Source organism: Lepidochelys olivacea, assembly GCF_965140295.1.
Source record: "Lepidochelys olivacea isolate rLepOli2 genome assembly, chromosome: 16".
Classification (NCBI taxonomy): Eukaryota; Metazoa; Chordata; order Testudines; family Cheloniidae; genus Lepidochelys; species Lepidochelys olivacea.
In genome coordinates this window covers 16,114,964-16,236,364 of record NC_140426.1, presented here as the reverse complement: position 1 = coordinate 16,236,364, position 121,401 = coordinate 16,114,964, and the positions used below count along the sequence as shown (strand labels likewise).

Here is a 121,401-nt window from a genome sequence, read left to right as displayed (position 1 = left end):
GTTGTTTACAACTTCAGGAGAAATAAAAGAGCGGGAAAATTAATCTATAGCTCACGTGGGCATAAAACTCCCTTTTGGAACCAACATGGATTCCTGTAGTCACAAAACATATGAAAGTGAACCCAACCTAACACCTGTCAAAGCGCTGACCTGAAAGGGAGCTGGCACCCAATCCGTGGCACTGTAGTCCCTACACTTTCGCAGCCTGGAAGCCCCAGGGCCAGAGTGACTCAGCAGGTCAGAAACAAGCTGGACTGGCAGGCTCAGGTCCCCAGATTATCCAGCCATAAAAAGAGGATCCCAGAACAGCCACAGTTTTGGAGGCAGGATATCCTGGATGCTTTGCAAACCCAGCTCTCTCTCTCTCTCTCTAATGAGGCAAACCTTTTCTGCACGTTGTTGTGATCTTTGGCACAAGCCAACAATCCCCAATTTTTCCAGTGAACCCAATGGAGATCTTCTCCTGGCTTTACTTTTAAAGTGAATTTTTATGCTGGTGAGCTGGCAGTCCTGCAAACTGAATCCTCTAATTATAGCCCCAGACAGGCAGCTCAGTGCAAACTTCAAGTGCACGCTGTTCAGCTAATTAGCTTCCCTCACCAATGAGCCTCAACTCTGACTTCTCAGGGAGGGGAGCTAATTCTCCATGGCTTGTTCCATCTTTGGCCTCCCTGCTGAGGCTGCTGACAAGTCATCCAGCTGCAACAGTGTTTTCTGTGACGTGGGCACCTCCATAATAGAAAATGGACTGATCTCTAGTTACCCACTGATCACCAGTCACCATACTGTCTAGGCCTAGCTCATTCCAGGTCACTGGACAACCACCAGCCACCACCATCTGGGCTGGATCTTAGCCAGTGATCTAGAAGTGATAGGTCCCCACAGGCAGCTAGCAATCCCCTGAGCAACCCAGTCCCTTCCACCAAGTTTTTATTAACAGCTGCATGGGGTTTGTCTGGGGGAAAGTACGTGTCTTCTGCTGGACAAATGGAGCTCTCTTGAATGTACGAGCCGCAGGTGAGCGAGTGCTTAGCAGAATGCGTAATGGGTTATTGCGGATCAATCTGAATGAATACGATTATTTGTATTGTGGTAGCATCCAGGAGCCACAGTCATAGACCAGCGCTAGATGCTGTGCAAACGCAGGACAAAGAGACAGGCCCTGCCCTCAGGAGCGAACAAGCTACAGAGGGGGAGGTGGGTGGGGCCAGATCCTCAACTGGTGTAAATGACCCAGCTCCAAACCCCTGAGCTGATTTACACCAGTGGAGGCTCTGGCTGTGGGTGTTAACCACTAGCAATGCAGCCCTTCCCCAGCTGTCTTGAGATGGAAACACATGCTGCTGCACCCAAGCATCACTGAGCCTGTTGCTCCAGCTGGGGTAGGATTTCTCAGCTGCGAGCAGAAGTGAAAGATGAGAAAGAGAAGGCTCCGTGTGTTTGAAGCCATTTCCCTCCAACAGCACCTGGACAGGTGATGGGATCGGCTGTCCGGCACCTCTCACTTCTTCCCAGAGCAGCCCAGAAAGGTAAGCCTTTTGCAGTGGAGTGCTAGGTGAGCAAGGTGAGGGATGGGGTGGGTGCGCTTGGGGTCACAGCCCTTCTCTTTGTTTCTCCGCTCCCTGTGTTGGGTGGAATCCTGTTAGTTGGAGCAGTCCGACCAGCAGCACCTGTTTTGACCTTTAATCTCCATACCCAGCACCATCAAACAGTGAGCTTCCCACCCAGGAAATGAGTGCAGAAGGCAGCATTACGATTTTGCAAGTGCTGAACAAACACCGCTAGGCATTTTAGGTCACGCGGAGTCTGTCATTTCCACCAGCCGCTATGTTCTTTACCTGCAGCTCCAGGAGGGGTGAATGGCTTTTTTAGTTGGGGGGGTGGTGGAGGTGGGGGGAAATCCAAGAAATCTCTTCAAATCCAGGAGCCATGACTCTGACTGGCTTTAGGGACAGCAGTGTTTGATCCGGAGCCGGATGCTCACTGCTTGCTCAGACCTAATTCCACTATATAAACAATCTCCAGGCTCTCATAATCTTTGACGTCAGAATCCCAGAGGTTCAGGGGGAGTTTGTTTTTCCCCAGGTGTGATTTGGAAGGGGAAAGCAGCTGCTAAGCAGTAGAAGTTCAGTGTAGGGGTATGTACGTTGGTGTGGGAAAATATGCATGCATGTATCTGTACTTGTTATGTCTATGCCTAAGAGAAAAGAGGCATATCTGTATTTTCCATTGAATGCATCCGATGAAGTGAGCTGTAGCTCACGAAAGCTTATGCTCAAATAAATTGGTTAGTCTCTAAGGTGCCACAAGTCCTCCTTTTCTTATATCTGTGTAGTTCTGCACGCATGCGGGTGTTTGTGCAGTTGTGTGTGTGTGCGCAGAGAGGGTTGCATGTGAGTTTGCATGTGGGTTTATGTGACTCGGTGTATCTGAGCCTGGGGGATGTGTGGGTGCAGGACAATGACTGGATGTTGGGGTATACGTGTGACTGCCTGTGTCAGTGGGTGACCTATATGCGGATATCTGTGGGTTTGTGGGGCTACGTGTTTATGTGTGTGTTCATGTGGCTTTGCGTATGCAGATGTTTGGTTGTTTTGTTCACTTGTAGATACTAGGTTATGTGTGTGTTTGTGTGGCTAGATGTGTATGGGTGCATATATGTATTTGTGGTTGTGTGTGTGGGGTGCTTGTGTAGCTGTGAGGTGGGGGGTGTTTATGTGGCTGGGTGTGGTTATTTCTCTAGGCTGGGCTGTTGAACAGCTCCATGTACACCAGGTCTATGTGACTTGGAAAATATTGTCTGTTTTTCTTTTGTTCCTGGGGGAAACCATTTCTCCAAAATCTCAGCCACTCCAGCTCTCTGTTGCCTCTTAAAAAAAAACATCCCCAGTTCTCATGGGTGCAGCAGCCCCATTTGCATGACACTGGGAGAAGTGAAAGGAAAAAATGGCCCAAGCTGAGTAACGATTTGTGGGCGGGTTTCTGGAGGTACTGAGCTCCTGCAGCCCCTCTGGATTTCAGTGGGCTTTGGGGGTGCTCACACCTCCACCTCTCAGGCCATTGGTAGGTCAGCCTTCCTCCATCTCTGGAGCCACAAAGGTGTCTGCCTCTCTCCATTACCGGGGACACCGCCGGTTGCTCTTGCCCAGTCCAGTGCACACCGTGAATGCAGTCAAGGGAGTTGGACGGGTTTAAATCTGGCGGGGATCAGAATTAGGCTCTGTGTTACCTTCACAGCTGGGCTCTCGGATGTTATTGTGTCTGCTCAGATGCTCCTGGAAATTTCTTTTTAGGCTGTCATCCCCGCCCCACTGGCCCCATGCGATAAAAGCAAAGCGGTGCGTCAGCAACCATCTGTGAGCCGGGCACCTTCCCCGATGCTCCTCTTTGCTTTCCCACGGCGGGGTTGCATGGACGCCTCACCCACAGAAAGCGCCCCGGATCCTGCAGAAATTTGTGGGCGCACAGATGGCTCAGTACGTCCCACGGTGGTGCCACGCGCAGTGAGCTGCTGCTGATCACCTGCTGCTGAAAGTTTGTGAAGCTTTTGGAAGCCAGGGTGCAGCTCCTGGGTGAATGAAAATCAGTAGCGCTTTGCCCTTCTAGATCACCTTTCTTCTGAGGATCTCAAAGCACTTTACAGACAGGAATGAGTTCACCCTCCCAATGCCCTTCGAGGGAGGTAAGTAATTATGACCTTCCACGGGGCAGGTGGGGAAACTAAGGCGCGGGGCGGGAACTAGCACAAGCATATGCAGTGAGTCAGTGGTAGGGCAGAGCTAAAGAAACCAGGAGCACTGACTCCAAGTGCTGCTGCTCTATCCACTAGATCACATTGCCACAATAGCCTACAGCACGTTGTTCAGCAGACTGTGTTTACACCATGGCAGAGCAGGGCTTTGCCGTCACAGGCATTCGTTGTAGATACCATCTGAGATTTTCTAAGCCACTTGGAGGAATTGGGCTATCCGGCTCCCATTCATAATAATGACTGGGTTGGGTTTGTGGGTCAGTGTGAGAGAGATGTTGGCGTAAGGAGGCTGCATGAATCCATCCACACGTGCGAAGCTGTCACATTCCTTTTCCTTTCCTTTGGAATTGATGCCTTCTAGCCTGGCCTGGATACCCATCCCACAGCCCTTGCATTTCAGGGCCTTTGCAGAGCCCGTTAATGAGTTGAGGTAGAAATTGTGCGATGCTGAGGAGGGTGGTTCATATTGCAGGGAAAGGCGATACGGCGCATCTCAGGTATCTAGTGGTGTCATCCGCGTCCAGATGCAAATAAATAATGAAGCTACCGGCGGGCCATGCACATTTGTATTGGCTGGTGTTTGAATGAAACATACCCCCTGCTGCAGTAACTGAAACAAAACCCCACCTCACCAACAGGGTCAGGTGGAAGCAAGTGTGGTGGATTAACAAACTGACCTTTCACCCCTAGTTGCAGCAGAACACGGCTAGGTTTGCTCCTTCCTCATGCATAATCCTCAGCAAAATTTCCAGCTGGGCTGTGATTTCAGGGTCTGCATTGGGTGTTCAAAGCTGAATCAACACAGCTTGAGGATGAAATATCAGGTTGCATCTGCCGTGCTAGCAGTGAGATTCCGTTTGAACGGGGAAACTAAGCATCCATGATACAGAAGTCATTTGTGGTCTAGTGGTTAGACAAAGGGGCTGGGAGTCTGGAAACCTGGGCTCTGTTTCCTGTGCTGTTCCTGCCACTCCCTGAGGCTGTGTCTACACTGCATTGTAGTCTGGGGTCTCTGGGACCCGGGATTGTGACTCAGTGTATCCCAGCCCATGCTTGAGCGCATATGCGCCGGCTTTCTCATTTCCCCGAGGGTGCTTGACCTCCACTCTGCCCCAGACCCCACCCCCACTCCACTCTGTCCCCCATGGCCCCATCCCTGCCCCACCTCTTCCCACCCTGTTCCGTCCCCTCTCCCAAGTGTGCCCCGCCTTTGCTCTGCCCCCTTACCTCCAGTGCCTCTTGCACACCTCTGAACAGCTGATCTGTGGCAGGCAGGAGGCGCTGGGAGGTAGGGGGAGAAGCTGATTGGCGGGGCCCACCGGTGGGTGCTGAGCACCCACTTTTTTTTCCCCGTGTGTGCTCCAGCCCCGGACCCCTCCACAGAGTCGGTGCCGATGCTTGAGCATCCAAGCTGTATTGTGAACTTGGTTTTACAGTTTCTGGGCCTGGGTCTCACAGCTGTGCTAATGCATCCACACTGCACTATGCCAACCTTCTGACTTGCGTCTGTGGCTTGAGTTAAGTCTACACTGCAAAATGACAGGGCTTGGACCCACCGCCCTAGCAGGGTCCTAGGACCTGGATCCTGAGTGGTTGCTTGACCCAAGACAGACTGATTTGTTTGTGGACATAAGAGGGGCTTGGGTGCAAACCTGAGTCAGAGCCCAGGCTTTGTGTGCGCTACCCTGAGCGACTTTGGGTAAGTCACTTAAGCTGTCCATGCCTTGGTTTCCCATCTGTAAAATGGAGATAACTACCAGATTTAGATCCTACTAAATTTATATCCTGCTTGGAAATTGTGGCTTCTAAATCTAGATCAGGATCGTAAACTTGAGAATCCATTTCCATTTGGCTTTGGTAGACCTCAAGCCTGGCACGTTCTATTCTCTTGGCCATCCTAGAAGCAGCAAGAGAAGAATAACTTTCAATAAAGATTCTTTATTGTTTGCATAGCTCAGGGTCCTGTTAGAGAGAGAGAGAGAAATGGGGTGATATCTAGAAGTCAATGCGAGTTTTGCCATTAACCTCAATTGGGCCATGATTTCACCCTCAGTATTTAATGTATGGATGCTTTTAAAGCACCTTGGAACCAGAACCTTTGACCTGAAAAGGGGGACCCCAGACCAGAACTGCTCCTGGCTTGGGGTGTGCAAGGCTAAATGCCATGGGTTTTGGTGTGTCTCTTGTTGCCGAGGGAGAGTCCATGTGGCTCACTAAGAACTCAGTTTTGCAGAACTGCCGTTGATGCCTCTGTATGTTTTAATTAGCTGTGCAAGATGGGTTTCCAGAAGAGGCAAGAGGAAGTGACTATCTGCTGCTATGTGCTTCCGCCTGAAACTGTTTCCCTGATTTGTTCTGACAGGCTGAGTCTGTTTCCCTGCCTAATGTAACGAAGGCTGCTCAGAGGCAGACTGTGTGCTGGGAACTGAGCAAGGGGCCCTGAGAGGAGCAAGGATCAACGAAGAACGTTGCTGCACTGCGCCATCAGAACGAAGGCTTGAGGACAAGAACCCATCTTCATGGTCTCCTAAAAGCTGCTTTTGTTATAGAGCCCCTTGGAAGGGTTGATAACCAGAGAACACAATGGCTCTGAATGGCCAGCAACCCTGGGCATGAGCGGTAGAGAGCATTTTGCCTGGAGAATGCCATACCTTCCAGGCTGGGAAAGGCACAGGGCTTTGATTTCATTCCCTTTGGGAAATCCCAGCATGGAGACTTCTCTGAACTGAAGTGGAACAACGCCACCAGCCTGTCTATTTCTGTGCAGCCCAGAGCGTCGGACTTTGGCCTTGAAACCATCCAAGCTCCTCTCCCCGTGAGTGGCTGACCATGGGGTGTGCTGTGTGCTCCCCCTTGGTGGATATCTGGGATGTGACAACCAAACAGCCCGGCACCAGCTGCCTGGAGCTCTCTGTCTTCCCCAAGGCCCAATCCCAGGATTACCAGCCCATCTCTGCCCTGCACTCTGTTTCTTCCTTCTCCAATGCCGAGGACAGTTGTGAAGAAGTCACTGTAGCTAGCCTGACTCTGGACAATGGTTGTGAGACAGAGTGAAGCCCTGAGAAATAGCTGTCTCTGAAGAGTCTCTTGCAGGGGACAAATAGACGCAAGGGGCTTGCCAGCAAGCTGCAGTGGGACTGGCTTGCATGGACTGGGGCAGCGTGCTCCATTCACAGGTCCCCCGCAGAGCCAGTTGGCACAGACTTCTTTCTGAGCAGGCCTAATTCTCCACTGCCTTGCACCGTGTGCTGTTATTTACATCAGGGCAAAATGAGGGTAAAATGCTACCAGGGCAATGAAAAGTCAGGCCCAAATGGGGGCCTGATTCTAATCTCACACTGGTTTTACATAGGTGTAATTCCATTGACTTCACTGGACTGATCCTGATTTGCACTGGGGTAAGTGAGAGCAGAATCAGGCCCTAGATGTCCACCAGGTCCTTGCTGTGTTTGGAGTAAAATATTTGAAGAGTCTGGAGACAAGCTAAAAAATAGCAGCTGCTGTTATTGAGAGTGAAATTCAAGTACAGGAACAAGGCTGGTGCCTCCTCACAGTTGGAGAGGATGCAGCCATTGGCTAGCGGAGCACTGAATGGAAACAAACCCGAGCAATCTGGTGCTAAAGAAAAGCATTACATCATCAGGACAAACTCTCATTGGCTGATTCATGATTCTGATTTACCCTCCAACTTCTGAGAGCAGATTCACTTTTTCAGCAATCTCCCATACTCCAGTCTTCCCGTTCCATTTAAACTGAGCCCCGAGGCATCCCTGTGGCACCCCAGGAAGCTTTCCAAGTTCCTCTGAGTTGGATCAGTCCAGTTTCCAGACCCAACTGATCACTTTCTTTTCATTGTGACAGCATCTGTGTAGGAGGAGGGCCACTGGCATCAGCACTGCTTCCCTGGAAACAAGTGATACGTATTCATTAGTTAGGGGACAGAGGGAGAGATGCAGATTTCTTCATTCGTGATGTTTTGAATACGACCTCCTCCATTAGTCCAGCTGTTTCACTGTGTATGTAGATGAGCAGAGGGAATTAATCATAATTAATACTTTCCACTTCAACATTGCCTTCCTTTCGTACAAGTATCTCAAAGTGCTTTACAAGCATCTGTTAATTACGCCTCACATCCCCCTCTGCCAGCGAGGGGAGTATCATTATCCCCATGGTGCAGATGGATAAGGAGAGATACAGAGGGATGAAAGGGACTCACCAAGATCATGCAATGAAGAAACAGAGTCAAAGAGAACCCAGGAGTTCTGACTTTCAGTCCCTTGATCTCACCATTATGCAACACCTGCCTCTCTGGGCAGATGCAATTGTTCTGTCCCTCTTTAAGAGTAGAATGGGGTGGCACCGATCTCTCTTTGAGTGTCCCTTCCGGTCGGCTGTGTCTGTAGTCTTTAAATAGTCCCGGCCGTGGTATCGGGCCGTACCCCCAGGACTTCTTCCCTGGAGGCAATGGTTTCACCCTCTCTGGTCTGTTCTGGCCCCAGCTGGGCCTCTTAGCAGTTTAGTTCCCCTTCCAGGGGTTTATCTCAGTTCAACTGCAGGCCCACTTCCTCAGTAGTGTATGAGGGGGACATGGGCCCACCCACTACTCTGGGTCCCAGCCAAGGGACCCTAAGAATAGCAGCCATATGCCACTGTGTCCCTTTAATGAAACCACCTTCAGTTCCCGGGGCCCCAGTCTTCAGCAAACCTTCACTATTAGCTCAGGGCTCTTCCAAGTTCAGGCCCAGCAGCCAGTCAGGAGTTCTTCCTCGCTCCCCCAGTCCCTGCCAGCCCTGAGCTGTCCATGGTTCTGCAGTTCCCTTTAGCCAACCAGGAGCACCATCTACACTCCACTGGCTCTAGCAAGGAACTGACTTGTCTTTGGCTCTGCAGCTCCTTTTATGTGGCCCTCTTGGGCCCTGGTTGGCTCTCTGATTGGCTGCTTCCTCTGCAGCCACCCTAGGCTGTTTGGATGACTCCTCTACTACTCCTTTCTTAGGACAGGTGTGGCAGGACACTGAGGCCTCTAGCAAGGGGCCGGTGTGGCAGGACACTGAGGCCTCTAGCAAGGGGCCTCTGGGGCTAGTCTACCCCATCTCAAAGAGATTGATGTGTGCAGAGTTCTGATCACCATTTATTTTTAAATGAACATTAGCGAGATGGGAATTTTGCAGCTGACAATTCTGAATGATTTAGGGGTGTAGGTGCTTACAGCTGCTCTAAAGAGAGGTTATGAGGCTTGTGCTCATAGCCAAGGAGAAGACCTCATTCATTGATAAGGAAAAGTTCCAAAGGAATAAAGAGGCGAGATGTTATGAGCCAGTGTGAACTATATTCAAATCTGTGGCTAAATGGCTGTGGAATTAGGCTTGGGATGGGCTTCCCTTAATGGAAATGTAGTTTGAATTTTTTTATCTAGTGAGCTGTCTTCTGTGGAGTATTTAGACAGCTCAATGAAACATCACTGGAGACAGCTCAGTGGAGACCTCTGCTCAATGTGCTGCAGTCAAAAAACAAAGGTATTAGGATGCATAAGGAATGGGATGGAGAACAATATGGAAAATATTATAATACCTTTTATAGAACTCAGTGATCTGGAATAGCATGCACAGTACTGATCACCCCATCTCAAAAAGGATAGTGCAGAAATAGAGGGATTTCAGAGAAGGGTAATGAGAATGATCAACAGCCTGGAAAAACTCTTCTAGGGAGATAGATTGAAAAGAAAAGAGCTGAATAAGAGGGGACATGATACAAGTGTATCAAAGAATGTGGGGTCTGGAGAGGGTAGATGAGGAGCTTCTCTTCTCCTTGTAACACTTGAACAAGGGGACAAGCCAGTGAAATTGAAAGGTGTGAAAATCAAACTGATAAAAGAAAGTACTTTTTCACACCACATGTAATTAGACTGTGGAACTCACTGTGACAGGAAGTCGTAGAGGGCAAGATCTTAACAAGATTAAAAAATAGTTTGGACACTTACATGGCTATCAAGAATATCTAGTGTTTTAATTCATAACAGATTTTGTGGGAGGTTCATCAAACCTCCTGCTTCAGGCTGTAGGCCAATCTCCAACTATTAGAGATCAAGATGAGACCTCATGTCCCACATCTGCTATTGTGGGGTTCTTACACCTTCCTCTGAAGCAGCTGGTCTTGGCCGCTGTCTGAGACAGGATACATGGCTAGATGGACACTGGGGGCTGAGCCAAATCTGGCAATTACTAGTTTACTATTTAACTGATTACTCTGTAAAGCACTCTGAGATCCCTTGAGCATGAAAGGTGCTAGATAACAATGTTTGGCACTTCTCTCGTGCTTGCCACCTGAGCAGCTTAAAGTGTTTTACACACACTGAGCCTCACAACAGCGCATATTACAGATTCGCATTATTATCCACATTTCATAAATGGGGAAATGGAAGCACTGAGAAGCCAAGTTAATTCCCTAAAGTCACCCAGTGGGTTGGTTGAAAAGCGGGTAATTGAACCCAAGAATCCCAGCTCTGACCACTAGCCAACACTTCCTTTCCATTTATCTCTCCATTCACATCTTCTGACCAATAGGGCAGTATTTTCTTTTTAACTTCGGCTAACATGGCTGCACTAACAACAGATGTGTGTCAGACTGGACCAGAGGTATTCTCTTGTTGTGTTAATGCTTGTGATGTGAATACATTTCATCTTGGAGAAGTCGCGTACCCCCAGTGCCTGGTACAAGCTCTGAAATTCTATAATCACTCAGGAGTGAGAGATGTTTGGGCACAAGCCATGGACACGAGCAACTCCCGAGGAGCAGAAGAGTAATCCTTGCCCAAGTACCACATAGATTTCTAAGACAAATGGCAAGGATTCTTTCTCCAGGCTCATTCTCATTGAGAAGAGACCTGGGGATGTCTAGTCCAAGGATTTACTACTTGCTATAAGCATTAATGTGGGGTCTCTCCACTCAACATGGGAGCCCCCAAATCATTTTGGGCCAAATCTGGGTCCCATTCAAACCCTGGAGTTACACCAGGGGATACATTTGGCCAAGGGTTTTTGAAAATGTAGTAGTTCAACATTATTTATGCTCAGGCACCTTGCACGGCGCTGCACAAGACACTGAGGCCAGGTCTGCACTACAAACGTACGTCGGTACAATGACGTCGCTCAGGAGAAATCCATCAGCGCAGACAGTGCTCTGTCAACGGGGGAGCTTCTCCTGGCAACGTAGCTACCGCCTCTCGCGGAGGTGGATTCATTATGCTGGTGGGAGACGCTCTTCCACTGGCCTGGTAGCGTCTTCACTAATGTGCTACAGCAGTGCAGCTGAGGCTTTCCCAGTGTAGACCTGCCCACAGACAGACCCTGCCCTGAATAGCTGAACTGTCCGGAAGGGAAGGGAAGGGAAAGCCGAGGAGGGGACAGAAACCTTTTCATGCTCATTCTTTTCACTTAGGACATGTCTGCACTACAGCAGCTGTCGCAGTACCGCTACGGCGCTGCAGGTGTGCTACCGAAACCCTGCGGCGACCAAGGGGGTTTCCATCCGCGTAGCTCCAAGAGGCAGTGGCTGGGTTGATGGAAGAATCCTTCTGTTGACCTCGCCGCGTTGACACCAGGGGCTCGTTCGACCTAACTACGGTGCCCCGGGGGCGAAATGTTTCACAGCCCTCAGCGCCGTAGCTATGTCAATCTCATTTTTAAGTGTAGACCAGGCCTAGCTCCTATTCTGCTGCCTTTGGGCCTGACTCTGATCTGGCTCAGGCTATCTTGAGGGCTGTGTAACCATGCTGGCTTCTGATTTACACCAGTGTAACTGAGATCAGAATTGGGCCCTTTGTAACTACGTCCATAGTTCTACCCTGGCACTGCAATTTACAGTGGGGTTGAAGGGCACCTGTCTCTCTGCGCAGGAGGCAGGATTTCAGCAGCATCACCTCTTGGGTTTTGAAGAGGTGGCACCTGTAAAACCCAACTTTGAAAAGAAGGAGGGTATAAATTTTCTTCTTTCCAGAATAAATGGCTTGAAGAGCAAGAGTTGTGGTAATTATAACAGGAGCGTCCAGCAGGTGGCGCCACAAACAATGCAGTTAAAACAACCCCCATTTGCAGTGGAAGAAGAGAACAGAATCTGAAGGTGGCTCAGACAAAGGTGACGAGTAACTGTTGATAGTGGGGATGGGGGGGCACATATTTTGAACCCCCTCCCCGCAAATAAATATAGACCCTTGCATAAATCGGGGGGGCACGTGACGCCTCTGGCCTGAGAGTCAGAGCCTGTCTGCACTTCATAGATTCATAGATACTAAGGTCAGAAGGGACCATTATGATCATCTAGTCTGACCTCCTGCACAATGCAGGCCACAGAATCTCACCCACCTTCTCCTGCGAAAAACCTCTCACCTATGTCTGAGCTACTGAAGTCCTCAAATCGTGGTTTAAAGACTTCAAGGAGCAGAGAATCCTCCAGCAAGTGACCCGTGCCCCATGCTACAGAGGAAGGCGAAAAACCTCCAGGGCCTCTGCCAATCTGCCATGGAGGATAATTCCTTCCCGACACCAAATATGGCAATCAGCTAAACCCTGAGCATATGGGCAAGACTCATCAGCCAGATATTACAGAAAATTCTTTCCTGAGTAACTCAGATCCCATCCCATCTAATATCCCATCACAGGCCATTGGGCCTATTTACCATGAATATTTCATTACCAAAACCATGTTATCCCATCATACCATCTCCTTCATAAACTTATCGAGTTTAATCTTAAAGCCAGATAGATCTTTTGCCCCCACTGCTTCCCTTGGAAGGCTGTTCCAAAACTTCACTCCTCCGATGGTTAGAAACCTTCGTCTAATTTCAAGTCTAAACTTCCTGGTGGCCAGTTTATATCCATTTGTTCTTGTGCCACATTGGTACTGAGCTTAAATAATTCCTCTCCCTCTCCAGTATTTATCCCTCTGATATATTTATAGAGAGCAATCATATCTCCCCTCAACCTTCTTTTAGTTAGGCTAAACAAGCCAAGCTCCTTGAGTGTCCTGTCGTAAGACAAGTTTTCCATTCCTCGGATCATCCTAGTAGCTCTTCTCTGTACCTGTTCCAGTTTGACTTCATCCTTCTTAAACATGGGAGACCAGAACTGCACACAGTATTCCAGGTGAGGTCTCACCAGTGCCTTGTATAACGGTACTAAAACCTCCTTATCCCTACTGGAAATACCTCTCCTGATGCATCCCAAGACCCCATTAGCTTTTTTCACAGCCATATCACATTGGCGGCTCATAGTCATCCTATGATCAACCAATACTCCAAGGTCCTTCTCCTCCTCCGTTACTTCTAATTGATGCGTCCCCAGCTTATAACTGAAATTCTTGTTATTAATCCCTAAATGCATGACCTTACACTTCTCACTATTAAATTTCATCCTATTACTATTACTCCAGTTTACAAGGTCATCCAGATCCTCCTGTATGATATCCCTGTCCTTCTCTAAATTGGCAATACCTCCCAGCTTTGTATCATCTGCAAACTTTATTAGCACACTCCCACTTTCTGTGCCGAGGTCAGTAATAAAAAGATTAAATAAGATTGGTCCCAAAACCGATCCTTGAGGAACTCCACTGGTAACCTCCCTCCAGCCTGACAGTTCACCTTTCAGTAGGACCCATTGTAATCTCCCCTTTAACCAATTCCTTATCCACCTTTCAATTTTCATATTGATCCCCATCTTTTCCAATTTAACTAATAATTCCCCATGTGGCACGGTATCAAACGCCTTACTGAAATCTAGGTAAGTTAGATCCACTGCGTTTCCTTTGTCTAAAAAATCTGTTACTTTCTCAAAGAAGGAGATCAGGCTGGTTTGGCACGATCTACCTTTTGTAAAACCATGTTGTATTTTGTCCCATTTACCATTGACTTCAATGTCCTTAACTACCTTCTCCTTCAAAATTTTTTCCAAGACCTTGCATACTACAGATGTCAAACTAACAGGCCTATAGTTACCCAGATCACTTTTTTTCCCTTTCTTAAAAATAGGAACTATGTTAGCAATTCTCCAATCATATGGTACAACCCCTGAGTTTACAGATTCATTAAAAATTCTTGCTAATGGGCTTGCAATTTCATGTGCCAATTCCTTTAATATTCTTGGATGAAGATTATCTGGGCCCCCCGATTTAGTCCCATTAAGCTGTTTGAGTTTCGCTTCTACCTCAGATATGGTAATATCTACCTCCATATCCTCATTCCCATTTGTCATGCTACCATTATCCCTAAGATCCTCTTTAGCCTTATTAAAGACTGAGGCAAAGTATTTGTTTAGATATTGGGCCGTGCCTAGACTATCCTTGACCTCCACTCCATCCTCAGTGTTTAGCGGTCCCACTTCTTCTTTCTTTGTTTTCTTCTTCATTGCTAGTTATATATATATACAGCAGTGCGTCTGCAGTGCTATAGTTCTGTCACTGTATCGCGTCCGTGTAGACACTACCGATGCTGACTGGAGGGGTTCTCCCTTTGGCGTAGGTAATCACCGCTCCACGGGACGGTAGGTTTTGCCCATTGTCCTAGCGCTGTCTACACCGGGGGCTGGATGTTTCACACCCCTCAGAGAGGTAGCTGTGTCACTACAGACCTGCCCTTAGGGAACAAGTGAGAGGACTGAGGGCACTGAATGGGAGAGGGGAATGATGCTTCTAATTAGAGCCAGGGACCAGATTTCCTCTTCCTCCTGCATGGGGCGAGTGACTGTGGTAATCACAAAACCTTGCTATCAGCCACTGAAAACCTGAAATACCAACATGGCATGTTCCACTGCTGACCCGTCCGAAAAGAAGCCACGTGACCTATTTCTTCCCCGGTGTGGGCCAAGAAGGCAAGGAAAGGGATGCTGGACCGGATCCAAAGCTGCTTGAAATTAGTGGGAAGACTCCAGTTGATTTCCCTTTGTATCAGGCTCCTTGGGTGTCTCAGGTCCCTAGCTGCTGATTTGACAGGCAAAGACAAGTGTTTCTGCCTGCAAGCACTACACAGCCAGTTACACAATGGGAGAACACACTGGATCTGCCTGGGGAAGGACAGCCCAATCGTTAGGTCAATAGCCTAGGACTTGGGACACCTGAGTCTAATTCCCTGCTCTGCTACAAGTTTTCAGTGTAACCTTGGGCAAGTCACTTAGCCTCTCAGTGCCTCAGGTCCCCCATCTGTAACACGAGGGTAATAGCACAGCCCTACCTCACAAGGGTGTTGTGAGGATAAATACATTATAGATCATGACACACTTTGAGATCTACTGATAAGTGCTATATAAGAGCTAGGTATTATTATCATGTACAACGTTGTCCACTAAGTTCTGACTGCAGAATCTTCAGTATCAGCCATGAAGTGAGAGGCAGGAGATTTGTAGATTGTTATAGTGGGGGAGGCATTGTCTCATAGTCACCAGTCTATAAGGTACTTTCCCCCTGGGGACAGTTTCAGGTTGCATAAGCAGAGATGAAGAGGTTTGTTCTACCTGGTCAACGATTAGAGATGCTTGTAAATTTCAGCAGTTTAGAAACATTGCTAGTTATATTTTTGGCTGAAAAGTCCAGTTTTCAAGGCAGCAATGTGAGATGCATTCTACATTTGTTATAGAAATGATTTCCTGAGGTGATCTAGTTCTCTGGAACAGAACCAGATGGCAGTTGCCATATTCATGTCCGAGTAAAAGTAGAGGAGGGAGCTGGCTTCCAGCAGTCCCCTGATTTCCCTCCCCAGGCCAGTGCGTATCTCTTTCAGAATTACAGGTGTTGCTTTGCTCTCAGATCCAGGTTTTAAAACCCAGCTGTGTCTACAGGAAATGCTAAAGCAAGGGGAGAGATAAGACTTGACTAAACCTCATGCTTCAGTCCCATTTTTTGCAGCTGTTCTGTGTCCTGGCACACATTCATGTGATTTAGCCAAGAAATTCTTTCACCCTGAGAGAGAGTTTGTGGAGTGAGTCCATGTGAAGCTCATAACAAGAGAGACTGAAGCTCCTTCCATAGTCCCCATCTCTGCAAACTAGCAGTCTATCTGCCAGCCACACTGGAGGAGCAGAGACTTGAAAATGACATGGTTGTTTATTTTGGCTTGTTAAAGCAGGTTTCTTCAAGTGAGGGGCATGCCGCCCAGGGGGCACAAAGGACTAACTGGGGGACATGGACAGACTCTCAGATGTTATGAGGAGTCTAAGTTTTCATTTAAAAAAGCCTCTAGGTGTTATGGTTGCAAAGAAAAGCATCAAAACGTGACCCATGCATAACTGATGTCTGCCTGAGTTTGCAGAAAGCCCCTGACATGACCTGACACCATGACATGACCTCTGACATGTGTGACCTGCTCCGTTCATTTCAGTAGGTGCTAACTCCGGCGCCAATGATGATACTTAGCCCTGGTCTACACTAGGACTTTAGGTCGAATTTAGCAGCATTAGATCGATTTAATGCTGCACCCGTCCACACAACGAAGCCATTTTTGTTGACTTAAAGGGCTCTTAAAATCGATTTCTGTACTCCTCCCCGACGAGGGAATTAACACTGAAATCAACATCGCCGGGTCGAATTTGGGGTAGTGTGGACGCAATTCGACGGTATTGGCCTCTGGGAGCTATCCCAGAGTGCTCCACTGTGACCACTCTGGACAGCACTTTCAACTCAGATGCACTAGCCAGGCACACAGGAAAAGCACCGGGAAATTTTGAATTTCATTTCCTGTTTGGCTAGCGTGACGAGCTCATCAGCACAGGTGACCATGCAGTCCCAGAATCGCAAAAGAGCTCCAGCATGGACCGAATGGGAGACACTGGATCTGATTGCTGTATGGGGAGTCGAATCCGTGCTATCAAAACTCTGTTCCAAAAGACAAAATGCCAAAATATTTGAAAAAATCTCCCAGGGCATGATGGACAGAAGCTATAACAGGGACCTGCAGCAGTGCCACCTGAAAATTAAGGAGCTCAGGCAAGCCTACCAAAGAGGCAAACGGCCGCTCCGGGTCAGACCCCCAGACATGCCGCTTCTATGATGAGCTGCATGCAATTCTAGGGGGTGCCCCTACCACTGCTCCACCCCTGAATGTGGACTCCTGCCAGGGGGGAGTCTCACACAACAGGGATGAGGATTTTGGGGATGAGGAAGATGATGAGGAGGCAGAGGATGAAACCATTCTCCCTGATAGCCAGGAACTGTTTATCACCCTGGAGCCAATACCCTCCCAACCCGGGCTCCTGGACCATGAAGGCAGAGAAGGCACCTCTGGTGAGTGTACCTTTGTAAAGATAATACATGGCTTCAAAGCAAGCGTGTTTAATGATTAATTTGCCCTGAAGACTTGGGATGCATTCAAGGCCAGTACAGCTACTGGAAAAGTCTGTTAATGTGTCTGGGGATGGAGCAGAAATCCTCCAGGGACATCTCCATGCAGCTCTCCTGGAGGTACTCCCAAAGCCTTTGCAAAAGGTTTCTGGGGAGGGCTGCCTTATTCCGTCCTCCATGATAGGACACTTTACCACGCCAGGCCAGTAGCACGTAGTCTGGAATCATTGCAGCACAAAGCATGGCAGCGTATGGTCCCAGTGTTTGCTGGCATTCAAGCAACATCCATTCTTTATCTCTCTGTGTTATCCTTAGGAGAGTGATATCATTCATGGTCACCTGGCTGAAATAGGGGAATTTTATTAAGGGGACATTCAGAAGTGGCCGTTCCTGCTGGGCTGTTTGCTTGTGGCTGAAAAGAAATCATCCCCACTGTTAGCCATGCAGAGGGGGGGAGGGGTGAAGCGATCATCCCAGAGAATTGGGTGTGTGGGGGGCAGGGGGGTGTTAGTTGGGTTTGTGCTGCACGTTAACCCGAAAACTGCAGCCCCTCCTTTTAAATGGCCAACGCATTTTAAATGGCCAACCCAATGGGTGCTTGGTATGGGAAATGGGGGCGCTGCTGTTTGAAACCATTCCCACATGTTATGAAGGTGCTATGTAACGTTAACAGCTTGGTTCACTGTGAAAGGGTCTACCCATTGTTCTCTAAAATGTGTCTTTTAAAATACTACTCTCCCTTTTTTTCCTCCCGCAGCTGCAAATGTTTCAATGCTCCCCCTATCATCTCTGTCCCAGAGGCTAGCGCAGATAAGAAAGCAAAAAAACGCACTCGAGATTAAATGTTCTCTGAGCTCATGCAGTCCTCCCGCACTGAAAGAGCTCAGCAGAATGCGTGGAGGCAGACAATGGCAGAGTCCAGGAAAGCAGAAAATTAACATGAGGACAGGAGGGATGAGCAAGAGGAGAGGTGGCAGCAGCATGATGAGAGGAGGCAGGATGCAATGCTGAGGCTACTGGAGGATCAAACTGATATGCTCTGGTGTATGGTTGAGCTGCAGGAAAGGCAGCAGGAGCACAGACTGCCGCTGCAGCCCCTGTGTAACCACCCGCCCTCCTCCCCAAGTTCCATAGCCACCTCACCCAGACACCCAAGAACACGGGAAGGGGGGGACTCCAGGCACCCAACCACTCCACCCCAGAGGACTGCCCAAGCAACAGAAGGCTGGCATTCAATAAGTTTTGAAGTACAGTGTGGCCTTGTCCTTCCCTCCTCCCCACCTCCCCCACCCCTCCCGGGCTACCTTGGCAGTTATCCCCCTATTTGTGTGATGAATTAATAAAGAATGCATGATTTTGAAACAACGACTTTATTCCCTCTGCAAGTGGTGATTGAAGTGGGGAGGTCGATTGGCTTACAGGGGAATAAAGTGAACCAAGTAGGGGGGTTTCATCAAGGAGAAACAAACAGAACTGTCACACCGTAGCCTGGCCAGTCATGAAAGCTTTTTCAAAGCTTCTCTGATGCACAGTGCGCCCTGCTGTGCTCTTCTAACTACCCTGGTGTCTGGCTGCACGTAATCAGTGGCCAGGCGATTTGCCTCAACCTCCCACCCCACTATAAACGTCTCCCCCTTACACTCACAGATATTGTGGAGCACACAGCAAGCAGCAATAACAAGGGGAATATTGGTTTCGCTGAGGTCTAAATGAGTCAGTAAACTGCACCAGCGTACTTTTAAACATCCAAATGTACATTCTACCACCATTCTGCACTTGCTCAGCCTGTACTTGAACTGCTCCTTACTACTGTCCAGGGTGCCTGTGTATGGCTTCATGAGCCATGGCATTAAGGGGTAGGCTGGGTCCCCAAGGATAACTATAGGCATTTCAACATCCCCAATGGTTATTTTCTGATGTGGGAGGTAAGTCCCTTCCTACAGCTGTTCAAACAGACCAGAGTTCCTGAAGATGCGAGCGTCATGTACCTTTCCCAGCCATCCCACTTTGATGTCAGTGAAACGTCCCTTGTGATCCACCAGTGTTTGCAGCACCATTGAAAAGTACCCCTTGTGGTTTATGTACTGGCTGCCAAGGTGGTCCGGTCCCAAGATAGGGATATGCGTTCCGTCTATCGCCCCACCACAGTTAGGGAATCCCATTGCAGCAAAGCCATGCACTATGACCTGCACATTTCCCAGAGTCACTACCCTTGATAGCAGCAGCTCAGTGATTGCGATGGCTACTTGGATCACAGCAGCCCCACAGTAGATTTTCCCACTCTGAATTGATTCCCGACTGACTGGTAGCTGTCTGGTGTTGCAAGCTTCCAGAGGGCTATCGCCACTCGCTTGTGAACTGTGAGGGCTGCTCTCATCTTGGTATTCTTGCGCTTCAGGGCAGGGGAAAGCAAGTCACAAAGTTCCATGAAAGTGCCCTTACGCATGCGAAAGTTTCGCAGCCATTGGGAATCATCCCAGACCTGCAACACTATGCAGTCCCACCAGTCTGTGCTTGTTTCCTGGGCCCAGAATCGGCGTTCCACGGCTTGAGCCTGCCCCATTGCTACCAGGATGTCCAAATTGCCGGAGCCCGTATTTTGAAGTCTGTGTCCATGTCCTCATCACTCTCGTCACCGCGCTGCCGTCGCCTCCTTGCTTGCTTTTGCAGGTTCTGGTTCTGCATATACTGCAGGATAATGCACAAGATGTTTACAATGCTCATAACTGCCATGGTGATCTGAGCTGGCTCCATGCTTGCCGTGGTATGGTGTCTGCAGGAGAGCAAAGTTGCAGCGGAAGCGGTGGATGACGATGGTTTGCAGTCCTACTGCACCATCTGCTGAAAGCAGTATGGCGTCTGCACGGGAAAAAGGCGTGAAACGATTGTCTGCCATTGCTTTCATGGAGGGAGGGGCGACTGACGATATGTACCCAAAACCACCTACGACAATGTTTTTGCCCCATCAGGCACTGGGAGCTTAACCCAGAATTCCAATGGGTGGCGGAGACTGCGGGCTAGCTACCCACAGTGCAACGCTCTGAAAGTCGACTCTAGCCATGGTACTGTGGACGCACTCCGCTGACTTAATGCGCTTAGTGGGGACACACACAACCGACTGTATAAAATTGCTTCTATAAAAATCGACTTCTATAAATTCAACCTAATTTCGTAGTGTAGACATACCCTTTATTATCAATGTTGTTAACTATCTCACTGCTCACCAAAACAAGTAAGAAAAAGACTGTATGGAGATCTATACCACCATTTCCCGGTGGAAGGGCCAGGGTGCAAACACCTAAAAACATAGATTAAGATGAGGAGGCTGTTAACAATGCAGGCCTGGGTTGCAGGAGAGAGCGATGGGTTTTGTTTTCCTGGAGTGGGGCTCTATTTTCCAAACGTTTCGGAAATGCTGGTTTAAGGTGACCCTGGGTTATTAAAACTCAGCTGCCTTGCAAGCTCCTCCATGTCTGATTGCTGGGCTGGTCTTTGCAGCAGAGAGATTAACTCTTCGCCATGCCACTCAAATTCATACTTGCATACCTCCGTTTCCAGGCATATATTTCCCAGTCACTCCTCTCTTGTCAGCCTTGTCTGCATGGAGGGGAAATTTCCGAGCATAGCTCCAGGCGAAGTAACTCCCCATGTGCACAGTGTTCTGGAACGAAGGTGACTGTGTTCCAGAATAATTAGTTCACTTCCAAAGTGCAGTCATTTATTTTGTTTTTATCTGAAACTGCCTTCCCCTCATCCTCTGGGTCATTCTAACCCCATGAATTAATCATGAACTCCTTCCGCGCACGGCTGGGATCGTTATCGTTACTTCTGTAGCGTACTTCTGGCTGTGGTATCAGTGCCTTACGGACAGGTAAATCAGACACAGCCCCTATTCCAGTGCATGAATTATTGTTATCTGTATTGAGGTAGCCTTAGGAGCCCCAGTCATGGACCCCATTTTGCTAGGCACTGTACACACACAGAGAACAAAGAAATGTCCCTGACTCCTTACACAGTGTTCTTAGAAACCAGTCTTTACTCACTTAAGTAGCCCTTTGGATGTCAATGGAATTAGTCCTGTGAGTAAGGGCTACTCATGTGAGTAAACATGGCAGGATCAGACCCTTTGTTACACCAGTGTAAGTCCAAAGTCATTCCATGTAAGTTGCAGAGTTGCTCTGAATTGATACCAGTGTTGCTGAGAGTGAGCTTGGCCCGTAGGCTGCAGCGTACCTCACCCAGGTGGGAGGCAAGTGGAACAGGGACATGCTGTGTCCAGAGTGTTCCTTTAATAGCAAGTTGTTTAAGCACGCTTAGAGAATAAAATGAAAGCTGGGAAGACGCCCCCAGTCTCAAAGGCTCAGGTCCTCAAAAGTATTTAGGTTCTTAACCTCCATTGTTTTCAGGGGAGTTAGGAGCCTACACACCCTTTGAGGATCTGGGCCAAAGAGCTCACGGTCAATGCTCGACCCTGCAGAGTGTGATCCTGCAACGAGAGGCGCAGCTCTTTTCAGTTGTAAGTGCTTTGGGGCAGGGTCTGTTGTTTCTGTATGTTCGCCCAGCCCCTAGCACAACTGGGCCCCGACCTGCTTGGCCTCTAGGCTCTAATCCAATATAAGTGTGAAATACCGATAATGATCCTACGGCAGCCCTCTGCACCAGCACAAAGCCACATTGAAATCAACAGAGCTCCAGGAGTGTTGGACTGAGAGCAAATGAAGACAAGAGACAATGTGAGAGAGCATCAAAAATGGGGTGGGAATAGGGGTAACGTTAGAGAAAAAACCATGTGCTTACTATAGGTTGTTATGTGTACTACCTGATTGTGGCATTAAATATATATATATATGCATGATATATACACGTGTCTATATCTACCCCTATCGACCCATGCATAAATAAACTCAGCATGCTGTTTATTTCACTTGATTTAAATGTACGTGGATGATTTATGTGCATTGTCTGGGTTAATTGGCCCCTGGCGCCAAGGCACCTGTGACCTCCCGGTGACCCTTTTATAATGCCAAGGAGGAGGAAATTAGCCACGCCCAGGGCGCCAAGGAGACGAGCTAGTTTGTCTGCTGGTGGGAACCTGATTACAGGTATTGCTGATGCTTTGTGCCACATCCTGGTTACTTTGGAAGGGCTGTGGGGGAGCAGCAGAAATGGGAATACAGACTAGGAAGCTACTGTCCCTAAGAATTTCTGGTCAGATCCTTAGCTGGCATGACTCCCCAGAGTTTAACTGTGTTGCCTTGATTTATACCATCTGAGGATCTGATCGTCTGTGTCTAGGCTTGAAAATCCCAGGTGGCTAGGAGCTCCTAAGGGAACGTCTCCTGTTGCTCCCCTTTCCTCTGCTTTGCTGGTGTGTTTCTCCGATCTGCCAACTAATTAGAAGTCAAAGTCATTTAGCCCCCTCTTCTCTGTAAATAGCACAGAGGAAGTGGAGCTGATACCTAGGCTGGCCTATGGCTCCTGGCCTGGATTGTTTCTCCACCTTGCAAACGGCCAGCAGCAAAGGGAATTTTCCGTCCCCTTGCTGCAGAGCTCCTGGGGAAAGAAAGTCGGGCATTTGCAGTCAGTGTGGCTGTGACCTGGGGGTGGGTGCTGACAAGCTGCTGATCCCCGAATGTGATAGTGGGGAATGATTAACCCTTTCAACATCTGTGGCTCTGGGGCTGGCTGGGAGACATATGTACCCCTTTCCTGCCCACCTCCAATGGGTTGCTTGGCCTGCTGGCAGGTGTTTTACTAAACACAGCACCACATGCTGCTGGGACCCACTCTTCATGAGCTGCCCCTTGCTGGCTTGTGTCCTGCCTGCCCCCCTCCCTCCCAAACGAGATGGGTCAGAGCTCGATGGGCTTGGTGCATGCTGGGTGCTGAGCTCTGTTGAAAACCTGGCCGTAAGCAGCACAGTGGGAGGTGCTGGGAAATCTGGCCGTGAGCTCTTCTGAAAATCTACCCTTCGTGTGCAACCTGATCGCTTGCCACCCTGGGATCTTTGAACTGGGGCCCATAAGCTACTTGGGAAAAGCCCTGGTTTTCTTGCCTTCCAAATGCATCAAGTCTCAGGTATTGCTTAAAAAAACCAAATCCGCCCTGGGCATGGTACCTTTGGCCCGTCCTTGAAATGACTGATCAGCCAGCAGGAGGTGATGCTGTTCTGACTGCCAGAGGAGCAGCTGCAGTTCCAATGTATAAGTAATGGCCGAGAATTTCCCGCTCTCGGGCTTGATTGGCCTGTTGGTGGGTTTTATAGATCCAGCCCTATGCTGTGAACATGGGAGGGGACAGCAGACAGATGCACTGCACAGGACAGATAACCCCCCAACAATGGAGGCTGTGTTGGACGGGGGCAGGGAAGAGTCTCTGCTCCGCTGTGGCCTACGGAGCATAAAACTTGTGTGCAAGGCTGCAGCGTGGCCTGGAATGACGAATTGCCCAGACAGAAACGGCTTCCTCAGCTCTAATCCCAGCCGGAAAGCACTAAGCAACTCATTGTTTTTCAAGGTTACATTTGAGGAACAGAACAAACATGGCCGCTTCCCCACCTCAGTCAGACTGTGGGTCTAATGACTCCTTGGGGATGGGAGGCTGAGAAGCAAGACATCCTGCTTAACCCACCCTTCCCTTGTTCTCTTTAACAGGCTTGGTGATATCCTGGGGATGGGCTAGAGTCCTTGGGTCACTCTTCAGCTGTGGGAGGAAGCTTGGATTAGTGACCCAAGCAGAGAAAAGAATCTACCCAATTTCTACATAAATAAATCTCTGGTTCAGGACCAGACCTGGTTTTGCTACTATACATCAGTGGCTTTCAGCCTTTCCAGACTATTTTCAGGAGTCTGATTTGTCTTGTGTACCCCAAGTTACACCTCACTTAAAAACTACTTGCTTACAAAATCAGACATAAAAATACAAAAGCGTCGCCGCACACTATTACTGAAAATTGCTGACTTTCTCATTGTTACTATATGATGATCAAATACACCAACTGGAATATAAATATTGTACTTACGTTTCAGTGTATAGTATATAGAGCAGTATAAAGCAGTCATTGTCTGTAGGAAACTGACTTTGCTAGTGTTTTTTATGTAGCCTGTTGTAAAACTAGGCAAATATCTGGATGAGTTGATGTATGCACTGGAAGACCTCTGCGTACTCCCAGGGGTACGCGTACCCCTGGTTGAGAACCACTGCAGATCCATCAAGATGTGGTTTGATTCCTGCTTGCTGGCATGTTGGGTGCATGTTGCTTTTTCTTATCGAACGAGGGCAGTCGTGCATGTGTATTTTAAAAATGTGATGCTGTTTGGATTGGTACCAGCCCCGTAGAGCCCTTTTCTTAGCCCTTTCCCACTCCCCCGCCCTGAGCCATCATGTGGCCAAGTACTACTATAGACCACATCAGTACTTGCTACAGCAGGGGTGGGCAAACTTTTTGGCCCTCGGGCCACATCTGGGTATGGAAATTTTATGGTGGGCCATGAATGCTCACGAAATTGGGGAGTGGGGTGCGGGAGGGGCTGAGGGCGCTGGGGTAGGGCCAGAAATGAGTAGTTCAGGGTGTGGGAGGGGGCTCCGGACTGGGGCAGGAGGTTGAGGTACGGGGCGCGGGGTGAGGGCTCCAGCTGGAGGTGTGGGCTCTGGGGTGGGACTGGGGATGAGGGATTGGGGATGCAGGAGGGTGCTCTGAGCTGGGACCAAGGGGCTCAGAGGGCAGGAGGGGGATCAGGACTAGGGCAGGGGGTTGGGGTGCAGGAAGGGGTCAGGGGTGCAGGCTCTGGGCAGTGTTTACCTCAAGCAGCTCCCAGAAGCAGCGGCATGTCCCCACTCCGGCTCCTATGCAGGGAAGCGGCCAGGCGACACTGCACGCTGCCCCATCCACAGGCACCGCCCGTGCAGCTCCCATTGGCCATGGTTCCTGGCCAATGGGAGCTGCGGTGGCGGCGCTTGGGGCGGGGGCAGCATGTGGACCCACCTACCTGCCCCTATGCATAGGAGCTAGAGGGGGGACATGCCGCTGTTTCCGGGAGCCATGCGGAGCAGGGCAAGCCCCGGACCCCACTCCCCGGCAGGAGTTCAAGGGCTGGATTAAAACGTCTAAAGGGCAGGATGTGGCCCCCAGGCCATAGTTTGCCCACCCCTGTGCTACAGTGAGAAAACATAGCACCTGATCCTGCACCATGCACCTTAACAGGAGTTTTATCATTGCCTCAAACAGGGGGAGGACTGGACCCAAAATGTCCAGAAAACATTAAAGCTACAATGCTAGCCCAGGCCAGATGTACACTAAGCGTGCTTCGCCAGGATAGCAACGCCAGTCTACCATGCTGGCATACTGCTCTTATTGTGGACACAGTTTACGAGGAAAACCAGGATAGCTTATTTGAGACCCCCCACTTCCCCTCTCTCCCTGCCCTCCAAAAGCAAATAAGTTTGTGGCAGAGGTGAAACCTTGGAAATGTGGAGATTTAAAGAGACTATTACAGCAAGATGTGCCCGACGCCTGGGCCCAGGGAATTGCTATGAAACCGTATGTCTGTGTGAGTGAAGGATTGTATTCTAGCTGAGTTTCCCCCAGGCATTAATATCAGTGGGAGGCTAGTTACTGCAAATCCCAGGACAGGTAAATCACTCCAGAGAAGTAGCAGCCCCTGGGGGGAATTGTACAGACTGGTCAGAGCAGATTCAAGAGGCCCAGGGAGACACATAAGTTTTTGGGTAACAGCCGTGTTAGTCTGTATTTGCAAAAAGAAAAAGGAGTACTTGTGGCACCTTAGAGACTAGCCAATTTATTTGAGCATGAGCTTTTGTGAGCTACAGCTCACTTCATTTGGGGACAATGTATACCTTCAAATCAGCGGCACTGCTATGGGTACCCACATGGCCACACAGTATGCCAACATTTTTATGGCTGACTTAGAACACTTCCTCAGCTCTTGTCCCCTAACGCCCCACTCTACTTGCGCTATATTGATGACATCTTCATCATCTGGACCCATGGAAAAGAAGCCCTTGAGGAATTCCACCATGATTTCAACAATTTCCATCCCACCATCAACCTCAGCCTGGTCCAGTCCACACAAGAGATCCACTTCCTGGACACTACAGTGCTAATAAACGATGGTCACATAAACACCATCCTATACCGGAAACCTACTGACCGCTATTCCTACCTACATGCCTCCAACTTTCACCCTGACCACACCACACGATCCATTGTCTACACCCAAGCTCTGCGATACAACCGCATTTGCTCCAACCCCTCAGACAGAGACAAACACCTACAAGATCTCTATCAAGCATTCTTACAACTACAATACCCACCTGCAGAAGTGAAGAAACAGATTGACGAGCCAGAAGAGTTCCCAGAAGTAACCTACTACAGGACAGGCCTAACAAAGAAAATAACAGAACGCCACTAGCCGTCACCTTCAGCCCCCAACTAAAACCCCTCCAACGCATTATTAAGGATCTACAACCTATCCTGAAGGATGACCCAACACTCTCACAAATCTTGGGAAACAGGCCAGTCCTTGCCTACAGACAGTCCCCCAACCTGAAGCAAATACTCACCAGCAACCACATACCACACAACAGAACCACTAACCCAGGAACCTATTCTTGCAACAAAGCCCGTTGCCAACTGTGCCCACATATCTATTCAGGGGACACAATCACAGGGCCTAATAACGTCAGCCACACTATCAGAGGCTCGTTCACCTGCACATCCACCAATGTGATATATGCCATCATGTGCCAGCAATGCCCCTCTGCCATGTACATTGGTCAAACTGGACAGTCTCTATGTAAAAGAATAAATAGACACAAATCAGATGTCAAGAATTATAACATTCATAAACCAGTCGGAGAACACTTCAATCTCTCTGGTCACGCGATTACAGACATGAAAGTTGTGATATTACAACAAAAAAACTTCAAATCCAGACTTCAGCGAGAGACTGCTGAATTGGAATTCATTTGCAAATTGGATACAATTAACTTAGGCTTGAATAGAGATTGGGAGTGGCTAAGTCATTATGCAAGGTAACCTATTTCCCCTTGTTTTTTCCTACCCTCCCCTCCCCCAGACGTTTTTGTTAAACCCTGGATTTGTGCTGGAAATGGCCCACCTTGATTATCATACACATTGTAAGGAGAGTGGTCACTTTAGATAAGCTATTACCAACAGGAGAGTGGGTTTGTGGGGGGTGGGGTGGGGTGTGTGAGAAAACCTGGATTTGTGCTGGAAATGGCCCAACTTGATTATCATACACATTGTAAGGAGAGTGATCACTTTAGATAAGCTATTACCAGCAGGAGAGTGGGGTGGGGGGAGGTATTTTTTCATGCTTTGTGTGTATAAAAAGATCTTCTACACTTTCCACAGTATGCATCCGATGAAGTGAGCTGTAGCTCCCGAAAGCTTATGCTCAAATAAATTGGTTAGTCTCTAAGGTGCCACAGGTACTCCTTTTCTTTTTACACAAGTTTTTGTGGCTAAAGGGTCAGCAGGAACTGCCTGAGTGACCCTCACTTTGATCCAAGCACTGACCTGAAGCTGGAAGTGAGAGGGCAAAGCCCTGCTGGCAGGGTTTGAAGGACTGGACCTAGAGGGCCCCTGTGGAAGAGGGTGACACCAGGTAAGCTAGCATGTGGGCAGACTGCTGCGCACAACTCTGTGGGTCAGGGATCAAACACCCCTGACTGATGTACCTATATTGTCAAAAATGTCCCAGCTGGAGCACTGAAGAAGAGCTAGGGCTTGCTATTATAACTATCCACAGAGTCACCAATATGTTATGAAAATAATGTGGAATGGGTCCGTTCTAGAGTTCAAAGTATGTGTGTTTGCGGGGGGGGGGTGTCTTTCTTTGTTACTTGTGGATTTTTTGTATCTATAGATCTGAGGAATTAAAATATGGTTGAGTGGTTTAGAATTGAATAGCTGTTGCAATGCTGGGTGTACGAAGCAAGAGGCGGTCTGTGGGTGTACAAGTTTATGTTTAGACTTGAGTAAAACAGTGATCCTTCCCCCTCTCTCACAGAATCAATCTCTGAACTGAGATCGCTAGTGGCTGAAGCCTGCTTAAGGAAACGCAAATCCTCTCCCACCTTTCCAGAAAATGATGGAAAACGAAGTCTTTGCATCGTTTACTTTCTACAGCACGATCTTGATTATAAAAATGTATGTTCTTGCCATCATTACAGGACAAGTGAGGCTCAGAAAGAAGGTATGTTCCAGCTTTTCTGCGCTCCAGAACTGCCTGCACTGCTTTGGGGTTTCTGTTAGCATTTCGGCAACTGCTAGTATTGAGTTTGCTCCTTTAAATAGTGGCTGACTGGTTTTACTGAGGCTTTGAAGCAAGTTGGAAACTATTTTATAGCTGCAGTAGATGAGCTTGGGGTGGTGTGTGAGTATTTCCCTCTCATCTGCAACATGTTTAGAGTAGGATTCAAAAAGATAAACAGTAATTTGCAAATCTAAAATGCCATGCAAGTGAGTTCCTTTTGGAAACAGCCTATTCGCTAACTATCAGTTTGACAGTTTGTCTGTAAGAAACTAATTTTTAAAAAGTTGTTTAAGTGAATAGCAAAAAAAACCCCAACAACCTGTGAACTATGAGTCTGCTTGTGGCATTTTAAAGGCTGAATTCCTACCTGTGTTTGTTACAGGAGGACCTAACTTCTTAGGAGGTAAACATGTCTAGAGGGAACTTGTTTTGGGGTTGGGAAGTAGAACAGAAATATTCTCCTAGTGCATGCAGAAAAGCTGGCCTCACATGTCTACGGAAGTCAGTCAAACATTAGCTCATGTTTTTTCTCCTCTTGCTAGGACATTCTGTCCTTTTTCCTTTAAAAAAAAAATCCCAACTGAACGCCCTGCAACAAAGAGAAGTCTGCTATAAATCAGTTCAAAAATGTTAGTAAAATTTTTACTGGAAACTGGTCAAGCCGTGTGTGTGTGGTGTGTGTGTGTTAAATAACAGGCCTGTTTTTAGGACTCTTTCTCACTGTGAAAACTAGGGTGAGGACCTGGCACTTCTGTGCTGTAGCCCTGATGTATGTAACGGGGTTAGGGCTCAAACAGCAAGTTCAAGCAATTTAACCAAATGCCAGTTCAGGAAATTGTATTACAGCTCTACTTCTAAAACAAAGAAACAAAAATCCCGCAGCCCTTCCACGCAGCTGCATCTCCAGTCAGGGGTCCGCACAGCACAGCCGGAGGACAGGGCCAGGGCTGGTACCAGTACAGCTGCGCTGGAAGAGCTGCCGGTGTGGCACGTTGTGCTCCTTTCCCTGAACCGCAGGGCTCTCCTGGGAACCGCAGCAGCGAAAGGAGCAGAATGTGGGGTTGCCAGGTGGCTCCCCCCCAGCAACTCCTCCAGTGCGGCTGTACCCACCCCTAGCCCAGCCCCGAGCTCTGTCCTCCGGTGAGGCTGTGCTGCCTCCAGGCCTGTCCTCTGGTGGGGCTGTATGGACCCAGACAGGAGATACAGCTGCGTGGAAGGGCTGGGGGCAGGGCGACCCCGCGCTCTGCTCCTTTTGCTGCTGCGGTTCCCTGCTGAATGTGCCACCCCCAGGAGCATCTGATCATTCTTGTCCCTCCCAGGTGTCGCCTTTGAATTTGATTACAATCCTGGTTGCTCAGAACTGTCTTGCTCTCCCTTGCTTGGGCTCTGTTTGAAGGTGGTGTTGACATGTTGACAGTAGAAATATGTGAGTTCCTTCTCACCCTCGCATACAGCTCAGCCTTTTGAGACGATCACTTCCTCCTCCCTGAACTGCCGAACAAACGAGTGAAAAGGGGGAAATCCTGGTCCCCCTGGAGTCAGTGGGAGTTTCGCACTGTCTCCAGCGAGGCCAGGATTTCACCCCAAGTCTGGAAAACTTCAGCCCCCAAAAGCTTCAGACTATATTGTAAGCAACTGGAAAAGGGGGTGAGAATGGAAACTCCGAGGAACAGCTGTCACCTCTGCTGGGTGCAATAAACGCTAGGGCTGAGATTCTTCCAAGTCCCACTGACTTTTGAAGATCGGGCCCCAGTACCAGTTCCGGTACAAATTCCCACTAAGGTACTTAAACATTGTTCTGCTCGGCGTTGCAGTGCTTAGGCAGCTGGCTGCCCAGTGGAATTCTCAGCCCCAAGCAAGGTGTCTCGGCTCCCCAGTCAATGCAGGGGAGCATTAGGTGCCTAATGCAACTCATCTAAGCTAGACAGGAGTGAAATGCCAAGGAGGGGGCTTAGATCTCTTAAGAGCTGACGTGGTGCCCCTGGCTGACAGGTCAGAGATAGGTGCCTCCATCTTCTGGAGCTAGGCTCCAAAGCCAAGTTAGCCACTCAGATAGTCCATGCCCTAGAAGCCAACACTGCGTGTGTGTTTCTCTCATGCTCTTCCTGTCGTAGAATCATGGAATCATAGATTATCAGGGTTGGAAGCGACCTCAGGAGGTCATCTAGTCCAACCCCCTGCTCAAAGCAGGACCAATCCCCAACTAAATCAAGTTGGGGATCAATCCTTAACTAAATCCCAGTTTCCCTGTGCCCCCAGTTGTCTCTTTGTGGGATGCTGTGCTGTCCCCCACTCCCACATCCCTATTGGCGGTCTGTATCCAGCCCTCTGGCAATGGGGGTCTGACAGGGATCGGGTCTGGGGGTAGAGCACGCTGATGGGTCCCATTGGCAGGATAGGCATTCCTGTGTTTTGGCCCTGTGTGGCTTAGGCTTCAGCAAGGGCTCTGAGCAGCTTGCTCGCTGTGGGTCAACATCACGGCTTAGGCAGCATTTCAAATACTGATTGGTGGAAACGTAAACACCATGGGGATCTTGGTACCTATGGGGCTGGGTGGCAGCTGAGGGCTGTTTTGAAAATGTCAGTGGTGCCCAAAGAGGCAGATGAGGCCCCTAAATACCTCTGAGGAGCTGGGCCTGGGTCTCCAAATCCCTAAACAGCTTTGACAGTCTCAGCCAAAGAGCTGGATCCTGCGAATGCTTGTCAGAGCATGTGACTGAATTAATCGCGCACAGGGGACTTGGCAGGACTGGGTCCCAAGACTCTGCGTAAAAGCTGCACATTTAATGAGGAACAGAAAGGGATCACCTCCTACATGCTAGGAGCAGCACAGGGAGCTGGCCTTGCCATGGGAACATTAACTCCCCATTTCCTGGCTCCCTTTTCACTGAGCAACCTTAGCACTGTGCAGCAAACTTGATTGCACTTAGCGTCTTTGCTCTGGAGCCCTGCAAATCCGCGGCTAGCCGCTGATCAGCTGCAGATACAAATGTCCTATCTGCGCAGGGCTCTACACCTCAGACTCCCGTGAGTCTTGGTGGGAAGCACCTTCTCACGCCTCTGAGATGGCAATTCTTTCTTCCAGGCTTTCGCCAATCCAGAGGACGCCCTGAGGAACGGAGGGCTGCAGTACTTTCGAGAGGACCCAGACGTGGAGCGATGCCGCAGGCAAGTTCTGTACTGTGAATTCCATTGGCCAGCATGTGGTGAAATGCTCCTCAGCAGCTGCTCGGTATCATGGGAAAGGCAAAGTGTAGGGCTCATTAATTTGGCAATTACCTACGTGGATTGATCAACGGAAGCCTGAAGCAGGATCCCATCAGCTCCTTGTGCTGGGGCTAGTTAAATATGAAATGGAGGCACTGGCTCATGAAACATGGATGGATTCATGCCTGGGGTCCTAAAGCCATCAACCCCGAGGGTCCCATTATAACTGGCTCCTTAGGGTCCAGATTTTCAGAGTGTCCCAGATGACTGTGGACATGTCTTGAATTAATGCACTAAGGTTCCCCCAACACCCCCAGCTCTGCCAGACTCAAATCTTCACTAATCCCTGCACAGCTCTGACAATAGCTCAGTCCATGACTAGGAATGCTCTGGGCTCCCACACAATTCTGCCAGTGCACCTTGGTCACTGTTTCAGTCCTAGGTCTAAGAGGAGACCGTCAGTGATGTCACATTGCATGTTGGTTTTGCCTCTAATCGGTACAAACGAGGTTGAGACCGACCCCCCCCCACCCCGAACCTGAGCTCACTTGTGCTCCTGGCTAGATTTGAACCCAGCTCTCCAAATGGTGGCAGGCTAGTGTATTAACCCACAGCCGCTGTATCTTCACGAGGAATTTTAAACCTGTATTAAGGAACTTGGTGTTACATGACAGCAAAACCATAGCTAAGGCCTAGTCTGCGCTACAGAGTTAGGTTGACATAAAGCAGCTTAGGGTTCAGCTTAGCGTTGCCTCCACTGGAATTTTCAGTGAGATAACTGATGGGTGACCTAACTGTAAGCATCTACACTAAAATGTCGCTCCCACCGATGTAACTCGCCCGTCACACCGACTTACTAATGCCGCCTCCGCGAGAGGCAAAGAGCTTAAGTCGATGTAGTTAGGTGGATGCAGTGTCAGTGCAGACACTGTGTTGCTTACATCAACTGTGGCTGCCTTTCAGAAGCCGTCCCACAATTCCCCGCACCTTAAATTGGTGCAAACGCTCTTGGTGAGGACACGCACCACCGACACAAGGAGCTTAGTGTGGACGTGCAAATGCGATTTAATTGCTGCAGTGGCTGTATGTTGACGTAACTTAGGTCAACTTAATTTTGTAGTGTAGGCTTGCCCTAAGCTTGTGTGTGTGTGTGTGTGTGTGTGTGTGTGTGTGTGTGTGTGTGTGTGTGTGTGTGTGTGTTAGCCAGGTCACTGTAAAATGCTAATGCAGACAAGGTTCTGTAGTTATAATTGTGATGTGTCAAAGCAAGCTCTGCCATGGGGCACAGGGTTTGATTTCACCTCGCTACATCAAAAGGCTCAGTAGAAATGGCCTCCACTGGAATTTTCAGTGAGATAACTGAAGGGAACGTTAAAATCCCCTTATGTTGGCAGTGAAGACGTAGCCCGAGTGAAGGCAAGGCAGGAGTAATTTTAACCCTTGCTGGCTGGTCAAAGTAAACCCCAAGGAGAGCTTAGAGCTTAGAGACAACTGCTGTGTGTTAACTAACTCCATGTTACAAACTCTTTTCCAAGTGAAGACGAAGCCTGACTTTCCCTCGAGCCCCAGCAGCATGACGCGGGAGTAGGAGATGGCTGTGGTTAGGAGTTGTGTAAAGTGAGCCACAAAAGGACTGGAGAGAGCCCAACAGCGAGACCTGAAAGAAAACAAGCAGAGAGTCTGGAATCCCACAGCCTTATAAGGAGCCCCGGGCATTAGAGTTGGCCAAAAAGCTGCCTTTGTTTCTTTCCTTTTCTCCTGCTGAAGTCTGTCTGGGAGGACGCTATGTGCTGGCATGGCTAGTGCCTGAGAGTTTATTTTTGTTGAGCTGAGGGCTGGCTCAGCAGCTTGGGTGCTGTTAACCGTCCTTTCTCCATGACCTCCAGTACGCCAGAGGAGAAACTGGTTGCATGACGCAGAAACAGAGGCGAAATGAGTTGGGTGTGGGGAGATTTATAGTTGTTTACTAATATACAGCTGGAACTGGAAAGGATTTGTAAGCAAAGGATTTGGGGGCCTGCCTTTCAGGCCTGCTGCAGTAAAAGTACAGAGCCGGAGGTGTGTGCTCTGGGGATGGGTTGCTTATGGAAGTGGGGAAATGCCCCGTAATGGTGCGGCTTTTTGTGTGAGAACAGGTTGCCCTTTAGTGTCTGCCCACAGGGAGGATAAGAAACCTGCTATTCCTACCAGCTCACTGAGGAGTCTGTGATTTCAGATTTGTGTGTGTAAGAGAGACTTAACCAAATAATTGTATGCATCCATGTGGAACAATGGGGCGGGACCACACTTTTGACCTCACGCACACTGAACATGCAAGGCCATGCCACATGGAGGATGCCATTTTATACAGAAACGCACCAGGGCAGGTCAAGCCTCTGGGGTAGAGCCATACTGGTGTGGGGGGAGTACCTGCACTTAAAAAATCCGGACTGCCCCCCCACTCTGCCATTTCTCATGGAGACCACCCAGTGTGCAACGTGGCCAGACTGCCCAGGCTATGGGGAGTTGCTCTGGATTTACACTGGTGTAACCAAGAGAAGAATTTAGCCCACAGAGTTTAGCTACTGTCAGAACCATACAGCCAAGAGTAGTCTAGAATTCCCCCTTACCTGTAAGGGGTTAAGAAGCTCAAATAACCTGGTTGGCACCTGACCAAAAGAATCAATGGGGAAAGAAGATACTTTCAAATACAGGGGGTGGGGGGGAGGCAGCTTTGTTTGGGCTCTTTGTTTAGGGGGGTTCTCTCTTGGAACTGAGAGGGCCAGGCAGAAATCCATCTCCTCCAAACAATCCTGAACAATTCCCTAATATTACAAAAATAGTAAGTAAGGCCAGGCAAGGCGGGTTAGGTTATCTTTTGTTTTAGCTTATGAATTTTCCCTTTGCTAGAGGGAGGTTTATTCCTGTTTTTTGTAACTTTGAAACTAACCCTAGAGGGGAATTCTCTGTATCCTAAATCTTTTTATTTTTCCCTGTAAAACTGCCTTCCATCTTGATTTTACAGAGGTGATGCTTTTACTTTTTGTAATAAAATGTTTCTTTTAAGAACTTGATTGATTTTCAGTGTCCCAGGGGTTTGGTCTGTGCTCACCTGTACCAAATGGTGAGGATATTATTCTCAAGCCTCCCCAGGAAGGGGTGTAGAGGTTTGGGGGGATATTTTGGGGGAATAGGAACTCCAAGTGGGCCTTTCCCTGAATCTTTGTCTAAATCACTTGGTGGTGGCAGCATACCGTCCGTCCAAGGACAAGGGATTTGTGCCTTAGGGATGTTTTTAACCTAAGCTGGTAGAAATAAGCTCAGGGGGTCTTTCGTGTGGGTCCCCACATCTGTACCCCAGAGTTCAGAGTGGGGAGGGAACCCTGACAGCTACCAAGGCAGGCTCCAGGAGAAAGTTACTGAGCAAAAGGCACTTAGGAAGCGAGAGATTTTGGCACAGAGTCACCCAGGTGAGGGTAACTGGGGAGTAGGGTTGGGCCTTTTAGCCAGCAGATAAAACCTTCATTAAAAATAAACAGACTCAGTGGCTGCCTTCCCATGCCTGGATAGCTCGGGGCAGGAAATGGCTTGATTGAGGTGTTGGCCACGGGCTGTGGTTGTCGTGTTTACATAATATCCGCATTTACGGGTCTGGAGTGAGGATGGGGAGACAGGAAATGGTGACTGGGTTGCTTTGGCGCACGCTCCGTCTCCCTCAGAATTGGGGATGTGGTGATTGGAAGCAGCTGCCAGGCATTGAGGCCTGTCATCCAGATCCCTCTTCCCAGCATTTCTGCGTCAGTGCAGATGCTCAAAGTACCGGGCTCTCACTGTCCGTCCTCACCCCACCCTTGCCTTGGAGACCTAGGCATGCCAAGTTAGCTAATAACATGGCCAGAGGGCAGCATGGTGCGGATGAGTAGGATGCACTCCTGCTAAGGCTTGCCATGCTACAGAAAAGGCCAGCGTTGACTAGAGACTAGGATGAAACCTCTAAAATCCAGGTTTTCAAAGCCTTATTGCTTAAGGCTTATTGCTAGAGCTGGTCAAAAAAATTCCAACAGAAGAGTTTTCTGTTAGGGAAAATACTAGGGCTGACGATTAATGGCAGTCAACTCACGCGATTAACTCAAAAAAAATTAATCGCGATTAATTGCAGTTTTAATCACACTGTTAAAGAATAGAATATCGATTGAAATTTGTTAAATATTTTGGATGTTTTTCTATGTTTTCAAATATATTGATTTCAATTACAACACAGAATACAAAATGTACAGTACTCACTCTGTTATTTTTATTACAAATATTTGCACTGTAAAATGATAAACAAAAGAAAGTATTTTTCTATTCACCTCATACAAGTACTGTAGTGCAATCTCTTTATCGTGAAAGCACAACTTACAAATGTAGGGGGTTTTGTTACATAACTGCGCTCAAAAACAAATCAATGTTTGTTTATAGCCTACAAGTCCACCCATGCCTACTTCTTGTTCAGCCAATCGCTCAGACAAACAAGTTTGTTTACATTTGCAGGAGATAATGCTGCCCGCTTCTTATTTATAATGTCACCTGAAAGTGAGAACATGCATTTGCATAGCACTGTTGTAGCCGACGTTTCAAGGTATTTACGTGTCAGATATGCTAAACAGCTGTATGCCCCTTCATGCTTCGGCCACCGTTCCAGAGGACATGCTTCCATGCTGATGACACGTATTAAAATAATAATGCGTTAATTAAATTTGTGACTGAACTCCTTGGGGGAGAATTGTATGTCTCCTGCTCTGTGTTTTATCCACATTCTGCCATATATTTCATGTTATAACAGTTTCTGATGATAACCCAGCACATGTTGTTCGTTATAAGAATTCTTTCACTGCAGATTTGACAAAATACAAAGAAGGTACCAATGTGAGATTTCTAAAGGTAGCTACAGCACTCAACCCAAGGTTCAAGAATCTGAAGTGCCTTCCAAAATCTGAGAGGGACGAGGTATGGAACATGCTTTCAGAAGTCTTAAAAGAGCAATACTCAGATGCGGGAAACTACAGAACCCAAACCACCCAAAAAGAAAATCAATCTTCTGCTGGTGGCACCTGACTCAAATTATGAAAATGAACATGTGTCGGTCCGCACCGCTTTGGATAGTTATCGAACAGAACCCCTCATTAGCATGTAAGCATTTCCGCTGGAATGGTGGTTGAAGCATGAAGGGACATATGAATCTTTAGCACATCTGGCACTTAAATATCTTGTAACGCTGGCTACAACAGTGCCATGCGAATGCATATTCTCACTTTCAGGTGACATTGTAAACAAGAAGCAGGCAGCATTATCTCCTGTGAATGTCAACAAACTTGTTTGTCTGAGCGATTGGCTAAACAACAAGTAGGACTGAGTGGACTTTTAGGCTCTAAAGTTTGACATTGTTTTATTTTTGAATGCAGTTATATTTTGTACATAATTCTACATTTGTAAGTTCAACTTTCATGATAAAGAGATTGCACTACAGTACTTGTATTAGGTGAATTGAAAAATACTATTTCTTTTGCTTTTTTACAGTGCAAATATTTTTGTAATCAAAAATAAATATAAAGTGAACACTGTACACTCTGTATTCTGTATTGTAATTGAAATCAATATATTTGAAAATGTGAAAAACATTCAAAAATATTTATATAAATAGTATTCTATTATTGTTTAACAACGTGATTAATCGCACGATTAATCGCGGTTAATTTTTTTAATTGCTTGACAGCCCTAGAAAATACTGATTTGACAGAATCGGAATGTTTGTGGGAATGTGTAGGTTTTTGTGATCATTTATCAATGTTTTATTTGACTTTTGTTGTAGTATTATAGTAGTGATGTAATGTCACCTCTTGGCTCAGAACATCATGAGTCTTCGTATCCTACCGTGACATAATGATGTCGGAGTGTGATATGTCAGGCTATGATGCAGGGTCCCGTTGTGATGCCGTCATGCCATGTAGTGCTGATGTGCCATGTGCCATGTCTCATGTCATGCTTTAGCCCATTACATTGTGACACAATGTCCTATCTCATACAAACTGAAGCAACACACTTCAACTTTCTGTCCTGATTTGAGATTAAACCATATTTAAAATCCAGGAATTATCCATGGGATGGAAACTCCAAATTTGACCAGCTGTGCTCATTTGTATCGTGGTAGCACCTAGGAGTCCCAGTCATGGACCAAGGCCCCATTGTGCTAGGTGTTATACAGACACAGAACAAAAAGAGTCCCTGCCCCAAAGAGCTTGCAGTCTAAACAAGGGCTTGTACACTGAAATACCAGTCATCTCTGGGGGATAAGGGGAAGGAGTTATTTTAAAGCTGACATGCAATGGGACAGGAAAATGGGTTTCTACTCTTCTTCTTTGATGGGAAAAAGGACACCTTTTTTCTGATTATTTTTAACACTAGCAATTTGGGTCTGGTCTACCCTCCCTTCCTGGAAGACTCTATGGATAACTAGAGACCCAGTAGGCTTTTGACTTCACAGGTACCAAGCCAGTGAAACCTGACTGAGAGAGGAAGGGTTTTGTTTTGGTCAAACTGTTCAAGGCTCTGTCCTCATTAACATGCAGGTGTTTGGGGGGCAGAGTTTAACAGGGAGAGAACTAACACGGCGCTGCTGTGCTGGCAGGATGATGAACGTCCCCAAAACCCGCAGGACTTGATGCAAGAAATGTGGCAAGCACCGGCCCCACAAAGTGACCCAGTACAAGAAGGGAAAGGACTCTCTCTATGCTCAGGGAAAGAGGAGATATGATCGGAAGCAGAGTGGTTATGGTGGTCAGACAAAGCCTATCTTCTGTAAGAAGGCCAAGACCACGAAGAAGATGGTGCTGAGGGTTGAGTGTGTGGAGCCCAACTGCAGGTCCAAAAGAGTGCTGGCCATTCAGAGGTGCAAGCACTTTGAGCTGGGAGGAGACAAGAAGAGAAAGGGCCAGGTGATCCAGTTCTAAACTCAATCTTGTTCATTGTTATGGAATCCATTAAAGTACTTGGAAAGAAAAAAACAAAACAAAACAAAACACGGGTTATCTCGCTAACAAGGCCAGCTGTAGGGCTGGCTGGGCTAGGTGAGGTCAGTCCTATAGCCCCTGTCCCTGCTGACCCCCCCACAGTACTTTAATCCTCAGTAAAACCACAGTGCCCACTCTCCACTGTGTTTTTATACACAGCTAATGCATGTTAGTTATTCTGTAGTAAGAACACCCCTCTTTTGTTAAAGAAGACAACCGCTAAACCTCTTTTAAACACTGATGTAAAGCCTGTGTCCACCAGAGAGTTGAAAGGAAGGATGATGATCTCCTGATAAGGGCTGAGAAAGCTCCCACCCCATTGCTCTAGGTCCCCTAATGAGACCTCCAGCTAAAACAACCAGGGGAAGCAGAAAAATAGAAGCAAAACCCTCTCCAGCCTCTCAGACCGATCACAAAGAAGCCAATAGCTTTTCCTTTTGCAGGTTGCCTGTCAAGGTATTTTGTAGAGACTGGCCCAAGCCTCATAACTCAGAGCTGCATCTGAATTTCCAGCATTCCATTCCTGGTTACTGTTTGTGTTAGGATTTTTTCCCCCTGGCCCCAGTCTCTTATGGATATTGAGCCACTCGTGGGTGACTAAGTGCATTGTCATCTCTATCACAAACCATTTAAAGGTGAATGTATCAAATGTAAGTGGTTTGCGGTATAAGCCTGGGCTTGAGAAATAAACTGCTCCTATTTCCTGTACCGTCTCCACTCCTTCTGCTGACCCTGCTTATACAACCAGTTTCAGCTCAAACAAAAGCAGCATTAAGTTAGAATTACCTGTCAAATGCAGTGGGATTTTTCAGGCTGGAAAGAGGAACCTACTGAGTGACTAAATAAACAAGGACACAGAAAACAAGGGGGAAAGCTGATCCATGGGGAAAGCTGATCCATCCTTGGGGAGTGCCCTAATTCATTCAGCAGAAGCCAGAGTTGAAGTGGAGATTATTCTATGCATGGGTTTTGGGGGTGGGGGAAGGTCTCTATGAACGAACACTTTAGGCTGGGAGCTGCAGTGTGAAGGAGGGTCGTTTCTAGTGGCTTTTGGGAGGGGGCCTGCACTAATTTTAATTTTTTGAGGCCCAATCCTATCAGGTATAGAGTACCCTCAGCTCATATCACTTCAGTAGGAGTTGAGGGCGCTCTGCACCTTATAGGATGGGGGGCTCAAAGAGAGAATGTGTTGCAAAGATCCTGTCCAGTATTCACTAAGTCCAGTGGAAAGACTCCCATGGACTTCAACTGGGAGTGGGATTGAATTTGACCGATCATGAATTTGACCGTCATCTTAACTGTGACTATTTTATGTATAATTCGGGATAGCTGGCAGCACTGCCTATACTTAAGATTGCCCAACACTTCCCGGTTAGACTCTCCCCCAGCCAAAGGAGGGGGTACAGGGGCAGAGCCAGGGAAACTTGCATCCAAAAATTAGTAAAAGCTTGGATGATCTTCAATTTCCTTTTGGCTTCTCATGGGAAATTTGGAAAAATTTACACACGTCTGTGTGCTGACATAGTGAGTATGTTTCAGCCAGGATTTTGGTTTCCCCAGCTTCTGGGAAGCATTGCTTTGTCCTTGTTTCATAAACTCTTCCATTGGGGCGGGGTAGGGGGAGTTTAGTAGGAAAAATGTGTCTTACTGTAGGCTCTAAAATCAGTCAGTCCCCCCCTCCCCCCGTTTTTCATCACTAAGAACGCTTGCCTTAAAAAGATCCTGGGTAAGAAGTTAGGTGCCTAACTCCCACTGAAATCCAGCTGGAGTTGGGTACCAGGCCCCTTTGAAAATCCTGGCAACTCTTCATTTCTTCGCTCATTTGTTTCTGCTGCTTACTCCTCACCAGTAGTCCATGGCATTCCACCTAACAGCAACCCATCCATCCCATTCTCGCGCTGTACGGATAGGCTGCCAAGGGAGAGTCCATCCAGTCCAGAAAGGCAGGGGCAGCAATATGGGCTGACTTGTGTATGGGGATGGGGTGGGAAGAAGAATTGGGCAGCTCAGTGATTGGTGGGAGGGAATGAACTGCAAGGCAGCCCCATAAGCCTGAATTGTTCTGTTCACATTTCCAGGGCCCATCGCAATGACATGGAGAACATTTTCCCCTTCCTCTTCCTTGGGGCCATCTACTCCCTGCTGGACCCCAATCTCATCGTGGCAAGGATCCACTTCCTGATCTTCTGTGTGGGGCGGATAGTTCACACCGTGGCCTACCTCCTGCGGCTGAAAGCTCCCACACGCTCGGTGGCCTACAGCGTGGCACAGCTGCCTTGCTTCTCCATGGCGCTGCAGATTCTCTTCGCGGTCATAACACACTGGTGACACGAAAGATAACCCACCAGTGCTGCAACGAGGGTTAGAAAGACATGCCTTTGCTGCTTTCCCAAGAGAAGAACTCGCTCTGCTGTGGCTTTAGTGCAGGCATCTCCCAGCTGGCTGGAGCTTAGGGCTCTGGGAAGTCTCCTCTGGGTGTGTGCCATGCCCTGTTTCCAGGAGCAGGCTGCAGAGGTGGAAGGATGTGCTCCTCACAGCTGAGTGCTGGTGCATTAAGCGCTCAGTATTGCCACAGCATCAGTACAACAGCAATAGCACTGTGGTGTCTTCCAGTCTTCTCGCTGGTGACCTGCGGGGAGGGTTCTTGCGGGAGGGAAGGAGGGAGGGAATGATGCCAAGTTAAGAACACAACGAAACCAGAAAGTGGTGAAGACTCTCTAAGTAGCCTGGCCCCATCTCTCTGGGGAGAGGAAAGGGGGAGACACTTGGTTCCCCCTCACTCACTTTGATGGGAGTGTGTACTGTCAAGAGATATGATGTCCCATCTCCTCACTTCGGCAAGAATACCTGGTGATGTAGCGAGAAAGCTAACGTAGGAACGAACTGAGTCTTTGTAGAAAACAAACCTCTGCCCCCAAAACCTCATTTTTACTCTTTGATTAGAGAGACCCGAGTCGCCTTGTGTTTGTTTGTTGTTTTTTAACCTCCTAAACAGGAAGGAAACAAGTTGGTGGTGCAACATCTGATACTGCCAGGCAAATCTCTGCTAGGAAGCATAACCCAAAGGGTTAAATCTCTCAGAGGGTGACAATAAAAACACAGAGGGAAACAGAACTAGTGCAGGTCCTCTTTCCAAATCCAAATCACATCATCATTCCAAAGAGGCAGCTCTCCTCTGGGCCCCTGATATCAAGATTTCACTTGACTGTAAACTCCAGAGCAGACAGCTCCATTTGCTTTTGGAGTGAGAAGGGGGAGTTAGCTCCAGGCACATCAGGCCATCTCGAGACTCCATCCTGGAAAGAACATTGAGCTCAAAAGAAGGTCGGGGTGCTCAGCACTTGGCAGATCTTTACCTTTTCTATTTCCTATAGGTACCTAGATGTTCTGTTATTTCTACATAGCTTCATATGAGATGTAGGGCTGAATGAAAGACCGCAAACCTATGTATGTTACGCTGTTCCCCTCTTATGCTTCCTTGGCGTTACGAAGTATATATTCATAGTAAAACAAATACTATGTGAAAAGAACAGGAGGACTTGTGGCACCTTAGAGACTAACCAATTTATTTGAGCATGAGCTTTCGTGAGCTACAGCTCACTTCATCGGATGCATACTGTGGAAACTGCAGCAGATATTATATACGCACAGAGATCATGAAACAATACCTCCTTCCACCTCACTGTCCTGCTGGTAATAGCTTATCTAAAGTGATCATCAAGTTGGGCCATTTCCAGCACAACTCCAGGTTTTCTCACCCTCCACCCCCCTACACACAAACTCACTCTCCTGCTGGTAGTAGCCCATCCAAAGTGACAACTCTCTTCCCATTGTCACTTTGGATGGGCTATTACCAGCAGGAGAGTGAGTTTGTGTGTAGCGGGGTGGAGGGTGAGAAAACCTGGATTTGTGCTGGAAATGGCCCAACTTCATGATCACTTTAGATAAGCTATTACCAGCAGGACAGTGGGGTGGGAGGAGGTATTGTTTCATGATCTCTGTGCGTATATAATATCTGCTGCAGTTTCCACGGTATGCATCCGATGAAGTGAGCTGTAGCTCACGAAAGCTCATGCTCAAATAAATTGGTTAGTCTCTAAGGTGCCACAAGTACTCCTTTTCTTTTTGCGAATACAGACTAACACGGCTGTTACTCTGAAACCTGTCAAATACTATGTATTCCTCTTCTCTACCATTCCTTATGCCTCTGTGTATACATCTGTGAACCAGGCAGAATACCACCTCATGCCTCTGTTTGGAGGCAAAGTCCTTTGATGTGCTTGGATAAAAAGGGCTATTAAGGCATGTAACACATGGAGGTGATGCATGCATTGCAGAATCAGCACTTTCCTGGGTGACCTCTTGGCCCCTCCTAACTTTTCCTTGGTACAAGGTTGCCTTCTTAAAGGAGCTCTCTTCCCACCATGCCTTGCTGGAGCTGGCCCTTTAAATTTGGCAGAGCCAAGGAGCTGCAGCCCTAAAGCAGCCATGTTTGATGAGTGGCTGCATCTCCTGCCTTCCTTCCAAGCTGGTGAGTCCCTCTCCTGTTCAGTTTTCTCTTGCTCCTGAGGATGGGTCATTCCCACCAAGTGCATGATGATGTTACCCTAGGAAATAATATTAGGTGACCAAGAAGGGCAAATTGGAGCAGGATCTGGAACCCTGCTGCATGTGCCATTATGTCCCTTGCTGAGCTGGAGATGGTGTGTTGGCAGCCTGGAAGGCCAGAGAGGTTCAGGTAGGGGATGATTGCTCCCACTCGCTGAATGGGGGGGTTGGGGTGGCAACAGGCCTCCCTGGTTCAGTCTGAATTTTGTGGTTAGGAGTTACCTCCTTGTAAGTGAAGATGAGCTAAAGTATTTATTCCACCCCTGCTTTTTTTTTTTTAGAAAGTGGGGGAGGTGGGGAGGTTCTAAACCATCCTGGGTTTTGCCCTGTCTCTGAACCCATTTATCTGATTCCTGTTCTCTTCAACCCTGCCTCTGCCTTTAAAGTGTGTGTGTGTGTGTGTGTGTGTGTACGTGAGGGGAAGAGCTGGATAAAATGGGACCTTGACCTGACCCATTGTTGCTTTTGGGGAGAGGGGGGAGTAGGTACTAGGATCTATTTTGGGGAGGAAGGGGGTAGGTAGAAAAATCCAGTTTGCAGAGCTGCTAGCTCTTGACTTTCACTGAGAGTCTTGTGATGTTTGTCCCTGATAAAGTCCTCTTTCCTGGAATCATGATGACATGACTCCAGGAATCTTGGCTTTCTTTAAAAAACAAACAGTTCATTTCCTGGCATGAGGGTTACAGAGAGAAACTTGGAAAAGTGAACTGTAAAAACTTGGCCCCGGGGGTGGGGGGTGGGGCACAAGGCAAATAAATTTAAAAAAAACCCAACAGGTTTGTATTATGATTTTTAAATATCATGGGTTTGGGGGGTGCTGACTCCCACTTCTTTTTTTTTTTTTTAAAGACTTGGGGTTGGCAATGCTGAGTTTGGGTTTATCTGGACCTGTCCCAAGACAGTACCTGTTTGACTGAAGCACTCCACCAACAGGCAGAGCTCTTGTTTTCCTCCTGGCTGCCCTTGCTTGTGGCCAGTCATGGCACTGCCCATGTCCTCTACCCCATCTAGATGCAAACAGCATCCTAAGGACCCCCTGGATTGGCCCAGTGCAAAGGGAACATGTATATTTGTACTCTCCCTTCCATGGTTTAGGCATGACTCTTCCACAGCAGGCTTTAATAAGGGGGTTGGGGTGGGGCTGGGCTAGGGCAGGGAAGATGGACTGAGCTGTGGTCCCTTCACAATGCCATACCTAAAATACACCCCTTGGCCTAAAGCCAGACCACCGTTAGGAATGAACTGTGGAAAGTGGGGCTATAGTTAAAAACAGAGGTGTACACCATGCCCCTGTGCAGGGAATAAGTATAAACTCCTGCCACTTCACACCTGGATCGACCAGGGGAAGTTGGGGCGTAGGTTGCTAGAAGGCCGGACTGGCGAGCATCCAGGGTATAGGAAACACGGGGTGGGAGCTGTAACGATTTAACAGGTGTAAAGGAGAGAGAAAGATCTAGGTCTCTCTTCATGCGCTGAAGGGAGAGTCATATCGGTGGGGCAAGATGAAGGTGTAGGACTCTGATGGGTAGCTTTGCTGCTTCCTCCACTAGAGCAGACTCCTTAAACAAACCTCAGGGAAGGAAGGGGGATGGGGGAGGGTGTAACGAAAGACATGGGGGAAGGTTCATAAGGAATTAAATTCTACTATGAGCTAAAGCAAAGAAAAATTTTCCCCCCACTCCCTGACCCCTTCAAGGTCAAGTACTCTTTGTCACACACACAAATTCCCTAGGCATAGCATTATTATTACTGGTAGACCGTTCTTACTCTGTCAGTAAATGTAAGGAGATCTTGGAAATTTGACCTCAAATAAGGAGTGACCACACAGAAACACCTGCCTGTTTGCTTTAGAGTCTAGCTCTGAGATCGTTGAGTGTAAAAGGGGAGCTGTGCTGGCATGGGCAGAACAGGGTTTGTTTCCGCTGAGGCGTTTTTTGTCTAGTGCAGTGATCATTCCCTTGCCTAGATGAATGTGGAAATGCCAATGCAGGGGTGGAGCAGCTCAGAGCCCTGCAGTGGGACTGGGCTCCCGTGGGTATCGCAGAACCTGCTGCCAGAAAAGAAAAAAACCAGAGTGCAGTAATCTGTGGGACGGCACCATAGCTTTTTAAATAAAGGTTTTAATACTTCTGCTTAAGCAAGGGACAGAAAGAGATTTGACATCTATTATAACTGGAGTTAAAGTGTTTTTCTACATGATTTAAGCAAGATTTGTTTTATTTCTTTCGTGGTATTAATTGTGTCTGAATTCCATTTATATCCATAATATATCGTTATATCCATATATTAACGGACTGTTTTGGGGTTTTTCTAGTAGCGTGGGGGAATCTTTCTCTCTTGTGGGATTTGTTGGGTCTCAGGTTTTTGTGGTCGGGAACGGGATAAAAATGCAAGAAACAATGCCCGAGTGGGTATTGCGGAGAGGGATGAGAGTGGAGTTAAAAAAAAACAACAATCCCTTGCAGGGCTCTAGAATAGGTACCAGGTGAGGAAGAAAATCCAACCCAGCAATGTAACCAAAATATAGCCATTGATACACGAAACTGTAACCTTGTGGTAGGGAGACTGTTCCAGAAGGAATCAATGGGAATTCAGTGTCTTCCCTTTCTTCTCACAAGGACCCTGCCGTATCTATGTTAACTCTCACCCCTTAGTGATGGCTTACTCTGTGTGATGGTACAGCACCCCCCTGTGGTGTCAGCCAGACACGCACACGCAATGTCCAAATCATAGTAATTTATGTCTGTAGGGGTTTTTCGCAGACTGAATAATAAAAATAGCGTACACTTGGCTCTGTGTCTTCATTGGAACTAAACCGAATAGAAACACAAATAAGGTGCTTTGTATGTTCTTGTCTTTTTCTTGTTGTGTTTTCTTTTTAGACTTGCTAGCTCATAAGTCTGCTTCTGTGAAAAGTGATATTTGTATGTTTGTTAATATCACTCTTCACAGCAGAAGGTTTGTTAGCTACCTAGGAGGCAGTGAAAAGTGATATTAACAAACATAAAAATATCACTTTTCACAACAGACATACTCAGCCCTGGCAAGCTGGGGGACAAGTTAAGCCTTGGATGGGGAGGTGAGTCGGGAGGCAGTGGGGGCCCAGGGTCATGGGCTGGATGGGTGAGGGGCCGGAGGAGGCAGCGGGAGCCAGGGGTGATAAGAGAGGTGGTGAGCCCTGTGGCTGGGGGATGGAGCCTGCCACTGCACAGCCAAAGCCCAGAGCCTGAAGCCCCATGGTCGGAGTCTGCTGCCGTGTGGCTGGAGCCTGTCACCCACCACCCCAGGGTTGAAGCCGGAAACCTGAGCCCCACTGCCCTCAGGAAGATGGGGAACTCATACCGGCTGGCTCCAGAGGGGGGGAGGACCCAGCCCCTGCTAGCAGCCCCGGGGGAGCGACCACTGCATTGCTGCCCTCCCCCCCGATCACCACTCAGGAGGCTGTGGCTGCAAGAAAAGCCCCTGATGGCTGCATGCAGCCACGGTGGCCACATCTGAGAAACACTGAGCTAGACTATCAGCCCTGTTGTTCCGTGCTGATTGGAAACTGGGATGTGTTGATTCCCTCTGAGAAAATTTTGATGAAAACAAAACTTTCATTTCAGCCAAACTTTTGGTGGAAGATTTCTGCTTGTCAGCAGGTCAAACTGAAAACCCCCCCTCTGTGATGTTATCTGATTGAAATATGACCAGATAGATCATTGTTGCAACCAATATTGTACAAAGGTTGTTGAGTAAGATGTCTATAAAAAGGTTATGATTGGTGGGTTATGATTGCGCTATCTGTATGCATGTATCATTTTTGTATTTAAAGTTATAAGTGTTGGCTCTATACCTGGATTTCAAATGTTGGCTCCTGGGATAACGCCTATGAAATAATCAGCCAGATATGCCATGTAAGGTATCTGCAAAAATGTCATAATTTCCCAGATTTGATAATCTTGTTTATATGTTTGTATCACCTTTGTATTATGAGTTATAGGTATGTATGTATGTCTGTATTTCAAACTTGGACTATGCTTCTGGGTGACACCCCCAGAGAGTTTGGCATCAGCACTGCCTAGCCTGCTTGATGGCCCATTAAGGACCCTCAGCTATACAACTGACCCATTGAGAGAAGGCAGATGCACTGTATGACTCAGCAAGGCAGACAGGGACATGCCTATGGCGAGAACTCTAAGGCTTCCAAGCCATGTGCTGGGCAGCTTGTGTTTGAAACAAAGGAAGCACAGGCCGCATGGCAAAAGACTATAAAAGACAGCTGCATCTTCTCCATTTTGTCTTCAGTCCTGCTTCTTACCTCTGGAGTAACTTTGCTACAAACTGAAGCTCTGAACAATGGACTGAATGACCCATCCCAGTTGTGGATGTACTTCAGAGACTTGACTTAAGCCAGCCGTTTATTCCATCACTGCTACAAGCATGAACCAAGAACTTTGCCATGACTGCATGTAATTGATTCCTTTAACCAATTTTAACTCTCACCTTTCTTTCTTTCTTTTTTATAAATAAACCTTTTGATTTGAGTGAATAAGAATTGGCTGTAGCATGTCTTTGGGTAAGATCTGAAACATTTGCTAACCTGGGAGGTGACGTGTCTGGTTCTTTGGGATTGGTAGAACCTTTTCTTTTATATGATGAAATAAGATTTACAGAAATTTTCATCATATTTGATGTGGGTATCTGGATGGAGGCCTGAGGCTGGATCACTTCAAGGGAACTGTGTTGTTTGAACTTCTGAGTAACCAGTAAGGTAATAAAGAAGCTGTTTTATGCTGACTTGGTGAATCTAGGTATTGGAATATCCACCAGCTTTATGGGGATTGTCTGCCCCATTCTTTGCAGTTCACCCTAATTGAGTGACCACAGCTGGCTCCCCACGAGGACCCCGGTTACATATCCAAAATTCAGTTTTTGGTCAGAAACAAACAAAAGAAAGCCTTTAAATTTTCACCTGAAAAAATTCCATTTTCTAATTAAAGTAAGCCATGTCCAGGGAAAGCCGGCACTTTGTGGGAAAAGTTTTGTTTTATCAAAAAAAAAAAAAGTCAGAAAAAAAGTATTTCACTAGAAAATGTTTGGTCAGCGCTGGTGGGCGAGGTGTCACCGTCAGTCAGACTAAAATTCCACTGCTAGAGAAATATCCATGTAGCATCTAGCAGACAAAGGCATCCCCAGACTCAATGCCCGAAAGCTGAAACTAGAAACATTTGAACTGGAAATAAGGTGCAAATTTTTAACAGTGAAAGTAGTGACCTGCTGGAACAGTCTGTGCAGGAGTGTGCTGGATTCTCCATCTCTTCACGTCTAGACTGGATGTCTTTCTAAACAATGCTCTCATCCAGCCACAAGTTATTGGACCTGATGCAGGAGTTAATGGGCAAAATTCTGTGCCTTGTGTTAGGCAAGTCAGGTCCTTCTGGCCTTAAACGTAGGGATTAGTAACTAAGTGGTTCTGTGAAACTTATAAAAAACTTGACAAGGCAGCCAGTGTTCTGAGACTGCTGCCTGTCATGCTGACTGATAATTGTCTCATTCTTTCTTTGAGCCTCCCCCTCACACACACACCCCTCGTCTGTTTCTACCTGTCTGTCTCTTGTCTTGCGCTTAGATTGCAAGCTCTTTGGGCAGGGATTGTCTTGTTTGTGCTCTCAGAAAGTTTCCCAGAAATGAAGCAACACAGACTCTTAGCAGAAATAGCCAGTGAGTTAATTGAAGGTTGGATCTGACTGACACATGGCCATTCAGGTTGTCCTGCAGCTGCTGTATCTGTACATACGTGCGTAACCGGTAACGGAAATTGGCACAGAGGGTGTTTGGCAGCATCTGGCAGGCTCTGCCTCCTCCAGGCCGAGAGGGATGAAGTGCTGTGGATGATTCTGCAAATGAGCCACCCTCTGGCTTCCTTGGGGAAGAGCCAAACTGGGCATGGGGCAGGGACTGCTTTAGACAACATACCTCTTAGCTCATGGAGACGAGTCGTCAAGCAATGCTGCAAACCCACGAGTCAGGGGATGGTGGACAGAGTTTTATAATTCAGGCTACAGTATAACCTGGGTTATTAGGAGTGGAATGTGGCAGTAGACGTAGCTCGCTTCCCGCATCAGATTCCACCCCACACCCTGTGGGGGGGGGGGGGTGCGCGCTCTCTAGTCCCCCTGCCCTGCCAACTAGGTTATATCTTACCGTTGGAAGGTGCAAAGGCCCTGGCCTTTGGCTCTCCTGTTCTAAAGTTTTCCTCAGTGCACAGGCTTCTCCAGAGAGGACTTGAGAAGAGGTTGATATGACCCAGACTTGATGCTCCCGTGCGGCCATTCCAGAATCTTCACCTCAGCAGAGCAGCAGCAGCGGCCTCCCTGGAGCTACCTGGGGACGTTTGACGGATACTGCGCCCCACTCGTGAAGCTGTGCAGCACGCGGACGCTGTTCGCTCCGAGAGCGAATGGCTGTTTCCCGAGCCGCTCCAGCAGAACCAGGCGACTCCCTCCAACGTTCCCCGCAGCTGAGCATGGACGGTCACTGTGAGAGGAGACTCCAGGAGCTGCCGGCTGGTGATCGCCAGCTAGTTCCAGTTCTGTGTGCGTGGAGTTGTAACATGGACATTCATCCACTGAGCCCCGGGCGTATCCACCATCTATTCAAAACCTCTCTCCCAGTCCCTGACGGAGCCAGGATTTGAACTGGTGATTTAGCAGTAAAGAGAAAAAAGGCTCCACAGCCTGTTACTGACTCCCTGAGCCATGCGGCTGCTGTAGGAGCTTTATGGCCAGGTGCGAAATGCATGAGGGGAAAGAGAGATTTTTAAACTTGTTTCCTCCTCATGTATAGAGATGGTCCCAGTCCAGCCACGCTGCATCCAAACTGCCCCCAGCACTGGGATAGTCAAAATCTGGCCCTGAGAATTGTGGCTTGAGTCCTTCTCTGCTGCAGGGCATAGCTCAAAAAATGGGAAAGGGGGGGTGATGCGAAAGCAAGTGTCAGGTCTGCGTCTCCAGGACCCGCACAATGGAGCAGCGTGAAGCCAGACATCGAGCAGCTCCCTGCGTGTTAGAACCGTGTGAACACAGTGCGGTTGTGACCTCCCGAAGAGGAGCTCCTGAGGCAGACCGAGGGCTGGGGTGAGAGGCTGTTGCCCTTGCAAGGGGAGAGGAGTCATAACCGTATGGGGGATAGTTATGGGCGTTTCCCCCTTCACGTAGTATTAAGGCAGCCATGACTTTGCCTGCAGTGAACCAATCCTATACCCTCTGACAAGACTCAGGGCCTTCAACCACCAACCAGCACTTCCTGCCCCATGAAATGTAATGAAATCACTAGGCTTAGGCATAGCCCTGCCATGCTGGGCCCTTCACTTCTGCGCCCCTGGATGTAAGTTTCCATCCCCTCTGGACATCCGCTGTGCCAGGCCTTGAAAGCCTTCTGGCTTGAAGAATTCCAATAAACTAATTGGCAGGCCGGTTGCGGCTCCTTTCATGCCCACTCGACTGTAGCTGAGACCGTGGTGCGTTAGTGGAGGCCACGGGCAGCTCCCAGTCTCTGCAATATGCTTCCGTTCCTTTGAAACGTGGCTCGGCGATGCCTGGTTATTACAGGGGGGCCTACCAGACATTCAGAGTATGTCTACACTGCATCTGGGAGGTGGAGCAAGCCTTCCAGCTGGCGTCTGCAGCCTTGGGGGGATGTCACGCAAGTGCACTAAAAATAGCCACGCAGACGTTGCTTTCCCGCTGTGGCTCGGGCTGTGATGCCTACACGGCTGTTTTGAGCGCACTGGTGGAAGGCCCGCCAGCGCATGTCTGGGGTATCAACAGGGAGGTTCGTTCCTCAATGCAATGTAGACATCTCCCCAGTACTGTGGCAGAGGCCTCCGAACTGACACACTCAGTAAGGGATTGGAGGCCAGGCTGAGAGGGGACACAGAGGGTCAGTCCCCAGCCTGAATCACGCACCCTGGGGAAAAGACCCAGGGGCAGCACTAGCATGGAATTAACCAAGCACCTGTGGAAGGGGAACCATTCCCTACTAGGAATCCAACGCATCTAGCGGTTAGAGCAGGGCTTGCGAGATCTGCAGCCTTGCTGCATCAGACTTGCTGTTTTGAGCCTCTGTTTCCCCACTTCTTAGCTGGAGATACTAATACACCCCGCTTTTGTAAAACACGGAGAGATTCTCAACCGGCCCGAACTATGAGAGCATTCGACAATAATGGTGCAATAGTCAAATAAACCCTTGGTGGGGCTTGAACAGATGAGCGCCGGCTCAATAGGAAGAGGGTGATGCTAAATGGCCCTATTTGTGTTCTTCATCTCATTACTCTTCCTGGCCTGAGAAGTCCAAAGTGCCCTGCCCGGCCATCTTCCAATGCAGTACAGCCTCCAATCCTGCTGTGGGTCGGGCATTGTCCCAGAATCGGCTGTGACAGAGGAGGGAAAGGCTGAATCCTCATTCATACAGCTAGACGCTAAACTACTCAGTAAAATATTTATTTCTCAGTTATTTCATGAGTTGTTTTTACAAAAATTACTCCCCTCCCCAAAAAGGACCCCCCTAAAAACCAAACCAACCCCCCAAACCCTACACAGACATGCAAAAAAACAAAACAAAACCCAAACAACCCCCCCACCCCCACCCAGATCCTGTTACAAGTAATTGAAATGTACAAATTAAAAGGAAGAGAGCAAGCTTAGATTAGGACAATCCCTAGTTCCTGATATCACTCCACTGGGGCAATTTGTATCTTGTCTCGGTAATGCTTTAATGTCAGCTGACAAATTTGGAGGAGGCTGCCAAGATAGCTGTAAAATTAAGAGCAAATGTTTTCTAATCGAGATTGTGCAAAGAAATATTTATTCCTTTTTTTTAACCTTTAGAGAAACAGCATCTGCAAACTATTAAACCAGTTTATTTTCATGAATGCTCTCAAAAAGGGAGTGACATTTATATCTCTGCGGTTTCGTCTTATACAACAGGAAAGAGCCCCACGTTTTCCATGGGAATAAAAGCTCCAAGATTTTCCCTCTTCCCACCCCCCAAGCAAAGTTTCTCATGGTGGGAGTTCTATCTTCAGTGAACCCATGGCTGCATGTCTTGGCTTTCAAAGGCTACCTCCATCACGCGCTGCTCGGAGATCTTTATTTTGCACCAAACAAACACCGGGGCTGGAAATGTGGAATTCGCTGTTTGGTGGCTTTTCTTGCTGGGGGAAATAGAACATTTCTGCCCTGCGTGGTTATCCCGGGCCCTTTGGTGCTGTGCTAGTGGCCCCCGGTGTTAAAGTGAAATCGGTGCAGCCAGAGCTCGGCTCAAGGCCATGGGCTCCGTTTCCTGCCTCGGGCCCTTCTGCCCGCGCTCGCGCTCCTTCCCGGGGAAAGGTTTTCTGCACTTTTGGCTCATGCTAATGAGCCTTAACCCTGCTTTGATGCTCCGTGCCACCGGTTTTGCATGAAGTGTCACGACCGTTCTCTGTGTGCTTGAAATGATCTCTCGCCGAGCGTTTGAAACTGCGCACTCGTTAGATGACCTTCAAGATGCTGCGTTAAACAGGATGCTGGCAGGTGCTTGCTGGCCAAGAGGCTTCCCTTAAGATAAGGTCCCCTATGTCACAGCAATGTGTGTGTGTGTGGGAGGGGGGTAATCGGTGGGGTACCTGATCTGACAAGTATATTTGGTCTCATGGAGACAAATTTTTTCCTAGGAGATCAGGACCAGATTGTCTATCAGCGGGGGCCATACTTTCAAAGCGTTCAGGGCCCAAAATGCTGGCCAGTTTGGAAAATCTGGAATTGCTTTTTAAAAGAGGGTGGTTCAGGGGTTGGGGTGCCAGCCTGAAGACTTAGGGGACCAAGATTCACTTCACTGCTGTGCTGCAGACTTCCTGCGTGACCGGCTTGTCTACGCACAAAAAAGCTCCTGCTTTAACTACACTGGTACCCCCGAAGCCATCCCCCTCCCGTATCTCTGCTCCCATCATTTCAATGGAGAGGATAGCACTTCCCTAGCTCCCAGGGGTGTCGGAAGGGTAAATGGAGTCGAGACGGTGAGGGGCTCAGGTACCATAGCACAAGAATTGAGTGTTGGGATTTAAGTACAGAATCACCAGCGTGGGGGTGGGGGCTGGAGCGGCCAGGGCAACAGCTTCAGAGCTGTCCCCTAGTGCTGTGATTCACATCCATAGCAAGCAGGGCTGTGAACATCTCGGGCCCGGGCACTGTTCTAAGGGGGTGGGTGCTATTGCCTGACCATGATCTCGGGATTGGCTGTGCTGGTTTCTTTAAGAAGTTTGCACTCCCTAGTCCGGTTAAGCTAAACACGCACAAGGTGTCACCACCTTGATTTTGGAAACATCTTTCATCTGTCAGGAAGCAGCTGGGAAGGTACGTCGGGCAGGATCCTCCACACTGGACTCCCCAGGCCAGGTGTGGCCCTGCTGGTGCCGCCCAGAGGCCTGGGTCTTCCCGGACCTTGATAGCCGCAGCGAAGGGTCCCCCAGTGGCTAGAGCATTGCTTCGCTCTACTGGGTGGAAAGTAGGATCTGCTCCTATCATGGCTACAGCCGATACAAACCCTGCTGCTGCCTAGCTCGGGGGGACTTGCCCTTAGCTCAGTCTCTAGAGACTTGTGTCTTTTGAAGCAGATGGTCCCGTGCACGAGTCCTGCTGCCAGCTACCATATCAGGCTGCAGCCAAAGACCCATTCCAGAAAAGGCTGCTCCCAAGGGAAGCAGTCAGTGGGGGAGGAAGTAGGTTATCTTTATGGACGACCTAGGCCATCCCCTCAGAAACTCCACAGGTGCCTTTGTCCTGGAGCCTGGTCAGCATCTGTGACTACTGCGAGGGAAGGTGACAAAGGCCTTAAAGAGAGGGAGACTGAATGGGCTGGGGGATTGGGACCAGGAGAGGATCCCTTTTACTTCTAAGGCACAGTTTCAGCCCAGTTTGCAGTGGATACTTTGTCCACACCATAAAACCAGCACCACGCCTGCCCCTATTCGCTCCTATTGTTCACAGGCTCTGCAGAGAGCCAGGGTTGAATGGAGCCTGGAAACTGAGCTCCCTTCTCCTCCTTGGCTGGGAGCCCCAGGAGAGCAGGGTTGAGGCTCAGTGGTGTAGCAGGACCAAGGGAAACCTGTACTGCCCATGCTATACCTGTACTTGTGCTTACATTAAGGGGAGCTGTCTGTCCAGCCCCCTACTCTAGTCCCATTCATTAAAGCCCCACCATAAAAAGCTCAGAGAAGGCCCTGGCTGAACAAGACCCCTGAGGCCTCCAGCTGAGGTTCTCCTTGTTCACATCTTGCATTGTAACTGAAAGCCCTGCTTTTGATTTTCAGCTGTTCAGCAGGGAAGAGATTGCTAAGAGGTGGGGTGATGGGGAAAGCCAGCCACTTGCTGCGGAAGGCATCTAATTTACAAGCCCAGGCCATCAACCACATCCAGGGGACGCAGTTCCATAAGAGAGGCAGTGTTTCCGAAGGAGACAGCCTGCCTGGCCATTTGCATAGAGCTTGGACAATGATACACTCAGCTAAAGCCCACAGACTTTCTTTTCCCCCAGGACAGTTCAATGACCCAAGCCCCTTCAGACTTGCTTGTGAATTCATTGACTTAACCACAAAGTGCAGAGCAAATATTAACTTTTGGACAGCTGCAAAGTCCCATCAGCTAGCTGGAGTGAGTTCTCCTGGGCACTCAAACCATCATCTTTGCCTTTAACTAATGGTTAAAAAAAAAAAGTTGGTAGCATATATCTTACATTGGCATGGGCAGCTGGCTACTTCTAAATGTACAAAGCACAATGCAGGGTTAGGGTAATGAATATATACAGCAGGGGTGGGCAGTCCCGCTTGCAAAAGTCTTTCTCTCTCAAGCATTGCAGTCTGGTGACATAAAAATATATGAGCAAATTTGTCAGCCTTGGAAATGCTGTCGTATAATGTGAGTCGGCTACAAACGCAACAGCTGACCAGTCAAGTTTGAGTGACAACCAAAGAAAAAGGGATGATATAACTGACATAATACAATGTAGTGATCCTCCCAACGAAGACCAGGGTCCCCAGCCTAGGAGGATACTCAGTTGCTCTTTGGCTGTCCAGCTGAGATATTCAAATTGGTCAAATCCTGTAGTCCAAGATTCTTCCCTGTTCGGAATCATATTCATGTTAACTTGGCAACTCTGTTTATCCTTGACACGTGTGTGTGTGTGTATATATATATATATACGTATATTTTATTATAGAGTGTGTGGGGAAAGCAACTTTCTTACCAAGTTCACTCCGTCTGTGGCTACAATTACACACCACTTTCCAAAGAGGATTGTGACTTGCTCTTCTGTCAAAAGGGACCAGGAGAAGGGGATGCTGGTGATGCACTCGGCATTGGTTGAGAGTCACTAGGGTTTGGGTTTAGACTGGGACAGGAGCGGCAATCTGGCCTCTTGTGATGGGGAAGCTGCTCTCCCGCCGAGGGCAGGCACATTGGTATTTTGTCCCGGTTCTGGGGATGGCAGTCAGTTCACAGTTGGCACCTGGTTCTGATGCATGCTGAACTCTTTGGCTTTGAGGCGTAAGCTGGCAATACTGTTTGCCATGTTCACCCCCTGGGCAGGCGTTGCGGTGCCGCTTGAGCTGTAGGATGGCACGGTGCTGCAGGGGAGAGGAGCAAGGGAAAGGAAAATAGTTTGAGACTCCGGCACAGCCCAGGGCAAGCCTTAGACGCTGACGCTGCAATGCTTTAGTGGAAGAGCACCTCTCTATTTGATTCATTTGGTTTTAAGTTGTCAGGCAGTTGGCTCCTTTCACCAGCTTCTCGGAAACAATCGGCTGAGGCCAATAGTAAGGGTCTGGATGGTTTTATGCTGCTCAGTGAAGGCAGGCAGTTTGTGCAAATCACTTTTAAATGAGATTAAAATTCCTGCCTCTAGCTTTTAAACTGAATACGTTTTGAGATGAGTCCAGGGCAAAACCCTGGATCTAGACCCCTTCCCTACCCACTCTGAACATTATATGGGAATTTCGCTCCAGTCTGTACACTTGATCTCTAGGATTGGCAATGGATTGAGTCAAAAACCCAGAGAGGAACATGTCCTGAAGTCCAGATCTGGATCCGAGCTTTGTAGCACAGGAAAAACCCACTATCTGAGCATTCAATGACAAGAGGAGAATGATGTCTGTCCCTCAAGGGCTGAAGAATGAAACAGACGTTAGATACAGAAGCAAATCAGGTGGGGATTATTCTGGAGCAAACATCTGTCTCCATACCAATATTCTGCCCTTGTGGCTCTTAGAAACTGAAATTCTAGGTCCTTTTTGCAAAGCTCTTCCTCCAAGGCTCTCAAAGCACTTAGGGAAAGTTATTCATTACTGCAAGTATCCCAAGCTGACTTTATTCAGATCACCCTTGGGTCTAGGAGAGAACCCAGGACTGGGATGGCTGATGTTCCCTCCACCCATTACAATTTCTCAGTTCCACAGTCTTTACAGAAGAGTCAAACTTTCAAGGATGGACACTCCCAGTGCAGTTTTTATGACTCTCTCTGGTTACAGGGTTCCACAAATTGGTGTGAATTTGCAATCCCTTTCTTCCCTGGAATGGCTTTTCCAAAGGAAATTCTATTTAAAAGTGAAAAGAAGCTTTTTCCTAGCTGAAGCAAAGCCTGTGCAGTGTATTTGGATGAGAAGAGCCCCTTGACCTGAAACCAAGGTGGTAGGAGAGTCTATCTTGTACCCACCCCTTGCTTGTAATTATTTATTCATTAGAATTTCTTCCCTCCTCCCCTCTTCCTCTCCCTCTCCAGCTCTTTATTTTGATGTCTCTCCCAAGCAGAACATGAGTTTACATTTCCAAGTGGATTTTGGATTAGATAAAACAGGCCAAATTTATCCCAGGTGCAATTGCTGGAGTTACCCCAGAAAGGAATTTGACCCCGTTGAGTTTGTCTGTCCATAATTTAGAGGATTCCTAAACCACTGAAAAAACCCTCTCTTGTAAAGCTTTCTGGGCTTTGCTTTTACCCTCGGGGGGGGAGAGGGGGGAGGGAGAGGGGTGTAATTAGTGCTCAGGCTGCTAAAAAACTCTGTTGGTTCTCGTGGCCCATGGGGAGCGCCATGTGCCTCCGACACTTAGAATATTAATTGTCCTCACTCAAGTTTCACTCTTATAAATATTTAAACTCAACATTAAAAGACAAGGTGGGTGAGGTAATCTCTGTTATTGGATCAACTTCTGTTAGTGAGAGAGACAAGCTTTCAAGCCACACACAGCTCTTCTTCAGGTCTGGGAAAGGCAGCTAAATACAAGGTGGGACAGATAGTTTAGCATAAGTAGTTAGCGCGTGTTCCAAGGGACCATCAAGGGGAAGTCACCCCTGTAGTCACAGGACAAAAAGGGGGGTTAGTGGGTTACAGATTGTTGTAATAAGCCATAAATCCAGTGTCTTTATTAAGACCATGATTTTTAGCCTCTTGCAAAATTATGAATTTCAGCTCCCAGGCTCGTCTTTTGAAAGTGGTGTTGTCCAGTGTCCTTTGAGGAGGAGTCTGATCCATGGGTCCTGCACATGCCTATCACAACATGTGGTGTCGTGTACCTCATCCAGGGCACTAAATGACCTAACAACTACTATGTGAGTGAAACCCATAGGCACCACCTCCGTGGGCGCTCCAGGGCTGGAGCGCACACAGGGAAAAAATGCAGCAGCAGCCCCCCTCCCTCCTGCAGCACCTCCTGCCCACTGGTGGGCCCCGCCGATCAGCGCCTCCCCCTCCCTCCCCATGCTGCCCGTCTGCGGTGATCAGCTGTTTTGCGGCATGCAGGAGGCTCTTTGGGGGAGGGGGAGGAGCATGGATGTGGCGTGCTTGGGAGAGGGGTGGAATGGGGCGGGGGTGGGAAGAGGCGGGGTGGGGTTGGGGACTTGGGGGAAAGGGGAGTGGGGGTGGGGCCTGGGATAGAGCTGGGGGTCGAGCACCTTCTGGCACATTGGAAAGTTGGCACCTGTGGTGAAACTAGACAACCGCTAACCCCCCCTTTTTTGTCCTATGACTACAGTGATGTTAATGGGCCACTTCACCTTGAATGGTCCCTTAGTCTAGCATAAGGAGTTAGCACATAGTCTATCTGTTCAACCTTGTATTTAGCTGTGGCACTGGGAGTACCTTTCCCAGACCTCAGGAAGAGCTCTGTGTAAGCTTGAAAGCTTGTCTCTCTCACCAACAGAAGTTGGTCCGGTAACAGATATTCCCTCACCCACCTTGGCTCCTAATAACCTGAGACAGACACAGCTCCCACAACATTGCATTCAACTCAACACATCATTGCCTCCATCCCATATGCTGGCTGTGTTTGTCCTAGGGCAGGCCAACATCTTGCCCAATGGGCCTGCAGTTTGTTCAATTCTAACTTCTCCTTCCTACTTGGGGCCTTAGGGCCCATCCCAACTCCTGTTTAAGCCAATGGAAAGACTCCCTGTGACTTCACTGTGGCCTTTGTGCCTTCTCCATTTCCTGTTTGTTTTAATTCTCTCCCTTGACAGGGGAGCAGTTTTCTAATCAGCCTCTCAGCCACCCGCCCTTCACAGTCTTTTCGGCCCACTAGGGGCAGGCCTGGTAGGGTGACCTTGGCTGGCTCTCCAGCACCTCCCGAAAGGCAGCAGTGATCACTCAGTTTGGGAATTGATGGGAAAGATAATAGTGAGGCTGCCTGGACTTACCTGTATGGGGATGTGGTGGTCCAGGAGAGATACTCTGGGCTCAAGGCAGTCGGCCTGGGGGCCATGGGCTGTTCAATGGCAGCATCTTGGCTATAGGATTTGAGGAGTGATGCGGACCTGTTGGCTAGCATCGCCCGCTCGTTGCGGCGGAACTTGGCCCTTCGGTTCTGGAACCACACCTAGCGGGAGGAGAGGCAGCACTGGTCACTTGAGCTGCACTTAACCCAGGGCACAGGCAAGGCAGGTGGGAGGGAGCGGGGGAGCTGCCCCACTCTCCCCCAACGCAGAGTGCAGCGGGCTGATTGCACTGAGCAGGGGGCCTACTTATTTCTGGCAGATCTCAGGCTGGCAGTCTGGCGCTGACCCCTCTGCTCTGCCTGCCATGGCACAGTGGGCAAGGATGAGCTGTGATGGTCTGGAGGGTGCACTGCCCTGGTCATTCTGAACTCTAGGGAGGCATGAGTTCTAGCTGGCCACGGGAGCAGGGAAGCCAGCATCCTTGCCTAGAGCCAGGAGGCAGAGAGCTAGTTTCTCCCCACCCCTTTGCTCACCTGGACTCTGGCCTCACTGAGGTTCACCCTCCGCGCTAGCTCCTCTCGCACAAAAGCATCGGGGTAATGCGTCCTCTCGAAGACTCTCTCCAGAGCCTGGAGCTGGCTGCTGTTGAATGTGGTGCGGTTCCTCCTCTGCTTCTTCTTCCGCTTGGCAGCCCCACGGCTCGGACTCAGACTCTCACCTAGGGGGAGCACAAAGGAGACAATCCCAGGAGGGCTGGGTACAAGTGACAGGTCCATGGAACCAGCCCACCTCTCCCTGGCCAGTTAGACAGACAGACAGACACACACACTGGTGAGGGGGGTGAGGTAGACAGGGTGCAGCAGGGGCAGTGCCCTATGTCTCTTTTCAAGGGGTGAACAAAGCCTGTGACTGACCTTCTTAGAGAGGATTTCATTGCTGGGCCTGGGGGATGACATTGCTAAGTGCAGATGTCTGTAATTCAGCAGAGGAACATAACCTGTCCTTCATTGCAAGCCCTAGAGCCAAGCATGGCAGAATTTAACTCATTTATAATTTTGATGGATAACATCAGTGTTTATTTGAAAGCATTTTCTCCTGATGTTGCCAGTTTAAATGTTCACAGTGATACGAAATTATGGGGGAGAGGTCAGATGACGGGGAGAGTAATTGTTTGACAACAGACGTTGCGAGTCAAAAAACTAAAGCTTTATAACTATTAAAATTCAAATTGTCAACATCCCCTGTCAAAATATACAAAGTAAATACCCTGAAATCAAACTGGAATCAGTTCTCAAGCAGTATTTTTCTTACTTTGTCTGCAAATTTTGATGATCATTGATGGAAATATTTTTTCTTCAGTCTGTGAGTGTGTGGTGAAATCAATGTTTGCCGACATTTACCGATAAGAATCTAACCTGCTAAGCCTACCTCGAGGTGAAGTAGCATGGGCCACTGGACTGTTCATGGGAAGGAGAAGCAGTTCTTCGGTTCCAGTCCGAGCTCTGCCACTGGCTGTGTCTCATGGCACACTGGACATGTCTCATCCCCTCTCTGTGCCTCAGTTTCTCTCAGGGGTGAAACAGGGGTAGTACTTACCTCGTGGGGGATGAATAGGGAAAGGGTTTAACTAGTTAACAAATGCCAAGTGCTATGTAAGTATGAAGCTTAACATTCCCAAAAGTGGCCACCAATTTCAGATGCTTAAAGTTTTGGAAGCCCCACATCAGATGCTTGGGGCCTGATTTTCAGAGGTGACAAGTGCCAACAAGTCCTGCTGAAGTCAATGCGAGCTGTGGGAGCTCGGCACAGTAGCAAATCAGGCCCCAGTATGTCTCAAGTTGGGCACCCAAAAATGGAAGCACCCAAAATCCGTGGCCACGTCTGCAAATGTGGGTCTTAGTCTCTTAACACCAGCCATCAGGGGTGCAGGAGCTAGTCGTACTGGGGATGCAGCCACACTCCCTGGCTTGAAGTAATAATAGCAATGATATATTAGACCGTTTTGTCCAATGGCTTTCAGCACTCTCCCTATAAAAATGGTTCCAGCTCCCCTGCCAGCAGTTCCTCAAATAGCAGCAGCTACATCTGTCTGCGACGTGGGAAGGAACAGGAGGGTAATTAGAAGGACATGATTTTTAAGGTGAAAGATCTCATGGCCAGCCAGTGCTAGAAACAAATGTTACCAAGCCTCTGAGATTTCTACTCACACCCAGCATTTGTTTCCATCTTTGTGGCTCATGAAATTTTGAACCTTAAGCCTGCCACTGGTCCGTTTGCCTTTTTTGGCCCAGATCCAGACCTGAGTATGGCGCATCTTGGGCCTTCATCCATGTAACGTTCTTTCATTCTTTGTCGCCAGCATCACATGAGATGGGGCAGGCTGATGGAGACTGGTTCTGGAGGACACGGTCAGTTGCCTGCAGAGGCCCAGTGGGGAAAGTATGTTGTTGTTTTTAATTCTTTAACAGAGTATTGTTCCGTTATTCTTTCCATTAGCAGAGCATCTGGGTTCAATTTGTGCCAATGGCGGGAAAGTATTTTTGAAAGGTTTGAAATGTTAATAGTTTTATGACATCCCATGGATTTACAGCAGAGTTGCATTGGATTTCTCTGCTTTATGTCAAAGTTAGAGCCTATGATGTGAGAAATCGTTGCCTCTCGCTAAAAGGCTTCTAATGCAGCTTTGCAAAATTGTCATGAGATGGTACCAGCCCGGTCACCAAATCTCCTGGAAGGAATATAAACCCTCATGCCACCCTCTAACTACTGAGGGCTAGATGGAAACTTGTGTGCCTTACTCCATTGCTACTGCAAGGTTTCTTGCACCTTTCTCTGAGACGTTGGGTGCTGGCCATTGTCAGTAACAGGATACTGGAGTATATGCACCATGAATCTGATACAATGTGGCAACGTAATCCAATTTGATTTGATTCCTACTTTTACCATGCTGATGACAAACTAAAGATAATTTGGATGACCATCAACCCCCCCCCTCAAAAAACACCTAATCTCAGGTGAGTGAGGTGGTAGAAATGTGCATGGCTGTTGTTATAACCCTTTGTGGTGCTCCAGCATCTCAAAGCACATTACAAAGGTAGGCATTACCCCTGTGTTACAAAGGGGCCAAGTGAAGCACACAAAGGTGAAGTGAGTTGACCAAGGTCACACGGTGAGTCCTTAACAAAGTTGGGACTAGAACCTGAGGGTCTGCCTACACTGCAGAAAAAGACATGTGGCAGTGAATCTGAACCTGGGTCAACTGGCTCAATGTGTGGGACTCTGAGACCCTCCCTGCCTTGCCAGGTTTCAGAGTCCAGTCTCCAATCCAAGCCCAAACATCTACACTGCTATTTTTAGCCCCACAAGCCCAAGCCAGTTGACCCGGGCTCTGAGACTCGCTGCTGTGGGTTGGTTGGTTTGGGGGGTTTCTTCTGCTGTGTAGACGTGTCCTAAGACTCCTGAGCCCTTGTCCTAATTACTGGTCTGTGCTGTCTGCTTTATCAGTTAAGGAAACTGAGAGTAGGCATCTGTGCTGCTAATTTCTGGGTGGACCCTTTCTTTGCTGTCCTTTGTATTTGAGAGTCTCTCTCCGTAGCCTGGAGCACTGAGGATCACTGATATGGTCGGATAGAGACTTTGGGGACATTCCCATTTTAATAATGACTAGACCAAGCCTAGCCTACTTCAGCCCTGCTCTGCCTGTGGCTATCAAGCCGGGGTGGATGTAGCCTCCCCATTCAATGAGCACCTGCTCCCAGGGGGCACCGACCACCCGCAGCAGCACCTCCGTCCCAGCATCGCAACCCTAATCCTGGCTGAGCACGGAGGGGAGGCCCCAGGGGCATGGAGAGTGACTCACTCAGCGGTTGTGACTCCTTTCACACGGGGCCGGGCTCAGCTGCCCCTCTCCAGGCATTGTGACTTGGTGCACAGGGCCACAGCGCTGTCACTCAGGTTTGGCCCGGCTGCCTCTGGAGGGGTGGCCAGGCCCAAACCTGAGACAGGGGCCCCTGTGCAAGTGCACCCATTGCACGCGGGTTAATCTGGGCCCGATTTCTATGGGTGCAGTTGCAGCCATGGACCTCCACTGAAGCCGCCACTGCTATCAGGTCCAGGGTTCCCAGTTCTGGTTGGCCGTATTCCTGGAGGTTTCATTGCATGACCTAATCTTTAATTAAAGATTAATCTTTTAATCCCTGGGGACTCCAGGACTATCCTGGAGGGTTGGCAATCCTAATTTAGGTCATAATTCCAGAGGCAGCTCTCCCTGGCTCAAGTCAGGAATCCTGACAACCATGCGGTGGTTACCCTGGGGAAGTGGGGAGGGATAGCTCAGTGGTTTGAGCATTGGCCTACTAACCCCAGGGTTGTGAGCTCAATCCTTGAGGGGGGCCATTTAGGGATCTGGGGCAAAAATAATTGGGGATTGATCCTGCTTTGAGCAGGGGGTTGGACTAGATGACCTCCTGAGGTCCCTTCCAACCCTGATATTCTATGATTCTAAGTGGCAATTGAAATCGCCAAGAATGAGGGGTTAGGTTTGTGGCTGGTGCTGACAATGGCCTGGTGTAAGATGAGGCTTTGGTGCTTTCTTTCCAATGCACATTGAGGCTTGAGACCCCTGGACACTGTCCATCATTAGGAACCACTACACATTACAGGCAGTGAGAACGCTCTGCACCTTGTAGGAATGGCCTCTCACAATCCACAGCCCAGGCTCAAAACCCAGCACGCACCGTACTCCCCGGCCTATTATTGGTGCAGCTCCACCACACACGTGACTAAATAGGTCTTGTGTTGTGTCAGGGTAGACTCATCCCTCTGCCTCAGCCAAAACAAGTAGGTGTCCAGGGGATAGTGGAAGGGAGCTGTCCATTGAGACCACCCTCCCCATGACTGGATGGTGAGATGGGAACTCCCTTGATGGGCTGTAGAAAGAAAGGTGACCTCAGCTACCATGGGCCCGAAGTGTAGTTGTCCGAATAGAGGGGGGGAGTTCCTTATCCACTGCCACTTTCTGATCATTTAAGTCACACATCTTTGCATTCCAGGTAAGTTTCATCCTTTGTTTGCCCCTGTAAACCCCTCTGAGGACAGAGGGACCCTGGGGCTGGTAGAAGCTGAGCACGGCTGTGTTTGGGACGCTCCAGGATGGGGGTGGGGGAGAATGTTATGAAAGGTGACACGTGTTTGGTTCAATCTGAAATAAACACAAGTTGAGTCCAAAAGCCGAGAGAGAAAGACACTCTTCGCCCCGCCCAGGAGACCACAGTCTAGGCTCCACTGAGCTTTGCATCCCAAATAAAATTCCAAGAATTCCCTCCAGCCCTTGGTTCTGTCGAGAGCCTCAAATTCACTGCCAATCTCTATTTTACAGTTGCCCCTTTTAGTTTCACTCCTTTTTTGGTTTTGTTTTCATACAGCAAGCTAATGAGCCTCAGGATTAAAAAAAATATGGCCGATTACTGCCATCCCAGCTTCCTCCCAGAACCTGGGATTGACTTGGGCGAGCATGCAGGAACCATCCCTGATGGAAAAGCCCTACAGAATTTAATAGAGAGCAATAAGCTCCCTATGGGATTTATCAACCACCCGATAGGGTTTAATGGACAAATTATAGAAAGAGGATCTCATTCTCTATTAAATGGTATAGGGTTTTATGGTGATTTCTATAGAACCCAGCTGGGTTGATCCTTATTCAAATCTGCCTGTAGGGCTTTCCCATGAGCGATAGCTTCCCGGGTGCTCTGCTGAAAGACTGAGGGAGCAGTACCTATAGATTTAACTCTTCGAATGGCATGCGGAGAATGTGCTCTCAGCAGCACCCAGCCTGTCTGCCCTCTTTCCCTCCTAGCAAAGCAGGACTCCTGATCTGTCTCCCATTGAAATCAACACAAAGCCTCACATGGAATTCAATGGAAATGGGGTCAGCCGCTACCACAGACCCGCTGTGTAAAACGATTTCCCTGCGGGATTTGCATGGGAGATGGGCCCAAGCTGCAAGATTCCGATATGGATTACACCCTGCCCCCCTTCCGTGTTTTGGAATGGGGTGGACCGTTTTGTGTCGGGGCTTTTAAAGAGCTGTAAAGTCTGGGGGCGCACGGGTCCAGTTTTTATGTTCAGGCCCCTCTGCTAGTTTAAATGTGTCCCTAAACCATGTGCAAGTGAGATCTTCTCCTGAGCCGCAAAACCATGCAGCACATTTCAGGCAAATTCTTAAAAGCTATTGTTAGCTGGTGAAAGCCTTTCCTCACCTAATCAAACCTTCCCTTGAAAGATTGTTCCTGAATGCTACATAGGTCCTTCTGCTTCCAGATCAATTCTCCATTAAGTGATGGTTTTTCCCTCTTTAAAAAAAGAAAATCCCATCTGTTGATTGCACACGAGGCCGCTCATGGTCCAAATGTACCTGTCTGATTCCTCTAATTAGCCCAGAGACAGGGTTCTCCTGCTCCATAATGAATCAGCATCTTTTCTCAATTAGCTCATGCTTTGGAGCCTTGCCCCTACTCCAGATCTGTAGGACCAGATAAATGCCACTCTAATTGCTGATGGCATGTGTCTGACAGGTTTATGGTGTGCAAGGTTGGGAGCGATCACCCGTTCTATAAAAATATAGAGCTGAAATCAACATTAAAAAATGAATGTCATTAAACGTTCCATTTTTGTGCCTTTCGCGGGGTGGGGTAGGGGGATAAACCTACTAGATCCTATTTCCATCTGCAGTCACAAATCCTACATGAAATCCACAGCTAACTCTGACCATCCAGCCATTACTTTCTCATGCCAAAGGCCGCTGTGCCATAAGATAACCCTATTCGCTTCTGAGCTTTAGACGCACAGGAGGAAAAGTGATTTAACTGGCTTCTCTGTGATTTTCACCAAGGAATTAGAACGTGTGTTCCCATCCTGACGCTCTTCCAAGAATAAGACTTGTTAATTTTGGAATGGCAGAAATAGCTCGGCACTGGATTTCTTTTCCTCCTGAAGGACTTCGTAGGCCTCGTATTAGGGGGTAAAGGGGGGTTGAAATGATGGACAGAATTTGCAAGTTTGCATTTGTCTTTTTTTGGTTACTGTCTGGCTCACTTGGAGATACTGACTGGGTTGATTGTCCAACCTAGAGGTCAGAGGGGACATGTGAACATTCCCCCTTCCTGTGGCCACTTTTTGTATGGTGTATTTATTTTCTGCTGATTACAATTTCCTCTGAGGGGAAAAAATAAAGAGGGGAAGGAGGGATAATATTACCGAATAATGAAAGATGACATTGCAAGGATAAAAAGGGAAAGCGAGACTGCTCAGTAACGCTGAGATGAAAACTATATTCCCCAGGGGAAATCACGTTAAATGGAATATACGAGACATGGAATTAAGCTGTCGTTTTGTAACAAGTTTGTGTGTTTGTCTCAGACATTGCACAAACTAGAACCTTGTTTCTGTTTAACACTAAATCTAGCCCACTCATTGCGGGGGAGTGTTAACAACAAAGGCTGGAATTTCCAAAAGTGCCCAGTGGACATTGGCTTTCAGTAGAACTTGTATTCCTGAGTCACTTAGAGGGTTTTGAAAATCTCATCCAAATAGTAAATCATTCCAAAAGACTTGAGCTTGAGGGATTTTCAAGCTTGTGGGATAAATGGGATAAAAAGTTCAAAGTCACCTAAATGATTTAGGAGCCTGTCCCATTTTTCAAAAAGGGACTTAGACACTTAGGAGCCGAAGTTTCATTGGAAAGTCAATGGGACTTAGCTTCCCAAGTGCCTCAGTCAGGCTCCTAAGTCTCTTAGGGTACAGCTATGCTTCAAGGGAACATATGACTGTAGCATGGGAGACGTACCACTGCACTGGTAACAATAGCAGCGTAGACATGGTGAAACAGGCTTCAGTATGGTTAGCAACCAATGTGTGTCCCCATGCTCCCTGACAGGTTTGTGGTCTGGGTGCGAGATTGTGCTGAAGCCCGTGCCACCACGTCTGCCTGGCTCGTTACCCACACTAGCTAGATTAAAGATAGAACGGCTGCGCCCTACCCACGCTACGATATGCTGTGTAGACATCAGGTGCTTCTGAACATTTTACTTTGGGGCTTAACCCTCTAAGGCTCCTTTGCAAATCACAGCCCTTATGGCCCTCTTCTTAAATTAATCTTGATCATCCCATTGGATAGCCTCACTTTTCTCCTTTGCCTCTTCTCCCTTTGTCCTCGTCCTGGCCGTTCTTTACTTAACACTGCTATGCTATCAGGCAACCCCATAAAGCATGTCAGACAGTCCGATCCTTGTCCCGCCGCATCTATGCAAGTTTTATTGTTTAGCTTCAGTGAGAGCAGGTTCGGACCTGTGGCTTGTAGGAAAACTGCTCTGTCAAGATACAGGCCTGATCCTGTGTTCCTTACCCGGGTAACATGCCAGTTTGGAGTCACTGAGACTGCAGGATCAGGCCCTAAGGTGGTATTGTGATGTTCATTTTCTAAGCAGCTCAAGGCTGCTCTGCTGAGTTTGCACCTCTCCTCTGTGCTCCTCGCAGTTTTCTTTAACAATTATTTGCTGAGTTGAGACTAGAAAACCAGGTATTATAGCAAATCTGGGTCATGGTTAAATATATATGTAGTGAGGGATTTTAACCCTGGAACTCCTCCTAGGCTATTAGTAGTAGAAAGTTGCACTATGTGCCATCAGAAAGGGAATTTTCCCTACATTTCCACCACGGTTTCAGATTTGATTTATGACCGCTGTTCACAAGGGATTAATGAACTCAATGCAGCCATGATAGAGGCAATCTGAATCTATTATTATTATTTATTTAGATTTGCATTAAAATTACATCCGTTTACATGTTGGAACTCAATGAGTGGAATGTCTCAATTTCTAAATGTGCCTTATCTACATGGACTTTCCCTGCTCCATGGGAGAGTTGTGCCCGTATTTGGGGAGAGGTGGCAATTCCCTTTCATTCAGGCAAGTGTACTATTCCTGTAGGCCTCACTAGGGTTGCCAACTTGATAATATTTAAAAACCGGACACTGCAGCAGGAGTGTCGGAACCTCCCCTGTCCTGCCTCTTCACCCCCGAGGTCCTGTCCCCATTCACACCTCTTAGCTCCCTGCTTTTCCCTTCCAACTCCCCTGCCCAAGGCAGAAAGTACTCACCTGCTTTGCTGGGGCTGGGAACTGCAGCCGCCAACGCAGGTAGGAGGTGGCCCTGGCTGAGTAGGGACTGGCACGGGTAATGACCCAGTGCCTCCCCCACCCACAGTAACCAGACTTTAGGTGTCCGGTCAGAAGAGCTGACCGGACATTGTCAGGTCCCCTTTTTGACTGGACTTTTCAGTTGAAAACCGGGCACCCGGCCATCGTCACCTTGTGTGGAAAGGGGAGATTTTTATAATGGAATTTACGGCCCTCAGTGCTTTTCTGCACCTTCCAAGTGGAAACTGCCTCCCCTAGTTCTTGCTTTGAGATGAATCTAAGGGGGAATGGCCTGATTTCTCAGGGGCTGAGCTACCTTAAGTCAACAGGGGATGGATATCTGAAAACTAGGCCATCTGTGTTTATTTAAGGCCTAATCTTGCCACTCAGGCAAGGCCCTGAATGCAGGGGTTCTGATCCCTGTAGGCTGCTAAGCTCAGCTCCTGGTGCCCGACAGCTTTGGGAAGGTTTTGGGAACCCCTAGCAGGGGTGGAGGGGGCGGGGGCCAAAATTGTCAGCCCCAGTGCTAGTGTAGCGCCTGTCGAATGGTTCTACCGCTGTGGGCTAGGGGGTAGAAATGAGCCTGGGGGTTAAAATAAGGCAGAGTGGGGGGAGCAGGAGGGCGCCCCTCGTCCCCTGGCTTTGGGGACCGGTGCGAGAGACACTGGCTGGTGCCGGAAGAGCTCCCTCTGTTCCTATTTCAATCTCAGTTCCGCTTGGTGTGCGGGCGCTGGGGGGGTGCTGGTGGTCTGTGACACGCAGGAGGTCAGACTTAGATGGTCGGGTGGTCCCTTCTGGCCACATGCTCTCAGACGGCTTTAACCACACGTCCCCTTCCTCGCTATGTGCAGCCCATTCCCGGTACAGCAGCTTCCACCCTGACACCATTCTGATTTGGTGTGAACACACAACACTCCTCCTCCTGCATCTCTGGCCTGGTTGGGAGGGAGGGGGGATGTCAGACCCACATCTCTAAAAGCTAAAGTTACATCTCGCCCGGTTGCGTTGCAATGTAGAACCCCGAGCAGAGCACAGGTTTCTCCATTCAATTATTTCACACATTCCATTTAGTTGTGAACAGTTTGCCAAAGACCTTTTTCAGTTTTATTTTTTTCACCCAACCAAATGATCAAATCTCCTTTACGGTCACTTCCCCTCCCTTTCTTCCTCCCACTTCGCTCCCTCCCATCCCAGCCTTCCCCCCTCCTCCCCCCCCGCCCCCAATTCCGTATAATTTAAGGTTTTAAATAGCCTGGAGGGAATTAACTGTAAATTCTTCCTAAGACAAATAAATTCAACCCTCTAAGTTTGTGCCATTTTCAAACTGTTGAGAGACGTTTTGGGTTTGTTTTGTTTGAAATAATGATCACGGTGTATATGACCCCAAGGCTGCGGCCATCTCTAACCAAATAAATAGCTTTTATTAATTAGCGTTTATCCTTAACAAATAAAACCCCAATTTGATCTCAGACGGCTGAATTAGCAAAAATAAACAACTGGTTCTCCGGGCATTTGATGTGGATTTAACAAATTAACACTGGGCCTTAATCAGGAAAGCCGCAGGGCAGCGGGGGGCGTTTACAGCCAAGAAATCCTTTGGAAAAACAATGTCTTTCATTTCTCCCATGGTCTTTCTCAGTACACATGTGGACTGCCATTATATACTTCAGGGAAACCAAAAGAACTACAGCAATGACGTCCGCATAGATTTCATGTGCAATTGTTTAACTTGTTCCTTAAATCATGAAATCTATTTTAAATGTTTCCCTTTGGATTAATCTGTGGAGTAAATGATCCAGGGGCTGCAGAGTTGTTTTTCTGTGTCCTTTTTCCCCAACCCTTGAACAATAATAATTGTCTCTCTTGCCAGCACTTTTCATCTGAGGAACTCAAAGCCCTTTACAGATGTTAATTCATCATAATTCCTCCCCAGAAGGGAGGTAAAGGGGGGAACTGAGCACAAGGAAGTAAGGTCATTTGTTGCAAGTCACATTTCAAATCAGCTGGGAACAGAATCTGGAGTTCTGACTCCAAGTCACCATCTCTAACCACTAGATTTGGAGTTCTAACTCCAAATTTCCTAAACAGTGTCATCCCCATTTTAGATTATGGCTCAGGAAAGTATTCCTGTTCAGGACAGTGTTGAAGCACTTGTTTAACTTGAAACCTGCTGTGTTTAAAACCAAACACATGCTATGGTGCTCTCTTGAATCGGAACGGACTTAACTCATGTGCTTTCTTGAATTGGGTCCCACAGAAGGGGGGAAAGTGAGGCAGAGAGAAACTTGCTGAAGGTCACAGCATGAGTCGTCTGGGAATAGGACCCAGGCATCCAGATGCCTAGTCCCCTGGTCTAACCACTAGACTGCACTGAATTTCCCATTTGACAGTTATGTAAATGGTTGGAACCAAATACTCTACAAAAACATTTAATCTCTAAAAATTATGTCATGAAAGCTATTATGCCTGAGAGGTAATTGAAAGCCCTGACTTTTGAAAGTGTTTGCTTGCCCCTGCGATGTTGTTTTCAATTATTCCTTTTATTGAATTTGGCCTGCGTTACACAATACAGATACAAGATTGCAAAAGTATAGGCAGGCTGACACCCAAGGTCAGCGTCTGTGGACTATGCTGGTGTCTGTGCTTTGAGCTGTCTGCTAGTTTGGAAAGCTGACTGCATTTGTATAACCAAACTGGCTATCTGGGCTGGGACCTGCTTTCCATCTTCTAGACCGAAAAATTCAACTGAGGAAATATCTGCGCCCCCGCCACCCCCAGCCCGGGAATGCAAAACTGTCTGCCACAGAAGGATTTGGTGAGGGGTGGGAAACAATTAGGATGCATCAGTTTGCTGACACTAGACTGGATCCTGCAAGGTACTGAGTGCTTCCCATAAGGTTCTGTGCACCCTCCACTCCCATTGACTTTGCTCAGCACTTTGCAGGATGAGGTCCAAACCTGCTCCATTCAGGTCAAAGCAATACTCTGGTTAACTTCAGTGGGAGCAAGAGCAGGCCAAGGGAGCGAGATTTTTTAATTATTTGTGCGGCTGTAGCACCTAGAGGCTCCAGCTGAGATCAGGGCCCCATTGTGCCAGGGACTGTACATACAGTGAGAGACAGCCCTTGCCCACAGAGCTTATAATCTAGATAGACATGGCAGGTGCAGGTGCTCAGCATCACACAGCTGGTCAGAGACGGGGCTGGGACTAGAACCACACGTCTCGTGGGGCCCAGTCCAGTGCTTTATCCACTAGGTCACGCTGCCTTCCCTAAGAGAAAGAAGAGAATGATCTTTTCTATGGAACCCAGCTGTCACTTTTTGTTTTGCCTCAGGGTTTGAAGTCACTTCTTGATCCCGGAATTGAAGAAGCTTTCTTGGAGTGAAATGAACTGACCCAAGCAGTGTTCCCTGAGGTCCACTGAGTATTCTCCAGCTGCAAAGTTACGCAACAGGTTTTCAGACAAGGCCATGGGGCTTGACCCAAAGCCCAATCAAGTCAATGGGAATCATTCCACTGACTTCCATGGCTTTGGGTGAGGACTAGAGCAGGTGCACCACGGAGTTTGCATTTTGCGCAAGCAAGCTGCCCTGGGCAATTAGGGCTTGATTTTTGTGCCCACTGATGCCAACACAAAGTTCCTATTCACTTCAGTGGTGCCGGACTGTGCCCCTAATTGGCAACTCCAAATATGGTTAGACACATATTTAATAAGTTATAGGGCATTTCATCAGCAATACGAAACCTCGTCTACCCACCCAGAAAAGGAAGGGAGTGGTTCAATCTGGACCCATTGGGCAATGAGCTAAATGCTCTAATGGCTGAGAAAGAAAAGCTCCGGTGGGCTATCCCCAAAAGCAAGAACCTGCTACTGACACTGTCTTGAGTCCTCATGAAGGCTCAGAACTAAAGAATACCAGCAACTCAGCTGTTGCAAAGAAGGGAACCACCTCTAATGTAGCCAGGTGCAATATAGGGTGATGCCAACCCCCAGCTGTGCCATTTGGCCAGCATCCGTGAGCCAAGCTTAGTTTTTGTGGATGTGCCAGGGATGCATGTGCAGTTCTATACTGAACCTGTCTCTCACAGTTAAGCCCCCGGGGACATTCACAAAAGTAAGACATGGCTCTCCCAGGCCTATTGAGATGAACTCTCTTTTAATGAATCATCCCACATTCCCCAGGAGCCATCTGCCATGGAAAGGGATGTTCTCTGCAAGCAGATGTAATCTGCAGTTTGGGCACACGTGCCCTTGCTTGCTCCGATCGAGTGAATGTAGCCACAGCTGCGTGGGTGGCAGGGTGGGCTGGTTGCCCCAAGTATGTTCCAAGGGCTTCAGACGGGGCAGCTAGCCCATCTCACTGCCCATGCAGCCGTGGCTACACTAAGTGATTGCAGCTAGGATGGGTACGTCTACCCCAGCTCCAGTGTAGACATACATTAAGCTCACTTCTGGGCATGTGTAAGAAGTGGAGAGAAAGCTAAACCCTCAGCCAATAGAGTTGTCATGCGAGCGCAGGAATTGCACCCCCCCACACACACACACACTTTCCTTCTGCAGAGATCTGGCTTTAGACCTCTCCTGAGGCCGGGCAGGAAAAAAATGTTTAGCTATCAAATGAATGCTTATCCTCGCCTCTTTTCCACCCCACCTGCCAAAAGCCAACTCCCAATCAGCCCCGTCCCTCATGGGCTACTCCGTCTCCAGAAATGCGTTTGTGGATTAAGGGGGGAGCTTTCATAGCAGTGATCACTGTGCTGGTTGCATAAATCATACATGGAATATTCTGGCTGATTGCATCCTGCCAGGATCAAGTGTGCGCAGCTCTGTGCGGCATTGCCAAGCCACAAACACTGGCTTGGAGCTCCATGGCTGGATGCAACGGGTCACTCCCCCTTGCCATCACATGGGATGGGGGTGGGGGAATAATCATCCCAATAGGTGTACCGTTGGCGCTGACGGTCAACATCTACTAGGGAGAAGCTTTGGCCATCAACAGTGGCGTCGGGCTGAAGGCATGTGGCACTGTTAAGAAATGAAGCAAAACCACCCGACCGAAGGAAATATGCAAGAAGCCCCGAGACTTGGCTCCCATATCAATAACCAGCCCGCTTGCCGCTCTGGCTTTTTCCACTCTGTGGTGAGATTTCGAACAAAGAGCAACGCACGAGCTCATTGTGGAAGGGCCCAGGCTCAGAATGGAGCCAAGCGAAGTGCGTGTGGAAGGGGGAGAGGCTGAAGAATTGCTGAATCCTACGGAAACTTCTCCAGCGCAAGTAGAGTACATGGAAAAAAAAATTGGGGGGGGGCCCCGCGGGGGGAAGCAGGTCTCCGCTACTGTAGCAACGTTACAGCCGAATGTTTCCGAGGATGTTTCACCTCATTAACTGTGAAAAAACTGAAACACTGACACATTTTTACAGGCTGCCAGTTTTGCTGGGGGAAAGTGTCTGTTTAAAAAGAGCAGCGAAAGCCGGGACCAAAGAGGAGGCCAAAGCTGTCCCGTGAGGGTCTTTGCCTTCCAGTCACTGACAGGCAGCAGCCGAGTACGAAGCTGCAGTCTGCACCCGTCAGAAACCACCAGCCCCCGCCCTGCACTGCCATAGACCTTGCTGTGGTGTCGGGGAAGGGCGCAAGCAACCCGTTCTGTGGGCCAGGAGGCAGGGGCCCTACCCAGAGCTGCTTCTCCGGTGGGGATGCCCAAAAGCCTATGTAGATATTTGGATGTTATGTGTATCCCCCCCCAAATCAATGGGCTTCAAAGGAACCCCCAGAACTGTGCCCCCCAAAAGATGCTCATGCAGATCCGTACGTGTGCATGTGATCCACGATTGCCCATTTTGGCAAAAACATTCACACCGAGGAGTTTGGTTCAGGCCCATCGCGCTGGTGGGGCAGATCAGATGTTTATATGGGTGCCAGGGGCCAGAATTACTCTGGAAGGGAAGGACCATCTCTCCTGCGATTTGTGCCACCATCCTGCGAATCCTGGCCACAAAGATGTCTGCACTAGATGGGTCTAATAGACCAAGGTGGGACAGCAGCAACAGTAGGTAGGGTTCCACCCCTAGATGATAGGTAACAGGGTAACATATTTGAAGGGCATGAACACCAAAGAGGACTGGGGGCGAGAGGTGTCCAGTTTAGGAAGAAGTTAAGGCAGGGCCAATGTATGTTGAAAAGTCAGGAGATGTGGGTGAGCCCAGGGCAGCGGCAGAAGCTCCGTTGTCTGGAACATTATGATTTCCAGAATGATCCAGCGTTAGCCAGGAGAAGGGACTGGCTGTCTCTTCCTAGCTCTCATTTCATCCCGCAAGCGGGCTTGAAAACCTGCTACGAGAGGGACTTACCCAATGCAGAGTGCCCCGGCTCACAGCTGGAGGATAGGCTCTGGCATCTAAGGACCAAATCTTGCTGTAAGTAACATGGTGTAAAGTCAGAGCAATTCCACTGACTTAAATGGACCTAATTTGAATTTATACCAGTGTAAAAGACTCTGAACCTGCCACCCTTACTCACATGAATTGGGAATAAGCCCATTTACTTCAGTAGGGCTGCTTGAGTGAATAAAGGCAGATGGGTTGGGGCCTAAGAACAGAAATTATTTAGGCTGTAATCCCTTTGGAGAAAGGACCGCCTTTTTGTTATGGGTTTGTACAGCACCTTGCACGGCAGAGCCCTGTTCCGTGACTGGGCTCCTAGGCATTATCGCAATACAAATAATAAAGAACAGCAGCTGGTGTCAATCAGCGTAGCTCTCCCAAAGTCAATGGAGCTACGCTGATTGACACCAGGTGAGGATCTAGCCCCTAACTGTTAAGTTACAATACTGCTGATATTCTTTTTAACATTAACTCTAGGCAGGACCGACAAAATTGCAAGGGTTTGAGCTGTCTCCACAGGAGCACTTAGACTCAAAAAGACACTTGCCCCAGAGCTGTGTGGATCTAGATGAGGCCAGGGCACAAACAAAGGTGTTTGGGCAGGGCAAGGCGCATACGTCAGCGGAAGTTGTTGCATTTCCCTCCCACACTTACACAATGGGGAAGGCGAGTTAACAGGCATCCGATGAAGTGAGCTGTAGCTCACGAAAGCTCATGCTCAAATAAATTGGTTAGTCTCTAAGGTGCCACAAGTCCTCCTTTTCTTTTTAGAGAATAAAGTGTTCCTGTTCAAGTTTCTAGGAGGGTCTGCTCAACAAGGGAGAGGATAATCAATAAATACAAAGGACTGGGCATGGAGCTGCAGGGTTAGCACCCTGAATAGCCAGAGGCCATCTTCTCTCTGCTGCCCGGAGCTGCACTGGGCTTGGAGAGCTGGGGAGGAGGCAATGAGATGTGGGGAAGATCAAAAGTGTTTAAGAGACTTAGGAGCCCATGTCTGACTTTCACGAGGCGTTGGATGCCTAAATATCTTTGAAGCCCTGCACCTTAGACATTTTAAAAAATGTTACCCAGGATGCTTTGAGCTGGGGAGAGAATGCCCTGCCTTGTCCAGGGGCAAACCCCACAAGTGAACAGGATGTAGAGTCAACAGGGTTCCCTAGCTTTCTGGGGCGGGGGCCATCTCTGTGTTCAGTGTTCGTATGGCACCTAGCACAATGGGCTCCTGATCTATGACTAGCGCTCCTAGGCATTACCTCAATGTAAATAACCCATAATTAATAGGTTTCAGAGTAGCAGCCGTGTTAGTCTGTATTTCCAAAAAGAAAAGGAGGACTTGTGGCACCTTAGAGACTGACCAATTTATTTGAGCATGAGCTTTCCTGAGCTACAGCTCACTGCATCGGATGCATAAAAGTGGCTGTAGCTCACGAAAGCTCATGCTCAAATAAATTGGTTAGTCTCTAAGGTGCCACAAATCCTCCTTTTCTTTTCCATAATTAATAGTAAAGGAGAATGGGCCTCAACTAGAGTGGCTACCAGGGCCTCAGTGGGTGGGGAAAGGTTCAAGGAGGGTGGAATATTGAAATAAGGTTTGGTCGCCCCTCCCACCTGGCCTGGGGGCATGTGGGCCTGGGGTTTTGGTTTGGGCCCCTCTTCAATGAGTCCTCCATGGAGGAGGACATGGTGTTCAGGAGGGGAAGGACCTGGAATGACAGTTATGGAGGAAAAAGTCCTCCCACAGGACAGGTATCGCACAGGGCAAAGTTCTCCCACACTGCCCGGGCAGGCCGACTCTCAAGGGCGAGATGACCATTCCATCTTCTCAGCCCATCCAGTCCTTGCTGAAACTGCCAATCAGCAAGCCAGTTCGGGGGGGGGGGGAAGGGAGAGAGAGAGAGTGTGTGTGTGTGTGTGTGTGTGCTGCAGCCACTCGCTCACTGCTTGTCTCAGCTGAGACAAGCGCATTTCACACAAGCCACTGAAGAGTCATCACCCTAGCAACGGCCTGTCCCTGCCCATCAGGCCGGGATTTGAACAGAGGCCCGAGAAGCGACCTGTTATTTTGCCCCAATGAAACGCTGAATGTGACTTGGCCATGATGTTAACGAGGTCGGGACTCTGCAAAGACCTTTGGGAGAGGCTGAGGCCTTGTCCACCGGGGACCGTGCCGTCCATCCTAAGACACTGCTGTAGCTGCATCAGCACAGACCCCTCGTGGGCACAAAGCTGCGGTTTGTACCAGCAGAGTGGGAGTAAGAGTCACTGGTGCAAACTGTAGCTTTAAAGCAGGTTTAACTGGAACTAGAGCAACTCCCCGTTGTAAACCAGGCCTGTTTCTGCATTTATAACAACAGGCGAGAGCGCACAAGCCGTGATCTGTGACAATGACTGTTGCATAAGGATTTCTAGCTTTTGGCCTGTCTGCCCATAGTTAAAGTCTGCTCTCTTAGCCAGTGATCTGCAAACTAAAACTCCCTCCTGCGGCCAGCACTATGCGGGTCAGTACAACCCCGAGGAGAGCTTTCATAAGCTGCCAAGGGAATCATGTGCATGCGAAAGAGTCTGTAATTACACACTTGCACAATAGACGGTGATGGCTCTAAAGCAGCCTCTTGGGTCTATTGTGTCGAAGCTCCTACAGTTTTAAGACAGATGGAGCTACAGCGGAAATTAAACCACAAAAGAAACGACATTAAAGTTGCACTGAGGATCTGGCTTTCACCCACACAAGAAGGGAGACTCAAAATTCAAGCTGTCCTTAGCTCACCCGAGGGGGATTTCTGTCCTCTCGGCAGCTTCGTGAATTAATTGTAAGAGAGGGAAGGAGGGGTGTGGGTGTGGGTGGGTGAGAGAGAGACCTTCGCTCTAGCTCTCCTGGTTGAATGTGCTCCATTCAGGGGACCTTAAGGGCACTGTAATGCTGGGTGGTTATTTGTGTGCTTTTATTATGCTCCTTATAGGGGAGGAGTGATGGTCTTGCGGTTAAGGCACTGGCCTAGGACGTGGGAGATCTGCCTGCAGTTCTTGGCTTTGCTACACATTGTGTGTGTGACTTTGGCAAGTCACTTAAGCTTGCAGTGCCTCAGCGCCACATCTGTAAAACAGGAGGGGTGGGGGAATGCTTGTTTATTTAGACTATAAACTAATCAAGACAAAGACACAAGCCTTGGTTGGGGCTCTAGACACTACTGTAGTCGAAATATATAATAAATAATCTTGTATGCGGTGGCGTTATGCCAGCAGCACAAAAGCAATTTTAACATGCTCCTCATCTTCAAAGCCCTTCCCCAGTGTTAACTACTTAAACTGGGAGGTATCGTCCCCATTTTACAAAGGGGAACCCTGGGAGGGTCACTGCAGTTAATGTGCTATAAGGCCTTTCAGTACTAGGTCGCCTGTTCGAATCCAGGTGCAGGCTGATAGCAATCTGTAGCTCCTCCATGAATGGCCTGGTGACCTCAGTCTAGCACCTCGCTAAATCACGACTGCAGCGGACATTATTTGGCCCCTTTGTTGGCAGCCTCAGGAGAGAAGCTCTGTGGTCACTTCTGAGTCCATCATTTTGTACCTGTTCCCCTCACTCCTGTCCCTGTATTTTCATTTGTTGTCCTCTGTCTATAGTTCATTCCTGGGCCTGTGGCCTGCTCCCTCATCGGAGGGAGGCTGACCATTCATTCTAGTGAGCCCCAGGATTCACAGGTATGTAGGGACAAAATTAGAAACGCCAAGGCACAAAAGAAGATTAAGCTAGGTAGAGACATAAAGCGTAGCAAGAAAACTTCCTACAAATACGTTAGAAGCAAGAGGAAGACCAAGGACAGGGTAGGCCCATTACTCAATGTGCGGGGGGGGGAGCAATAACAGAAAATGTGGAAATGGCGGAAGTGTTAAGTGACTTTTTTGTTTCAGTTTTCACCTAAAAGGTTAGTAGCGATCGGACATCTAACACAGTGAATGCCAGTGAAAATGAGCTAGGATCAGAGGCTAAAAGAGGGAAAGAACAAGTTAAAGATTATTTAGACAAGTTAGATGTCTTCAAGTCACCAGGGCATGATGAAATACATCAAAGAGCCGACTGAGGAGGCATTTGAGCCATTAGCAATTTTCTTCGAAAAGTCATAGAAGATGGAAGAGATTCTAGAGGACTGGAAAAGGGCAAATATAGTGCCTATCTATAAAAAGGGAAATAAGAACAACCTGAAGAATTACAGACCAATCAGCTTAACTTCAGTACCCAGAAAGATAATGGAGCAAATAATTAAGCAATCAATTTGCAAACACTAGAAGATAATGAGGTGATAAGTAACAATCAGCATGGATTTGTCAAGAATGAATCCTGTCAAACCAACCTAATAGCTTTCTTTGCCAGGGTAGCAAGCCTTGTGGATGGGGGGAAGTGGTAGACGTGCTATATCTTGACTTTAGTAAGGCTTTTGATACTGTCTCGCATGACCTTCTCATAAACAAACTAAAAAAAAAATGCAATCTAGATGGAGCTACTATAAGGTGAGTGCACAACTGGTTGGAAAACTGTTCCTAGAGAGTAGTTATCAGTGGTTCACAGTCAAGCTGGAAGGGCATATTGAACGGGGTCCTGCAGGGATCAGTTCTGGGTCCGGTTCTGTTCAATATCTTCATCAATGATTTAGACAGTGGCATAGAGAGTGCACTTATAAGGTTTGTGGACAATACCAAGCTGGGAAGGGGTGTAAATGCTTTGGAGAATAGGATTAAAATTAAAATGATCTGGACAAAATGGAGAAATGGTCTGAAGAAAATAGGATGAAATTCAATAAGGACAAAGGCAAAGTACTCCACTTAGGAAGGAACAATCAATTGCACACATGAAAAATGGTAAATGACTGCCTTGGAAGGAGCACTGTGGAAAGGGATCTGGGGGTCATAGTGGATCACAAGGTAAATGTGAGTCAACAGTGTAACACTATTGCAAAAAAAGCCAACATCATTCTCGAATGTATTAGCAGAAGTGTTGTAAGCAAGACACGAGAAGTAATTCTTCCGCTCTACTCCACGCTGATTAGGCGTCAACTGGAGTATTGTGTCCAGTTCTGGGTGCCGCATTTCAGGAAAGATGTGGACAAACTGGAGAAAGTCCAGAGAAGAGCAAGAAAAATAATTAAAGCTCTAGAAACCGCGACCTACAAGGGCAGTTTGAAAAAACTGGGTTTGCTTAGTCTGGAGAAGAGAAGACTGAAAGGGGACATGATAACAGTTTTCAAGTATATCAAAGATTGTTACAAGGAGGAAGGAGAAAAATTATTCTCCTTAACCTCTGAGGATAGGAGAAGAAACAATGGGCTTAAATCGCAGCAAGGGTGGTTTAGGTTGGACATTAGGAAAAACTTCCTAACTGTCAGGGTGGTTAAGCACTGGAATAAATTGCCAAGGAGGTTGTGGAATCTCCATCATTGGGGATTTTTAAGAGAAGGTTAGACAATCACCTGTCAGGGATGGTCAGGGATGGTCTAGATAATACTTAGTCCTGCCATGAGTGCAGGGGACTGGACTAGTGACCTCTCAAGGTCTCTTCCAGTCCTACGATTCTCTGACTTGCCCACGGTCACAGAGGAAGTCAGTGATAGAGGTTGAAAGAGAATCGAACTCTCTGGACCCCTCCTATGTTCACTAGGCCTTTGTGCCCCTTTTAGCTCTTCTTGCTGGAGATGGAAGATTAATAAAAAAACCCAAAACAGCTACTGCCTGTTGCTGACCAAACTGGAACAAGTCCTCCGAAAGGAGCCTCCATTTCTGTAGAGCGGCACTGGCCACTGTCACCTTGACCAAGGCACTGAGGGACAGTGTGAAAGGTCGGATCAGCCCAAGTACAAAATGGTGGGTGGATGTGGTCAGGAACTTCAGTTTAATTGTCCAGAGTAATTACCAGCCCCTGCTGCAAAGCACGCTGGACCACCAAAAGGGCATCCACGCATCCCTTCTAAAATGAACGCTCACAGGGCGCAGAGCAACTTGCTGATGGGTTTCTCCTTAGTCTCCAGGCCAGGAGACAATCTCATGGTAGAAGGGAACCGACTCTTGGTCTTTTCTGCACCCTGTCAGCTCCGTGCGTTACTTACAGGGATGCCTTGCTGCTAAAACTGGGCCCCTGGAAACAGCCCCACACTGACCCACCTGGGACTAATTTAGTCTCCTTGTCTTGCTAACACGTTTTATGCGGTGCATTATGTCTTGCTTCTTAAGTTTTAAAATTAGTAAGGGAAAAAAATAGCAGAGTGAGAGAATGACAATGCTGGTGATAGTTAACAGATGTGCGAATGGCTTCTGCTGTGAGTAAGTATGATCGATTCTGACTCTTAATAAAGGAGGCCTGGTTGCAGCTCTGTCTCAGAGCCGATGCTATCCATCGCCGCCCTGTGCGTGTGTGTACATAATCATGGTACGTTGTACTACCCCTGCAGCTACTATTTCAAGGATCTCAAGACATTTTACAGCTCAACCTCACAACCTCTCTGCATTGGATTAGCCCTGCAGCTCCACGGGGTGGGTGTTGTGTTCTTGTCCCCACGTCACAGGTGGAGAGATCGAGGGACAAAGAAGAGAAGTGACTTGCCTAATAAGACAAGGAGCAAAGTGGGAATAGGACCCAGTCGGCCTGCTTTCATTCTTGACAACATTCCCACCCGTACAGAATCCCGGTGCATGTAGGATCACAGCCAAAGTCTGCCCTTATCGTCTGATCATTAGCATGGGTGCTTCAGAGCTACGCCATTGTAGCCTGACCTGTGACCTTGTGGGTCTCCCTGCAAAACTGCAGAGGTACTAACATCCTTCTGGTGATCCCCTGACATGAGGGGTGACCTGTGGTGTGTGGGGAATGAACTGAGGCATTAATGACTGTTAAGAAGGGTCTCCCCTGCTGAATCACTGAAAATGGAAGCCTTTGCTGTTTTGCGGACATGCTCCATTGAAATCTTTCGGTTATTTTACTGGAAAGCTCTTTTCCGTAAGTGGCTAAGAAATGTACTTCCTGGAGGAACTGAGACGCTGGTCAATGGCAACGTTTAAAAACTCAGGTGTCTACATTTATGCTCCCCCCAGTCCATACTGAGGCCCTTAACTAAGTAGTCTGACTTTTAAAGGGGCCAAGCACGCATACCCCCCACCCCAAAGTCAATTAAATGTAGGTAACTGAAGGCCCAGGTGCTCAAAGGGTGCCTAACTCCCATTGATTTCAATGCTGGAGGAGCCTAAATCCCTTTGTAGATCTTGGCCAACACCTCCAAACTGCCATGAGCTCTATGAAGGCCTAATTCTGCACCCGCTGACTGTAATGGAACACCACATGGGTGCCAGGATCTGCTCACACTTAGGCCATTGCAGGACTGAGACCTAAATACAGATTTCGGTGCCTACTGCCAAGCGCCCTGGTTTGAACCTGTTGACCATGTGGTCATGCAATTCAGTGCATACCCAGCTCTCCTGAGTCCCAATCTGCTGTTCTATCCACTAGGTCACACTGCCATCGGCTACAGTATGTTTTAATGTCACTTTTTGTATTTATCTTCTTCTTGTTTCAAATTTGAATAGACGAGCAGTATAACTAGCCACCCCAGAACACATTGCTATTGACAGTACAGAGTATTGACAGTATAGAGGGTGGGTCCCTCACCCCAGTAGGATGTCAATAGTTGGCAGAGATTTTGCATACCAAAAATAAATCCGGTATGTGTTGCATAGTAAGACTATTATGCAAAGCTCTGGCTTCCCACCAGGGGCCCCTGGCACAGTGCTCCCACCCCTCCCAAAACATGGTCTCTTGAAATTTAATAGGCATTATAGGGAGAAGCCCACAGCAAACCAGGCCAGAATGGCATCTGGCACTGAAATCCAACACTGCCCCTCCAGGTTAAAGAAGAGACCTAATTGCATTAGGGAGACTGCCAAGAACAAGCTGCCATCCAGGTACTAACATATACTCCCTTCTTCTAGGGTAGTTTCCTGGAGTCTCTTACTGCCGCTGCAGTTTGCATAGCGTGAGCCTCACCGCCTGGCGCCATGACCGTGCTTGTCCGGTTAAAGGCCAAGATTTTCAGGGATTTTTGGTGTGTAACCTGAGACGCCTTAAAGGCCCCTGACGTTCAGAACGTCCTGAGCATCCCGCCCTCTGCGACTCAGGCCCCTTTTGGGTGTCTCAAGTCAAGGCCCCCCCCCAAAGCGGAGGTACCCGAAGTCGCTTTTGAAAATCTTGGCCGGGGACGTCGAGAAGATCACGGGGGAAGTGCCAGCACATTTCCATGCCTGGGAGTCATCCGGCCCGCACGGTCTGTGAGGACAACTCGGTGGGCGCAAACACGCATTCTGAAAACCCTCGCTCTGCGCACGGAGTCGCTGTCCTTCAATCTGGTTTTCATTTGAGGTCGGTGGCCTCTTGCCAAATTTATTGTAAAACATTCATTTTAATAAGTGGGCTCGTATCTCTTCAAAACCCAGCCCCTTTAACTGTTTCTAGGTTAAACCAAAGCCTTGTTTAGCTTACGATAAGGAATCCACAAAAGGAAGATAGTGGTTACAGGGGGAAACAGCGCTTTAGGGGGGGCAGGTGTTTGGAAAGCAGACCAATAGCACACCCACTGCTGCTTGCTGCAAACTGGAAGAGCATCAGATTATATCAAATGGGCGTGGGGCAAGGAAACAGGCACCGTGTTATTTTTCAGACCAACCCCAAACTGCAGGAGTTCACTGGGGTTTATATCGCTGTTCCCCCTAAAGCCACATGGCCCCTCAATGCAGGGGACATCCTGGCCCCATTCAAGTCAATGGGATTTTTGCCACTGAGGTCAGTAGGAGCAGAATTTCTCCCAGGATAATTATAAATCTATGATGTAGAGAGATTGAATTCACAGATTCCAAGGCCAGGAGGGACCCCTGTAATAACCTAGTCTGACCTCCTGTGTAATTCAGGACATCCCCCCAGTAATTCCTGTTTGAACCAGAGCAGTTTTTTTTAGAAAAAAACATCTACTCTTCGTTTAAAAAACGGCCAGTGATGGAAACTCCACCACCAGAGGTGTTGCCTAGAGGTATGAGCAGAGGACTGGGAGCCAGGAATTGACACAGGCTCCCTCTGCAACCATTGGCCACTCGCTCAGGCACCGAGCAGGTCCAGCTGATGTGCCAGTGAGAATAGCTGGTCTACATCAATTGCACTGGTGCTAGGATAGACATGCAATTTCCCAGAAAGCGCCGGTGTGTAGACAGCCATGGGGCAAAGTCAGGGACCGACACAAGATGCTGGTGGTGGTGGGGACAAGAGTGAATGTGCCCCTGCCCTTCTCACCCCCTCCTACCCCACCAGGACACGTGATGTGCCCCAGGCTGCATGGCTGCTGGGCGAAGATGAAACAGCAGCCATGTTGCTGGCCTTCAGTCTGTCTGGCTCATGTGGGCAGGGGCAGCTGGCCATGTGAGTGACTCTGGCCCACCCCGCTCACGCTCCCTGAGGCAGCAGGTGAGCAAAAAGCTGAGCAGCAAGGGGTGCTGTGACATTGCGGTGGTGGTGGACAGGGAAGCTCTTAGGAAGCCCAACCGACCGTGGGTCAGTCCAAGCAACTCATGGGCATGCAAAATGCAGGCAGGGGACTAGATGGTCCCAATATTGCCATGGGCTCTGGTGGTTCTGACCTCCTAGCACCGAGTCAGCTTAACCCACCCCTGGAACTGGAAACACAGTGAGTGGCTCTCAGAATAGATTCTGAAGTAACAAGAGTCGGCTGGCCTTCCCTTCCTAAGTTCCTTGCACGGCCCCTGCTTTACCGTTGGGAAGATGAGAAAAGGTAAGAATGGCCTATGAGAACAGCAGAAAGGAGCCTAGGATTGAACCATCTCATGTGTCTTCTCCATACGATCGAAGGACAGAGCGAGTGCTCCGCCTTGGGGCCTGTGCACCATGAGAATGGCTTTCCCTCTGAGGCTTCAACAGTTCTAGCCTATGTTCCTAGGACTCCTAAGAGGAGTGATTGTAAGGCCCATGTGGCTCCCAGAGGCTGCTCTTGAGTGTCTCTGCTTAGTTATGGCCTGTCCACCACTTGCAGAGATGCTTAGGATTCACTTGTTCCCCAGGACAACAGAGAGTGAACACAGTGCTCCAGGAAAGAGAAGGGCTTGGAACACTGGTTAAAGCCACAAGCAGTGTAGGCAAATTTCCACTATGCACAACTCTACCAAAGCCCCTGAGACCTGAGCTGCAATGTCCTCTGCGATTCCAGACCCGCTCCTCCTCACAGCTCTGCCAATTCACCTTGACTTCAAAAGGCCAGAAGGGACCATGAGATCATCTCATCTGAGAACCAGATTCACCAAAGGTGGGATTCAAACCCAGATGTGCAGAGCACACTGGATTAGCAGGCCATTGCTACTCAGTCACCTCATCTCATTATTCACTACTTTGCTACCTGCAGCACCTTCTGCTCAGCCAGGCCTGGGAGACTGCCGTGTCTGCAGATGAGACCAAAGATTCACTGGAGACTCACAACTATAATTTATTTGTGTTTGGTGACCTAATTCACCTTTGAACCTGGCTCTCCAGAGTGAAAGGCATTAAGGAATGTGCTAATTCTCTCTCCCACTGTACTACCAAAGGTCCCAAAGCCTTGGACGTTTTACTCTCAGAATCATTGTTAAACTTATATTTTGTTAATTTAAATAAATAGCTTTTTGCCATACACACTTACCAGAAACATTCCTCCTTTATATACACCTGGTATAACAGAAACCCCTGGGTCCCAAGAAAAAGCCATACAGACAGGACATGCAGCCAGAATTCCATATCAGTGTATATAACCTACACAAATGGAAGAGGGCTTTTTAATATCAAACTGGGATAATTATTACAATTTCTCTTTTTTTTCTTCTCCTTTTTTTTCCTCCAAAGGGAAAAGTAAGAGGCCAAAGTATCAAATCTTGCAAGGGAAAAACCACTGAAAAAGTAAACACAAGGTGACCTCCTTCTTCTGATGTGCCCCATATGAAAACATTTATTGGAGTATCAATTTTCGTTCGTGTCCATTCAGACTGTCAGAGTGCAACTGGGAGGGAGCCAAAGCTCTTTGCATTTAGCCCCACAGGAAAAGGGTTGGGGGCCGGGCCTTACCTGAAATAGGCAAAGCGTTTTAAAACATTTTTCACCCTTGGGACAAGTTGTCTAATGAGGGTTGAATTTAATCGACAACCTGGTTTTGATTCCCTAGGCTAGCTTTGACAACTGTGGTAGATAACTGTAGTTACATTTGCGTTCTCTCTCTTGCCATCTCCTCCCTGAGCCAACAATGCAATTGGCATAAGCACATTTTGCAGCCCCCATGTTGTGACTGCTAGCAGAGGGCTCAATTCTGTGAGGTGCTGAGCACCTTCAATTCTCATTGAAGTTCACAGGAGCAGAGGGTGCTCGGAGCCAGATTTCCAATGCTATTTAGGAGTCTAAAGATACAGATAGGTGCCCATCCGCATCTTGCAGAAGGAGCCTTCAGCTCTGTGCAGGATTGGGCTCCAAGGGTTATAACATTGTAAACTTGTCGAATGCAGGATTATGGGCCTGAGTCTGCAGAAGCTTTGCTTATGTGTATAGCCCCATTGACTTGAACTGGATTATTTGTGTTTGTCAGGATTGTGTGTGAGTAAGGATTTGTGGGAATCGGCCCCAGATCTATAAATGAGCTGCTTTTTCCTAATAAATAAATAAATAAATAAATAAAATGACAATGACAAAAAGCTTGTCAAAAAATGTTCACTAAATGAATCACATTTAGTGGTTATTTGCTTCATTAAAAGGACATTGTGTGGTAGTTTAATTTCAACATTTGTTTTATAAGCCCCCTAAAACTCAGATAAATGGTTCAGTGTCTTTCCATTTAAATTGAAACAGTTATTTTTTTTAATTAAAAAATTTCCCTGCAGTATTTACAATCCCAAAACTTGGACATGAGCTAACCCATAAAGAACCAGAAACAAAATAACCAGAAACCAAGCTGAAACTGACTCTGTGAAGGAAGTGCAGGAAATGCAAACAAAGAACATAAATGGCAACAAATGGCCCAGGATCTGAGCAAGACAATATATTATCTAATTCCTGTATTTTTAATAAACTGAGGTTTTATTAATAAGGCTTGTAAGAAAGTTGGTGTAGTTAATATGGTCTTAACTGCCTGTTTAAAATCAATGCTCAAGTCATTTTAAACTAATCTATAACACATGATGCCTACATGTTGCTTATTGACATTCAAAGGACTAAACTCTATTCTTTGCAAACCCCAGCCACTCTATACGCAACTCTACAGTTATGACCCCAAGGCTAGGTGTATTTTTTATTGTGAGTTGTAGGCCTATTTTGGAGCTTCTCTGGAGAGTATTTTTAAAGAGAAGGAATTATAAAAAGATAATTGGAAGATGTATTCCTCCACCTTTTGCAGATTTAATACCAATGAAGACACCTTAAAAGCTTAGGGTTGATTTGTTGAGCACTCTGGTTGCTGAATAAACAGGAAAATAAAAGCAAAATGGAAGCAACCCAATGCAGCTCCTTCTCTCTACCTAGATGGAGAGGCAAATCATGCATTCCAAGACCCTCCCAAGTTGTTGGTTTTTTAAAGAACTGTACAAAGATCCTTAGCTTGCAAAGAAGTAAGTAACAAAACAGTGACGGATCGGACTAATTCCTAGTGAACCCTGTTTGCAGGTGTGTTATAAACGATCCACCTTTACTCCCTCAGTCCCCGTTTGTTTGTTTTTTAATTATTGCAAGTAATTAAAACAGGCCCTCTGCATCTCTCTCTCTCTCTCTGGAGCATTTCCTTAAATATTAAGCCAAGTCATCACATGCAACTGAAGCTCTGGTGGTTTATTTCCCCCCCCCGGTCTTTCTTTGGGAGGAAAAAACGGTATGAAAGGGACCGAGAGCCAGGTATTGAACGCAAGTTCTGCAAACGGGCCGATCGCCGCTGCGGTTCGTACCAAAAATCAAAGGGCGGGGGTAGGCGAGGCACGTCTCCGGGACCAGGTGTTCCATCTCGGGCAAGGAAAACAGGGCTCGTGGCGGGTCTGCCCGTCAGGGTGAGGGGCTAAGTTCTCCCGCCTTATTTCTCAGCAGTGGGAGCCAGCCGTGGCCGCGCGCCCCGCGCAGGGGGGCTGGGCTCGTTCTCCCGGGGGCTGCTCGCCGCACAGCTGGGCGCCTCGCCTTGCTTTTGCCCAGCAAGCCCCCCGCGGCCCGCCTTGATCCAGGGCCAGACGCCTGCGCCCCCCGCCCCGGCTCGGCCAGCCGCGTGGGCGGACGCGGGGGGGGGGCCGCGGGGAATTGCCCAGGGTAGCAGTGACCCGAGCAATGCCCAGCGGCGGGGCTCGGTTTAGGGAAGGCGGCGCAGTGCCTGCAGCAAGACCGCCCTCCCCCCCCTTGCAACGCCGTGCACGGCGCGGCAGACTGGAGCGGAGCAGCCTGCCCCCCCCCGGCAGGGCTGCGCGTGCAGTGTTTTGAGACCCCGCTAGCCAGACAGGCTCGGTGCAGCCTGGCCAGTAGCCGGCTGGCTGGCTAGGGCAATGCAATGCCTCGCGCGTCCCTGGCTTGTATCGTGCATGCGCCCCCCGGTGCCCCCGGCAGCTCCTCGTTTGCCCGGAGGAGGGTTGCGCGTCCTCTCGCTGCAGCCCCGCGCCATGTGCTCGCCGGAGCAATCCCCTGGCTCCCCTGCCATGTGCGCGCCAGTTTCCTTGCGTGTGAGGGCTGCAGCCTCTCGGATTCAGTGGCTGGAAGGGATGGCGCCTCTCCACATCTGGTTCAATGTGAGAGCCTGGCGCCTGGCTTAGCCACAGACTTCACTCGGAGACACACAGCCTTTAATAGACTCATGCAATTCTTCCTGATCTGTCACTGCAGCCGCAGCTGAAAAGCTGCTTTATTAGCCGCGCTCCGAAGGGGAGGGCGGGCTGGCATTTCTGCAGGCCGGGCACCCGTCTGGGCTCTCTCTCTCGGGGCTGGCAAAGGGCGTTATCGCCCGGGACCCGCCGTCTCCAGGGAAGAGAGCCGAGGTCTGGGGATTAACTTCAGGGCAGGCTCCGCACGCCCCCTGGGATCAGCAGCCCTTGGCAACATGGGTATTGCTCCAGCGGTGCAGACACGCGTCCACACGCAAGACACTTCTCCAGAGCAGGGGCCTCCAACCACTGATAACTCCCCGCTGAATTAACACCTGGCCCTGCAGAGAGCTAGCCGCACACCCCCGGGCTATGTAGGACTTACTGCCCCCAATGCAGCTGTTGTGTTTAAAAAAAAAAAACCTCTGCTGGGCTGTGTGCAGTGTAGTGTCTTAACTGGGGGTTGCAAACTGTTAGTACAGTGTCTGCCTCCATACCATAGTGATTACTTCTGTGTTAAATGCCTGCCAGGCACTCATAGTCGATGGGAAAGAGGGTGGGGGGTGCATAAGTCCCTAGACAGTATAAATACCTAGATAGATTGATTTGTGGCTTGCCTACCCCCTGCTTTTATTGTAGCTGCAGGTTCCCCATTTAATAACTGGGCTAATCCATTGCATCTCACAAGGCCCTGGTTTTGAGCTTCCCGGAAACATGGTAGTTCTTGGAAAAAGCCATTCAGAACCTGCATTTGCAACTCTCTCCCCTCTGGAGTGAGAGGGGTGTGAATCCAGAGGTCCCTGCCTCCTCCTCCTTGTCCTGGCCTTTCTCTGAGGAATGGGCATGACTGTGAAATTCAGCTCATTTAAAGTTTGGGAGTGTTCATCTGGGGCTCAGCCCATGGCAAAGCTAAAAGGGCCAGCTGCAAAATCTAGATTTGAACTCTGCAAAGTCTGGAGAGAAAAGCTGAATCCAGGGGTTTGGTCTGGGTGCTTCTTTAATTTCTATAAAGTTCAGCCACCAGATGAACTTAAGGCCCAGCGCCCTAACTTCTCTGGGGGCCACAGGAATACCTCTAGTAAAGTTTACTAAAGTTTGAAGATCAAAATCTGAAACGCAGTTTCTCTAAAGAAGTCCCAGACTATTAACAATAATATAAAGTAAGACTTCATAGGTACAAATACACTTGTAAGAGAGCAATATATTTGAAAATCTGTTCACTTCCTTCACAGACTTGCCCAGTCCGGCGTTCAGGATTTGGTGTTTGATGGTACCCATATAAGTATCAGGGACATGTTTCGTGAATGTCTGTGATACTACTAGGGAAACAAGGAATCCCAAGTTAATATCTTAGAAGGTAAGTGAAAGCAGAACTGATTTTTCCCCTTCCCCCAAAGTTTAAACTACATTTATTTTCAAGTCTATACATGTATTCTTTTGTGAAGGTACTGTCTAGAGTGTTTGTACCAATTAAAACATCATGAACATTATATCTAGGGTCCTAGTAGTTAGGGATGGAAAAGACATTGGATTCTAAAGTCCACTACAACAAGGACTACAGATGAAAAAAAGGACATGCCAGCCATATTACACTTGTAACAAGTAAGGAAGAAGTGGCTTCCGGGAAAGGACATTTCCCCTAGTTGTTGTTCACTTACGAGACTAATAAAATCTGAAGAGCTGCTGAAGCTGTTTAAGTGCCCCTGAAAGATCCCACTTTTCCCTTTGCTGCATGGAAGTGTGTGGTGTACCTTGGCTTATGTAAACAATTAGACATGTATGCCATTCCAAAGGTTCCAAAGCTTATTTCCATGTGTCTCATCCTTTCCTTACATCCGAGTATCTTCCAGTGCTCTAGGAATATATTTTCCCCTATTTTTTCCTCTTAAAGAAATCAAGCTTACAGCTCATAGAAGTCACAACACCCTCCTCTTACAGGCTAGGATTTAAAACCTCCCTCTCTGGGTCTGAATGCTGGATATAAACTACAGGTCTCTACTTGAGATAGTGCCCCTGGAAGTTCTTATGAGCTAAGTGATTTTATAGGTGTTATAGTGGTTAAGCATTGACTGGAGCAAGGAAACCTGCAAAGAACTAGTCATAACACCCATAAGAGGAGAAGAGGGATGAAGAACAAAGAGACAGAGTTCACCTCATTGCTCCCCCTTTCTGATGTCTGCCCCATAATTGTTGCTCTGGTGGCAAATGGTTTGCATGATGGAGGGTTAGATTATACTGTGTAAAGTGTGAAAAGACAATCTTTTACCTCCCTTATGGAGTGAAAGAACTGAATTTTTAATACGAAAATGCACTGTGATCAGTGAACATTAAAAGCCACCGTGTAGGCCGACTTCTTACCTCATAAAGTCTAATTTTACATAATAAATTACAGCCAGCCAACACAAATCTCCTACCAGACAACGTCAGATGCACTGAACTGAGGATTCTGTTACTAATACGGTTTCTTCAAAAGTTTAAGACCAAGATTTTCAAAAGTAACTAGTGATTTTTGGGGCCCCAATTTAAGACAAGTTAAAATGGCCTGGTTTTTAGGGGTGGGCGCTTGGCTCCTTTTGACGATCAGGACCCTTTAAGATGTCCCAATTTGTGCCTCCGAACTCACTGGTCACATTTGGAAAACTAGGGCTACACTTCTTCTAAACCAAATCTTTTGATTTCTCCATCTACGAATAATGCTATAAATTGTCCTACTGAGCCCAACTGATCGTCATACAAAGTAAGTCTCTAGCATAAACGTCTTCCTGTCAGTTTCCTCTGGAACCCCTTCCATTGTACTTTTAACTACAAGAGATTTTTTTTTATATAATTAAGGCTACTGATAAAATATTCCCTTGTCTTGGCTTTGTAATTTATCTCCATTTCCCCCACACCTCCTTTCCATACTGCAGCCAGGAACAATATCGGTCTCCAAAACAGAAACTTGGGTCTAAGGAGCAGCAAAACCACAATCACTAGGCTGCAGAATGGCTCAGATTAGCCGGAGGGAAACCTGAAAGGAAGCAAACATTGCTGTTTGGGACTAAGATCTCTATATAGCGGAGGGAGGGAGAGGAAGCGTGTTCTCTTCCACTCTGCCCATTCAACAGAACTGATCACCTCTCTGTAGAATGCATGGCCCGTCGTATTGCCCAACCCAAAGACAAACCGTTGACCGTTTGCTCCTCTTCCACTGCAGACTTTAAGTATTTGGGATGCCTTTAGCCTCCATTTCTGCCCTGCCCGAAATGATGCAGTTCCATGCCTTATTTCTCCTTCCTGGTTAACTTGTTCCATCTGTGGGCTGCGTTATTGGAGTTTATGCTGCAGGCTGTTAAACTCCACAGGGGAGGGGGAGTGCTGGCCCTTGTAAGTCCAAACATTGCCTGTGTAAACCAGTCTGGGGGCTTAACCACAGGAAGTTAACTAAACCCAGTTCCACTTCAAACCCAGCCCTTTCAACTCAATTATTTACAGCTTTCAAGGCTGGTGAAGGACTACTACAGTACACCAAGTTTAAGGATGCATTGTAGTGTGTAGATGGTATAAAGGCATAAAATATTGGCTGGAGTTCAGACCTATAATGGGAAAACATTGCCTGGGGAGGGTTTTAATCACTGCCCCTAGGAACCCATTATGTCAATGCAGTTGGCAGTAGTATTTTGTGCTTCAACACAATGGGCCAGATTCTGATTAAGTGTGACCCAGGAATAAAGCCCCTGAAGTCAGTGTTCGCAAAAAGAACAGGAGGACTTGTGGCACCTAGAGACTAACCAATTTATTTGAGCATAAGCTTTCCTGAGCTACAGCTCACTTCATCGGATGCATGCAGTGGAAAATACAGTGGGGAGATTTATATACATAGAGAACATGAAACAATGGGTGTTACCATTTCCACTGAATGCATCTGATGAAGTGAGCTGTAGCTCAGGAAAGCTTATGCTCAAATAAATTGGTTAGTCTCTAAGGTGCCACAGGTCCTCCTGTTCTTTTTGCGAATACAGACTAACACGGCTGCTACTCTGAAACCTGAAGTCAGTGTTGTTACTCTGGATTTGCACTGGTGTAACCAGGCCTTCTGCAAGCTGCCCTCTCTCTGCTAATGTATTGTAGTCCTGACACCCAGCTCTTCTATTCTTAAGAGATTGTCAACCATGTAAAATTATGGAGATCTGGGGATGTCAAATCAGAGCCACTGAGAACTGGATTCAGATCATCAGATTCCATTAATTGTGACCTCAACTCCCAGTCTAGTCAGTCTCCAGGAGATAAATGATGTTAGGATTTAATCAGCTGCCCTACTTAAATCCTCTAATATTTGTTGTTAAAACTTTGAAGGACCTGCCTTCAGTTTCATTTGTTAGACCTTAGTCTTAGCAGGCAAAGCCAGCTCTTCATAGCTAGAAGCAATTTATGTAAAGCTGTTGAGTGAAGCTTGTTTATATATAATTATTATTTATAGAGTGCTTCTCTCTCAAAGTCTAAATGGTTGACAAAAAATAGAGTAAAGGATTACAAAATAAAAACAAATAGAATCAATGTACATCGATGTGATCAATTAGTATATAATGTACAATTCATATTTATGTGGCATATGCACACTCTAAAGGCATACATACAGGTGTGTGGCACTCCCCAAGAGCAAATTACGTGGACATTGTCTACACAGAAATGTGTGTGAATGTTCCTGGCTCTAAACAGACCCGCGGGGGTCTGTGATACCCCAGTACTGAAGCTATAAAAGGTGTCTTTCTAATAAGCGCTCCGTGAAAAGGCAAAGGTATTGAATAAAAGTTTTACACGGTCCAGACTTTCCTTCTGAAGTTTATGGCTAGAATTAGGTGGTAAAATCCATTTGATCATATTTTTAGGGCACTAACTGGGGACTGGAGGACCCTTCCCTGACACACAGCCCCCCTTCGCCCTCCAGACCGCTTTAGCGTTTGTGGGATAACGCGACTCGTGTCAATATCACTCAGGGCAGGGAAGATTTCGAAGCAGGATTCAGTCATTTCGACAACCGGCGGTCTAGAGCACACGCCCCGTCTCCCTGGAAATGCTGATTCGGTGCAATTCGCCCCTCTTGGCTGCCGAGGGTTTACGATTCATGTTTTCGCCGTGAATCAGACCCGCTCTCCACACGAACAGCGCCAGGGAAGATCGAAATGATCCTCCAGGGCGCCGCTCGCATCTCCTTTTGGGTCCTGATTTAGCTCGACACCGCGAGCTTTAGGGGGGAGGGAGAGGTGATTAATCCAACACCCCCCCCCCCAGCAAAGTGATTGAAAATTACAGTGTAAACTGAGAGTCGCTCTGGAGGAATCATGCCCCCCTGGCTCGGCTTGTCACTCCGGGCTCAGTCCCGTTCACACGGCGGTAGGATGGAGAAGGGAGGGGGGAACTCATCTGTGGGGGAGATTGGAAACGTACCGCTAATTATCACTAATGAAGGGCGGGCTGCCTGGCCCTTAAGGGAGGGGCTGGCTGGGAGACGCTTCGCGCCCCTAGGGTGCCGGGGCCGGCTCTGCTCGCGGACGAGGAGCGGCAGGGGAGCCGCTGAGCGCCGCCGGCCCCCGGGGGTGCGGCAAAGCCCGTCGCGCGTAGCCCAGCGCCCCGGCGGGGGCAGGACAGAGCCGAGACGCGGAAAGGAGCCCGGACCACGTACCTGCAGCCACCTGCCCGGCTAGAGCCAGCGGCCGCCCCGGGGCGCTCGGAAAGCGGATCGGTGCCTGCCCAGAAGAGCCCTTCCTGGGCGCTTTTCTCCTCGTCTCTCCAGTCCTGGAAGGGGGGGGTGTCTTTCCTCCCCGGGGCTCCCTCGACCCCTCCCGCCAATAAACGTGCAGCCCCTCCAAGGCGACCCACACCTTGCCCCCTATTCCCTCCCCCGCTCCCAGCGGGGTGATTTGCAACATAATTCGTTCCCTGGGGGCCGTGGGAGCTCAGCCCCGTGCCGTGTGCAGGGCAGGAGGGTGCAATGCAGAAAGCAAAGGAGAGCGAGGATGATGCTTCATGCGGAAAAAACTATTTTCTCTCCGGGGAGAAACGCCACGAAATCTGACCAGTAAAGGGACAAGGCTGAACTTGCTGGGGTCTCGTTAGACCAGGGGGGCGATTTACTATCTAGCCCGAGAGGTTTCATTGCAAGAAATTAACCTAATAACAGAGACAGATTTGCTAAGAGAACTTTTTTTTTTTCGCTATAGCAAGAATGAATTCGTCTCTAGGAGGGGGGATAGGTAAGAGAAATCAGTCCCCACATAAATGTCCAATTAAAACAGCTGCGTTTCCTGCCTGATGGACGGGAGCGGGGGACACCAACCCTTTTGGTCCTGTTTTCTTTTTGGCAATAACCCCCCTACGAACTCTGCACAGAGCTTGTCTGATAAAACAGCCCCCCCTTCAAGAGCTTGGGTTTTCCAGCAAATTTTCATTTGGCTCATTTAAACAAAAAGCCTTGGATCCGTTTTTAGGGGAAAATAAACAGAACCGATTACCGTAGGAAAAAATGATCTTTTAACACCCCCCCCCCGCGCCCCTTGATTTAAGGCTGTTTGGAATAGCCTGCCCTCAAAACAGGAACGGGGAGCGTCTTTCGAAAGCGTCAAGGATGCTGATTCTAGCACCCAGTCCTATGCATGGACCCCTTCGCTGAGAAACCAGGCCATACCCTGCAAAACACCTGACCCCATTCCTCTTTCCAACGCAATTACATTAAGGGGCACAAAAAGAACAGAGCAGCGTGTGTCTGTTCCTGCCCAGCGATGAGTGTGGGTGCCACCCAGCTCGTATGTCTGAAAATCAAACTCTGTAAGTACCACTCCGGCAGCAAACTCCCCTTCAGCTCCACAGACAGATAAGATGCACAGAGTCCCGCTAGATTTTCGTTACACGCCACACCCGCCCTAACAAGGCTGCGCAGTGGGTTAGGTTGTGTGTATTTATTTCTTATTGGAGCCAGATCTGTTTAGGTTGAAAACATTTTGGTTCTGGAATTCTAGAGCGGGGGGATTTATTAAGACTCAGGTGGAAAGAAATGATTCCCTTTGGCTTGGGTCTTGTATTATTTGGCGCCCTGTGTTTGTTTTGTTACAGCGTCTCCCTTCCCAATTATTGTCACTGGTAAAAAACCAAACACTTCCAGCAGCCTGGGTATTTGGGTGTTTCTAGATACTCAAACGCGGTCCGACCTCTGCCGCACACTGGTGAGGGTGAAAGCCAAGACATCAACGCAAAACTGTACACCTGAAGTTGCGAGTTTGGTAGAGGTGTTTATATTTAGCCTGGCCGCAAAATAACGGCAACGACAACTCTGGCTCCCAAAGCAGCCGCATAAATGTGAGCCCTAGAATGACGCAAATAAAAGAAAGTCTGGTAGAGGAGAAGCAGGAATTTCTATCCGCCATGCAGGAGAGAGAAAAAAAAAACACGGAAACTTTTTTCCTCGTTTATTTTTCCCAGAACAAAACTTGCTCTCTTCCCTCCAGAACCTTGGAAACTAGGAAGCCAATGAGCCAGAGGAATTAATACGTCTTGCTTCCTTCTCCTCCTTCCATTTGTCTGTTTGTAAAGCACTTTCTCTTTTCTCCATGGCTGACAACTAAAATACGCTCAATGCGTGATCATAGCTTTAATCCATTGGAAATCTGTTTTCTATCAGCCCCCTCTGTGTGTTTTACAGTCACATTACAGCAAAAGAGAAAGAGAGAGATCCGGTCCCATATTGACCACAGCTTCAGACCGTCTGAATATGGCCTAATGCACAGAGTACTGAGGTCAGTGGAAATCTTTCCATTGCCTTCAGTAGGCTTTGGATTGGGCCCCGGTTGAGCAAAGTTTGCAGCATGCTCTCCTACCAAGAAACCCTCTAAACGTGCCTTATGGTTATAATCTTATAGACTGGGCTCTGTTTTCCCTGGCTCCTGGGTTCAATGCCATTTCCCCTTGCCTCAGCTTGCAGGAGGTTTGCAGAGAATCAAAGGTCTGATTTTTCAGGCAGGGTAGGATCTGCATGGTTTCTAAGCCAGAGGAGGGAAGAGGAGTATTCCCCCAGTGTTGCAAAATGAGTATGTCCAGAGGAGGGGAAGGAAAGGAACCTCATCTGGACAATGGATGTTGTAAATGTCAATCGTGTGACTAGGAGAGAGCCCATCAAATGCTTAGGGAGAAAGGTAGAACTGCCCCACTTAGCGCTGCGCTTTTTAAAAACAGATTTCTGACTTTACCCACCTCCCCTAGTGACATCCCGTGTCTAGCTTGTGGCCACGGGCCATTTCATAACATTTTGTACGATTATTGCACCTTCAGCCAAGGGGCTCAGTGTGCTGCACCAAAGATGGGGTAGCAGAGGCTGAGATTAAGGGCCCAAACCAAAGGCCATTGAAGCCAGTGGCAGTTTCCCCATTGACATCGATAACTTTTAGATCAGGCCACAACAGGCCTGGTCTACCCACAGAGTGTTTTTTTTTTTTTTTTTGCAAACCACCGTGTTTTAATGGTTATACCAATCAACAAGAATCACTTTTTTTTCTTTAGGAAAAGAACTGAAAAGTACAAATGCAAAACAAGATAAAAAAATCCATTAGTTTAATCAAAGTTTCCTGCGTGCAGATTTAAATAATTATAGAAATCACCTTGATTTAAAATCAATCCACCCAGCCCCCCCCCCAAACAAAACAAACAAAAAGTTACTTGAGTCCCAAAAGATAGGTCTCTGTCAATAAAGCTATTCCCTGAAAGTGAAGTTTAAAAGTGAACAGTTTGTGTTTGAAAGCACACAAGGTTTCTAATAAGAAATTGAGTTTTCTGGAAGTCATGGAGAGAGGCAGAGACACACAGAAAGTTACATAAACCTGGCCTCTCTGTTTAAAGATGCCACTGCTAAATTCTGCCAGCCATAAGTAAAAATTCCTCCAAGAAGAATCAGGACTTGAGCTAAGTTTTAGTTAAGAGTGAAAGATTTTGCCTTTAAGACGTCAAAATATCCTTGTCATGCACATCCAATCTATGTTGATTACCTGGAAACCATTTCCTTTCCTTACTTTAACTCAACCCATTCTAGATACAGTTTAACTTGCACCAGTTTAACTAAAGGCCTGATTTAAATTTCAATTAAACCAGTGCAACTTTGCTGATGGACATGTTTGCATGGATTTAAACCTGGCTTATATTGGTTTAGCTTGCACCAGGAAATTTCCAGGCACAAACTAAACCAGTGTAACCAGTTTTAAGCTGATCTAAGTGTGTCCACACAGAGGTTTGCACCAACTTAATTACATACTTTTAAACCTGATTTAAGTTAAAGGGATGCAACTTTGCATAGAGAAATCCTAAGTGAATTGCCCAAGTCAGTGAGAAAAGAACCTTCCCTCTCCAGACTCCCAGCCCTCTGTTCTAACCAGTAGACCACACTGTCTCATCCAGTGGTTTATGTCACTGCTGTTTTAGACGAGCCTGGACTCCTTGGCACTGTGAACTGGGTCCCTGCAGGGCTGGCTCAGCTAAATTAAGTATGCAGCGAACAGCATGGGGGTCTTTTGGATGAGACAGAGACCATGTAGGACTTGTCTGCTCTGCTTGCCTTAACATGTGCTCAAGGAGAGCTCCATCTCTCTGCAGAGGTGTTATGCGCGATGGGTACTCATACAAGGCAGCTCCCCCTCCCTTTGCGTTTAAAACGGCTAGCATTTAACGACACATTGCTATTCATTGTTGCATGCTGTGGATCAGGCCCATTTGGTTTGTAAGGAGAGAATGCTATGAATTCAATGGAGCTGCACTGATCTGTAAGCAAGGGTGGAAATGGCCTCCTCTGGCTCAGGGAACGTATGCTGGAAAGGTGGTTGTGCATCTTCAGGCTGCTTTTTATAGTATGGATTCGGGGCTCTCTGCTCCCCCTGTGAGGCCCAGCGTGGAGGGGAGGACAATGCAGAGCACGCTAGGGAAGTGTCTGCAGCATGCTTGTGCGGGGAAGTTACACTTCCTGGGGTGATGCTCACCCAAGTCTCAGAAACAATTCTATGCAGCTGAACCTTGGGGTGAGAATAATGCAGCATGGAACACGCTGCGGGGAGGGAGAGGAGGCTTTCCCTATAATCTTTTGACGTGGATGGAGTCGGATCTTTACCTGCTGCTGAAAATTAGCTCCCAGACACCACGACTCGTCTGTTTCCCTGATCCATTCTCAGATGTCACCAGCCGCCATTAAGTACAAACAAATAGGGAAAGGTTTTGGGAGGGAGGAGGTGCAAAGGGGCAACAGACAAGCTTGATTAATTGGTAGATCTTTACTGATTGATTGATGTTTGCCCAATGCCTTGAAAACCTAACAGAGGCGCTGCTGTTGGTAAAGAAAGTTACGCTGCATGCCATCTGTGTAAAAGAATGTGAATGAATGGGTAAAAAGGGTTGAGAGTTACCAGAAATAACTTGCAATCATATGGCAATGCATCTCAATGGCTAAAGAAAAATACACGCCCAGAGGCATCCAAGAGCCACCTCTATCCAGTGAGGATAGCATGGACTTACAATGCCCTACCTCTGTGCCAGCGAGAGGCGAGTGAGCTTGAACACAATCCTAAACCTGTTTTCTAACATGGATTTTGGCTCTGTACTTGTTTTTCCCACTGCTCCACGAAGTTTGCATCCAACTGCTTTGCACATGGCTTCGGTGCCATGTTCTCAGTGCTTATTATTCATATATTTTTTGCCAGCGGATTTTGGCTCCTTCAAGGCTTATTCCTATGAAGGGGTATCGTATGGCCCTCAATATTGTTATGGATCCTTAATGCATGTTTTAACCACCAGCGCTGGCTGCAGAGGCCTTACAAGGACTGAAACAAACTAGACTGATCTAACACATGCTCCTGGTTCACATTTCTCAACGGACGTTGGAGAAGATTCCCTTCTAATGCCTCATACCATTTCTGGCGTTTGTTGCTCTTCCCTCTGTGCGAAACAAAAGGGCGTCAGACCTAAAAATATTAGAATGATCCTTGAAAGGTTTGTCTGAAGCTTGACAGTTATAATGGCTCCAGAAGGAATTAGTTCAGACATGAGATCTTGTGCCAAGGTGTCTCCAACCGATGCCATGTTTGGGAGAGAAGAGGGGAGATAGATAACATAAACTCCAACATCTGTGATCTGAAACATCTTGTTATATGACACTGGATCATATGTTCAACCACAAAAAAACTATTAATGACATTGCAAATGCCCTCAATTTTCTGAAACCTCAATTATCCACATGTCTAGCTTTTCTCTATCAGGTCATTTGGGGAACTGAGATTGCATTATGTATATAATATATGCGGTTCAAGCCAATGCAATTTTTTGGAGGGTGCTCCATCATTAATTCCCCCTTTAATCTCCCTGAGGATTGGGCAGAACATGTAGGAGCATCACGCCCTGTTTTTAGAGTCCTACGTGTTGCAACTGGGTGATGTTAGCTTTGCCTATGCTGGGTTAATTTTTTTGCACTAGTCTAGTTGCATGGGACTTTTGGAGTTTGACCCTAAGTCCTAGAATTCGCCTGGCTTTCACTATGTATCCCACCACGTACAATGAGAAAAATCCCAGAATTCACACAGCTCAGTAGCGAAACAAAGGACCTTGGCATATCCACCCAGAATGTTAGTGAATAATGTTGTGTGTCCACAATCTACAGACCGAAACAGGACACCATTGTCCGCGTGAACACTATTACTGTGGCCTATGTCTGCACACCGGTTAGTGCGTAGTAAACAGCCGGCGTGGACAAGCTGCACGGCGGCACACGCTGTCTGTGCGTGCACTATTCGGTGGATGGTGTCACTGGCATCTGCACGGCCTTTCTCCGCTTCAGGTGTAAGACCCACTAGGGCAGCAGATCTACACTAGATCAATGTAGTTACAGGGGTGCAACAAAACCAAGGGTAGGCAAAGCCTTAGTATAAGCTTTACCCTATTCTATTCTGTCTAGGAGCTGACACCATACTCACCATCAGGACCGATTCGAGGGTCCATTATTGGGCAGAGGGGCAAGTGGGCATTTTGGGGCTCCTGGATGATGCTGTTTAAAAACAAACAAGCTCCCAGGGGTCCAGGGGTTGCTTAGACCCCTGGAAAAGCTTAGATTTTAAGGGTTTGAAAAAGTAAAATTCAGCTCATGTCAGTATTTTGTCATTGTCACTTCCACTGCTTAGCACTGGATACCTGTACATATGGCGGGCTTTCTGACAGTAACTTGCAGCCCTTTGCAGATTATTGGGCGGGGAGGGGGAGGGGGGAAAATGTCCCCTTTACCGCCTCTCTTCCTGGTAGCACTGGGCCTGCTCATCATAGCGTCTGAGTGCCTAACTCACTTAAAACTCCATCGCCTTGCCTGTGTTCCGAGCACTTGAAGGCATACATGGGTCTGAGGTGACGTTTATATGCACAAAGAAGAAGAGCAGGTAACTTGTGGGAAGGCCCATTCAGGTTGAAGACGGGAATGTTGTTTTTTCCCCCACACCTGGGAGATTATGTCTGGTGTTTATTCTGGAGTATGACATGAACTGTGCTGCAGAGCTCCTGATGTTAGGAGGGCCACTGCTAACTTGTACAAATAAATCAGTTTTGTTGCGGTTAGATCTGAGATCCGCAGCAAGTGCTCTCCATACAGACCGAATGTAATGGTTCCCTGCTTATTTTTCTAAGCTAATTTCACAAGAGGGTATTTTTATGATGTTTAAAAATAACTTGTAGACCCTTTGAAGCGTGCTTCTTCCGCAAGGCTCCGAACCTCTAGTTCCCCCACCAACATACGTGCTGCCAAAATATAAAATCACAGAACTAACCAACCCCATAATGTACATCGCCGCTCACTCGCTGTCCTTCCCTGCATCTCATTCCCCATCCATGCCCATCGGTTTACACTGGAAGGCCTGGATCCTCAAAAAGATTTAGGCGCCTAATGTCCACTGATTTCAACGGCAGTCAGGCGCTGAAGTACCTTTGTGGATCCATTGGGGCCTACGTTCTTTAACGCAACGACCCTGTCTCCTTTTAGGCTCTGGTCCTGCAGGGAGCTCCAGAGCGGTGTTACGCTTGCCCACTGTGGGGTTTCTTACACTTGCCCTCTTAGCATCTAGTGCTGGCTACTGTTGGAGACTGGATAGTTGACGAGGTGGACCCTATACGTCTAAAGAAGCCTGGCTCCCTGAGAGCACTGCATAGGTTACAATACAGCAGTCTGCCCACTTTCACACAGTTATTGCGCTGCTAAGTATAATGCATATCGCTGATATAGTCTCTTCTTGGGGGGAAAACTTCAGCCTGTAGATGAACTTGGTCTCTTCCATCTCCAGCTTTTGGGGCTAAGTCAAGGGTATGGACCGGCACCAGAACCTCTCAAATATTGGCCTCTCCCCACAAAAATCTTCCTCCTTCCCCGACACTCTCTCTCTCTCTCTCTCTCTCTCTCTCTCTCTCTCTCGGCAGCATGTGCTGCTGCCATTCAAGTTGGAGTCAGGTGAGAGGCACCTTTGGCCCAGGGTGTGTCTCTTCCTATTTGGGGCCTGTGTCAGCAGCAGTCAGCTGTGTGCATTGCCACTGATTGCTCACGGCTGCACTGCTGCAATGGGCCCTCTGCAGCTGAGGAGTCCCTTGGATTCTGCCTTTAATCCTTCCCTGCCCACTACAGCGATCTGCATCCTATATACACAGTCTCTGTGCAGTGGGGCTGGAAGATTTAAGGTGCCTGATGAATCGTATTCTTTTCCCAGTGTCAGCACAAAAAGCTGTAATAACCGGCTAATGAAATGCAAGTGTTGCAACCAGATGGGGATTCTAACTCTCTCCAGGAGGTGCATTGGCAAACCCCACTGGCTTGATGGGGAATGGCCTCCTAACCTTCTTCAAACTGCTTCTTGTGGTTGGAAAAACTCACACTGTGGCAGGGCAGTAGAGGCAGCTTTTGCAGATTTTCCAGCGCCCCCCCCCCCCCCCCGATTCTCACACGGTTGGTTTGAGCGGTCACAGCTCAGCATGGCTATCATTTTGTCTTTCCTCACAAATTGCAAGCACTACATCAAAACGAAATGTTCATTCATGTCTATTTTTTAATGTTGGCAGTGCTGTTGAAAAGGCCTGGACGGACAGCCTTAGACTGCAGACAATGATTATGAATTATTTGTATTATTGTTACACTCAAGATCTGGGCCTCCTTGTGCTAGGTGCCGTACACCACATGGTAGGAAACAATCCATGCCCTGGAGAGTTTACAATCGAAATAGACAAGACGGAGGGTGGGAGAATGGGAGCATTATTATCTCCATTGGGCAGTTGGGGAGCTGCAGTAGAAAGGGCAGTCTAGGAGATAGGGTACACAACTGGTCCTCAAAAGACCTCTGTTCAATTCCTGCCTCAATTGCAAATTTCCTATGTGACCTTGGGAAAGTCACTTGGGCCCAGATCCTCAAAGATATTTAGGTTCCTAACTCCATTAGGAGTTAGGCACCTAAATGCCTTTGGTGATCTGGGACTTAGTTTCTCTGGGTCTCAGTTTCCCATCTTACAATGAGGGCAGCTGTTCCTTAGCTCAGGGGGGTGTTGTGAGGTGCTCCGAGCAGAGGGCTGCAGGAATACAAACACAGATCGCCCGAGTCACTTGCCAAGGGTCACACATGGTGTCTATGGCAAAGCCAGGAGCTGAACCCAGGTCCTCTGAGTCCCAGTCCTGACACTTAATCATGGGGCCAGCCTTCTTCTCTACAGCATTTGCTGCCTGAGGACAGATTTCCCCACCCTGTCTTCCTATCTTAACCCTGACCTAGAGGAATCCTCCCTAGGACTGAGATAGGAGCTCAGGTTCCCTGCCCTGTTTATTCCTGGGCGTCTCTGCAGAGATCATCCACAAGGGCAAAAATAGCAATTAAAACTGTATTGACCTATTTGCATGTGTCTAATGTACTCATGCTGTACCATCTAGGTGCCATGTTTGTTAGTAAGGCCAGCACCACTTCTGTCTGGAATATGCAGACTCTACCCCCTGAGCTCCTTCTGCTCCACTTTCCTAACTACAGTATGTCCCCTTTATTCAACCTTGTGGGCCAAACACTGCCCTGGTGTAGAGAAAGGTTGCCCAAGAGTAAATGAGAGCAAGAGCTGTCCTTTTATTTGCAGGAATCAAATAGAAACCGTGTGCAGTGTTTACATGGAAGCATTGGAATGGTTAGTATTGCCCTTAGATTTGTATCACTCTGGTTTATGGACCAACCAACGACTCCACTCTGGGACTGTATTGTAACTCCTGCCCAGGCTATCCCCAGGGTAAACCTGTAATTATTTTTTTGCTCTAAACACAAAACCTTCTCTCCCGGGATCTAAATATTGCAAGTGACACAGCAATTAAACTTGGAACTGAATTCCCTGTTAATTTCAAATATGGTAAAACCCCTCCTAAATCCTGGGTATGTAGACTGCCCTTGTCATGTAATTACGTAGCAGCTGCATGGACGCCGCATGTGTTATGGAAAATAAAGGGCCTGCTGAACAGATCGGCTTGGACTCAAGTGCGCTAGCGAAGGATGGTGTCCAGTGGTAGAGAGCCCAGTGCCAGACCTCTGCCAAAGGGATACCGTCTGGATTATAACTATGCTTTGTGATTCCTCCTGTGACTGATTGAGACAGTTGAAGCAGGGGAAGCATATCTATAGCACCGTGCGTCTGAGCAGCTCAAAGGGCTTTACAGATGTTGATTAAGCTTCACATCAGCCCTACATGATTAGCCTCATTTCACCCATGGGGAAACAGAGGCACATGTCTAGGTTAAGTGAACTTACCCACGATGACACAAGTTCCGAGCTACAGCCCATTGGGTGTCTTTCCATTGCCTTAAATGGATTGGGCCCATAACGAATAGTCAATTGTTAAGCTGGGAATACAGCCCAGGAATCCTGTCTCCTGCTTCCCTGCTCTAACCATAAGACCAAACTTCCTTCCCCCTGCATCTTAGTATATTTTTATCCCATTGTGGAAGGGAAAGCCATCCACTTCTCCCCTCATTGGAAGGACTTGCTTGTTAAATCATGAGAAATAAATAATTCTGAGCATTATGAAACCTGTGATCAAAAGGCAATTGGAAAGGGTCAGGAGAGGGTTTCTCAGCTGCCTGCTGGCCCCACCAGGCCACTACAACTAGGAAATTCATTTTATTAGGACCTCGGCTCAACAGTGAGCTAAGGACCCATTGCCTGGCTGGAGAGTCATCAAGAACCCATTGAGACTGGACATTGACGGTGAAATTTTTTCAATGCTGCCGATGGGATTTAGACATCCAGGGTGTAATTCTGGCCCCACTGAAGTCAATGGTGGTTTTGCCATTCATTTCAATGGAGCCAGGATTTCATTTCCAGTTCCCAATCCCTTATTCCCTTAGTAGCTTGGTGAATCTTGCCCCAGAGGTCCATTGTCTGGCTGTGCCCACTGTTCCCCTAGCCACTACTCAGGATTTCAGGCCAGTACGTACATGCTATGTACAGACCCAACTCCACTGCTCACCAGGCCCACTCACAATCCCCATCTGCGCGTTGCTGAGCAGCAGACTGCCCTAGAGAGGAGTGCAAAGGGGCCTGTGACTGGCACATAGACCCAGACTTTGGTTGGCGGGAGAGGGGATAGCAGCAGGCTCCATCCTCTCCTCCACTCTGTGGCCTGCAGGAGTGCCAGCAGAGTGACTCCACACCAGCTGTTGAGGTGGAGCCAGGGATTCCACCCCTTAGCCCTGGTTACATTCATCCCCAGGTGCACTTCTCTTTTACTTGGGCTGTGTGCTCTGTGCAAGGATTTGGCTCTTAACGGGAGCTCACACCATATATTGTTTTGGGAGTGACTGTGATTCCTTTGGCGGGTTGCTGGGTCATCCTGGGATGAGATTAAGGATTTATCACCCGATAGGTTTTGGATCGGCCCATTCAGAGAAAACCTGGATTGTCTGATCCCACAGCGGGAGAATTCAGTGGCTGGTGGAACTGCTGGGCTTCTGGTTCTTTGCCTTTGGTTGACACCAGCATGTCTGTACATGATTGGGATAGAGAACTGGACGCTGGAGATCAGGTGGGGGAGAAAGAATCATGACACCTTTCCAATTTGCCTTTTCCTGTGCAAGAGGTGAACTGAGAGGACAAGGGGTCGACAGGAGAGAGAGAAATTGAATTAGCTAAATGGAGACAGACCTAGAAATGCCCCTGGGAATGATAAATACAAAAATTCAATTTTGCCTGATCCCAATGTCCTTTTCATCAGAACTTCCAAGGCAGGTTCTGAAGGGACAGATCTTGAGGGAGGGAGGGAGTTAATCCATCATCCATGTGTCCTCCAAAATACCATTCCATCACCTGACAAAGATTATAAAACTAGCCACAGCCACAGACAGTCAGGTTATACAGGTGTCCTCTCTGCCTCTATAGAAACTTAAAATGTAGCCCTCTGTGGTTAGTCAATAGTAAGACTAATAATTAATTTAAAAACTCATGTAGCAGCCCATGGAGAGCCGTGGGAAACTGCAGGCCTAGAAAGATCTGACAAAAAATCATTGAATCCCTAAACTCAGAATGCAACTCACCATCCAGCACTGTAACCCCCTTATTAAAGGGGCACTGTCAAGATAAAAACCAACCATATTTATATATTTTAGAACTGCTTGAAATGTTCTGCATTTTTCCCCATTGAAAATGGCCTTTTTTTTCAAAACCAGAAAGTTTAGTGCAAAAATATTTTCAGTGAATCCCCCCAAAATGTTGTTTTTAATTTCCCCCCACCGTGTTTTTCAGTGGCAAAATGGGAAAAGAAGAGAAAAGGGGGGTAAGGAAAAGAAGGGGGGAGCCTGAGACCCAAAAATCTAGGAAATTATCTAAAACAAAATTTTTGTGACAAATTTCAAATAAATAAAAAATTGTTTCTTTTCAAAAACCACAAAGTGAACCTTATTTTGAAATGTTCTCTTTACCATTTTTTGACCAGTTCTAACGTATTTCCTCTTATCTGTGCTGTTTGCAGCACCTTCAGCTCGCTACATCTGAAAGAGTTTTTAAAACCCAATGTACACAGCTAGTCAAAAACTTTCCACTCTTAACTTTTTAGGATGAAGAATTGAATTTTTGACTAAAAGAATTTTTTTCATGAAAAGCATCTACTTTCTGTGGGGAAAAAAATGCTACTTTTTGTCAATAAACCGAAAACCTGAAGGATTTTCAGGTTTTTGATAAAAAATATAATTTTTCCATGAGATCCTCCTCCCCCACCAATTTTCTGACCAGCTTTATCACTGTATTTTGCCTCCTTTTTGCTGTTTACTATTTGCATTTTGCTTGAGACTGGATGGTTTCACTTCCTGTTTGTCATAAGTTTCACTTCTTGGTTCTCCTGTTGGGACAGGGGAAAGGCCTGAAATGCCCTTGACCCAGAAAGCTCCAAGGAATAAAGTGAGTTGTTTCTTCTCCTACTTTCCTTTTTAATTTCAGGCAGAGGACATTCTGCTCCACCACTTATCTCCTTAACCTTCCCTTTGTCTATGCTTTCTTTCCCTGCCCCCCACCTTCTCTCTTTGGTTTAAAATTATTTACTTTCCTGCACCAGGAGATGGGCTTGTTTGGAGAAAAGCATTAAAAATGGAAGATGTGGTGCATTTGAAACCTGTGTTGGAATTGTGTAGGTTGTCACTTTAATTTGTAAGGGGGTTGCTGTTCCTACTTGTAGGCTAGGGGGCTCTGTAGGAGAGCAAGAGATCCCAATTAGTCTAGAGATAGCTAGCCTACAGTAAGGTGGGGTGAATTGTGTCACTCTCTTTTAGGGAGCAGCCTGCTTTGTCTCTCTCTCTGGTTTGGGCTTTGTGTGTTAACATGGTGAATTCGAAGAAATAATATTGTTATGTTACAACCTCCCAGCAAGAGTATTTCTGTTTTTATTTAACTTTGTGTGTGTGTGTGTGTCTTGAATGCAACAGAGGATGTTTTCCCTTAAAGGCTAAGTCCCGCCCAGAAGCAGGGTTGTGTCAATGAGGGGATCTAATCAGTCACTTAGCTCTAGAAGAGGGAAGAATCATAGGGACCTATGATTCTTTCAACTGGTTAGAGACCCCATATACTGTGTCTACATATAGGTACGTGAAATATTATTGCTCCTATTGTCCTGGTTGTTGTTTATATTCACACTAATTTAAATTAAAAAATCACTCTAGGATCACTGGTCCCAGCTGCCATCTTGTATGTGTCTCTGTTCCTTTCTTCATTTACAGCTGCTTTACGTACAACAAGAGCAAACTTCCCCATTCTGATGGCTAACTCTTATCATTTGGGGCTGACTCCTTATCAAAAGGAGTCAGTACCTAGCACACTGGGGTCCTGCTCCAGGACTACTGCTCCAAAGCACTACGGTAATATAAATAATAATAATAATGACAAACTGGCTTGAAATCAGTCCATTCTGGTGTCCAAGACTATGAGGGGGATGAAATATTCTCAGTAAATCACTGGGCTCTCCCATGAACTGGGTGTTGCACATGGACTGGTCCTATCTGAGAAGGCTTTCTCTAGCCATGCTGTATGAATTGTCTCTTTTTTTCTGGGAGCTGGGACCTCCAGGTGCCTTTGAAAATTCTGCAACAGGCAAGTGTTTCTCCTGGGTGACCGTATTTAACTTTGGTGCGGCGAGCCCTTGCAATGGACATCTGAACTTACAGAAATATCTCTAGGAACCCTGACAAAATGGATAGTTCCTAAAGGTTTGTAGCTTTAGCCAGCGAGAAACAAACCAACCAAACCAACTCTGCGTTTCACAATTTCCCCCCATCTCCAAGAAACACCAAAAGTAACTGTACTGTTTGAAAAGGCATCAGTCAAGGCCTGCTGGCTAAAATTATCCTTCTGCTTTATCATCTTGAGAACATTAAGGGCTGTTGTTAACAGATGTTTTGCGTTAGACGTTATTTGTTAGTCTAATGAAAGGAGGTGAACAAGCTTTCAAGACCTCAAAAGTTCTGCGTACAGTTTTATATGAGAGATTATTGCATTGCTCTGGTAGAGAAAAGAGATCCTTGCCAATTCACTTGGCATTTCTTCCTTTGATTTTGTTGTTTTCAATCATTCTGTGTTGTAATTTTTGATCTAGTTAAATGTCCCATTTAATAAGTACTGCACAATGTGTATTCATGTGCACCGCTGAACATCAACAAATAGATGGATACTTTTGGTAGTAGTTGGAGACTGAACTGGCTAGCCGTACCTGTGTTCTAGCAAGGAAGAAAGCAAATTATCCATAAAGCAAATGCTACACATGAAGAGGGGGTGGTGATGACCATGCAGATGAGAAGCAAGAGATGGTGATGGCTGTTTGCCAAGAGCCACTTGGAGGAGAAGACAGTGTCACTACATGTTTCAGAGTAGCAGACGTGTTAGTCTGTATTCGCAAAAAGAACAGGAGGACGTGTGGCACCTTAGAGACTAACCAATTTATTTGAGCATGAGCTTTCGTGAGCTACAGCTCACTTCATCGGATGCATACTGTGGAAACTGCAGAAGACATTATATATACACAGAGACCATGAAGCAATACCTCCTTCCACCCCACTCTCCTGCTGGTAATAGAGTGATCACTTTAGATAAGCTATTACCAGCAGGAGAGTGGGGTGGAAGGAGGTATTGCTTCATGGTCTCTGTGTATATATAATGTCTTCTGCAGTTTCCACAGTATGCATCCGATGAAGTGAGCTGTAGCTCACGAAAGCTTATGCTCAAATAAGTTGGTTAGTCTCTAAGGTGCCACAAGTCCTCCTTTTCTTGTCACTACATGGACATCTGTGGTGGTGGCTTTGCAATGCCATTGCTGGAGAATGAAGGGTGTGTGGGGCCAAGAATGAAGATGAATTTGCTCTGCTAGCTGTGGGAGGTGCAGTCCTGATATTCCAAGAACAAGGAAGAGGGGCAATGCCTGCATAGGGCTTTCTGCTGGCCAAGGGAATAATCCTTTGGGTCTCTCTGCAAGGATCTCAAAGTGCTGTTAATCCTCACAGGAGCCGATAAGGTAGAGAATATGTCTTTATGGATGGAAGGAAAACAGGGACCCAGAGAGAGGAAGCGACTTGCCCTAAGTCACAAAGAGGATGGGCAGTAGAGTCAGGAATAGAACCCAGGGTACTGGAAGTCACCATAGCTATTCTGTGTGTTGGGCCTCCCTGATTCCTCACAGCAGTGGCCTTTCGGTATGTATAAGGGGGTGGGGGAAAAGAGTTGGCGTGGAGACATGATGCAGTTCTTCGTTCAATGTGTTTGTGTTCAGGACACATGGTGAGAATGGCATTCCCACCATTGGGACCCACTGAATGATACCATTCCAGAGACCTCGCGTCCTGGAGGGGCCACAAGGATGTTGGACTCTGGGCCTCAGGTCCTTCATGGAAATGCTTCATTTTACTTTTAATGTTAATAAACTTGTTGCCACAGTCTGTGCTGTGAGCCATCAAAACTGCATCTAGGAGAAGGAGCGATGGCCATAAAAAGAAATGAGGCATAATGTTGAGTGCCTGTTTCAGTTTAGGATGACAATAAAAGATAAGGTTATCATACAAACCCTCTCCTGTCATCACATTGTCTCCCCTCCATAAGGGAAAGCATCCCAGATGTGCAATGAGGGTGAGACTGGCTGCAAAGGGAGGACATGCTAGTAGGTTCACCTGGTCTGTATTTGGATTCTGAGTTCAGACATGTCTTAGGAAGCCAGTCCTCAGTTTAAAGGGAGCTCTGCGGAGTATTGGCTCAACACTTGACACTTACATGGTTGGACAATTCACACACCCCCAGCCCGCCCCATTTTTATTCAGCTTCTGATTAGTAAGTTTTAGCTCCCATTTTTCCCATCACTGAATTACCTAGATATTCAGGTGGCGGGTGGGAATCAGAAACACTTCACTTCCATGGTGCCTTTCCTCAGAGAAGCTCAAACACCTTCCTGAGGTGTGTAAATATAATTTATCCCCATTTTACAGATAGGGACACTGAGGAAGGGAGAGGTGACGTTATTTGCCAAAGGTCACACACTGAATCAGTGGGAGAACCAGCAATAGAAGCCAGGAGGCCTGATCCCAGACCTGTGGTCCAACCATTAGAAAACAGTAGGGCCCAATCCTGCAGACACTTATGGGGCATGATGCTTACTCCTGCATGGAGACTCGTTGACTTCAAGAGGACTACTTGTGCTAGTAAGGACTATGCCTCTTTGCAGGATCAGACCTCAGTTAGCAGTTTGGACATGTGGTGCTAAAGTACGTACAATGAGAATTAGTTAGGAAACACTCTTTATGAAAATAATATCAGTTCAGGAAACTAAGGGCCAAATTCTGCTCTTTGTAAAACAGGTGTAAACCTGAAGTAATTCTGCTGAAGTCAATGACGTTGCTCCAGATTGACACCAGCGTTACAGAGATCAGATTTAGTCTCTATGGATCAAATGTTGCCATCTCTCAGATCTACATGGCTGCCATTCAATACAGCACAGGGGAGGGCTGGGGAGAGAGGAATCCTTGCTTTGCTGCTCTCAACCAGCATGTACTTCTCTCCCAACGCAGAGACCCACATTCGTGGATGAGGTTTATGATCGGATAGAGGAAATTGGCATTCCCCCTACATATGGTCTGTGGCCCACACATCATTAGCCCCAGATGTGGAGCTAGCTGCTACTCTTCATAGCCCTGAATCAACAAGGCACTTAAGTATGTGCTTAAGTTTAAGCATGTGAGTAGTTTAATTGAAGTTAGTCAGTCTATTCACATGCTTAAAGTTAGGCAGCTGCTTAAGACCCTTGCTGAATCAGGGCCTATGTTAATAGGTTTTGGTTAATTTGGCAGGGTGGGGTGTGACCCTTACATTTTGTAATTACTATTTGCATAGCACTGTCAGGGCACTATTAGTATTTATTTGGGCAGTGGTAGCACCTAGGAGTCCCTGCGTGGCCCAGGACCCCACTGTGCTAGATGCTGGTCGTACAAACAGAACAAAATGCTGGTCTCTTCCCCCAGCCACTTGTGCTTAACTGGGAAGGGTTAATGTCTGGCATTTGGGAAAGAATTTTAGTCTAGCAAATGCTACAAATACAATCTACCAAATATTAAAAAGCAAACATGTACAACCCCTCCCATCCCATCTGCCTTCTTTTTTAAAGGCAATATTCCTTTTGAAGTTCTGCTTTGATTTGGAAGAGATGCTGAAATTCTACTTGTGCTTCGATGTTTCCTGTCATTCCCACTGCTAACGTGGAAATGCCATGTACGTAAATAGGAAGGTCGACATTACAGGTAACTTGTGTGTTAACATGGAAACTTTAAGGCCCTGATCCTAATCTTGCTGAAATCAATAGCAGCAGACCCCTTAACTACAGGTGAAAGGTCAGGACCCTAAAATAGCAGTCGTATACGTGATAAAATTGTGGGCCCATTGAATCCAATGCACAAACAAGGAATGCAGAATTGAACCCTGTGATCCTGTATCCCTTATGTCAATACTGGGTGAAATCCTGGCCCTGCTGAAGTCAATAGAAGTTTTACCACTGACTTCCATAAGGCCAGGATTTCACATAGTGACTTTGGTTAGACAGTGCATAGAAGTCAGGACCCATTCAGCCTGGAGCCATTCTGCCAAAAGACCTGCATGCCATTGTGTACAAATCTCTGTTCCGGGCACAACAGCAATCAACAAAGCAAACAAAATGTTCGCTGGAACAGGGAATGGGGTACAAAATAATGCGGAAAATATTCCAACGCCATTACATAAATCAATGGCGCAGTCTCATCTGGAACACTGTGTTCAGTTCTGGCCACCCTATCTCAAAAAGGACATAGCGTAAAGAGAAGGGTGATGAAAAGGATCAGCACCCCGGAGAGGTTTCCATATGACAAGAGATCGAAAAGAGTGAGGCAGTTTAGGGGGGATGAAGAAGAGGAGACCCGAGGGAAGTGTACAGCGTAATGACAGGTACAGAGAAGATAATTAGATGCTCCTATTCACCTGCTTGTGATTTACATGAGCAAGGGACAGATGATGAAACTGAAAGGCAGCACATTCAAAACCGATACCAAGTAATGTTTTTTTACCCGGTTAGCCTGTGGAACTTATTGCCACAAGATATCATTGGGACTGAGAACGCAGAAGGATTATAAAAAGGATTAGACTTTTACATAGATAATGAGAACAGCCCCAGATACACTAGGCAGGGCATGAACCAATCAGTAACTGACGGGGATAAGAGTTAGGAAGAAACTTTCCTTACGGGCAGTTTATCCCAGAACTGCCCTCATCAGGGTTTATTGCCCCTTCCTCTGAAGTATCTTGTACTGGCCACTGTGGGGAACAGAATACCAAGTAGATGGGCCACTGGTCTGATCTGATCCGGCAATTCCTATGCTCCCTGTGTTTGTACAGCTCCCTCTATTTATCCTACACTCCTTGTATTTCCACGTCTCCATTGAAAGGACCTATGGAGTGCCAGTTACTCATGGGAGGGGTCTATTGTAGCTTCATTTTCCCCAGTACTTTATGGGGGCAACAGTTTTTGGTCTCTTCACTTTCCCCTTTATTCATCCCCTGCTCCGCAACACCCCACTTTGGGTGACCTACGAATGGTAACAACATGTCGAGGCTGCAGAACAAGATTCTGGCAAGCAGACCGCTGCCACGGCTTGCAGAACCTGAGCCCCATAACCACCATCAGGCCGCTACCAAAGGCGTGTGGCATCGCTTTCACAGCAGCCTCTGGCCCCAAGTAAGGAACCAGGGATGTATGATCTAGTGCTAACAGCAGGCTTGGAAGCCAGGGTTATCCTGGGTTCGAATCCGAGCTGGGCCACTGCCCGCCTTGGTCTATCAGCCCACCTGTAAAATCGGGTAGAAGAGCAGGACTTTGGTGAACACCAGATTTTCCCCCACCTCCAGGAACTGTGAGCTATGAAAAACAGCAACCAGCCCTCCAATTAATAAGTGCTACATAGCGGCTATTGCAGTGCTCTTAGCCCCAGCCCATCAGAAAGCCAGATGCGGCTAAACCAGGCCTGCGTTACCCAGCCAGGACTTTCCAAGATTAAGAGAGCGTGCCTGAGATCTTCAAAGGAGCAGGCCGCTCTTCATCTTCCCTTTTCCCCTGTTGAACAGTTTCATTCCCCTCCCTGTGTGGTCAATAAATCCTCCTGCTTTCCTCCTGTATGGACATTGCGTGTGCAGTGGATTGTTGGGAGTACGCTCTATCTCGTACTGGTTTTTCCAGCTTTCTCTTTGCAAAGCACTTCTACTACCCACAAGTTCGTTATGCTGCTCTTGGCTCCCCTGTAGATAAGATGGGACAGACTGCTGGGGTAAAATCCATGATTAACCTTTACATTCCTGCTCTGGTAAGTGTCTTGGGCACGTAGAATTGCACCGAATGAACATCCTATCACGCACAGTAATGGGGAACTTCTGAACATATCAGTGGAGAGAGTTTTTCCCGTCATAAGCTTTACTTAGACGTTAGGGCTTAGGGATCCCTTAGGTTGAATGGTGAGGTCCTGGTCAGAAGAAACAAAGGCAGTTGTCTGACAGCTGGAAAAGTTACTTTTGTTTCTGTCCTGCACTGGCTGGTTGATTAAAAAGGCTTTCCTGTCTCTCTGGTCCTCTTTAGTTTTCTGATATGAGCACATAGGAAATGTAACATTACATGAGTTCACTAGCAGCAAAGTTTCCAAGCAAGTTACAAAAAATGGTCAACATTAAACTTGGAAATCCAGCTCACTCCCCCATGGCACTAATTGATTACAGACGCCCCTCAGCTCAGGGGGGAACTATTCCTTCTTACCCGTATCCCCCCGAGCTGTCTCCCCAAGTGAAGCCCCCTGAGATACTCTGATTTATTTCTGTATATCTCTGCAATTTCCCATGATCTCCCCCACCACACACACACACTATACACCAGGCAAACAGGGAGGTGCGGTGGAAGTTGGGTTGGGAACTAATCACTGGCTTCTCACAGGATCCGAATAAAACCTTCTGTGGTGCTCTCTATCTGCGAGAGCCTGCGACTGATTTATAGCTGCTGAAATCAAACCCTCCCTGTCCATTTCTTGTAATCATATCAGGAGAAGAATTACATGTTTTACATTCAAGGGGGAAATTTATTTGCTTTTTTAAAAAATTTGTCTTATGCTCGTTAAGAAACAAAAACTTGGGATTTAGATTATTTTTTTTGAACGTGCAGAGTGAAAAAATTGGAAAGGATAAAATAATTCCACATGGCAGGGAAGTTTAACCAGTCCCTTTGCTATGTAGGTTTATTTCAGTTGCAGTGGCTGTCTGTTAGTAGCTCCTTCTCTATCCAGTGGGGAGAAAATTTCAGCACTGATTTTATTTCTTTGCTGTAATTTACCGTGGATTAAAAATGAAGCATCCAAACCCTTCACTGGTGTCCAGCTGCATAGCCCCACTGAGGCCAAATTACCCCGTCTAAGGATGTGGCCCAAACGTCTAATTTCTGCATGTGCTTGATTTATTTTAATACTCCTAATTCATACCTCAAAGTCTGATTTAGGGGGACCAAGGCACGGCTTTTTTTGTGGCAGCCTCTTTGCAATGTTGTCTTCTCTTTGTAAATCTTTTTTTTTTTTTAAGGGTCATCTCCTAAGGTCTTGCCTCTGTTCTCACTCCGGCAAGCTCCTGCTCCCATAAAACTTCAGTTTACCTAAGTAAGGAGTGAGCAAAACTGGAGTAAGCACTTAGGAAACGGTTCCTTGGCAATAAAGGAGCAATCTGGGCCAAACAACAAACTGGTGTAACTCAGCATAGCTCAATGGAGCTGCTTCGAGTTATGCTAGCTGAGGACATATGAATCTGCAGTTTCATGAAAGTGACAGAAATATTGTTAAGTGCAGGACTTCAGCTCAGTCCCTTCTAACCACTCCTCTGCTAATTTTTTATTTGTTGCTATTATTTTATATTTATTTGGCGCTATGGAGGCACATTTTTCTCTCTTTCTCCTGTACAATCCCAGAGCATCACAAAGGGCCGGGCGTGTTTCTAAAGGATCTGCTCTAGGAATTATTTTGGGGAAGTTGGCCGGCCTGCGTGTTACGGCAGGTCAGGCTAGATATCCACCAGGGTTCCTTCTGGCCTGGGAAGCTGTGGATCTATTAGCTTCACAAAGGTGTCTGGGGGCTTTAGGAGCGGGCTCCCTGCTTAAAAGGCTGTGGACTTAAAAGGCTGTGGACTTAAGAAAGAAGTCGGCTAGGCATCGGACCACGGGGGCCTGACTGCGGCGGCCATCGACAAGGCTATTGCTCTCGGCTTTCCCAGGCTTCCCATGTGCAACACAGACCCAGAATGAACTCCATGGCAGGACGAAAACCAGCAAAGGAGGCCTCTGGAAGTGAGGAGGTATTCATTTCTTTAACATACACATAACTTGTCCTCCTATCAAAAGGGGTAATCCTGCAGCCCTTTCGCACACGAGCGAGTAGAGCTGTCCCTGAGTCTTCAGCGGGACAACTTGCATGTGTCAGGTCCTCTCTCGCCCAAGTAAGGGCTGCAGGATTGGGCCCTTGTTTTCGCAAAGCAGCCATTCCTGCTTTCAGGGCAGGACCACGAGGAAACGGACGCGGTCAGAAATAAAATCAGCAACTTTGCAATCAGTCCCAGTTAAGAGCCATGCCTGGGAGTGACTTTGTATTGCAGCCTGCTGCTGACCTGTCAGGGATGTTACACCACAGCGGGGACACTGGTTAAACCAGCAGGCCTCTGATGGACAGACGTGCAGGCTAGAGTTAGGTGGAGGTGCTCTGGGGTCTCTCCATCTGCTGCATGGGATGGCTCACTACAGTGACAGTTTTAACTTGCAGCTCCCCTGGTGCTGGTCTGGGACCAACACTTTCCAGTAATTCCCTTCCCTACGTGCAGCGACTTCGAAAAGGGTTTGAAGAGCCCTTGGTTTTCTCTAGCAATCAGTTACATCAGCCTTGAGACCTGATGCTTGCCGATGCCGTTCTTCCTAGAGGACCCTCCAGAGCAATGTGCTGACAGCAACAGAGTTGCTGTGAACATGTTTATAAATCAAAAAAGCTGATTCCCCCCCCCGCTCCCCCCAAAAAGAGTAAGAGGAAGGAATAATAGTTTTAAAAATGAAACCCTGTGCTCTCTGCTCGAATCAGGCTCCCTGCAGCTGAGCTCAGTGTGCCATGGTGGAAAGGTTTAATGAATGAGCTTCAGATAACATCAGGTTTCAGAGTAGCAATCATGTTAGTCTGTATTCGCAAAAAGAAAAGGAGGACTAGTGGCACCTTAGAGACTAACCAATTTATTTGAGCATGAGCTTTCCTGAGCTACAGCTCACTTCATCGGATGCATCAGATAACATCGTTAGCTGATAAACTGATAACACTGCCCGAGTTCTCCCAGTCTTGAGCGGTGGAATGAGGAATCTTAGTTTTTCTGAGTACACCCCCCCATTTGCCTAAGTGATTTAGGAGCCTTTAAAAGTCACTGTGATGCCTGAGTATCAGTGAAAAATCAGGGGGACTGAAGGCTCCTAAGTCATTTAGGTGCTTTTGAAAATGTTGTCATCTGTCTCATCGGTAGAAATGGCTAGTGTCATTTAAACTAGCCTGCCTGATTGGTGGGCCTAGACAGCTATTAAGCCTTACAAAACTGGCATTTTCCAGGCTTCCAGGCAAATACAGCAACGTATCGAACATATGCAGGCCAGCCGGATCCTCAGAAACTCACTTTTATAGGGAGCTAAAACTGCTCAACTCACATGATTCACCTGTGAATCGGTGGCAAAGTTTGTCTGTGTACATATTTTCCCCAGCATCCCTTTTCCTGTTGCTCTGCAATCCATTGAGGGCACTATATGTTATCATCACATGGGTAGCATTTAGGAGTATGATAATGAAGGGATCACTGCAGCAAGCCCTTACTCACATGAGTAGTTCCAGTGTTGTCCACTCCCATAAGGACTGTTTCCAAAAGGGTTTTTCAGGATTTAACCCTAATTCTCAACCCATGTCTATTGGGCATTGTTTAGAGTGGGGGAATACTAGTGTAGAGGACTGTAATGTTCTACCCATTTTGGATACAAACACCACATGGATGGGTTCCACTTGTTGAGATTTAGCAATTTTCCTCTTTTAAAATTGTGTTTATTTTCCCTGTATCCATTTTTTTTCTCGTGTATCAAATGTTTTATCGACGAAACCCAGTGTCATTTGGTGGGAAAAACGGGATTATTATTTGATCGATATTTTTTTCCTGTAAAGTAATCTTGTAGGAAGTGATTTGATAGTATTTGCCCCCCTCATTCTGCAGAGGTTCACTATAACCAGAATGAAACGGAGTACTTGTGGCACCTTAGAGACTAAACAATTTATCTGAGCATTGCTCAAATAAATTGGTTAGTCTCTAATGCTCAAATGAATTGGTTAGTCTCTAAGGTGCCACAAGTCCTCCTTTTCTTTTTGCGAATACAGACTAACACGGCTGCTACTCTGAAACCTATAACCAGAATTGCATTGTGTATACTTCATCGCTTAGAAACTTTGTAATTGCTACTTTGTTTTGCTGGAAAGCAGATGATGTTTCTTTGTGTAAGGAGCTTCCCATAGTATTTTAATCTCTACTCATCAGAGAAAATGTGCTTTGAAAAAGTTTTGTAATGTGTGTTCCAAAGTAAAGTTCCTTGGTTTGCTTTCCTGTAATCATTTTCTTTTCTTTCTCTCCATTGTATTTGCTTTCCTTTGGCATCTATCTATCTATCTATCTATGTATCTATCATACTTTGAAGGCACCTATTATGCTGGTATCTTAAACACAATACAAAATTAAGACGTATCAGAGTCTATATTCAAAAGTTATGTGTCCACTCTCCGTGATTTGTGAATTTAAGTGCTGGAGGTTTTCTGTTGCAGATGGTGTGTTTGTGTGTATATGCTCCTTTGAAGGAGAGTGTCTTTCCTCCTCTCTGATTCAGTAACAATAACAGATAAGACCAGCCACAAAAATAAAAGAGAGACAGAAAGAAACCTGAGTGGTTTTGGTCTTTCCTGTTTCAGAGAGATCAGTGCAGAACTGTAGCCGATTTGCTTTCCAGCTTCTCTCTCAATATTTGCTAGAAATCAGTACGAAGAACTTTAAAAAAAAATTACTAATATTTTTTTCTTGGGGGCAAAAAAACAATATCCTGCAAACCCCCCAAGAACCTTTCCAGACTGGTGAAGTGAGGAGGCAGCCGTGTTTTTGCATTGACTGGCGAACGTATTAGTCATTTTATAGATGCAATAGCTAGCCCAACTTCCTGGCAAGAATGATGATGTGAAAAAGAGACCGTACATGGAGACTCTAATGATAAGGAATGGGATTAAGCAGCTTCAATGTTGCATTCAGATAGATGCTAGTCACTCGACAAGACGTCGCTACCAGACTGAAAACAAGAAAAATGCTCGTTCTGCCTCAGTTTTAGTGCATCGGCTCTTTGGAGTGTGCTCCTTACGGGTGTTTACAAGTGCTCTGCTCCACTTCTTCAAGGGGTTTCTTTTCATTTTCTTTATGAGTTTAGAAGGAGCTGGGATGCCTACGTCCCAGTTTGCCTTCGGCTGAGAGGAAAAAGTGGCCATTGAAGCTCAGATTAAAAACCTAAACCAAATTATTTTCCTTACTTAAAAAAAAGGGGAGGACAGGGAGTGATTTTTGATCCATAAATTTAGGCTGGGTAGAGACCTGTTGTGAATTTTCCAAAGAGCGATCAAATAATTGATCTTTTTTGGTTACCCAGGTTATTGGACAGCTAGGAACCAAACTTGAGTGTTTATGGCATTAAAAAATACTTCTGGCACTTTGAAGTTTGCTTTGTTTGGTTCAGACCTGTGATATTATTGCAGCAGACCAAGCAAAATATCAATATAATATTTTACCTTGGTGATTTTAGAAGCTTCCTTGCAAACCTCACACAGCGCTTAGTTAATTTTAAACCAGAGGCCAGATTCTGCCCCTCTGATTTACACTGAGCAGTACCTTGCTGTGTGAGTGGTCCAACAGGTCTCATTGCTATGACTTGTGGAGCAAGGGACTGCTTAATCTGAGTGAAGAGGGGCAAAATCTAACCCTTTAAAAATCAAATATTTGCTTGTTTTATTTTATTTTTTAAAATAAAGATGGGCATTCGCTTGAGACAGAATTGTTCAGTATTATCTGTTCTGGAAAATAAAATAATGGTCCAGATTTTCAAGAGTGACTAGTGATTTTTGGATATCCAGCTCAAGACACCTAAAAGCAGCCTGATTGACAGAAACACTGAGCCTTCGCTCTCTGAAAATTGGGCAACGTTCAGATGCCTTGAGTTAGGGACCCCAAAATTAAGACACCCAGAACTCCTAGTTACTTTTGAACATCTTGGTCAGGGGAGTATTTGGCCTGTAGCATTTCCTGGCGGAGTGGAATGATTTTATTTCAATCGGATAATCCCTTTGCTGCGTTCGTGCATTTAAAGTAACAGTATTCAGAACACAAGGTCTGTCCACGGGCCTGTTAATGGAACTCCCAAATAGAACCAGCAAATCACGCTGCCCGAACCCAGGGCATCAATACAGCTCTCCTTGAACACTGATGATGCTCTCCCTCTCTCTCCCTCTCCCCCTCACTCACTCCCAGGCAATTTTCTGTCTCCCATCCTCTTCTCCCAGCCCTCAGACCTGGGTCTCCAATCAGCCACCAGCCCAATCTCGCATGTCTATGCCCACTTGATCTGGCCTTTATTTGGTGCCGGTGGCCCACTGACAACTCTCTTTCTGTCACAGTTTGTAATGGGCAACCAGTGGCCCTGTCCCATCCGCAATCAGTATAGAGATGCTAGCCGCCCATTTGGGGATGTGTGTGTGTGTGTGGGGGGGTCCCATTCTTATCCCCACCCGCAGCACAAATGTCTTGGCTGACTCCATTCAGGTGAGTTTCAAAATTAGCAGGAGAAATAAGTTAAAACCGGGGCTGGGGGCCTTTGTCCCATCCCAGCTGACGCTCAGGGTCTGCCCCTATGAAATCAGGTGCTCGGAAGCTTGGTTCCAGCACTGTTGATACCCTGGATTTGTGCCCCCCACCCAGTGCTTAATTTGTAGTGAAAGAGGTGCCCAGGCTCAAGCAATATTTTGACATTCAGAACTGATGTGGCAAGCGCAGCGGTGCCGGGGCTAGGGACGGCCAGGCCCCCGGGGGCGCCGGGGCTAGGGACGGCCAGGCCCCCGGGGGTGCCCCTGGCCCTGCTTAAGCACTGCCCCCCTCCCTTCTCCCCCATGCTCAGCGGTGTCCCCCCCCAGCCGCTGCTCGCCTTGTGCCTCTCAGGGATGCTCAGATTCTGCCCCCCACCCCCTTCCCCCTCCCGGGCTAGTTCTGGGGGCGCCTCTCCCCCTGCCCCAGCAGTGGCCCCCCCGCCCCCCCCGGCCGGAGGTACTCACTGTCCTGGGGGGCCGCCTCGCTCCCGCTGCTGCCGCCGGACGGCTCCTGCAGCCCCTTGGCGCCGTCCCTCGCCTCCGGGCCGGGCTCCTTGCCCCCGTTCATGCCGGCCGCCACTTCCTCCAGGTCCAGGAGGTGGCTGACACTGAAGTTTTTCCTGCCCTGCGGGTTGTCAGGCGGCTCCAGGATCCGGCCGGGGCTGGGGCCGAACTGCTTGTCCATGCCGAAGGCTGCCGCGCTGTCCATGGCTCGCTCCGGCGCCCCCCGTGCCCCCCAGCCCGCCCCACGCCCCCGTGCCCCGAGCGGCCAGGCAGCCCCGGTGCCCCAGCCAGCCAGCCCCTCGGTCTCCCTCTCCCGTCCCGAGCGCTGTTCCGCCGTGTGCTGACGTCTGGGGAGGGGAAGGGAAAAAAACGAAACCCCAACAAAAAACCCCAAACTTTCCTCTCCCCTTCGCTCTGGAGTGGTTCAGACAAACGTGTCCACACACAACGCCCCTTCTTTGGAACTGACGCGAACAGCCCCCACGGCCCTCCCCCGACTTTTCTGCCCCCTCTTTTC

General features: G+C 47.7%; 2 protein-coding genes and 1 pseudogene across 4 annotated transcripts; 2 read left to right on the top strand and 1 right to left on the bottom strand.

The window, feature by feature from the left end:
* Positions 1 to 27,491: 27,491 nt before the first annotated feature.
* Positions 27,492 to 41,569, top strand: PTGES (prostaglandin E synthase). Of its 2 annotated transcripts, none has more exons than XM_084649856.1 (4): positions 27,492 to 27,720; positions 28,126 to 28,311; positions 31,457 to 31,539; positions 40,685 to 41,569. In XM_084649856.1, exons 2-4 carry the CDS (start codon positions 28,204 to 28,206, stop codon positions 40,932 to 40,934), a joined length of 441 nt encoding a protein of 146 aa, XP_084505982.1. In that variant the 5' UTR covers positions 27,492 to 27,720; positions 28,126 to 28,203; the 3' UTR covers positions 40,935 to 41,569. The 2 variants fall into 2 exon arrangements, with proteins under 2 accessions (XP_084505982.1, XP_084505983.1); XM_084649857.1 differs by lacking the exon at positions 27,492 to 27,720 and adding an exon at positions 27,870 to 27,918.
* LOC311531951 (large ribosomal subunit protein eL42 pseudogene) lies at positions 38,211 to 38,622 on the top strand (annotated as a pseudogene). Its single transcript has one exon. The product of its transcript is annotated as a large ribosomal subunit protein eL42 pseudogene (transcript).
* Positions 41,570 to 51,844: 10,275 nt separating the features above from the next.
* On the bottom strand, positions 51,845 to 121,101 carry PRRX2 (paired related homeobox 2). Its single transcript, XM_084649692.1, has 4 exons — positions 120,846 to 121,101; positions 59,468 to 59,652; positions 58,917 to 59,095; positions 51,845 to 55,854 (listed from the first exon to the last, which is right to left on the bottom strand). The coding sequence occupies exons 1-4, from the start codon at positions 121,087 to 121,089 to the stop codon at positions 55,719 to 55,721; spliced, it is 744 nt and encodes a 247-aa protein (XP_084505818.1). The 5' UTR covers positions 121,090 to 121,101; the 3' UTR covers positions 51,845 to 55,718.
* Between the last annotated feature and the right edge of the window lie 300 nt (positions 121,102 to 121,401).

Coding starts and splice junctions, on each gene's coding strand:
- PRRX2 (XM_084649692.1), bottom strand. CDS start 121,089: ATGGACAGCGCGGCAGCCTTCGGCATGGACAAGCAGTTCGGCCCCAGC. Junction 59,653..120,845: donor CGAGGCGGCCCCCCAGGACA/GTGAGTACCTCC, acceptor TGCTCCCCCTAG/GTGAGAGTCTGAGTCCGAGC. Junction 59,096..59,467: donor TCAGTGAGGCCAGAGTCCAG/GTGAGCAAAGGG, acceptor TCCTCCCGCTAG/GTGTGGTTCCAGAACCGAAG.
- PTGES (XM_084649856.1), top strand. CDS start 28,204: ATGATGGAAAACGAAGTCTTTGCATCGTTTACTTTCTACAGCACGATC. Junction 28,312..31,456: donor AAGTGAGGCTCAGAAAGAAG/GTATGTTCCAGC, acceptor TCTTTCTTCCAG/GCTTTCGCCAATCCAGAGGA. Junction 31,540..40,684: donor GACGTGGAGCGATGCCGCAG/GCAAGTTCTGTA, acceptor TCACATTTCCAG/GGCCCATCGCAATGACATGG.